This window comes from Rana temporaria, chromosome 2 (genome assembly GCF_905171775.1).
Source record: "Rana temporaria chromosome 2, aRanTem1.1, whole genome shotgun sequence".
In the NCBI taxonomy this organism is placed as follows: domain Eukaryota; kingdom Metazoa; phylum Chordata; class Amphibia; order Anura; family Ranidae; genus Rana; species Rana temporaria.
This window is the reverse complement of record NC_053490.1, coordinates 86,946,723-87,090,901: the sequence shown is the minus strand read 5'-3', so window position 1 is coordinate 87,090,901 and position 144,179 is coordinate 86,946,723. Positions and strand designations below refer to the sequence as shown.

The 144,179-nt window shown below is 43.7% G+C and overlaps 1 protein-coding gene across 1 annotated transcript; it reads right to left on the bottom strand.

Annotated features, from left to right (window-relative positions):
* Positions 1 to 60,138: 60,138 nt before the first annotated feature.
* On the bottom strand, positions 60,139 to 142,709 carry USP12 (ubiquitin specific peptidase 12). Its single transcript, XM_040340489.1, has 9 exons — positions 142,429 to 142,709; positions 96,662 to 96,742; positions 90,905 to 91,118; positions 72,879 to 73,108; positions 69,964 to 70,040; positions 66,707 to 66,790; positions 65,583 to 65,780; positions 62,278 to 62,356; positions 60,139 to 61,336 (listed from the first exon to the last, which is right to left on the bottom strand). Exons 1-9 carry the CDS (start codon positions 142,474 to 142,476, stop codon positions 61,235 to 61,237), a joined length of 1,113 nt encoding a protein of 370 aa, XP_040196423.1. The 5' UTR covers positions 142,477 to 142,709; the 3' UTR covers positions 60,139 to 61,234.
* Between the last annotated feature and the right edge of the window lie 1,470 nt (positions 142,710 to 144,179).

The window sequence follows — 144,179 nt, the reverse complement described above, 5'->3', positions numbered from 1 at the left end:
CGCTGAAATCCTCTGCCGATGACGTGTCGCGCCGTCGCCGCTATTATGACGCGGCGACGGGCGCGACGCTGTCATATAAGGAATTCCACGCATGCGTCAAATCATTACGACGCGTGCGGGGAATCCCTTTGGGCGGATGGATCCGGTAAGTCTGTACAGACGAGCGGATCCATCCGTTGGAATGGATTCCAGCAGATGGATTTGTTGAGCATGTCAGCAAATATCCATCTGCTGGAAATCCATCCCAGGGGAGATTTATCTGCGGATAAATATCCGACGGAGTGTACACACCATAGGATCTATCCGCAGAAACCCATTTGATGGGATTTATCTACGGATAGATTCTATGGTGTGTATGGGGCCTAACTTTCTGTTTTGGTCTTGGGACAGGAAGTGAAGGGAAATCTCTTCAATGGGAGAAAAGTGGCAAAACCATAACCCTCCCTTACTCTATCCTTTGGTTCTGCTTTATATAAATGCATAACTACATTCATTGTTGTTTAATTGATATCTACCTCAGCTTCAGTTTAATTTGCCAGAGCCCTCTCCAGCCCCAATCAACGCTTTATTATGTATTATGCATATCTGCTATATTTGACACTCTTCAACATGTACTACGTGACTCCAGTTATGTGAATTATGGGGCTCAGTGAAGTACCTTTCACATGACTGGATGACTGAAGTGAATAATCACACAATTTATTGTGGTAAAATCATCAAATTAGTAAATTTGCCAGATTGTTTCTTTACAATGCAAGCAATCAATTGCAGAAAGGAATCCACATACTGCTTTTCCATGTTGAACAGATACTGTATAGCTGTCATGTAAAATTATAGTATACAGTTTCTTCCAGATGTAGTAAATGTTATTTTAAAACGTATCGTGACTCGTGCAGATCCCTTAGAGCCACCAAAAAAACGACAATCTTTATATGTGTTGTAAAAGTGTACAACAGTGACAAACTTATGCAAAACTTGCATTACAGTACTTATATTTCTAGCAGACACGAAAGTGCAACTGAACAATCATCTTTACCTTTATTGGTCACTTGACCAATGAACACCTAGATATCTAAAAATATGGATGAGCAACTTTGTTTCATTAGGACAAAATGCTAAGTAAGTTGCCACATAACCACACCCCCCCCCCCCCCCAACAATTTGTGGGTTCTAAACCTGGATTCCATGGAACCCTAGAATTCCTCCAGACAGAGGTTGCTAGGGGGTTCCTAGGTTGACCTCCTATTTGATGGTGCCTGCATATTTCCATGACCAACAACACTTGGCCAAGCCTAGTTCCTACTGATTATTAATGTAAGGGACCAATTAGTTGGCTATAGTCAGGGCCACCATGAGGGGGGTACAGGCATTACACCTGTAAGGGGCCTGAATATTACCAGGGGCCCGGACGCCCCCCTTCGCAGCCCCCGTACACACGACCAGTTTCCTCGGCAGAATTCAGCTTCCGACCGACTTTCTGGCTGAATTCTGCCGAGAAACCCGGCCGTGTGTACACTTTCGGCCGAGGAAGCCGACTAGGACCTCGGCGAGGAAATAGAGAACATGTTCTCTATTTCCTCGTTGTTCTATGGGAGAACTCAGCCCGCCGAGGTCCTCGGCGGCTCCAGGACTGAACTGGCCGAGGAACTCGATGTGTTTGGCACGTCGAGTTCCTCGGCCGTGTGTACGAGGCCTCAGCTCGCTGTTGAGAGGAGAAAACTTTAATTTCGTCAGTCCCCCCCCCCTCTCATGGAGAGAGGAGAGAAAACACTTTCACTTTCAATTTACGGCAGGATGAAGAGGTGAGTGAGATGACACCCCCCCCCCCCCAGTTCTCAATTCGCGGCAGCACAACCCCCCGGTTCTCAATTTGCAGCAGCACAACCATCCCCAGTGCTATGTGAGGAGCCCCGAAAATTCTGATGGCTGCCCTGGCTATAGTAAGTTTCTGAGACCTAGAATTTTTTTTAGGGTTCCTCTGGGCTAAAAAGGTTGAGGAAGGCTGCACTAGAGGCTTGGCAGAGCCTGGTATAGCCTTAGAACCATAATGTTGTTTTCTAAAAAAAAGTCTAAGCAATTGCTGTGTAGGTACAGGGGCTGATATTAAGGCATAAGTATAGGGTGGTGTAAGAAATTTGATTGGGAAGTACAGTGGAACCTCGAATTGCGAGTAATGCAGTTAATGAGCGTTTCGCAATACGAGCACTGTATTGTATTGAAAAAAATCCTAACTCGGTTTGCGAGTGTTGTCTCACCAAACGAGCAGGATTCAGGCCAAAGCAGTGAGCAGTACCGCATTTGGCCTGAGGTGGGGGGCGCCGGAGTGATCGGCGCCGTTCGGAAATGCACGGAAAGGCTCGAGAACAGCTCGGCTGACCTCGGCAAACCTCGGGAGCAGAGTCTTTCCGAGGTTTGCCGACGTCATTTGAGGTGTCCTTGGGCCTTTCCGGCCGCTTCTGAGGCTCTCCGGCGCCCCCCCCCCCCATCTTTGGCCGCATGCGTTGTTGCATGCCATTGAAGTCAATGGGGAAGAAATTATTTTAGTTTCCATTGACTTCAAAGGGGAAACTCGCTTTGATATGCAAGTAATTTACGAGCATTCTCCTGGAACAGATTATGCTTGTAATCTGAGGTTCTACTGTATGATATTTTTATGATATTATATGAGTTGGTTTGGACTATAAAGCCCTCCAAAATAACAGTAAGGTAATACATTTATTTCTTTATTGAAACTGAATTAATGTACTTTAACTCAGAGGCGTCCCTAGGGAGGGGGGCAGAGGGGGCCCTGACCCCCCAACATCATGCTGTGCCCCACCATGTGCCCCCCCAAAAAAAAAAAATTTTTTTTTTTTTTTTTTTTTTGCAATTTTTGTATTTTGCTCCCCGAGAGGGAGAGCGTCCCCAGTAAGCTCTGCAGGGAATTCCTCCCCCTCCCTGTGCTCGCCGACACTGCATAATGCGAGCACTCACACAACCAGATATTCTAGCCTGGGCCGTGTTTAAGTGTGTGCACTGCAGACTGCAGTACACTGTAATCACTGAACTACATTATCTCCATCCCTTCTGTCCCCCCCCGATCTGTCTCCCTCCCCCTCTCCTGTTCTTTCAAAACATTCACAATTTACTTTCACTTTCAGTTAGGCAGGTAATATGTGGTGCAAATTTCTTTCCTGCATCCACAGATTGCAGGAAAGAAACTTGCATGATTCCCCCATCAACAGACAGTGCTGACAGGGAAATATCCCTCCTGCCCAGCAATTATATTCTCCCGACAAACAGTGATTATCACCAGTGGCTATACAGCAACCACTAGTGATAATTATAAGAGAATCTGCTTATTAATGGTTCAAATCTCAGCCAGTTTCTGCTGAACCAGCTGAGATTTAAACTGTCTATGGCTGGTCTTAGCTCTTAGGCAGCCCATACATTGATTAGCACTGTGGAGTGTCGGCTTCCTGGCGTGATCAGGCATGTGGGATTTCAAACACACCCGAGCCCATCTCTATTGGTTGTAGACAGTTGAGCTCCCTGCAGGTTGCTTAGCAGCAGTGGACCCTTCTCTGACATGCTGATCGGGATGCAATCCAGGTGATGCTCTTAGTCAAATCCTAGTCATAAATATCAGTGATTTTATTGATCAAAGCCCACACTTTACAGGCATAGAGCCCACACTTTACAGGCGGAGAGCCCACATGGCTGCTGATCATACGGTTGATTATATATATAATGTGGTTGTACTCTTGATGCTAATAAATACTGTGTTTATTAGATCTGACTGGGAGCATCACCTGGATCACATGCCGATCAGCATGTCAACAGAGAAGGTTATACAGCATTACTGCTGCTAGGTGACCAGCTGGGGGCTCGGCTCTCTATAAACAATAGTGCCAGCCTTCCCCTGCATGCACCCATAATGTCACCAGCACTAGGTCCTAATAGACTGCCGCCGCTGCCAAGGAGACAGATGCCAGACCAGCGCTGTCAATAGCAGGGACAGGACAGCTGGGGAACCCCACAGTGGCAGAACACCAGGGCCCGGTGGCAAGACAACCTCTACAACCCTGATAGTTCTCCCACTGCTTTGGACCCTTATATTTTCTTGGTGTGCTGGTGACATATCTCTTGTTTTCTGCCACCCTGGGGGGCCCCAGTATAGTAGGAAGGGAGCTCACTGCAGAACATGTGAAAGGGCCCATAGTGGGATCCTAGTAAAGGGCCCCAGGATATATATATATATATAATTGCATTTTATAGTTGGCCCCCCTACTTTTGTCCCTGTCCCCCCATGTGCCCCCCCTAAATATGAAAGCTGGAGACGCCACTGCTTTAACTCAAGTTCAAAATCATTCCTCGCTGCTTACTTTTGGCTTCCTGACTTTTCATCCTATCCTGTTACTCAGAATCAACTCCAATAAAAGCATGGTTTCCATAACTTTTTCTGAAAATGGACAACATGCGTGGAATATTTGTTTCCTGCTTTTTGGAATAAATAGCTCTAAAATGTAAATGTTGTACAGTACATACAACCAACACAGCCAACTGACACTTTTACTTCTGCAGCTGCAAATAGTATGGAGTGTGCATCAGGAAAGTATATGAACTTGTCTGCTATTGTTGGTGTAATGTTACCTTTGTATATACCTGCAGGTGCTTACCAGGTGCTTGTAGGTCAATTATCCACACAACAAGCAAATACAACATTGTCCCAGGGCAAAATAGGAATAAGCTGCTTATTCAAACATAAAGATCATAAAGCAGAAAGTGCTTTGCCGCTGTGATGTGTGAATAAATGGGTTATTCTCATTTTGCAGAAGTGCCCCAGGACTTTTTTGTACTTGTTGATCCAGAACTCATCCCTTTAGTTACTAATGTATTTGCATGATATAGCTTTTATTGTTTCCAGGTAAGGCAATGACTGATTCTAGCCATACAACATGTATAGGTAGGGTTGTCACCCATTCCATTAAATACAGGATTGTCCACAGTAAATCACTTGTCTCATATTTAATGGCATTACACTGTTTCCATGTTGCAGGCAGGTTGGTTGCTCACAACATTACAAACCAAAGACGCTGTGCAGCCAGGATGTGACAGCATCATTCATTGCTAGACATGTGCATTCGTTTTCGTCCGAATGCATTTTCGTCCGCAATTCAGGTATTTTCGTTATCGTTTTAACTAACGAAAGCGCAGAAAACGAAAACCTAGAGATCCGTAATAAAAAATGTGTTATTTCTGTTTTCGTTGCGAATAACAACAATTCGATATAGAAGGAGATTCGACATGACGCTCACTGAATAGCAATCTGTCTATCGAACCTGATATTCTACTACACACATACGGTACTTTTCGACATTATAGAGAAAAGAAAAGATTCGACATTATAGAGAAAAGATTCGACATAGAGAAGAGATTTGACATTATAGACAAAAGATTCGACATTATAGAGAAAAGATTCAACATTATAGACAAAAGATTTGACATTATAGAATAGATTCGACATTACAGAGAACAGATTTCGACATTTCAGAGAAAATAGATTCGACATTATAGAGAATAGATTAGACATTATAGAGAGAATAGATTCGACATCCACATTATAGAGAGATTATAGATTCAAGTAGTCATACAACATTCGAATTCTTGTAGGCGAAATATTAGACCGGAAATGTACGATTCGGTGTAAAATTTCGATGTTCCGTCGAATATTCTTTAACCATTCGACAGAAACCAAGTATATCTGGATTTTCGGACGAAAGCTATTCCCAACGAAAAACAAAATAAAACAAAACGATTTTCGGGAGTAACTAAATAAATTTATTTTTATGACGAAAACAAAATTACGAAACAAAATATTTCAGTGTGCACATGTCTATTCATTGCTATAATGCTGGCGGCTGATCATCCATAATGACCTAGTAAGCTGCATCCCAGAATATCACATGATTACGCAGCAGTAGCTGAGAGCTTGGCTATGGCAGGTGAATGATGCTCATCTGACAGATGCAAGGGGGAATCTCATTAAAGATGTGTAGTTTGGTGCCCATGTTTGTCTTTGGAAAGCGAAGGCCTAGGGTACATGGGCAGATTTAATCACTAAGTCAAGCAGTTGGTAGCAGAAGACCCACAAATAATGTAAAAAGTGTGTTGCATTGGAATCCCAACAGGGCAAGTTATGTGGAGCCTTTTTTATTCATTTGAGATTCCATCTCAGCCTACACACTGCCATTGGAGTGATTTGGTGCGGAGGTTATCTGGACCCGGTGTAAAGGCCTTGGCTGGGCTATAGCCACAAGCGTTATTGATCCCTTGTAACGAGGAATCAATAGGAGCCGGTAAGCAGGCCCTACAGCTATTGGTGGAGGCACTGATTGTTTACACTTCGGTTCTGGTTGGTGAAGATAACTTCTGGATTCACTCTCAAAACTTCATTGACTGTTTATTGATGCAATACATAAGCGAATATTAATTTTCTATTATTCGTTGATTTACATTTGTTAGCGCCGCCTGTTGTTTTGTTTAGGGCAAGTTATGTGGTAGTGTGAAATCCTGAATGATCACACAGAAAATTCACATAGTGTTATTATACAGGGTTAGACCCCTTTCACACCGGGCCGCTTTGCAGGCGCTTTAACGCTAAAAATAGAGACTGCAAAGCGACCTGAAAGAGCCGATGCTGTCTCTCCAGTGTGAAAGTCCAGAGGGCTTTCACACTGGAGCGGTGTGCTAGCAGGATGGTAAAAAAAGTCCTGCTAGCAGCATCTTTGGAGCGGTGAAGGAACGGTGTGTATACCGCTCCTCCACCGCTCCTGCCCATTGAAATCAATGGGCACCATGGCTATATCGCCGGCAAAGCGCCTCTGCAGAGACGCTTTGCGGTGGTTTTAACCCTTTCTCGGCCGCTAGCAGGGAGGGTAAAAGCGCCCCGCTAGCGGCCGAATAATCGCTGCTAAAAATAGCGGCGCTTTAACGCCAACACCTCCCCCACCCCAGTGTGAAAGGGGCCTAAAAGAAGAAATCTCACAAACAATTTTAAAGCGTTATTTAATGGGTGCCTCCTGTGACTGGTGGAGAGTTTGACTCCAACGAATAGTATATAGACTCTGTTCAGTATACATTTTTTTCACAGCTCAAAAAGCTATTGTACTCCATTGGTTGCCTACTGGATGAAACAGGGAAGGCCACATGTTAAAGATATATTTTATTTATTTATTTGAGGTACTTATATAGCGCTGTCAATTTACGCATTACTTTATATATACATAGTACTTTCACATCAGTCCCTACCCTAAAGGAGCTTACAACCTAAGTTCCCCAACTCACATTCATACATATACTAGGGACAATTTAGACAGGGGCCAATTATTCTGGCCACTGGAATTAAATGAACGCTCAAGTGCTAAACGCACCTAGCATTTAGGTGCGTTTGCACACATTTAAACGTGTTTAGTGTTTTTTTGCTCAAATGCTCCTCTCCTGAATGTCATAGTGGTATTTTTTTCTTTCTCCAAATCACTTGTAAATCCCTCTGTGTGCATAGCCATATAGGCTAACATAGAGCGTTGTTTAGAAGCAGAAAAAAAAAGCAGCAAACGCTCCCCTAAAAATCGATAGCTGGATTCAGGATGGCGGGCGCATAGTTGCGGCGGCGTAGCGTATGGCATTTACACTACGCCGCCGTAAGTTTGCAAGGCAAGTACTGTATTCACAAAGTACTTGCCTGCAAAGTTACGGCGGCGTATCTTAAATGCGGCAGGCGTAAGCACGCCTAATTCAAAATAGGCTGAGGGGGCGTGTTTTATGTTAATTTGGGTTGACCTGACGTGATTGACGTTTTTTTGGAACGGTGCATGCGCCGTCCGTGTACATATCCCAGTGTGCATTGCGGCTAAGTACGCCGCACGGTCCTATTGGTTTTGACGTGGACGTAAATGACGTAAATCCCTATTCACAGACGACTTACGCAAACAACGTAAAATTTTCAAATTTCGACGCGGGAACGACGGCCATACTTAACATTACTATTCCAGCTATTTGATGGAATAACTTTAGGCCTGATAATGCGTTACGTAAACGGCGTATCTGTACTGCGTCGGCCGGGCGTACGTTCGTGAATAGGCGTATCTAGTTATTTACATATTCTACGCCGACCGCAATGGAAGCACCACCTAGCGGTCAGCCTAAAAATTACACTTTAGGATACGACGGTGTAAGACACTTACGCCGCTCGTATCTGAGCCTAATTTAAGCGTATCTGGTTACCAGAATACGCTTAAATTTGCGTCGGCGCAGATTCAGACTTAGGCTGGCGTATCAGTAAGTCTTTCTGAATCTAGCTAAAAGTCTTTTTATTCCCAGTGTTCATGAGGTCTTAAAATTTAAATATATTTAAATGGAGCACCCCTCTTAGTTTTTTCAAGGCATAAAAACAGTTAACATTTTGGAGGTGTTGGAATACTTTACATTTTTATTATGTGTGTAATTGCTACTATAGGCAAGAGAGAATAGAATAGCACCTTCCCTAAATGTTTAATCAGTTACGAGGGCTTTTCCTCTAGGTAAAAGTTAAAAGGAACCTGCGTAGGTCGACCAATAACATTCAGCCAACTTTATTAATATCAGAGGCGCCTGGCTGTCTGAAACCAGCTAAAAAATTATCTTTTTCGCTTTAACTAGCAGCTTGAAACTATTCCAGTCATCTGATAAACAAGAGTGATCTCTGCAGCAGTATGACCTCTCCACTGTAATAAAACTCAGGGATTATGGCTGTGCATGCAGATGAGGAAGAATAGAACTAGTAAACATTGTTATGGCACGTACATCAAGAGGGCGATAATTATTATCTAAGCCCGAGACAGTTTAATTACAAGTTAATCGTCTTTCATTTAAAAAAAAAAATAGTTTTCACTTGCACAATGCTTCCCAGCAGAACAACTACAATTAGGCCTTCTGCACACGGGGGCACCTGTTTAAGTCTTTCTGAACGCCAGGACTCCTAGCGGGAAAATGCTGCTTAAAAAACACACCAAAAGCCATGTAATAATGCGTTATTGCATTCTATTGGTCAGAATATTCATTTATTCTGGCCAATAGAATGCATTAATGCTCAAATATATTTATACAGTATAAAATAACATATAAAACATAGGTGTGCATAGCCTATTGCATTAGGGTATGCACTCCAAAGTTCAAATACATGTTACCGACCACTCACTGTGTTCATTGAGAAAGGGAAGGGGCCATTAATCACATATTTACAGGCCTCTTACCCCACTCATCCTAAAACTTGCCCCATGTGTGCCCACAGCAGCAGCCAGTGGGAGAGAAGATGAGGGAAGCTGGCAGAACTGTGGGGGGGACCAGGGCAGAAGGGGGAATCTGCGCTGCACGGGGAGATTAGGGTTTGTCCAGACACACCCTGTGCGCATGCCTTTTGATATAAAATAATAAAGAGATGCTCCTGAACCGCCACTGAAAAACGATACATAGATTCATGCATTGCATGAATCTATGTATTGTCGCCGCTGCCCACTATTCAGATGGCCTGCCCCCTGGTGAGCGCCGGCCATCTGAATAACGGCAGCTGGTTGGCTTTGGAAGTGTCTATCAGAGCCTAAGGGGTGTAATCAGCTTCCAAATTGTTAGCCAGGGGACACAGGGGGTGTGCGTTCCCTGGTTAACACTGACAGGCGTCTCAGCCAATCAGTTACCGGTAACCTGATTGGCTGAAGCAACATCAAGGGCGGGACTACTTCAAGGGATCATGGAGGAAGATCCGAGGATGGCTGGCCGAGAAAGGTAAGTGCCAGACGGGTGGGGGGGGGCAATCTTTTTTAGGGGCAAACTGGTGGCAATTGATGGGCACAGTGGGACAATTAATGGGCACAGTGGCTACGTTTGGCATGGCACAGTGGCGACAATTGATGGGCACAGTGGCGACAATGGCATGGCACAGTGGCTGCGCTTGGCATGGCACAGTGGCGACAATTGATGGCATAGTGGCTGCGTTTGGCATGGCACAGTGGCAACAATTGATGGACACAGTGGCGACAATGGCATGGCACAGTGGCGACAATTGATGGGCACAGTGGCGACTATAGCATGGCACAATGGCGACAATTGATGGGCACAGTGGCGACAATGGCATGGCACAGTGTCTGCGTTTGGCATGGCACAGTGGCGACAATTGATGGGCACAGTGGCGACAATGGCATGGCACAGTGGCGACAATTGATGGCATGACACAGTGGCGACAATTGATGGCATGACACAGTGGCGACAATTGATGGGCACAGTGGCTGCGTTTCATGGCATGGCACAGTGGTGACAATTGATGGGCACAGTGGCTGCGTTTGATGGCATGGCACAGTGGCTGCGTTTGATGGCATGGCACAGTGGCGACAATTTTATGGCACAGTGGCTGCATTTGATGAGCACAGTGGCTGCGTTTGATGGGCACAGTGGCGGCAATTGATGGGCACAGTGAGGCTGCAATTAATGTTTTGTTTTTGTTCGTTTGTTTGCATCTCCCCAAAAATTTGGAGCACCAGCCGCCACTGCCTCTTCCCCTCTTGACTCTCAGGATCAGCTAGCACTAAATGGTCAGGCCTGAATCTGACTCAGCCAGACCTTAGCAACTGTCCTTTGCAGGCCCCTATGGTGTAGCAAGAAAATAGAAAGTTTCCAGTGCTAGCTGTCCTACAGATGGACTACTGCTCCCAGTCAGCCCTCTTCAGTCCCTGACAGCTCACCTGGCTGCAGCTGCCCAACTCCACTGCCCATGACACCACAGTCCACTCTGCTGTCCTCTCTGCTCCTCCTGTGCCCCCTGTCCAAAACCTTCATGCTTTCTTGAAGGGATCTGTCTGTACCCAAGGTCACCCCCCCCCCCCCCCAGACTGGGGAAGCTCCCTTAAAGGTTCCGACAGCCTAGCACTCCATCTTCAAGCTTTGAACAACTCCAACGAATCCTCCCCAGCTGGGCTGACTCTAGGTATTTAAGGAGACCTGCCCCTTGCCAATCCAGGTTGGGGATTGGTCAGGGCTCCTTAGAACACCCCAGTCAGCTCCACTCCTCCTCTCCTTCTAGAATCCTCTAGAAGAAAGAGGGAGGTCTCAGTGACGCTGCGTGTGAGACACCAGCTTCTACTCTCTGAGCCACTCCCAGCCCACATAAGCCAGGCCTGCCTAAATTTACCTTGCCTATACACAAAAATCCTATTATAGCACCTACCTAAGTAGAGGGTGCTACACTAGTTATGTGAGAATGCTGTGCTTCTAGGGTATGATTTCATGGACATAATTGTGCTTGACTGCTTTAACCCTTTTGCCCTTTTGCTGCCTCTGATGCATTTGTCATACATTGGCGGTTGTGGGGAGTTTACACACATACCAATTTTTTTTAAAAAAAGGACTTTTTTCTAGGTGTGTGTATGTGTTTTTTTTTAACTATTTACACTTGCTTCGTGAAATGGTAGGGGTACAATGTACCCCATTACCAATTCACATTGGGGGGCAGGATCTGGGGGTCCCCTTTGTTAAAGGGGTCTTCCAGATTCTGATAAGCCCCCCGCCCGCAGACCCCCACAACCACCGGGCAAGGGTTGTGGGGATGAGGCCCTTGTCCCCATCAACATGGGGACATCCTCCCCATGTTGAGGGCATGTGGCCTGGTGCGGTTCAGGAGAGGGGGGGCCGCACTCTGCCCCCCCTTCCTTTCTGCGGCCAGCCAGGTTAACGTGCTCGGATAAGGGGTCTGGTGTGAATTTTTGGGGGAACTCCACGCCATTTTTTTAAAAAATTTGGGGTGGAGTTCCCCTTAAAATCCACACCAGACCTGAAGGGTCTGGAATGGATTTTTGGGGGGAACCCCACGTCATTTTTTTTTAAATTGACGGTGGGGTTCCCCTTAATATCCATTCCAGACCTGAAGGGCCTGGTAATGGAATTTGGGGGTACCCCCTACAATTCATTATAGCCGCAAAGCCGGTTTTAAAATACTTTTTTTCCTTTCAGAAATGACACTTTGTGCAGGGACAGTTCTAAGTACTGGAAACATGCGCTATTTCACATGCTAACTTTACACCCCCCCTAGGTACGAAATTTAAAGTAATATTTCACTTTTATTGTTTCACTTTTAGCATTATTAAAATCACTGCTCCCGAAAAAACGGCCGTTTTTAAAACTTTTTTTTGCATTGATACATGTCACCTGGGACAGGACCCAGGTCGATAGAATCTTAAAAAAAAAAAAATTTGCCTCTTCATGTCTCTCTATGTCGAATCTTTTCTCTCTATGTCGAATCTTTTCTCTCTATGTAGAACACTATTGGACTAACAGTTAAGGTTAGGCACATTCGACCACAAAACGAAAACGAAAATAAAGCATTTTTTATGTCGGATCTTTCGGTTTTCGCTTTCTATGCTTTCGTTATCGTTTGTTAAAACGATAACGAAAATACCTGAAATTCGGACGAAAATACATTCGGACGAAAACGAATGCACATGTCTACTAACTAGTAAGAACCTAGAAGTAGCATTTATTACATCACTTCCAATTTCGGATGTCATGTCACTTCTTTCTAGATATGTGCATTCCCGTTTGTACGAATGTTATTTTCGTACGAAAATGTTCATTTTCGTACCCGCAGAATAATGTGTACATACGAAAAAATTAAAGCACCAAAATACGAAAACTACGGGATTACGAATGAGCCGCATAACGAACAACCGCAAATACGAACGAACGATCTGACGAAAATACGACAAAACGAAAACGGCAAAAGAACGAAAATTACATCTATAACAAAAGATTTGCATTCTGTATCCTGTTTGAATCCCCTCTCTGCTCGTATCCTCAGCCGCATGTCCACATGACACCTACAACAAAAGATTTGCATTCTGTATCCTGTTTGAATTCCCTCTCTGTTCGTATCCTCAGCCGTATGTTCACACGACATCCACAACAAAAGATTTGCACTCTGCATCTTGTTTGAATCCCCTCTCTGTTCGCACCCTCAGTCGTATGCTCATATGACATCCACAACAAAAGACCCACACTCTGCATTTTGTTTGAATCCTTTCCCTGTCCGCATCCCCAGTCGCATGCTCACACGACATCCACAACAAAAGATTTGCATTCTGTATCCTGTTTGAATCCCCTCTCTGCTCGTATCCTCAGTCGTATGCTCACACGACATCCACAACAAAAGACCCGCACGCTGTATTTTGAATTCCTTTTTTCTGTTCGTATTTTGGATTCAACAGAATGCAAATCTTTTGCCACAGATGTCACACGAACACACAACCGAAAACACCAAAAGAAAAAGGACCCAAAACACAGAATGCTAATCCCTTGCCACAGATGTAATTTTCGTTTTTTTTAATGGGCAGTGAGTGTAGTTAGTAAAGCAGCTTCTCTTTTGTGCTGAGTAGTACAGTAAAGCCAAATAAACTTTTCTGTGGATTTTCATCTGAAGGGAGATCAGTTGGCCAGACTTTTGAACCCAAAAATGGTTTTCTGATGGAGTTTAAAAACGAACAAATTTTCTGAGAACGAACGGAAAACGATCGTTTTTATGTTTGTTGTTAAAAAAGTCTGACCAAGTGTATGGGGCTTAACAATCGTTAATATGGATGAGCCGCGTGTTGAAAGTGCCGCGAATCCCGCGATATATTTACGAAAGTACAAAATGACGAAAATCCTTTTTCTGTTCGTATCTTCAGTCGCATGCCCACATGACATCCACAACAAATTGTCATAGATGTCACACGAACACACGACCGAAAACACGAACAGAAAAAGGAATCCAAAACACAGAATGCAAATCATTGACGAAAATTCACGAAAATTATTGTCTAACAAGTAACGAACATGAATTAAACAGAATAACGAACCATCCTGCATGTACGAAAATAAAACGGTAACGAAAATACGAAACGATCGGAATACGAAAAAATCTCGTCGTACGAAAAACAAACAGGAAAACGGGCTTCTTACGAAAAACGAACGGAAACGAACCTACGGAACGATACGAAGCAGAACAAAAAAAAACGAATTTTTTTTCTGTGCACATGTCTACTTCTTTCAGCCACTGCAGCACAGAAAAAAGCTAATACAGTGGAGTGCAGGTAAGACACCTTTAACATTACAAAACATGTTCAGTTAAATGCTCCCAACCACTTTCTAAATGCTGAGTGGAAAGAATTTAGAAGCAGATGATGCAATTGTAACCACCATGATCTATTTGTATAAGATTTTTTATTTTCTTTCTTAGAATCAGCATTGCTTTATTTAGACTGCAGATAGTAATTATGTCACTAGGTGGCAGCATAAGATTGCAAAAAACAACTTTGGCTTTCACAAGAATCACTACAATATCATACTAAGGTGGTAATAACCACTTCCAGTCTGGGCCAATCGTGACATTCTTCTCCTACGTGTAAAAAACATAATTTTTATTGCTAGAATACCCATTAAGAACCCCCAAACATTATATGTCTAGTACTGTGTTGTTTTGCCTTCAGAACGGCCTTAATTATTTGTGGCATAGATTCAACAAGGTGTTGGAAACATTCCTCAGAGATTTTGGTCCATACTGACATGATAGCATCACACAGTTGCTGCAGATTTGTCAGCTGCACATCCATGATGCAAATCTCCCGTTCCACCACATCCCAAAGGTGCTCTATTGTATTGAGATCTGGTGACTGTGAAGACCATTGGAGTACAGTGACCTCATTGTCATGTTCAAGAAACCAGTGGTGAGATGATTTGAGCTTTGTGACATTATCCTGCTGGAAGGAGCCATCAGAAGAGGAGTACACTGTAGTCATAAAGGGATGGACATGGCCAGCAACAAAACTCAGGCAGGCCGTGGCATTTAAACGATGTTCAATTGGTACTAAGGGGCCAAAGAAACTATCCCCCACACCCTGAAAACCCTCCTCTTCAGAGCAGCCTATCCCTCCCACACCTAAAGCCCCATACACACGATTGGAATTTCCGACCGTGTGTATGCCCCATTGGATTCCATCTGAGTTTTGATAGAGAACATGTTCTCTTTTACTCCTATGGAATTGCGATGTAAGTTTGATCGGACAAAGGTCCGATCGTGTGTACAGGGCTTAACAACTGTATTTTAATTTTCTCCATCTGATCATTCCCCCACAACTGTTACCTTTTGTTCCACTTCACCCTTCCTTCTAGATTGTAAGCTCTAATGAGCAGGCCCCTATGATTAGGCTGCCCACGTGTCCCGGATTGCCCAGTACTGTCCTGCAATTGACATGTCTGTCCCTGGTCCCGGGCACCTTCATTCCGGGACAATACAGTGTCCCGGAATGAAATAGAGGACACAGCCACCCCCTACTAACTAGTAAATACATTTCTGGAACTGGTTGCTAGGACTGGCGCTGCCTGGCAACCAGTAAAATTTACTCTCAGACAGTGAAACCGGAAGCGAGGCCTGCGCCTAGTGCAGCACTGCTGTCCCCACCCACCTCGGCACCTCCTCCTTCTCCTTTGGCAAGCAGCAGGGACTGGTGTGATCTTCACTCTCCAGAGGGGCTCATGCAGAAGGAGTGACGGCAGCACTGTATCTGGTGGCAGGCTATGGGTGGCAAGCGGCACATTTCCTGACAAATAACTCTTCCGCCATCAACCCCGAGACTACATTCCCCCGCCCCACTCATCTTTTTTTGGGGAAGGTGAGTCCCTGAATGGCAGTTTGGAAATGTGGTCATCCTACCTATGATCCCCCCTGTATTGAATTGTATTGTAACTGTACTGTCTGTTCTCATGTTGTGAAGCGCTGCGCAAACTCTTGGCGCTATATAAATCCTGTATAATAATAATATTAATAATAATTACACCACCAGCCTGAACTGTTGATACAATGCAGGATGGACCCATGCTTTTATGTTGTTTGCGCCAAATTCTGACCCTACCATCTGAATGTCGCAGCTGAAATCGAGACTCGTCAGACCAGGCAACGTGTTTCCAGTCTTCTATTGTCCAATTTTGGTGAGCCTGTGCGAATTGTAGATTCAGTTTCCTGTTCTTAGCTGACAGTAGGGGCACTGCAGTCTTCTGAGGCCTCGTACACACGACAGAGATTCTCGGCAGAATTCGCCGAGAAACTCGGTCAAAACCCGGATTCTGCCGAGAATCTCTGTCGTCTGTACAGTTTTGGCTCGATGGAGCCGCCGAGGAGCTCGACGAGAAAATAGAGAACATGTTCTCTATTTTCTCGTTGGCCGCGTTGTTCTATAGGAGAAGGCGGCCCGCAGAGCTCTTCGGCGGCTTCATCCCAAAACGAGACGAGGAACTCGACGTGCCAAGCACGTCGAGTTTCTCTGTCGTGTGTACGAGGCCTGAGTGTATACTTTAGGCAGAGCTAGAGAAAAAAATGGTGGGGTTGCATATTTTTATGTCACACGAGATTTGCAATGCAGTTTTTCAAATGCAAATTAAAAAAAAAATACACTTTAACCACTTAAGACCCGGACCATTATGCAGGTTAAGGACCTTGCCCCTTTTTGCGATTCGGCACTGCGTCGCTTTAACTGACAATTGCGCGGTCATGCGACGTGGCTACCATACAAAATTGGCATCCTTTTTCCCCACAAATAGAGCTTTCTTTTGGTGGTATTTGATCACCTCTGCTGTTTTTATTTTTTGCGCTATAAACAAAAATAGAGCAAAAATTTAGAAAAAATTCAATATTTTTAACTTTTTTCTATAATAAATATCCCCAAAAGTATATAAAAAAAACGTTTTTTCCCTCAGTTTAGGCCGATACGTATTCTTCTACCTACTTTTGGTAAAAAAAAATCGCAATAATCGTTTATAGATTGGTTTGCGCAAAATTTATAGCGTTTACAAAATAGGGGATAGTTTTATGGCATTTGTATTAATATTTTTTTTTTACTACTAATGGCGGCGATCAGCGATTTTTTTCGTGACTGCGACATTATGGCGCACACATCGGACAATTTTGACACATTTTTGGGACCATTGTCATTTTCACAGCGAAAAGTGCTATAAAAATGCACTGATTACTGTGAAAATGACAATTGCAGTTTAGGAGTTAACCACTAGGGGGGCGCTGTAGGGGTTAAGTGTGACCTCATATGTGTTTCTAACTGTAGGGGGCGGGGCTGGATGTGTGATGTCAGTGATTGTCTTTCCCTATATCAGGGAACAGACGATCACTGACATTGCCACAATGAAGAACGGGGAAGGTGTGTTTACACTCACCTCTCCCCGTTCTTCAGCTCCTTTGACTGATCGCGGGACACCGGTGGCGATCGGGTCCGCGGGTCCCGCGGTCACGGAGCTTTGGACCGGGTCGCGGGCACGCGCGACCCACGGCTGGGCACTTAAAGAGGATGTACCCATATGCCGGTGCCATTCTGCTGTCGTAAATCGGCGTTAGGCGGTCCTTAAGTGGTTAAAGAACTTTAATGCACAAAAGCACAATATACCGGTAATACCCAATTGTTTGCAAAAGTATAAAAGATGATGATTTTGATGTTACACCAAGTAAATAGATATCAAACATGTTTTGCTCTAAATTTGCATACGCCCGTGGAACGGAGCCAAACTTCGGTACCTCAAAATCTCCATAGACGACATTTTAAAAGCCTTTACAGGTTGCCAGTTTATAGTTACACGGGGGGTCTGGTGATAGAATTATTGCTCTCACTCTGGCGTTCATGGTGATACCTCACATTGTGGTGCAATTGGCATTCTCATTTGCGTGTGTTCTTTTATTTGTATTTTTAAAAATGTTTACACTGTATCTTTACATTTTTTTAAACATCTCTTTTGATTGCAATAAGCAGTGACAAGTTCTCTTTATTGAGACATCTGGAGTCTATTAGACCCCGGATGTCTCCTCTGGCCTCCGACGCATTGGATCAAACCGAGATCAGTTTGATCCAATGTTTTTACCAGCCGGTAACTGTTTCCGGCTTCTGACGTCACACAGGGGGAAGAAGGACATCCGTTCATCTCTCAGTGTCTCAGGAAGCAGATGCCAGTGATCACTCAAAAGAACCCGGTAAAAGCAGCTAAGGCGGGGGACCCCCACTGAAGAGTTTTTACAGAGTTTTATCATTAAAAATAGTGCTAGTAAAACGCTCATAAAACGCTCTCCATGCATCTCAATGAACCCTTTCACACTGAGTCCTGCAAGCAGCATCTTTGGAGCAGCTTTTGGGCGTTGAAAAAAAAACGCTCCAAAAACGCCCCTCTCCATTGAAATGAATTGAAAGTGCTGTAAAAACGCCTTGCCCTTTCACACTGAGGTGTTGCACTGGCGGGCGTTGAGAAAAGTCCTGCAAACAGCACCTTTGGAGCAGCTTTTGGGCGCTGAAAAAAATGCTCCAAAGACGCCCCTCTCCATTGAAATGAATTGAAAGCGCTTTAAAAACGCCTTACCCTTTCACACTGAGGCACTGCAAAACGCCCTAAAACTTTAGGGTCTTAGCGGTGCCTTACCAGCGTTTTTCGGGCACGGCAGTGTAAAAGGGCTCTGAAAGCACTCAGGCTTTCACATTGGGATTGCAGATGAGGCTTCTTTCAGGCGCTTTACAGGCTTTTTTTTAACGCCTAAGCGCCTGAAAACCGTTTGAATAACTCCCGAAAAACGCCCCAGTGTGAAAGGGGCCTTAAAGTAATGCAGCAGCTCTTTAGTTACTCTGACAAGATGCAGAATCGCCAGAACTAAAAAATTATACGGGTACATCCTATGGACATTAAAGCGGAGTTCCAACCACAATTAGCATTTTTTAAATGTTTGTCCTTTCATTCTGCTTTTTCATCATATAAATCCGGTCACTTACTATTTTACAATCCGCCTCCGCTCCGCATAGTTATTCAAAAAAGATAGTTTATAAAACTATGTCTACACCGTTGTCATTTTGCTTGTGGGCATTGTGAAGCATACAAGCACTTACTTCCTGGAAGTCTTGGATGGGGAGTGATAATTGGGTAGCGCACTGCATCCTGGGAAATGATGACACACATTTCCCAGGAGCATTAGAGGGAGATGATGTCATAATCCTAGGTGATTTGAAAGGCAGATTTCGTGGGACCGCATAGCAACAGGCATTTCCAGATGAGTAAAAAAAAAAAATGTATTTTTTTTCTTTTTTTAGGTCTAATGAGCACAATAATGAAAAAAAAAATTTGGGATGGAAACTCCACTTTAAGTGGTTAAAGCCTCCAGGTTTTGTGTCACATTAATGAGAGGGAGCTCACTCTGTCCTTAAAGAGGAACTGCTGTCTGCTCACATAATTTGTAATAAAAACATATTTGCCATTCTGAAGCTTCCCTCCAACCCTTTTGCATATTATTTTATATATACTGGGATTATGTATTTGCCAAATATGTTGCAGAAATTTCACTCCACTGTGTCTGGCTGCAACCATTTTAACTGTGGGCAGCTGAAGCGGCCGCCTGTTAACTTCCTGGATTTACACAGACACACACCTCCAGCTCTGCAGCTCTCATTGGCCCTCTTATGCCTCATCCTCCCTCCCTTCCTGGCAATCTCTTACGGGAGTGAGAGAGAGAGAGTTGTGCATGATGTCATAATCCTAGGCTTTTTATCAGACAACAAACAGGAAGTGGGTTGCATAAGGTATTTACTGGCAGAAAAAAAATTATGTTTTACTATCCAAAGTTAAACAACAAGGGCAGAAGATTTAATAGATGGAAAAATGACCGAAGTTTCACTTTAAGCTTTTCTATGGGGACATGCTTGCAGTCAGCTTTTACACCTTCTCCTGCTGGACAGCTTGGTCTGTTAACTTCAGCTCTGGAAGGTTTACCCCCTTCATGACCAGGCCATTTTTTGTGATACGGCACTGCCTTACCCCAAAAAAATGCTGACCTTTTTTTCCCACAAGGAGAGCTTTCTTTTGGTGGTATTTGATTACCTCTGAGGTTTTGATTTTTTGCGCTATATACAAAAAAAGACCGATAATTAAAAAAATATATATATATTTTTTACTTTCTGCTATAAAACATGCACAATAAAAAAAAAATTGCGCAAAAGTTACAGCGTCTACAAACTATGGGATATTTTTATGTATTGTTTTTAAATTTTTCTTTATTACTAGTAATGGCGGCGATCAGCGACTTATAGCGGGACTGCAATATTTCAGCAGAAAATAACTGACACTTTTTGAGGACCAGTGACACATACAGCGATCAGTGCTAAAAAAATGCACTGTTACTGTACTAATGACACTGGCAGGGAAAGGGTTAACATCAGGGGCAATCAAAGGATTAAATGTGTTCCTGGGGGTGATTGCTAACTGTGGGGGATGAGCTTTGATTGGGGAAATGTAAAGATCTGTGTTCCTGCTTAGCAGGAACACAAGATTAGCACATTATCCTCTCACAAAACAACGGTCTGCCTCGTTTACATAGGCAGACCGCCGTTCTGCCTTTCTCACAACAAACCAGCGGCACCGGACCTGCTGATTGGCACCACACTTAGGGTGCCTTTAAAAATAAATGGCACCCAAACACGCGTTGTGTGTTTTGCCGCGATTGGCACCATTTCGAATCGCTAGGTGTGAATGGAGCCTTATTTTGAATTGCAACTGGAGGCTTTTTCAGAAAAACATATAAATAGGTCACATTTACCAGATACAGGGCCGGATTCAGATACCTGAGCGTATCTGTCCGGCCGGCGTAACGCATCTCCGATACGTTACGCCGCTCTAACTTTGGGCGCAAGTTCTTTATTCAGAAAGAACTTGCGCCCTTAGTTACGGCGGCGTAACGTATGTGTTGCGGCGTAAGGCCGCGTAATTCAAATGGGGATGTTGGGGGCGTGTATTATTTAAATCTAACTTGACCCCGCGTTTTTGACGTATTTTTTGAACGGCGCATGTTCCGTCCGTAAAATATCCCAGTGTGCATTGCTCTAAATGACGTCATAAGGACATCATTGGTTTCAACGTGAACATAAATTACGTCCAGCCGTATTCGCGAACGACTTACGCAAACGACGTAAAATTTCAAAACTCGGTGCGGGAACGACGGCCACACTTAAAGAGGAGTTCCACCTAAAAATGGAACTTCCTCTTAACCCACTGCTTGCCCCCTTACATGCCACATTTGGCATGTAATTTTTTTTGGGGGGGAGTGGGGGCTTCAGGAGAAGGGGACTTCCTGTCCCACTTCCTCCTTCCGCCGAGGGGCTGGAAAGGCGATTAGCTTAATCGCCTTTTCACAGCCCCTCCCTGTAGGCGAGCGCCTGTCCAATCGGACATCGCCGCTCGCGCGTGCGCAGTGCCGCTCGCGCATGCGCAGTGGGTGCCCGGCCGTGAAGCCGAAAGCTGTCACTGCCGGGTGCCTACACTAGAAATGAAGACGCCAGCCAGCGAGGGGGGGCGAGGAGCGGAGCCCCGGCCAGGGCGTCGCTGGAGCCGTGGAGCAGGTAAGTGTCTATTTATTAAAAGCCAGCAGCTACACTTTTTGTAGCTGCTGACTTTTAATAAACTTAAAAAAATGGGTGGAAAACCCCTTTAACATTAGCTACGCCTCATATAGCAGGGGTAACTATACGCAGGAAAAAGCCGAACGCAAACGACGTAAAAAAAAAAGCGCCGGGCGTTCGTTCGTTTCTGAATCGGCGTAAATACTAATTTGCATATTCCTCGCGTAAAACATACGGAAGCGCCACCTAGCGGCCAGCCTGAAATTGCAGCCTAAGATCCGACGGTGTAAGACACTAAGGCCCCGTACACACGAGAGGATCGATCCGCTGAAATTGATCCGCGGATCGGTTTCAGCGGATAGATCCGCTGGTGTGTACGATCCAGCGGATATTTATCCGCGGATATATTTCGGGCCGACCGATTTCCAGCGGATAAAAATTTCTTAGCATGCTAAGAAATCTATCCGCTGGAATCGGCTCCAGCGGATCGATCCGGTGGTCTGTACAGACTCACCGGATCGATCCGTCCGAACCCATCCCTCGCATGCGTTGTAATGATTCGACGCATGCGTGGAATTCCTTATATGACAGCATCGCCGCGTCATCATCGCGGCGACGGCGCGACACGTCATCGCGATGGGAATTCGGCGCGGATTTCGATCCGATGGTGTGTACACTCCATCGGATCAAAATCCTCAGAGGATTTATCCGCGGAAACGGTCCGGAGGACCGTATCCGCGGATAAATCCTATCGTGTGTACTAGGCATTACACCTGTCGGATCTTAGGGATATCTATGCGTAACTGATTCTCTGAATCAGTCGCATAGATACGACCAACGGAACTCAGAGATACGACGGCGTATCAGGAGATACGCCATCGTATCTCTTTCTGAATCCGGCCCAGTGTTTTTATTTTTTTAGTCTTGACCACAGTGAATAAAGAAAGGAAATTTCTGCAAAACCTCTTATCATTTCCTTTAAAGATAATCAGTCTTGTCTGGGAAGATTTTAATACATTTTCTGATTAGCAGACTGCTTCATGGGAGTTCCAAGGCAGCGAGGAGGCCGCTCTATAACGGAGGTGGCGTCAGCGAGCCAACAATGGACTCTTCCATCTGTGAATTGTGATGTCATGAGGCTGTGCTGCATCATCACTCTTATAATACAAGTGCTAGGACATTGATGCTGCACTGTGCATATTGGAAGAGAAAGTGGAAATAGCCTATTGTGAGAGGCAATGAGTTGCTAGGCAACTGACCGCGTACCACGCTGCACAGGGGAGAGACGTGGGATAGAATTACCTCTTGTTGACATTACAGGGGCGACTTTAGCCTTTAATATAAGAGGAGTTTAAATGCTTAGCTACGGGAAATTTCTCTACAGCATAACTCAGACTGTGTTTGTTTGTTTTTTTAATGATTTTATATCAGGATAAGTTATCTTTCTCTGTAGTAAATCCCAAGCAGCTTCTCAAAACTACAATCATTGCCCTTTCGTGAAGCAAAAATATTGTAGATAAAAAAAATCTATAGCATATACAATTGCTACGCAAGTCAAATTGTAATTTAATATTGTGACGGTATCGGTATGATATCCCCGTCAACGTTCCCTTCTTCCCATAACGACAATCACCCCAATATTCCACGAGGAGGGATATCCCTGGAATCGCCCAGAAAGCCACACATGAGACAAGCTTACTGCTGGAACAAGACACTTTATTGACACAAAAACTCAGCTTATATGTGGTTACAGCCTGTTAGGAACGCCCCCCTCACACAGTGGGGTTTCCCATACAGATTATAGGAGACAAGTCGGAGCCGACCATGCAGACATGTTTCTTTAGATAAAGACATCAGCGGAGTTAATTACTAGGTGTAACAGCCTGACCACAATGAAGCAATCAGAATAATTAACATGAGCCCCTTATCTAATCATTGTAAACAGTAAGGCCGGTCTCCTTCCCACACACAATAAATCAATTACCATTTGAACTAGGGAGCTGGCTGAGGAAGGGTCATTAACATGTCAATAGCTTGTGACACATGAACCAAGCAGGGAGATTTACACTGACATCCTTCACAATGGCCCCCCTTTTTCTCCCTGCTCCGGCAAACCCGGTTGGACCTTCCCTGGTCCAGTAGGGTTGACGGGTTCAGAGCTTTTAGTCCGAGGTTAACTCCGTTTGGCGTGACTGACCTCCATTGGTAACTGCTTCCGACTCAGGTATGCTACCGGGTCGTCAGATCACACGCCGGTCAGTCCCCAAGTCTTTGTGCGATCTGCAAAGTCACCAGAAGTCAGTGTGAAGACAGCGAATGGGTCTGTGCGCCGCCGTCTAGGTGTCCCGCTATGGGAGGGGGCAGGTTATGGCTCTGAAGTGACAATCACAGGAGATTCATAAAAAGAAAAAGTTATATTTGTTGAAATGCTGTAGCACTGGTGCTCAGAGTCCGGGGGGGGAGAGGGGACTCAGAGCCCCATAAGGTCAGCCACCCCCTGCTCCCTCCGCAGCCGCCGGTTCTCCTCTTTGAGCTTCTCCAGCTCCATCTCCAGTTCATGGAGCCTGGGGGGGTCAGCCCGCTGTGACCTCAGGTGGTTGTTCTCCTCCTCCATGCGGCTTATGCACTCCTCCAGCTCTATGTACTCACGGATCAGATCCTGCTTGCTCATGTCCTGCAGGCTCTCCACGTGGTCCTTCATCATCAGGAACTGGGTGGTGGTGTAAGGGGCCACCGGTGGGCCCTTGGCGAACATCTCGGCCCGCATCTGGGGCGCCCGCTGCGATTCCATCTCCTCCAGTCGCTTCTTCTCCTCCCAGGTCCGCTGGTTATATGACTTCCAGGACCTCTTCTTCTTGGAGGGTAGCTGGCGGTGCCTCTTTCTGCCCAGCTCCCTCCAAGGCCCCTCCGGCTCATGGCGGTCGCCCATGACCAGCTGACAATGGTGTTCCCTGTTGTCCGTAATAACAGATTGTACCATGAGGGCTTCGTAAGGGGTGCCCAATGGTTCTTCCGGACCCAGCTCCTGGAGATCCCAAGCCGAGTCTACACAATGGGCTGCTGCTGGTGGGCGGTACCCAGGTTGAGACCAATTTGACCTGGTGTTGTCGTTCATGGGGCAATTCTGCTTGAAGTGACCCAACTGTTTGCACCGGAAGCAGCGTTGTTCGTTGTCCTCCTGGCGTGGGTAGCGAGGGCTAGATGTCATCGGTCTGTTAGGCGGTTGGTATCTAGCGGCTGGTGGGTGTGAGGGCGCCGTTGGTTGTGGAGGTTGTACCCGTGGTGTGACCTGGTTTGTCTTGCGAGTATCCGCATATTCATCCGCCAACTTCGCGGCCTCTGGTAGAGTCATGGGCCTGCGATCTCTCACCCAATCTTTGACATCCGTCTGGATGTGATTGTAAAATTGCTCCAGGAGCATTAGTTGCAAAATGTCCTCTGCGGTGGTGGCCTGGCTGCTGTTAACCCAGTTAGAGGCCGACAAGGACAGCTGGCATGCCCATTCTGCGTAAGAGTCTTTCGTGGTTTTGCGTGAGTCCCTGAACTTCTGTCGGTGGGACTCTGGGGTTACTGCATAACGAGCCAGGAGCGCTTCTTTAACCCGGGCGTAGCTATGGATATCCTGATCTGGCACGGTCCGGAAAGCATCAGAAGCTTTGCCTGACAGTTTGCCTGACAATATTGCAACCCACTCTCTTCTAGCAATTCGGTGCAGGTTACATTGTCGCTCAAAGTCTGCCAGGTAGTTATCAATCTCACAGTCCTTTTCATCAAAAGCTTTAAAAGCGCTAAACGGAATCTTCCTTGCGTCTGCTGTGCTGTACTCACTGTTCGTAGAAGGTGCGGCTGCTTGTTGGACTGCTGCCAGTTTTAACTGTAGCTCTGCGTCCCTTATTTGTTTATCCTTCTGTAGTTCTGCGTCCCTTATTTCTTTAGCCTCCTCCGCTAACAGGTCCATCACTTTCAGAACCACATCCGGCGTTGGGTTCGGGCCGAACCACGCTAGCTTCTCTCTCATTAGCTTGTTGGCTGGCGATTCCTCCTCCTGAATCACTGGTGTCTCCATCTCTTGTACTGCTGGCGTTGCTGCAATCCCGTCCTCCTGGTCTAGCTCCATTAATTCTGCTATGATGACCCGCTTGGTTTTGTTGCTAGCAATCCTTCCACGAACTTCCAGTAGTTCTTCCAGTGTCTGCTTGGAATCCGGGTGTGAAGGGGAATAGAAGGGAAAAATCCCGCTGCTACCAACCAATTGTGACGGTATCGGTATGACATCCCCGTCAACGTTCCCTTCTTCCCATAACGACAATCACCCCAATATTCCACGAGGAGGGATATCCCTGGAATCGCCCAGAAAGCCACACATGAGACAAGCTTACTGCTGGAACAAGACACTTTATTGACACAAAAACTCAGCTTATATGTGGTTACAGCCTGTTAGGAACGCCCCCCTCACACAGTGGGGTTTCCCATACAGATTATAGGAGACAAGTCGGAGCCGACCATGCAGACATGTTTCTTTAGATAAAGACATCAGCGGAGTTAATTACTAGGTGTAACAGCCTGACCACAATGAAGCAATCAGAATAATTAACATGAGCCCCTTATCTAATCATTGTAAACAGTAAGGCCGGTCTCCTTCCCACACACAATAAATCAATTACCATTTGAACTAGGGAGCTGGCTGAGGAAGGGTCATTAACATGTCAATAGCTTGTGACACATGAACCAAGCAGGGAGATTTACACTGACATCCTTCACAAATATTGTTATAAAAAAACGTTCCTTTTAACCACTTGGCACCCAGGGTACGTCATATGGCGTCCTGGGCTTTGTGGTGAAAAATCTGAATGATGCCTGCATCATTCAGATATTGACGTTTTCAGCCGACGATTCCCTTCGCCATAAGAACGATCATAACAGCTATTCCGCCGCTTGATCGTTCTAACGGGCGGTGAACACGGAAATCCCCCCCTCCCGCCACCCTCCAGTGCTTCTCCCGGTGAGTCGGTAACAGGACCTGCCGGTCCCAGATTGTGATCATAGAGATTTCCGGCGGACCAGATGGTCGCCAGAGTCTCTATGATTGTCGGAGGCCGGGCGCGATGTTACGACGTCACGCCCGACCTTTGCATTTAAAAAAAATGCGCCGCTTCAGCTGTAAAGTGGTGATCGTTTTTTTATTTTTTTTTATTTTATGCTTCCCAGCCTAGTTTAAGGGGGCAGACCCGTCCTTCAGTACGTGTAGGCGTGTGCACAGATACTGCTCCACCATGTTGGTGAAATGCTGCCTCCTGCTAAAACGTTCCATATCAGCTGGTGGTGCTGTTTGTTGTGGCGTGCTGACAAAGCTTTTCCACATTTTCGGCCATGCTAACCCTGCCTTCTGAGGTGCTGGCGGTGCCCTGGCTGCGTTGGCGACCTCTTCCTCCTCCTCTGCCTTCGCCTTGTGCTTCCACTGTGCCCCCGCTGTCAGGTGGGAATTCCACCAGCAGCGTGTCTACCAGCGTGCGCTTGTACTCGCGCATCTTGCGTTCACGCTCCAGTGAGGGAATTAAGGACGGTACATTGTCCTTGTAACGGGGATCCAGCAGCGTGGCCACCCAGTAATCAGCACCTGTTATAATGTGGGAAACACAGCGGTCGTTGCGGAGACACTGCAGCATGTAATCGCTCATGTGTGCCAGGCTGCCCAGAGGCAACGAAAAGCTGTCCTCTGTGGGAGGTGTATCATCTGTGTCCTCTGTATCCCCCCAGCCACGCACCAGTGATGGCCATGAGCTGGTCTGGGTGCCACCCTGCTGTGAACATGGTTCCTCCTCCTCCTCCATGTCTTCCTCCTCCTCATCCTCCACCGCGTCATCCTCCAGAACTGTGCCCTTGCTGGACAATTGTGTACCTGCCGTTTGTTGGTGCAGGAACCCACCCTCGGAGCCACTTGTGAATGACTGCCCTAAAGCCTTGGAAATGATCCCGATTCCTCCTCCTCCTCCTCCTGTGCCACATCCTCTTCCATCATCGCCCAAAGTGTTTTTTCAAGGAGGCATAGAACTGGGACTGTAACACTGAGAACGGCGTCATCGGCACTGGCCATGTTGGTGGAGTACTCGAAACAGCGCAACAAAGCACACAGGTCTCGCATGGAGGCCCAGTTATTGGTGGTAAAGTGGTTCTGTCCAGCAGAGCGACTCACGCATGCGTGCTGCAGCTGAATCTCCACTATCGCCTGCTGCTGCTCGCACAGTCTGGTCAGCAAGTGTAGGGTGGAGTTCCACCTTGTGGGCACGTCACATATGAGGCGGTGAGTGGGAAGGCCGAAGTTACGCTGCAGCGCTGCCAGGCGAGCAGCAGCAGGGTGAGAACGCCGAAAGTGCGCACAGACGGCCCGCACTTTCTGCAGCAGCTGTGGCATATCGGGGTAAGTTTTAAGGAACCTCTGCACCACCAAATTCAGCACATGCGCCAGGCAAGGGATGTGCGTCAAACCAGCTAGGCCCAGAGCTGCTACGAGATTTCGCCCGTTATCGCACACCACCAGGCCCGGCTTGAGGCTCACTGACGCCAACCACTCATCGGTCTGTTGTTCCATGTCCCTCCACAACTCCTGCGCGGTGTGGGGTTTTTCCCTCAAACAGGAAAGATTTAAAACTGCCTGCTGGCGTTTACCCATGGCTGTGCTGAAGTTGGTGGTGAATGTGTTACGCTGACCGGATAAGGAGGCGGTAGAGGATGAGAAAGCGGAGTAGGAGGAGTTAGCAACAGGAGGTAAACTGAAGCGCCCTGCAATCCTCGGTGGTGGAAGAACATGCGCCAAACTGCTATTCGCCTCAGGCCCAGCCGCCACTGCATTTACCCAGTGCGCTGTTAGGGAGATATGACGTCCCTGACCGTGCTTACTGGTCCACGTATCCGTAGTTAGGTGGACCTTGGCACCAATGGCGTTGTTCTCAGTGACATATGCAGGAACTGCCATATCAGGGGAGGCTGCAAAGCCTGACAGGGGCAATGGCTCATCCTGTGCAGCTGCATCAGGTCTAGCAGGGGAGGATGGAACCAGGCAGGCATGATTAGGACACCCTAATCCGGATGGAAATACCTTGGTGCCCCTCCTCCCTGCCCCCGAACCCCTTCTATGGGAAGGCATAGTCCTAAGCTAGAAAAAAGCAGAGGTACTGGCGCAGGTGTATCATCTGCTGAGCTAGTCTAGCAATACAAACAATATGCTGCTTAAATTGCACAGCCTAATGCTGAGTAGGCGTCTTGGTGTGCCTGTATCCAACACACATGGAGCTCTGGCATCTGGTGGCTTATTTAAAAATGTCCGCCCTGTGCCTGCACTGTGGCTGTCGTGTACGCCCACGGCAAACAACACCCCCCCCCCTGCTTCCCCACTCGCCTCCTGTGCGCGTGTGTAGGGAAATGGCAGCGGGGCGAGAAGGGGGAAAGAGGGAGAGATCCCCCCAACGAGCGCCGTGGACCCCGGACTACGAGGGACCCCCCTACACAGTTGTGGCAGAGTCTGCAGCGGAGGAAGTGAGCCGCTCAATGGACTGGCTGACACTGAGCTTTTGTTTTCTGGAGAGCATGGTAAGTAGACACCAGGTATGCCTCTCTACTCCCTCCAGTGGTGAAAACCAGGTAAGACATGCCGCTAGAGCTCTGGGTTCCTATTTAAAGGAGGCCTCTTCCCTGGACCTGTAGAAACCCTGCCAGAGTATCTTTGCACATTTTTTAATACGTCCCAAAGTACTGGATCCCAGAGCCCAGTCCTACAAGAGAGACATTACAGGCAAAACCTTGCTTTTCTGTGAGGCCCGGGTACCATCCATTTTAGCGTTTATTTTGGGCTTTTTTTAATGGATCCGGATGCATAGCTCCTCCACTGTATGCACAGTGTGGCACTGTGATGGGCACTGTGTGCATAGTGTGGCACTGTGATGGGCACTGTATGCATGGTGTGGCACTGTGTGCATGGTGTGGCACTGTGATGGCACTGTGTGCATGGTGTGGCATTGGGATGGGCACAGTGTGCATGGTGTGGTACTGTGATGGGCACTGTGTGCATGGTGTGGCACTGTGATGGCACTGTGTGCATGGTGTGGCACATGCTCAGCTGAGGGAGCTACATGTGAGTAATGATTTTAAGGCTCCGACTTGTCATGCGACTTTGGACACATAAAGTCGCATGACAAGTCACCACCCATTGATTTCAATGGAAAACGTTCCTATCTATGCAACTTTTAAAATGTGCCTGCACTACTTTGATGCGACTTTGATCCAGAGTGTAAAGTTGGATCAAAGCTGCACTCAAAGTCGCACTCTAAATCGCACCGCTTTGGATTCGTACTAGTGAAAACAGAGTCTAAGGCTAGAGTGCAACTTTGGAGTGTGACTTTGGTGCAACTTTACACTCTGTGGTTTAAAAGTCACATCAAAGCATTGCAGGAACCTTTTCAAAGTCACTGATTTTCAAAGTCACATAGATTTTAAAATCAATGGGCTGTGACTTGTCATGCGACTTTGTACACATAGTCACATTACAAGTCACATTTCCACTATAGTTCCACTATGACAATTCATACTAGTGGAAACAGAGCCGTACTATGATCATTGTAGACTGTGAGCTTAGACCCCAGAGCACTTCCAGCTACACTGACAGTCCGCCCCCTGTGTCCAGCTTCCTTCTCCTGTGCACAACAATACTTTATATGTGTCCTGCACCTCCCTCCCCCCTCCTGTGTGGATGGGGCTTTTTATTTCTTTATGTTCTCATGTATTAGGATTTACAATGAGAGAACACTGGGCAGGAACCCATGAACAGCTCCTCCCATCCTGTATACGCCCACTGGCTACAAAGGAACAGTGTCTCTCCCAGGAAGTGATGTCACTAGCTTTCAGTAACCACACCCACTGGCTGATTTTTGTCTCAGAAGGAAGTAGATTCGAAGTCATGTGACGGCACTGGACTGCAAAATAAAGGTAGAAAAACTGTGATTTTTTCATTTTGAGATATAAGAAGCTCAGATTAATGATTGCAGGGGAGAATTTAAGTGTCAGGGTGGACTTCCACTTTAAATTGGTATGAGACACGTATTAAGAACCAAAGGTCTATACACAGTCAGATATCATTGACGAAGGGCTACACCCAGGACAGAGCAACAGAAAACCAAGGAAAATGATCAGCACTCAGGAATCAGCGCAAATTGGATCATCAATTTCTAAAGAATACTACATCCAGCTGGACCACATATTGTGACATTTTTCACATTTATTTTTAACAGTAACCTCCATTACTCTAATTCCCGTTCTGAGTGAGTGAGTGAGTGAGTGAGTGAGTGAGCTAGCCAGTGGAGGGACCTCAAGACCAGGGCGATAGATTCCCACTGTTTTTTACCTGTTACCAGTCTGGCTGCCGTGTTCTGGATGACTTGTAGATGCAAAATCTGGTATTTGGGTAGTCCTAAGTAGAGGGAGTTTGCGTAGTCGAGTACGGGTAATGAAGGGGAGTACGTTGTATTGATTTAAGCTTAGTATTTTGGACCCAGGGTGAAATGTCCGACCAGAATGTTTTAATTTTGGTGTAATGCCACCATAAGTGCATAAAGATGCCTTCCTGGATGCAGCCCCATTCAACAGTTACGGTCTGCGCCTGGAAAGATCCAAGCCAGTCGTGAAGGCGTTTTGTGGATGTGTATTTTTACATAAGTTATCGTGTGTTGCATTAGGCTAGCTCATGTATTTTCTTTTCCAGAATGCAGCACACAGACATTGTGGCAGGCTGCAACACATGTGCATTGGGGTGCTATCAAGAATGAATGGCACTGCAGCACCCCTACAATAAAACACACAGTGCACAGATATAAACAAAGCCTCATTCTTGGTGTATTTCCGAATACTGATATTTAGTATACTAATATTTGTCAGGTTTTATAGAACTTGAAGAGGATAGCTCCCCGCCACGTTATGTATAAGTGGTCTGTGAAGTGACAATGTCAGGCAATGTCGGAGATGAAGAGTTACTATGAGGTCATTGTCCAGGTCACCAGGAGCTTAAAGTGTGTTTTTGGATCTCTCTGAACTTAGTCAGATGTTCTATTATGTGTCTGACGTAAAGACATTTCCAGCAAGCGTTCTGCTGCCCAGAGATATGAAAACATGCCACAGAAGTATGTAGTGATGGAATCTCCTGAGCTTGGTCATTAATAAAAGACAGGAGTCTTTGTGTTGTGTTACAGTCAGGGCAGCCCTCAGTATGTATACACATGCCAGTGTTTTGCATTTATAATTTTTTTTTAATTACGTGCTTCCGACAGGCTGTAAGGAATGTTTGACATTTGCTGAAGCTGTAATGTGTTTGCAATAAAAAGTGTATAGAAATACCTGAGGACGGAACAGGAAGCACATTTCATGTCTCCTATCAACAATGGCTCATGACCTTCTGAGACCGACAATAACAACTGCGTCTACGGGGAAAAATTGCCTTTCAAGGTAAATAAAGTAGAATAAGTATGTCAGGAGGAAGATGGTTTATGAATGAAATTGTGAAATTCCTAGTGCCCAGATTCCTAGGCACAAAAAAATCCCAGTCACCTCATAGTAGACCATAAATAAATATAAAAATACTTAATTTACAAAGCACATGCTTTCAGCCATTTACAGAAACCTGCACCACTCAGCATCAGCAAACCTAGATGCTACAAAAAGCACAAAAAGCTCACTCAACGTCTCACACCTTTATATCTTTGTATAGTTCTGTACACCTGCAAGTTATTTTACTTGGAAATACCTTAAAAGAGAAGTCCAACAGGCATTGTTGGGACGTCCAGTGGAGGGGATATCAAAACAACTGAAGAGACTTATAGCCTTTATATTTGTCGCAGCAAGAATATCTATAGCCAAATCCTGGATAAGGTTGCATGGTTCAATAAAATATGGGACCCCTGCATCACTTATCTCACAACTACATAACGAGATGAGAATGGCTCGGGAGCGTCTTCCTACGGGGCCGGAGTGCAACACCCCCCTCTTCCCTACCCTCTATTCTTCTTTCTGATATCTCTGTTTCTCCATCTTTTCTCTTTCTATTTGAATTTGCCCTTTAATGGATATTTGAACCACTAACGTGGAAGTTTAGTTGGTGGGTCGCCAGTTTGGTTTGGACTGGACCCTAGTAGGTGAATGATGCTATATTAGGACTCAAGTGCATATGGGTTTAACAGTCATGTACCTGAACTTTCAACGACTTGTTAATGTACAACTATTTCTCATTGCAATGGCAAATGCTGATATTGTATTTGCAAGATTTTTAATAAAAACATTGAAAAAAAAAGAGAAGTCCAGCCTGAGCTTTTTAGGCTGGGCTTCTCCTATGGGTCACAGGAGTGCAATTCATTTTCTGTGGAGAGCATTCTGAAGTCCGCTCTCCGCTGACATCACTGCCATCAGTTGGGGCAGCGCGCCATCCCGACTTCCAAGTCTGGACCCGCCAGATGCCTTAATTGATGGCAGTCTCAGCGAGCCACTGAGACGCAGAGATGGCCGCTCCCCGCCCCTCCACTGCTCAGCACTCCAATGGGCGCTGAGTAGAGCAGAAGCGATGATAACTGACATTTAGCATCACTCTGCTTGGGGAGGAGTGAGAACTGAGCCATCGGCAGTGTTCGTTGGCTCGAGTTCTTAGTGCAGAGACGCCTGGGGACAGATGCAGCATCAGTCTGGCTTTTAAGGGAACACTACTCTTTGTGAAGTGTATGCCTGGGGGACCCTTGGAGAAATGTTACTTTGGATTTACGTCCATGTCTCCCCAAAACACACAGGCCCGAATTCACATACATCAGCGCATATATAAATGCCGCAGTAGCGTATCTCTTTTACGCCACGCCAACGCAACGCAGAGAGGCAAGAATGGAATTCACAAAGCAAATGCTCCCAACGTTGCGCCGGCGTAACGTAAATTCGTAGGCGTAAGTCAGCCTAATTCAAAGTAGGTGGAAGTGGGCGTGATCCATTTAAATGAAGCGTGACCCCATGCAAATGATGGGATGGAAACTCCACTTTAAGGTTCTTTCACCCATTGTTTATTGTGCTAATTAACACACCTATTGTCTGCTAGCAAACTACTGTGGGGAAATTGAACTTATGATAATGTGTAGTGTACTTTGAGAGCTTGAGCCGACAAGTCTGACCTGAAGTGGAAATATCTGATTAATCACAACATTGTCTGGGTGGGCATTGAGTCACCTAGGCTGGTTTAAGTGACTAGTTAATTAGCGCACGTTAAATATGTTTCTAGTTACAGTTTGTATTGTTAGGGTAAAATGATTAGGAGGTGACTGTCCTCCTGTGGGGGTATATATTCTGTGTGAGTTTCTCAAATAAACATTCCCGTTTCATACAAGCTATTTGTTGGCTAGTCTTGTGTAGCGCTACCCCCTCAGGAGCCGCTGGTTTGTTTTGGTATCTACTCTCTTTTGTTTGACTCACCCCTATTTAACAAGCTTGAACCCTCCCTTGACACATCAGAAGTCTGGTAGGTAAGATATTGTGACCTCTGCTGGGCTGGGGTCACAATAGCAGGCACACAATATACAGTGATATAGCAATAGTATTATCTGCTTTCATGGAAGGTCCCTCCAGACAAGAAAATACACTTCACACAGTGGATTTAGTTAAATCAGAAAGATAAGTTTACTTCATGTGAACTTGAAGAAACAAGCAGAGGTTTAGATCTTAAATAACGGTTAAATAATATCTCACTATGATTCCGCAAGGACCCTTGCAAGAATCAGCAATTAATATCAGTATATAAAGGTTCAGATGAGGAATAGTACTATTCACTTAAACTAAGGTAGGAAGTCTATGCTTGCGAGCTCCCTCTAGCGAGCAGTTCTGCAGAACAATTTATGTCCACATTGCGGCCGGTAGGTGCACGTTAAATTTGTAATCCACAGTGGCAATCAATGAAAGAAATTACCCAACAAAGTATCTGGAACAATAAATGTTGGTGAACTGATCGCTCGTCAGCATCAGTCACTTCTATAACACACTTAACAGTGAACTGGGCCTCTAAGTTTCAGCTAGAGACCAAACACATATCTACGGCCTGTGGGGTGGCACTAAGTTGTCTGTCTAGGTGGAAGTCAAAACTGAGCGTATGCTCTCTCACCCGACAGTCCGATCCGCCTGAATTCTCCTCAGAAGGCGCGTTGGTAAAGCACTGCTCCACAGCACCAGGATTCTGGACGAGGGTGCTCCACTGTTTCAGACGTCAGCTGGGCTGCCTCTCCGATCTCCGGGACCACGGGCTGGATACTGGAGTCTTTCTTCCTTCCGGATGGTTGGTCTGTCGGTGGGTTTAGGCCCAGGCTTTTGGCCTAGCAGCACGGCGGTGCTGTGACGGCAGCTCCGCAGAGGTGAAGATGCTGGTCCCGAGAGAGCGAGATCGGCCGCGCCCTTTTCTTAAGTAACCTCCCCCACAAGTCTGTGCGGGAGTGTCACATGCTCCAATGCTGCGGGGCATTATGGGATGTGTAGTCTGTTTCTCCTAAGAGTCAATGGAGTCCATATCTCCCGCTACTTTCAATCCCATAATGCATAACTCCTTAAAGGTATCTTACATATTTACAAGCGTGAATAAAGTCCCAGCGGGGATGGCCTGTCCTTAACTCTGACAGGATGACCCCGCTACACATGTATACAATGCGGCTATAATATCTGATATCTATGTTCAAACTAGAGGAAGTGGCATACTGACAAAAGCACTCAAGCAGAGTGTGGGACGGTTCCGTCACAGTTGGCAACTTCAACATTATAGGTCTGTAGACTCTTATAGCATTTATCAAATGTATGAGAAGGAAGCATTTCTATCTTGTATATGGCATCAGGGTCAAATAGCAGAAAGATCAATATTGGTTAGTGTAATAGAAATTACTTCCTTCTGACTCCATCTATTTTTGTATTTTAATTGGGCCTTTAAAGTAAGGCTGTCAGGAGAGTGACATGAAGGCTGACCTCTTTATGAAAATGCTAGTTGCCTGGCTATTATGCTAATCCTGACCTGGAACAAATCAATGAAGTGTCAAATATTTGTTTCTGAGTCAGTGGCTCAGAATATTATAGCCAGAGGATAAACAATCAGAGCTTAAAGCGGTAGTTCACCCCCCCCCCCGACACATTTTACCATCGAGACAGGCATTGTAGCGCGAGCTACAGTATGCCTGTCCCGATTTTTTTAACCCCGTACTCACCTTGGAGTCGTCCATCGTAGATTCCGGCTCCCGCGGGGAATGGGCGTGCCTATGGAGAGGGAGGATGATTGACGGCCGGCCCTGGCACGTCACTCTCCCCGAAGACAGCCGGAGTAGGTCTCGGCTCTTCACGGCGCCTGCGCACAGGCTATGCGCACGCGTCGTGAAGACCGAGCCTATTTCGGCTATTTCCGGAGAAGCGTGACGCGCCAGAGCCGGCCGTCAATCATCCTCCGTCTCCATAGGCACGCCCATTCCCCGGAATCTTCGATGGACGACTACAAGGTGAGTACGGCGGTAAAAAATTCGTGACAGGCATACTGTAGCTCGCGCTACAATGCCTGATTTTAAGGTAAGATAAATTTTTTTTTTTTTTTTCCCGTCGATAGGGTGAACCCCCGCTTTAAATCAAAACAAAGAGCACCAGACCCAAATTCATAAGGGGGTCCAAAACAGCTTTAACGATTCATAAAATATTCAACATGTTTCGGGGGCCAAAAGATGCTTCCCTTTCATCAGGGCTCAGTAATGTTTGCAAATGTTTAAATGGACTCAGGGATGCAAATTCAGAGAAATCTTATGCTTACTGTTTACAAATGAATCAAATGGGCCAGAAATATCCCAGTGAAACAGCTACAACATAGAAGTCACTTATGACAGAATTCCCTAATTTACAGTAAGCACACTGATGCTATTTCTTCTGCCTATAAACGGGTTCAACAATCAAATTTTTATAACATGCTATAAAAAAAAATGGATGCTATGAACAATATCACTTCTTTCACTTTACACTTGTATTTACCTAATTGCCATCCAGCCACCATCATTATACTGCTGCAGGTCGGCTCGTTCCTGTGAATCGCCGTCATTGTACATCAGCTTGGAAACTCTAGATTGTGGGCGCACGCAGGGGCCCACTGGCCAGCGCGGGAGCCAATCAGCGGGTGGGGCTGACTCGATGTCCGCCGGCCACCCACAATCGTTCCCCACAGTGACAGAACGGGGATTTGCCTGTGTAAACAAGGCAAATGTCTGTTCTGACAGGAGAGATCACACAGATCCTTGTCTTTCTGCTATGCAGGAAGATGGATCTGTGTGTTTCCCAAGGCAGCCCATCCCCCATACAGTTAGAACACACCTGCAGGCAACACATTTAACCCCTTGATCGCCCCTGATGTTAACCCCTTCACCGCCAGTGTCATTAGTACAAGACAATAACAGTGCATATTTTTAGCACTGATTACTGTAATAATGTCATTGGTTCCCAAAAAAGTGTAAAAAATGTCAGTTAGGTGTCCAATCTGTCCGTCGCAATGTCGCAGATCACCGCCATTATTAGTAAAAAAATAAAAAAGGCCATAAATCTATTCCCTATTTTGTAGACGCTATAACCTTTGCGCAAACCAATCAATGTACGCTTATTGCGATTTTTTTTTTACCAAACATATGTAGAGCAATATATATCGGCCTAAACTGAGGAAGAAATTATTTTTTTTATATATTTTTGGGGGATATTTATTATAGCAAAAAGTAAAAAATATTGCTTTATTTTTTTAAAATTGTCGCTCTTTTTTTGTTTATAGCACAAAAAATAAAAAACGCAGAGGTGATCAAATACCACCAAAAAAAATCTCTATTTGTGGGAAAAAAAAGTATGTCAATGTTGTTTGGGTACACTGTCGCACGACCGCGCAATTGTCAGTTAGAGCGACACAGTGCCATATCGCATAGCTCCCAACTGTCCCTGATTTCGAGGGACTGTCCCTGATTTGGAGCAATGTCCCTCTGTCCCTCATTCCTCCTCATTTGTCCCTCATTTTGGTCTTATCTATCAAAAAGTGTTTTCCAGCGCTAAACCTTTCATCTGATTTATAAATTGCTGCATTTGTAAATTCCAAAGGCCAATATAAAGGAATAGTAGTGGTAAAAAAAGCACTTGTGGGTTTAACCAATTTATTTTTTTTGTACAATTTTCCGTTAAGGGGGCGTGACAAGGGATGTGTCCTATGCCTGCATACTTTTGCTGATAGGTGTCCCTCATTCCCATCTCAGAAAGTTGGGAGGTATGCATATCGCAAAAAATGCCCTTGTCATTAAGGGGGAAAATCTTACAGTCCTTAAGTGGTTAAATATAAGCAACTCAATCACTTCACAAAATAGATTTTAATATAAATGTACAAACAATATAATCAGTTTTGATATTTCAAATATTTATTTAGGATTTATATAAAGGACATTTTTTTTGCCTCTGTTAAGTTCCTATTGTTGTCTGGGCCCCCAATGGGGAGATTCACCCCACAAATGGTGCATGTAATCATTGTCACTGACAGAAAGTAGGAGGTGTAGCCAAGTGCTGGACTACAGAGACATGGAGAAGACAACATTTCACGCTTTATAATCAGTTTACTTTCACTTTCTGCTATAATGCTGAATAATTTTGTGTTGCACTATCCCCTCCAGTCAGCAGAGGGAGAACTAAAGTCAGAAAAGCCTACTGATTCCTATGCAGAATTATGGGATTTTAAATCCAGGAAGTAAATTCTATTGTGGCGGTTATGGACCCTTTGCAATATCATTTCCAAGAGATACTGGAGCAAGGAGGAGCAGTAGAGTTGCTTTTCTGAAACTGTTTAGCTAGGCTTTAACCACTTGACCACTGGGCACTTAAACCCCCTTAATAACCAGACCAATTTTCAGCTTTCGGTGCTCTCACATTTTGAATGACAATAACTCGGTCATACAACACTGTAGCCAAATGAAAGTTGTGTCCTTTTTTCCCCACAAATAGAGCTTTCTTTTGGTGGTATTTGATCACCTCTGCGAATTTTATTTTTTCCGCTATTAATGAAAAAAGAACGAAAATTTTGTAAAAAAAATGAATTTTTCTTGCACTGATGGGCACAGGTGGCACTGATTGGCAAAGGTGGCACTGATGGGCACAGGCGGCACTGGTGTGGCTCAGATGACACTGGTGCGGCACTGGTGTGGCACTGGTGTGGCTCAGATGACACTAGTGCGGCACTGGTGTGGTAAGGCGGCACTGGTGTGGCACAGGTGGCACTTGTGGGCACAGGCGGCACTGGTGTGGCACAGGCAGCACTTGTGGGCACAGGCGGCACTCGTGGGCACAGACGGCACTGATGGGCACAGGTGGCACTGATTGGCACAGGTGGCACTGATGGGCACATGTGGCACTGATGTGGCAGTGTTGTGGCACTGTTGTGCACTGGTGTAACACAGATGGCACTGGTGGGGCACAGATGGCGCTGGTGGGGCACAGATGGCGCTGGTGGGGCACAGATGGGGAACAGATGGGGCACTGCTGGGCACTTACGTTTTGTCACTAATCTCTCTCCTCTTCTCTCACGCTGCAATGGTGTGAGGAGAGGAGAGAGATGACCTGCAGGTGACCCATCCGCCCGTGTTTGTTTACATTTGTGATCGCACCGTCATTGGACGGCGCGATCACGTGGTAAGGAGCTGCTTCCATTGGCTCCTTACCGCGATCCTTGTTGTTGCGGGTCTCGTGGACCCGGCGAGCGCCGGTGATCGCGTGTGCGCGCCCGCTCGGGCGCGTGGGTCTGATTCTCCGGGAGGACGTATATTGACGCCCTCCCAGAGTTAGGGAACCGCCTTGTAGCCGTATTTCGGGTATAGGGCAGTTACTAAGTGGTTAATGAGAGTACATGTGCTGCATACTGACCAGACTGCTGCGAGGCCAGACCCGCACAGACAACTGAGGCAGTGCAGCACAGACTGTAACAATCAAATCTGCCCCATTGCCGCAGGGAGAATAGAGCATCCTCTCACATTCTACCTCCCACCACTGAATATTCGGAGGCTATCTGAGGCTTGACTGAGGTTTCCCCCTTTCTACAGTGAGAGCTCACAACTGCACCACAGGGACTAGTAAGAGCACTCACTGACCATTGTTCACACAACTGAGGTACTGGAGGCAGGACATTAAATATACAGTACCTTTACTACATCTTCATCACACCTATACTGAACCTGTACTATACCTAAACCGCACCCTTACTGCATCTTTAGTGCATCAATACTTCATCCTGGTTTAGAGCACCAACGCTTCTTAAAAGACTCAACGATAGCCGGCAAAAGAACAACATAAGGACCCTCCTGTAAAATCATCCTGCAAGCCCTGTTTTGTTCCCTTCTCCCCTTTCGTTCATGTCTATGGACAGAGCACATCCAGTCAGTCTAGGTCTAGCATAGTTGCTATTTATGCATTTTGGCAGTATAGTTCCTGTGTTTGGTAAATCAAGCTGGACTTGGACTCTGGACTCCAAGTGTCATCTTATGCCTAGTCCTTGTTACTAATCACCCTGTATGCTAAATGATGTTACAACATATTGCTATACAAAAGAATAAAATTGATGGAATGATCCTGACTGTATGTATCCTAACATGATAGTGGTATCAACATAGCTCGACACATTTCGTGGATGACCTCCACGCATCAGGAGCAGATGCTTGATATATATCTATAATTAATAAGTTGTGAACATTAATAACTGGTCTTAAAGCGTTGTAAAGGAAAAAAAAAATCCTTTAAAATAACAAACATGTTATACTTACCCCCACTGTGCAGGTCATTTTGCACAGAGTGGCCCCGATCCACATCTTCTGGGGTCCCTCGGCGACTGTCTCTGGTCCTCCCCGCAAGTACTGACCACAGTCATGCGAGAGCTTGCATGGTGGTGAGTAATTGTGGGCGCGCTCCCGTGATACAGCGAGCGGCCATAGCCCCTCGGCGCGCCGCGTCACTGGATGTGATTGACAGCAGCGCCAGCCAATGGCTGTGCTGCTCTCAATCTATCTGCTCTAGCCAATCAGCAGCCAGGCTGAGCGGCAAAGAGGATCTCTGGACCGCGCGGGACTTTCGACTGGTCAAGTAAGTAAAACGGGGGCTCGGGGGGGGGGGGGGCGGCAACATCCGATGTTTTTTCACCTTAATGCATAGATTGCATTAAGGTGAAAAATGTTTTTCATTTACAACTTCTTTAATGTAAGAGGGCGGGGGGAGGAAAAACAAAAGTATGGAAAATATCCACCCATACTTCCAATATAGCTAGGAGTCTGAAATAGAGCGATGAGAGCTGCAGGTCGGCTGATCAATTCACTAGCCCTGGGAGCTGAGGTGGAAAACCCAAGATAGTTGATGAAAAAACACTCATGAGACGGATGTCCCTGGGAGTAAGGTCCCCCATGGATGGTCAAGGGTGATGTGAATGGCATATTTGTGAAACCTCTGCAAATAAGTGTTGAAATGATGTGCATTATTACATATAATATGAAGTGTACCTATTTAAAGCGGTGTTTCACCCTAAAAAACAACTTTCTAGCATGTCATTCAGCATAGTAGCGCGAGCTACAGTATGCCTTTATATATTTTTTTGGCGCCGTACTCACTGTTTAATCGCGTAGTAAAGTTTCAGACTCCGTGTGGGGAATGGGCGTTCCTATGCAGAGGGCTCGTGATTTGCGGCCGGCTATGGCGGATCACGCTTCACGAAAATAGTCGGAGTAGGTCTCGGCTCTTCACGGCGCTATACGGCGCCTGCGCACAGACATCAGAGCTGACTGCGCAGGCGCCGTGAAGAGCAAACACCTATTTCGGCTATTTCCATGAAGCGTGACGCGCCATAGCCGGCTGTCAATCACGAGCCCTCTGCATAGGAACGCCCATTCCCCTGAAACTTTACTACGTGATTTAATAGTGAGTACGGCGCAAAAAAAAAATATAAAGGCATACTGTAGCTCACGCTACTATGCTGAATGACACGCTTTAACATGGTAGAGTGTGGGCCAATGCTATCACGAGAGGTCGTGAGTGAAAATGTGATCGTATGGGAAAATGCCATATCTAAGTGTAGAGTAAGGGGAAGTATAAGAGGTGACTTAATGTACCCCAAACCATGGGGGCTACATGTGAAATAGAAACCACACACCAAAGGAAAGGATGAAGGGTAAAAGAAGGAAATTCGACCTAAATTCTAATAAAAACAAAAAAATCATGTTTTTGTTTTATTTACGGTAATGATTTGAACAGGTCCCCTTGAAGACTTTTCTAAGATGGAACATACATTTGTAGTTTGCATTTTCTCTTTTTTTTTTATCTCTGACCTATGACCAACTTATCTGTCCTTCTGCCATTCAGAACAACCAAGTTTTTATGGTAATAATTTCATCACTCTTGAGAAATTGGAATGTTCAGCTCATCTCTCCTGTGCCACCCAGAGCCAGACAAAGCAAACAGAGACATTTCTAAGCCATGATCAGGTCTCAGAACAGTCCAAAAATGCCAACGGCTGTATTCATTTATGAGAAAGAAACATGTCTGTCCTCATTTACTTCACCTTTTAACCTAGTAATGAAATCATTGTTAGCTGTTAAGTAAAATGAACCTTGAACCTGGATAAAAGGTGAACTGCAAGAAGTCATTCAGAAGATTCTTATTTAGGAACTGAACTGTAATTTATTTTAGGGTTCTCATGGTCCATGGCTCAGGGAAGCATGGTAAGTAAGTGCAATATCATAGCATAACCTTTACAGTCTGTTTACTTGCAATTTTAAATTTTTTTGTATGACCAAATCCAAACTCTTGAAGTTACAACATTACCAAGACCACTGAGACTGCTGAGTGAAGTCACACGATTGTAGATTCTTCTTAAAGTGATTGTAAAGTTGTTTTTTAAATAACAAAGATGAACGACAGGGTTCAGGAAAGAAAAATGGGGGCTCTGGGGGGCAGCTGAAGCACAGGGGGCTTTTCACCTTAATGCCATAGAATGTATTAAGTTGAAAAACCTTGAGACTTTACAACTCCTTTAATTATTTGTGGCATAGATTCAACAAGGTGTTGGAAACAATCCTCAGATATTGACATGATGGCATCACGCAGTTGCTGCAGATTTGTCGGCTGCACATCCATGATGCGAATGACTGTGGAGGCTATTGGAGTATAGTGACCTCATTGTCATGTTCAAGAAACCAGTGGTGAGATGATTTGAGCTTTGTGACATGGATCATTATCCTGCTGGAAGTAGCCATCAGAAGATAGGTACACTGTAGTCATAAAGGGATGGACATGGTCAGCAACAATACTCAGGTAGGCCGTGGTCTTTAAACGATGCTCAATTGGTACTAAGGGACCCAAAGTGTGCCAAGAAAAAATCCCCCACACCATCACACCATCAGCCTCAACCGTTGATACAAGGCAGGATGGATCCATGCTTTCATGTTGTTTACGCCAAATTCTGACCCTACCATCTGAATATTGCAGCTGAAATCAAGACTTGTCAGACCAGGCAACGTGTTTCCAATCTTCTATTGTCCAATTTTGGTGAGCCTGTGCGAATTGCAGCCTCAGTTTCCCGTTCTTACCTGACAGGAGTGGCACCCGGTGTGGTCTTCTGCTGCTGTTGCCCATCTGCTTCAAGGTTCGATGTGTTGTGCCTTCAGAGATGGTATTCTGCCTACCTTGGTTGTAACAAACAGTTATTTGAGTTACTGTTGCCTTTCTATTATCTCAAACCAGTCTGCTCATTCTCCTCTGATCTCTGACATCAGCAAGGCATTTTCATCCACACAACCAGGGCTCAAGTCCTGCGGGACTCAGTTCCCTTTGCAGGACTAGAGCAGTCGAGCAAGTTATTTCTAAATCCCGCGATAACTCGCGGCAGACCTCTGCAATGTCTCCTGGGAACAATGACAAAAGCTCCCAGGAGACATTGCGGCATCGAGGAAGTGACGGAATACCCGCACACTACCCGATGAATCCATATACAGAAAGCGGCCAGTAACATAAAGGATTACTAAGGTACAGTGGATCGGAAAAAAAAAAAAAGGTTTAGTAATTATGCATATGAGCATATCATTTTTTATATTTTTTTGGTGGGGGAGTGGATCTTGGGTGGGAGTTCCCACATTTTTTTCCCCAGGACTTGACCCCTGCACACAACTGTTTTGTTTTAAGTAAATTTCTAGCAAAAACAAATGTTTTTAACTTGTAAACAACAAATCTCAGAAAGAGGTTCGATCCTTAAGGCTGCATTCACACTATAACGCGGCGTATTTTGCCGCGACAAATTGCGGCGTATTGTACGAGTCGTTTTAACCTTTTTTTTTTTACAAAACATTTAACATTGATGTCTATGCCGAACGCCGAAAGCCGCCTGAAAAAAGGGTCCGGGACTTGTTTTGAGCTTCAGGCGTACGGCGTTTTGACGTGGAGATGTGAACCATCTCCATAGACATCAATGTTAAATCACCCCTCCAGCGGCACGAGGGTCGGGCGTCCGGCGTAAATACGCCAAGGTGTGAATGCAGCCTAAGTGGTTGAAGTGTAGCTATGGGCAAAATAAAAAATGACATATGTGAGGCAGTTTGTAAATTGAATAATCACAGCAATTTTTGTTTTACTCCCCAGAGAAAGACTAATTCTGCTGCTAAAAGTGCTTAAAAAATACCAACTTTAAACAGGAAGTTAGGAGCAGATTAGATTTTTGGAAGATCAACAGATTATTTTCTGAACTTGCAACATTTTTAAATGGCTAAAAAATATGCATGTTTATTAAAGAGTACTGAAACGTTTTTTTTTTTTTAAATGTTGTCTTGATATACCCTTTTCGGTCTACATGGTACACTGCCATTCCCCCCCCCCCCCCCTTTATATTTTTAGGTCTGTTGTCCATTATCTTCTCGTTTTCATGTTCAGTTTATCACTGCAGATCATTCCTGAGCTATAGTTATCTTTAGGACTGATTTTTATCATAGTGCCCAAAGGTTTGATTCCACTACAGTCAACTTAGCGATATAAATCATTGTAAAACAGCCCAATTAGATTCCATTTTAGCAGGGGAAAAAAAGTTGGATAGCCAACCAGTCTCTTTAAATTCTAAGAAAGTATTCAAGCATTTAGAACTTTTGTGGCAGTAAATTAACTCTGAGCATTGATTTGGGATACAGGAACATGGTTCATATATAGAGAATTATGTTTATATATTCCACATAGTCATCGTGACCTGTAATGAAAAGGTATTGTATAATGCGAGTATAGGGTGGTAATATCTCAACAGAAGTTATAGAAATTAGAGGTCACTGTGGGGTGGTGTGATAAATTCACTGTGTAGCAAAAACAACTATTTTTCAATGGTCTACCATTCCTATATACAGTGCATAACATTTTGTTATGTAAAAACCAAAAATGTAAATGTATTTTATTGGGATTTTATGTGATAGACCAACACAAAGGGTGTTATTTAGGAAAGGTAAAACCACTTTGCACTACAAGTGCACTGCAAATGCACTGAAAGTGCACTTAGAAGTCTAGTCTCTTTAAATCTGAGGGGTAGATCTGAAAGGAGGGGAAACTCTGCTGATTTTATCATCCAATCATGTGCAAGCTAAAATGCTGTTTTTTTTATTTCCTTGCATGTCCCCCTTGGATCTACAGCAACTGCACTTCCAAGTGCACTTGCAGTGCAAAGTGGATTTGCCTTTAGTAAATAACCCCCCAAGTGTCACATAATTGTGAAGTGGAAGAAAAATGATAAATGGTTTTCCAAATTTTTGACAAATATGTAAAAGTGTGGCATGCATTTATATTCGGCCCCTTTTCACACAGGGGCAACACGACTTCCAGCGCGACTTTGGGAGGCAACTTGGACACGACTTGAGTATGAATCACAGCGTGACTTGGGGCGACTTACAACGCGACTTGAAGTCGCCTCCAGGAGGGGGAACTCCACGCCAAATTTTAAATAAAAAACGGCATAGGTTCCCCCTCCAGAAGCATACCAGGCACATAGGTCTGGTATGGATTTCAAGGGGAACCCCCTACGCCGAAAAAACGGTGTGAGGGTCACCCCAAAATCCATACCAGACCCTTATCCGAGCATGCAGCCCGGCCGGTCAGGAAAGGGGGTGGGGACCAGTGAGCGCCCCTCCTCCTGAACCGTACCAGGCCGCATGCCCTCAACATGGGGGGTAGGTGCTTAGGGGGCAGGGGGTGCCCTGCGGCCCTCCCCACCCCAAAGCACCCTGTCCCCATGTTGATGGGGACAAGGGCCTCTTCCCGAAAACTCTGGCCGTTGGTTGTCGGGGTCTGCGAGCGGGGGGGCTTATCGGAATCTGGGATCCCAGCCCCCCACCCTATGTGAATGAGTATGGGGTACATCGTACCCATTCACCTGGTGGAAGAAAAATGTCAATAAAAAAACACTACACAGGTTTTTAAAGTCATTTATTAGGCAGCTCCGGGGGTCTTCTTCTGACCCCAGGGGTCTTCTTCCGACTTCTCCACTCTCTGGTTCTTACTGCCTTTTGCCGGGGTCCTCCGCTATCTTCTTCCAGCTCTTTTACTAGCGAGGGCCTGGTCTTCTGCGTTGCCTTCCTCCCTCTTCGATGTTGACTCGAAGATCTCTCCTGCTGTAATGCCGGGTGCATGGTGCGCAACGATTGATATAGGCCTCTTATGATGTCACAGTCCCATCATGCGCCGGGTGGTGACGACATAAGGTGCAGGGTCACCAGTTAATATAACCCAGTGACCATGCCCCATGCCTATATAAATCGTTGTGCACCACGCACCCGGCATTACAGCGGGACGAAGCGTCGTGTCAACATCGAAGAAGAGAAGAGGGAAGAAGGCAACGCAGAAAACCGGGCCACCGCTAGTAAAAAAAAGAGCTGGAAGAAGATAGCGGAGGTGCCCGGCGGAAAGCAGAAAGAACCAGAGAGTGGAGAAGTCGGAAGAAGACCACTGGAGCTGACTAATAAATTACTTTAAAATCCTGTGCAGTGTTTTTTTATTGACATTTTTCTTCCACCAGGTAAATGGGTAGGGGTACGATATACCCCATACTCATTCACATAGGGTGGGGGCCAGGATCTGGGAGCCCCCTTATTAAAGGGGGCTCCCGGATTCCAATTAGCCCCCCCACTCGTAGACCCCGACAACCCATGGCCAGGGTTGTCGGGAAGAGGCCCTTGTCCCCATCAACATGGGGACAAGGTGCTTTGGGGTGGGCCGCAGGGCACCTACCCCCCATGTTGAGGGCATGTGGCCTGGTACAATTCAGGAAGGGGGGGCGCTTGCTCGTCTCCACCCCCTTTCCTGACCGGCCAGGCTGTGTGCTCGCATAAGGGTCTGGTATGGATTTTGGGGGGAGCCTCACGCCGTTTTTTTGGCATAGGGGGTTCCCCTTGAAATCCATACCAGACCTAAGGGCCTGGTATGCTCCTGGAGGGGCAACCCATGCCGGTTTTTTATTTAAAATTTGGCGTGGAGTTCCCCCCTAATGATTCATACCAAATACCAGCTCTGTGGGAGGGAGGGGTTTGCGGTTCACACTGGGGCAACTTCCTGTAAAGTCGACTCACTATGAACGGAGATCCGACTTGGAGGCGACTTCCATTGAAATCAATGGGTATAAGTCGCCTAGAAGTCGGATTGAAGTAGTACAGGAACCTTTTTAGAAGTCGGAGCGACTGCAATAGTGTGCATTAAGATGGCTCCATTCACTTTGATTTCTTCATGCAGCAAGACTAGGGGTGACTTGAAGTCAGAATCAAAGTCGGACCTCTGTGAATGGGCTCTTACTGAGATACCCCCTAACTAAAATCTAGAGTACACCTGTGTGTAATTTAATCTCAGTATAAATACAGCTGTTCTGTGAAGCCCTCTGAGGTTTTTTAGAGAACCTTAGTGAACAAACAGCAATGTGGCAAAGTCTGTCTTTACCTTTAGCAGAGAAACAGCCCCAACGCATAATGTTTCCACCTCCGTGCTTGACTGTAGAGATGGTGTTCTTAGGGTCATGGTCAGCATTTTTCTTCCTCCAAACACGAGTCCCCCTTCTCAAGGAGGCACATGTACAGTCATGCCAATAAACATCAAAATGATTCAGAGGAGGACTAAGATAAAGTGCTGTGGTCAGATGAGACCAAAATTTAGCTCTTTGGCATGAATGCAACTCACCTTTTTTCCCGAGGAAGAAAAAAAAAATGACTATGACCCTAAGAGCATCATCCCTACAGTCAAGCACGGAGGTGAAAACATGATGCTTTGGGGCTGTTTCTCTGCTAAAGGTACAGGCGGACTTTGCTACATTGAAGGGCCAATGGACAGAGCCATGTATTGTAAAATCTTGGATGAGAAGCTTCTTCCCTCAGCCAGAACATCGAAGATGGGTCGTGTATGGGTCTTTCAGCATGACTATGACCCAAAACATACCAAAAATCTTCTCTAAATCTATAAGGCTTCTTGGGTGTTTCGAGCTTGAGAAGCACATTAAGGTCATGGAGTGGCCTAGTCTTTCTCCAGACCTTAATTCTATAGAAAATGTATGGAGGGAGATGAAACTTGGATTTGCCAAGAAACCTTAAAGTGAATGTAAACCTGAAAAATTATTTTATTTTAATGAAGACTTCTACCTGGTACGGTAGAAGATGTCAAATCATCTGTGCCAAGTCTGGCCACAAGGAGTTAATCCAGCTCTGAACAAACCTTGTCTTTTTTTAGTAAGATAAAAAATGACACACAGATAAATTTGTGTCACCACTGCTGTGACTGACATTTGATTTCTTTATCATGAGCAGCATGAGAGCAGAGTGTCTATGATTCCAGCTTCACATCCCTTTTTCTTTCTTCTCCAGCTCTCCCGGGTTTGGGTGCTCCACACCTCAGCATGATTGGGCATGCTAAAGTCATGTGGTGCCTTTCCTGAGTTTTGACAGAATGCTACTCAAAACTAAGGAGTAGGAGATTATAGAGGTGGACGTGGAGTCATGTCACATCATGACTCCACCCACCGATTCCAGCAAAGAGACCCACCCACCAATTCCAGAGTTTTGCGGGGCTCCTACTGCTGAAGGGGGTGACATTTGCAAGGTAGGGATAAATGTAGGAGGCTTGCTTGTATATATACACATTAATACTGTGCCATTAGTTCATACTGGGTGAGTGGTGGGTTTACATCCACTTTAAGGTATTAAAGAAGATCTGTGAAAAAGAGTGGACCAAAACCCCTCCTGATATGTGTGCAAACCTGGTCTCAAGCTATCGTTTCTATTATAGTTAGTTATGCAACTATACTTGGAATTCTGAGGAAAACCCAATATAAACATTAGTTCACAGTTCCATGTGTAATATTTTGTGTCAGAGCAGGGCAAGCCTAGTCTTAATCCCGGATGTTTAGTCTCATTTGTGCTAAGATTCCATATAAGATCATAACAACTAGACAGACCCATTTTAATTGCCTCTTCAGCTCAATGCTCATGACTTTGCTTTATGATGATCTCCTCTAAAGTGTAAATCTGTGCAGAGTTCCTCATCATTGCACAGTGGTTTATTATGGCGACTGATCCTTGTTATGAGCTGCTGGCACTCAGCTGTTATTCTTTTTCGTTCCCCACAGATACGTTTTTTTAATGCAAATTCCAAGCTGTTGGCATTTGAAAAAAAAGATCTTTGATTTCATCATAAGGTTTCTGAGCACATTCCTTAAAGCCTGGAAAGTTTACGGTCACTTAAAATATTTAGTATAGTAACAAGTGTCTGCAAAAAATATAAGCGACAGTGTAAAATATTTTTTTTTAAAGTGCTACCGTACTTACCGGCGTATAAGACGACCTCCTAATTTTCCAGCTAAAATGTTGGTTTTTGGGATATACTCGCCGTATAAGACTACCCCCTTCCTACTAGTCATGCCTCGCCTCACGGTGCCACCATTACATGCCAGACTGTGCTACTACATGCCTCACTGTGCCCCATTACATGCCAGACTCACTGTGCCCCATTACATGGCAGATTCGCTGTTTCCTTATGACAATCCTGACTGTGTCTTGACGATCCCTTACCTTATCCGACATGCAGAATCGCGGCCGTCCATTTTTCACTCAGCTTATACGCCGGTAACCTAACATCCCTTACCTTATCCTAAGACTTGCAGAATCGCGGCCGTCCATTTTTCAAAGCCGCGCCTCCTACTCCTTCTGTTCCATGATAGGCGGAACACTCAGCTTCCCAGGAAACACTGCGTTTAGTGTTGGCCTATCACGGAGGCCCTCGCGCCCGAGATAATGTTCCTCCTGGAAACTGGCAGACAGTTGTCCCCGCTAACAGGAAGTGTCTGAGGAATGGTCTTCATGTTGGGATTATAGCAAATATTGTTGTAATGAAAGCTGCAGATTTAAAATCCCTTAAACAGTTTTTGGAATCACAATAGCCTATTAAAACTTACAGGAGCTTTTCATGATGGGATTTACATAAACTTTTAGGTGCTCTACCATCTTTTCCAAGTATATTCTGTTGTAGGTGCGGTTATAATTTGTTTTTACTAATGTAGTATTCAGCTAATAGATGTTGCAGTGATTGTCAGACCAGACAGCGAAGGAATACTGTGTTGCTTACACTTTTATTTCTTTAGAACAGGAAATCATAACACATCAGGTTATTTCAAGCAAGCCCTTTAATACACCCGCCAAACATCTATAAATCTGTATCAAAAGTGCAACGTTTTATAATTTATAAGTTGTTTAATACATCTAGTATGTTAACAAATAACATACATTATTTAATAAAATTCTTGTTTCCAATATACAAAATAATGAACTGCTGTTCAAATCAACAATTATAGTTACACAGCAATCAGTTCCACTATTTACAGATGACAAAGTCCCCATATTGACTACCCCTAAAAAATATTTATATAATGCTTCATATGTTGGTCATTTTGGTTGGTTAATATAATTTGTTTTTTTAATAAATTGCTAAATTCTGACAATAATTCAAGAATTTTATTATTTTCAGCTGCACTAGAAGTAAAAATTAACTTATTCAGAACCATCACCTCATATATTCATACAAAAAAATACACAATTTATGAAATGGATTGCAAATGTGAAGTAAAAAGAAAAAAAAATCCTATGAACACATATTTCACACACTTAGCAAAAATAAATGTGTACTTTCACTGTTGACTATAAACCATGTTCAATAACAAACCTTGGCTTTTTTTTCCCTCCTAAAAAATATATATATAAATAAAACCACAAAACAAATATTGTCAGTTAACATGAATGAGCAGGGTTAGGTTGAACGTTATTGGTTCAGATGGCCATTTTGAGAAAGATAACTGCATTTCATGATTGGTATAACGCTCCTCATATGAATAAAACTAGCATTCAGAAATTCATTTTAAGAAATTTGAATAAAACTTGACAATTTTTCAGCTGTATAAAATGTGGAAACCTTTCCATACATGGCAGTAAATATTTGCACAAGGAAAGAAAATACAGAACCAATTTATAAATAGAAAAAAGAAAATTAGTTCTTCACTCTTATTCAAAAGGTGCTTGGACACAAATGCATGATGTCCAGAGACAAGCTCTTGCTACCGGCCCCCACATATCTTTCCCTCAACTTGCATGCAGTTTAAATATCCAATCAGGGAAAATGCTGTCCAGAGACAACTTGCTATTTTTTGTTTTTTAAAAATCCAATTTAAATATAATCCAGATCCCTCAAAACAAAAGGAGTAAAAGGTCTGAAGCCTCGTACACACGACCGAGGAACTCGACGGGCGAAACACATCATTTTCCTCGTCGAGTTCCTTGTTAGGCTGTCGAGGAACTCGACAAGGCAAGTTTCTCCATTCCCATCGAGGAAAAAGAAGACATGCTCTCTTTTTGGCTCGACGGGATCCTCGACCGTTTCCTCGTCGAAAAATGTACACATGACCGGTTTCCTCGGCAAAAAATTTACACACGACCGGTTTCCTCGGCAAAAAAGTTTCTTGCTGGTTTTTGCCGAGAAACTCTGTCGTGTGTACGAGGCCTGAAATTTTTTTTTTCTTTAGAGAGAAGCTTGTCCAATGTCAGCAGGCTACAGAGAAGGTCATGTTCTCCATGAGGGTCCTTCTCCCTGCAGCATGCTTGCACTGGGTAGGCTTATCTATTTAGGGCTGTGGATTCTTTCTGAAGAAAACGGTACTGCAAAACTAGGTAGCTTTTGTTTTGATGTCCCTGGAATGTGTTTAACGCATTTAAAAATGAATTTAATGTAAAACTAGTATTGTTCTGCTGAAAGCTACCCGTGTCTGACTTGCAAGTGTCATATTTGTTCCAAGACAATTCACTTGCTTGCAGTAATGCTGAGCAGGAGCTTCACGGACATAAAATGGTCATGTAGTTTGTGAGTCAGGCAAAGACAACCTCCATCAGAAAGGTGCCCATTCCAGCAAATGTGATAGTCTCTTTAAAGCCCAACCATAGATCCACCTATACTCACATTCTACATGCCCCCTGCAGGCCTCACACAATACCTAGCACTTCTGGGCATGGGGGGAAATGTGACATCTAAACCAGGATGCAGTGCTCTAGCCTGGAGCAGTTGACAGGTCTGAATAGTCACATGAGGAGGCGACCAACTACGTCAGCACCCTGTCCTGTATATGCCCTGACAGATCTGAAGCAGGGCGTACAGTTTTTTTTCTGTTACACCAGCGGGTTGTACAAAAACAACTGCCAGATCCCCAGATCAACACAAGTGACGCAGAAGGGATCTTCACCGCTACGCTATTGTATTCTGACAGTTGGGACTCGTACACGATCAGAATACACTGATCAGCAAGTGCTAATCGCATGCTGGTTTTCCAGGGGGACCCTTTGACAGAGGCAGGTTATTAGACACACGTACCAAAATTCAGGAGTTCCTGCTGAAACAGACACATTTTGGTACGTTTACACCCAGCTTTACACAAGGTTGTTTGACTACAGGCTCTGATGGAAAATCACAAGAGGCCATGGAGTATGGCAAAGGTGAGTAAAGGTGGGCTTGTAACAGATTGGCACTTTATTCTGAGTAGGCCAAGTTACCAGGTACCCAATCATGATGACATTCTCCTTCGATAGAACTTTAAATATGACAAATTTGCAATTACCTGCAGATACCTTCAGAGTCAGCCCACAGGTTCACATCAAACAGCAAGCACCTGTCAGTTTACACAGACATTCCAAGTGAGAGCATGGAAGTCAGTTGGGTTTAGAAGCCCAACCTGCATTCACTCTGCAGTGAGCTTAAGGCTATATTCAGACTGCTGAATAGCAGCAGTTTGCTCCATTCAGAGGTGACTAAATGTCACCTCTGGACACAGAAGCACTCGTCCATTGGCCGCATACAAATTGGCCAATTAGCTGTGGCCAGTACAGAATGCCAACCATGGACACACACTGGCTGTGTCCGGGGATGGCTGAAGGCTGTAGCTCCATGTAACCACTCAGATGAGTGGTTACATGCAGGCAGCAGCAATGCTGGACATAGATTTGTACAGAGTACAGCCTTCTGAATGTAACCTAACTCACAAGAGGAACATATTCACTGCTCTAAGGGCCAGTTCACACTGCTGCGATGCGGGAGCCCTGCAAATCCACCGCAGGTTCCCACATCGCATGTCTTCCAGGGGCAGTTTACACTGCCCTATGCAAACTGCTGGGAGTGTCAATGAAAACTAATGACACCCTCAAATCAGTTGGCATATTGCAGTGCGATATGCAAACTTGGGACAAGAATCGAATCGCATGGGTTTGCGGACCAAAAAAAGGGTCCTGTGCGAGTTTGGTCTGAATGCGATGCAAATTCATCCATACTATCTCAATGGCTGAAATCGCATCACACAGAGATCACATATTATTTGCACTGTGGTGCAAATCACATGCAATGGTAGGACATCGCACCAGTGGAAGCCGGTCCTAAAGGTAAACCAAAAGAATCACACATTTTTTAATGGGGGGCACGCTGCTTTAAAATGAAAAATCAGAAAGACAGCAGTAAAGCCAAGGTTGTACATGTTTCCACACCTTTATAGACCATCACTAATTTCTACATGACAGATTGTCTCATCCTTAATAGGATTGCAATCGGTGGGTTGATATTCTATAAGTATATCCCTATAAGTAATAAAGAGGCCAAAATGCCACATGAAATCTACGTGAATTATTGGACCAGAAATCTACAAGGTGGTGTCCTGAGCCAACAGACGTGTTCCATGGTTATAAAGCATGAGATTAGCAGCAGTGACCTATACTTACTATCTAGTCATATCGACTACATACCAAACTGACTTGACTGCATCTTACTATAGAAACGTTTTCTTTAGTAAATATGGCCTTTTAGTTTCAAACAGGCCAGCTAAATAAGTATTTACAGAACAATCTTCAAACGGTATGTGCTAAATTAAAACTCCAGCTAATGGCTTGAGTGGAAGGTGAAGATGTGAATCTAGCTTTTGGAATATTGTTTACCTGTATGCCCGCAGACGTCTCAATATTTTGGACTGGCAACAATGGTATTAGCCAATCAGAACAGGGGTGCAGACTTAATATTTTTCATTACAATTCACATCAACTCTAAAAACTCAGTCTTTACAGTCTGCTACAGCCAAACATAAAAACCTGCCCAAGCTACCTGTAATTTTCCTCATTATCATTCCAGCTTTGGTTCTATATGCCAGGCTGGCCTGTTTTAAAAATGACTGGTAATCTAGCCTTGAAGAATTCCCTCTTATATGCAATATTCCAACACATTCTATTCAAAAAATAACTTCATGTTGCAATTGTGGAGTGCATGCTAAAAAGAAAGAAAGAAAAAAAAAAGCTGTAAATATGCCAAAACACCCGTGACTACTTCAACAATATTCCTAGTGAATGCAGCTGCTAATATTCCCAACAGGGAGCCTGACCAATATAGAGTTATCCCTAGGCAGCGCTTGCATTAACGTGCAGTAAATCAAGAGTGCATCAATGAATGATCACAAATGCCAAACTATACATACACATTTATAATATATATAATAAAAATATATAAAAGTGGAAATATCTAGTACACTTGTCTATATAAATTGTGAAATCTTGAGTGCCAAAATCCCAGGGTGCCCCCTATAGTGAATATTCCACCTCCAGCTGGGTAATATACACCACACCCACCAGATGTCAGCGACCCCCTTAATTTACAGCAAGAAAAGTCATCAACGCTTGTAGGCCCTTTGGGAGACCTATTCCAATATTCCTGTTGACTTCCTGGCATGGATCCTTTCCCCTCAATATGGTCCCAGTATTGCTCCAATGAGATGAATGGACAGGCAGTATGTTTAAAAAAAATTATGAAATGCCTTAAGCAGTTGTTTCGGTGCGTCACTTCCAGTCTGCAGGTGGAACACACGCCAGGCTATGGGCGGCATCTATCTTTTTGATTGCAATAGCGGACCGTTTTGTAGGCGAATGGAGGTTGTATCGCTTTTTAATCACTTTTAATAAACCTATCAAGAGATTTTAAATTAATTCTTTTTTTTCATACGTTCTGTCCATAAATCTTGCTAGAGCATAACTGGGACCGTATTGAAGAGAAGAAAGGATCTTTGCCAGGAAGATCGAGATAGGTCTTCCAAATGACTTACAAGCACTAATGACTTCTCTTGCTGTAAATTAAGGGAGTCACCGACATCTGGTGAGTGCGGTGTGCATTACCCGGCACGAGGTGGAATATTCACTATAGGGGCCACCTTGGGAACCTGGCACTCAAGATTTCACAATTTATATAGATATTTGCACTAGTTCACTTTAGGGATTGTTCTATATATATATATATATATATATATATATATATATATATATATATATATATATACACATATACACACACACACACACACATATTATATTTGTTTGTATTGTTTGGAATTTGCAACAATTCATTCGGGTACACACTTGATTTACTGCACGGTAATGAAAGCGCGGCCTAGGGATACCTCAAAAAAAAAGTGTTACCAAGTATTTCTGGACCGAATGAATGACAATCATTCAACACTCTAAAATATGCCCCATACAGTCAATGTTTCATGTGGAGCACTCCAGATGCTCACTGGATTCGATACTATAGTCACAATTTTTGCGCTCCTAGTGGCTTTTGGTGTGCTTGAGTTCTCAAGAGAGCGATTGAAGATCTTTATTCACTGGTTGGTCCTTGATGTAGTACAACCAGTCGCAGCAAAGGCTAATACAACAGCGTTTCTCTATTTGAGGGGCTGAGGCTCTGCTGATCATTGTGATTTATTGAAAAAAAATAAAAAGTACAAAAAAAAGGTATATTACTTAATCAAGCACCTCCAGATAACAAGTAAAGCCAGTCAGTGAACCAATACATTCAAGCATGCTGTAGATGTGCCTAAAAATAAATTCCCCAAAATAACTTTGATCTGTAATCCACTGCAGACACAGAACACAAAGACCACCTCACATGGGCAAGTAGGGGTGTATCTTCCAAAGAATGTGCTTTGTACTATCCTATTTCACCAACTGCATTCAAATATCCAAGGCAGGTGTGAGAAACTTCTTAATGCTGTTTTTTTTTTTTTTTCAGACTGGGTGTAGCAAGAAGGGTGCCTGAACATCACAAGATTACCAGGAACTTGTATGAAAAAAATAAAAGGTATGGAGCAGGTAGGTTGTATGCACCTCAAAGGTACATTTTCAGTTTTGGGTGGAGTGCATCTTTAATAATAATAATAAAAAAAAAAACCTATGGGAACTTCCTAAAAACCTTCAACAATAAGAAATACAGGTTGCCAAATATTCTGAAGAGCATATTGGGAGTTAAACCAAAAAAGTAATGATCTACACCTGACACACCTCATCACCTTCCACTCAAACTCACCATGTAGAGTTCTCCCTTAATGTCTCATCACACCATGATAACAAAAAAAAAAAAAAAGGAATGGTAAGCAGTACATCAAAGCTTTTCACCCACTTTTCAGGCAAGTTACATTCAGACACGGCTAGACGATACACACGGGTCATGATTTAACAAATGATAACCAAAAATAAACATGTTACCATGGTAAAGTTCTGGATTCTACATGGTGCAGTCATTCTCATTACTATAAGATCTCTTATTTAAAAGGAAAATAAAAATCTGGAAATTCTTTTAAGCTATTCTTTATAATCTGTATTAGGGAAACAATTGTAGGGAAACAATAAAACATGCGCTGCATAAGGGGCCTGGCAGTCACAAATTTCAGATATCATTCCCAGCACGCTCCAGACTTGTGTATGCTCCGGAGATGACAGGTAGGAGGTTCACACGCTGCAGCAAAACCAGACCACAAAGTCCCATCATTGACGCATATTCATTACGATTACATTAGTACGTTGTTAAACTACCCACTACGCAGCACACATTTATGAACCGAATAGTGATGATCATAAGTGGCATAACATTTTTTTGTCAATGTGACAGATTTACAAAAGAATTATCACTGGAAGCTGAAAATACTTGTAGAACCCATCAGGGCACCCAGTGTGCATAGCCCTTGGTCTCTTTAAAGCGGGGGTTCACCCTATAAACCCCAAAAAAAATATTTTTTTTTCTTCTACCATAAAATCAGGCATTGTAGCGCGAGCTACAGTATGCCTGTCCCGATTTTTTTATCCCCGTACTCACCGTGTACTCGTACATCGAAGATACCGACTCCCCTCGGGGAATGGGCGTGCCTATGGAGACGGAGGATGATTGACGGCCGGCTCTGGCGCGTCACGCTTCTCCGAAAATAGCCGAAATAGGCTTGGCTCTTCACGGCGCCTGCGCATAGCCTGTGCGCAGGCGCCGTGAAGAGCCGAGACCTACTCCGGCTGTCTTCGGGGAGAGTGACGTGCCAGGGCCGGCCGTCAATCATCCTCCCTCTCCATAGGCACGCCCATTCCCCGCGGGAGCCGAAATCTATAATGTACGAGTACACAGTGAGTACGGGGGTAAAAAAATCGGGACAGGCATACTGTAGCTCGCGCTACAATGCCTGTCTCGATGGTAAAATCGTGTCACTGAGGGTGAACCACCGCTTTAAGATCAGTGCCATTAAATAAAAATAAAATTCTGTCAGTGCTGTAGCTTCACCACAGGCTAAAGCCCAATTTCTGGGCATTCCTATGGGGAGGCTAGACCACAGCACAGCACTGAGCCCAATACCCTACCTTTAAGCTGACTGATTTGTTTACTATTATGAAAGAACGATCACCAGCATTGGTTGATAGTAATCACCCACTGAGCAAACAGATCACACAAACAACCCCATTGCACGGACTGGCCTTTAATTTGTGGATGCACAGAGGTTTATGATGTAAATAGAGTTGACCCCACCCACTGATGTGCTTATTTGTGGCACTCATCTCCAGGGTCAAGTACTGTCAATCAGCCTTTATAATACAGTATATTCATCTCCTTACTGGCAGTGTGGTCGAAAGACTATGTGGGGAAGGGGGCAAGGCGCCTGACCATTCTGCTTTGCATGGGCTACATGCGCTTGGTCCTCTGTGGGATTTTACAAAGAGTTTAAGAGTGATACTCCTTTAAGAGTAGCTTAGCAAATAACTGTCAAGTCTTACCAGTGAATATTAGCACCTAAGCCATGTCACTTTTGTATCATAAGCTGTGTGTTTACCAAGTGTTGGAAGAACAGTCAAGAAGGGAGTACCTGTCACAGGTTTCAAAACAGAGGCGTTTGTGTGCAATTAGAAAGATGTTTGCGGTGTGACCCAGACAGGAGAGTAACAGTTAGTGAGCAGAGGAATAACAATGTAAGCAAACACAACATGATCCAGGTACTAATAATTATAGCGGATGGGTGCCAGGGTTTTGTGGAGTTTTAATTTACCGTAATGATAACCAGCTATAACTAGGCGTATATCAAAGTTTGAATATTCAGCCTTCAAATATGACTGCGCGGGCTTATTTAGAAAAAGATTGCTTTACTAGTCACATGACGCAACTTAAAATGTGTCTGCAAAAAAAAAAAAAAAAGAAGAAGAAAGCAGAAAGTATACGGTTGACAAAGCTTTGAATTGGAATAAAAACCAAGCCACGTGAATACGCATATTTTAAATTTGCTTAAAGTGTAAGTAAACCCACCTATCATTTTCAGCCAAGGAAGCTGTCATCTTGGCCTATGTTTAATCTTCAACTGCCATGGTGCTGCACATGTGATCAGTTATGACACCAGCCATTGGATGGTTTGACAGTTTGGTTGAGAGCACAACCAATGTGACAGTTAGCAATCCCGGCATGCCGGAAATGTGACTGCTTTTTGAAACTGTTACATCGATGGGTTTACTTGCGCTTTAAATCATGTTATATGAGGAAAACCTCAAATCTCGTTGGGAATCCGAATTCGCATAACTTGTGAATGAATTACACATATGCATAGTAAATTAGTGAAGCTTGATTCGTCTGTGCAGTTAGATCTGACAAAATGGGGTCTCGATTTGCTCACTCCTAATAAGGAACTCAGCTTTGCCTAAACTACTACATATTGGGAAATCTGTCACATTGGTCAAAATGATGTCTGTGTATGACCAACTGTAAGAAATGTATTTTTGTCTTGGTTACATTCTATACAATATCCACATAGAAACTTCCATATATATATAATTCTATATATTCTATATTGTGTTGCACATGACAGTTTATTCTGCATCTTTGTTGTCACAACAGTTCCCATTTTCTGACTAATAAATTAACAATATCAAAATATATTTAGTGAACAATGGATTTGTGCTAAAAGTAAATGGGATCTAATAACAGAAACACCTTAGGGTTTCCAGACTGCAATACTAGAACTACTATATATTATTATACGACCTCTGCCTTAACTTACCTACCCCTTTTTGAATCTGCAATTTAGTAGTTTTCCGAGCACCAATGGAGAAATCCCTTGGGGTGCGTATATGCAGAAGTGATTTACAAAGACAGGAACAGGGGAATCTAGTACAAGAGAAGCGCTGTGTGATTAGTTGTAGAAAATTAATCATACGCTTCTTTTTTGGGATTGCTCCCACCCTAAATTTTAGAAATAGCGTTGCTTCAATTGAACTCATACCTCTGATCAAGTCTAAGGCCCCTTTCAGACGGACGGCTGTTTTGCCGCAGTTAAAAGCACTATAAATGTTTTGTGAAATTCAAGGCTCCAGGCACTGTGATAAGCTACATTTGCACATTGCGATTACATGCGTTTACGTGCGTTTAACTGCGGCCGCGTTTAGCTGCGGTATTCATTTCCATAGCAACCCTTTTTATTTATTTATTTTTTGTTTGGGTCCCTTGAATTCTAAAACGCTGCTATCCGCAGTTGACAAAAAAGACTGCGATTACCTGCGGTTATGTGCATATAGCTGCGCTACATCGCACCTGGACGCATTCAATTCTATTTTTTCTATTCGCACCAAACCGCATGTAACGTAATCGCACGCAAACGCTGTGTGTGAATGGGTCCATAGGAAAACATTGTGTGCTTTTAGCTGCGGTAGAAAAATAGAAAATCCGCAGCTAAAAGCACCATTCTATCCGTCCGTCTGAAAGGGGCCTAAGATGTAGGAAGTGCAGATAATATTGCAAAACAATAAAATGTATTACAAATCATGGTGAAATGCTGCGGATGGATTTCCAGGCATACAAACGCAGAAAATCAATGAAAATCCTTTAGCTCACCGTCAGATTTGCTCTGTGGAGGCCCCTGACGAACTCAGTCTTTGTAAATACTTCCCTATGTGAATTACATTTTTACAGAAATGTTTTCATCTCCAGGTTACAGAACTTTCTATGTAACGGATTGAATGGAAGATTCCATACCTCATCTAATTCTGAAGCAAAAACCGGCGTGCCTACTGCAAACATTTTAAAGAATTTTCCACAGTTCAGCTGCCACCTCCCCAAAATAACAGGGGGCATAACAAACTTTGTGCATTGTTCCCAATCTGGTCATCTATGACTGTAAGCTTCTCCAGGCATCCAATCAACTGAAAGCTTCAAATATGTCTTCTTATTCACTCCAAGAAAGGCAATTGCGGTTGCTGGGCGCAAATATATAAATATATATACTTTATTTTAGTATTTTTACAGCGACTTAGGTTTTTAGAATTTCAAACATTTTTTCTTTTTAGGCCTGCTTAGCTGTGTAGGGTGGTCAGTGTGAAAAAAAAATGACAGAACAGGTTTCTGTCATTGAATGCTTTTTAAGAACAGCTGTATTAGCTAGCTAAAAGACAATTAAGAATAGCAATAACTGTAAAATGTGATCCAACAATAGGAATGACCATTTCTGTTCATGGTTAGCTGTAGTAGCAGTAGTGATGGGACTGTAATAGTGAGCGTGATACCTGAGAGCAAATAAATCAATTTTCATGATATGAGTATCTGTCTGCTCAATCCGTGTTCTTTGCTTCGGCGTGTGCAAACTGCGCTAATGCCCCCCTGAGCTCTCGAGTTTTTTTGTTTTTTTTACTTTTTTCCCCCCTCTCTGTAGTTTTTTTTATATTTATATCTATATATATATATATATATATATACACATCTATATAACTTAAATTATATATAGACATATATCTATCAGTGCTTTCTCCTTGCTCCACTTGTCCAGAGAAGAAATGAGGCAGAATGTATGTCTTTGTGACAGTTCTCGCTCAGTCTCGAGACTGGTAGAAGAGAATATAACCAGATTCAGAGTTCTTTGAGATGTCTGATGTTAACCCGTAGAATTCTTCAATAGCTTGTGCATCAATTTTCTGCATAGAAAGAAGAAATATACAGATGTTTAAAAAAAAAGTGTGGTGGGTAAGCCTAAGCATTAGCTTGCACTGATCCACTGTAACTCATATTAGCGAACACCAAGCTACTGCACCTCATATCAGCCAGAACTAATCCACCATGCTCCATACCAGCCTGCACGCATCCACCCACTTCACCTGATACCAGCCAGTACAAACCCACTGCACCTCATATCAGCCAGAATAAATCCACCGTGCTCCATACCAGCCTGCACGCACCCACCCACTTCACCTGATACCAGCCAGTACAACCCCACTGTGCCTCATACTAGCCAATCCTGAACCAGGGCTTATATCACTCTGCATCCATTTACTGTGCCTCATACTATCCTGCATCGATCCACCACACCTCAAACCAACCTGCACTGGATCTTCCACATCGCATACCAGCCTGCACAGATTCACCACACCTCCTACCAGCTTGCACTGGATCCACCACAACTCATATCAGCCAAACCAGACCCACAAACACTTCAGACTAGCCAGTACAGACCACCCTAATTCATCCTAGCTAGCACAGACCTACCACATCCAATAACTCTCAACACTGACCCTCCCTACCTCATCCCAGCCTGCACAGATCCATTCTCTCCCCAACTAGCCTACACAGATCTATTGTGCCCCATACAAGCCTGCAATGTTCCACCACATCTTGTATCAGCCAGCACAGACCCATCATGTCTAATACCTCTCTGCACTGGCATCTCTTAACAGCCATCACATACTTACAGAGCACTTACACACCAAACCATAAAGAAGCTCTCTTGTAAGGCCCCTTCCCAAACTTAAGGTAGTCCCTTCATGCATCTTCATCATTTGTTTGTACTCCCCTAACACAATTCAAGCCTGTATTCACATTTTGTATTATATTGTGAAACCACATATAGAAAATAACTTACCTCTACAATGTCATCATCAAACAACAGCCAAAAATCATGACTTTTCACTATTGCAATATAATGTCCTCTGTTGGGACCACTGTATAAAAAGGAAAAAAACAGGAAAACGGTTACTATGCCATACAAGAGAACAAGATTGTTTTTCTGAGACATGTTACATCTGATTCCTCCTGTATGGAATTGCATTGTAACCGTACTGTTTGCCCCAACATTGCAAAGAACTGCACAAACTGCTGGCACTATATAAATTCTATATAATAATAATATTATAATGTAGTTTATGTGTATTTCTCCCTCATCCTAGATCAGCCTGGAGTATGGCATGAATCCACATGTGATGACTCGGGTGTCTACTGTGGCTTGTGAGTGACAGACCGGTTCTAGAAAGCTTCTAGGAAGGAATGCCAGAGAAATCTGTACAGGTGCATGGTGGGGCATTTACAGAACACGATATATTTTTAGATGGCTCCGCTAACTGTGCAACGCAACCTTTTCTGGATATCAAAACACAATTGGCAAAAGACCTTTAGGCCCTGTTAACAATGGCATTAGAAACAGGCATTTGTGGTGAGTTTTTGCAGTTCCCTGAAAGAGGAAGTAAACCCTAATGGGTTTTACTTCCTCTTTAGCCCGCTGCTGCAGCCTGCAAATGAAAAGCATAATGGATTAGTATGCATCGCATACTAGCCCATTATGCGTCAATTACCTGGAAAAGAATTCAGCGATGTCCCCACAATAGGCAGCGTCCATCTTCTGGCCCCGGCGCTGTGATTCGCAGTAGCTGCATGACGTCACTCCCGTGCATGCGCACGGGAGCCACAATTCAGGGCACGGGCTGGGGAAGAAACGGCACTTAGTTTTGTTTCTTCCCCGTGCATGCGCAGTGAAGATTTTCGGCGGACTACAAGTGAAATATTTCCTAAACAGCGCACATTTAGGAGATATTTCCACTACCTATAGGTAAGCCTTATTCTAGGCTTACCTATAAGTAGAAGTCCAACAAGTGGGTTTACAACCACTTGAATGCCTAGCAAAGCAGCCTACAATGGATATTATTTATATAACTATTAATGAATAAATAGGTGTTCACATTTGAAAAACATGTTGAGTCTAGGAGGAATTAAAGCTGGTCAACAACTTCCATTCGAGTCTATAGTAACATGCTGTAAAAGAGCCTGTAGCAATTACAGGGCGTTAGGCATTGGTTAAGCAGCGAGTTGAAAAAAAAAGAAGAACTTGTCTTCGTGTCATTAGAACTTTATGCAGGTGTAGACTTAGAGATTTACTGAAAATCAAATTCAATGTGTACAATCTGTAATTAAAATTATATTAACCAGTTAGGGGCCTTTACTTCGAACACCCTTTGTGTGTGTGTGTGTGTGTGTGTGTGTGTGTGTGTGTGTGTGTGTGTGTGTGTGTGTGTGTGTGTGTGTGTGTGTGTGTGTGTGTATATATATATATATATATATATATATATATATATATATATATATATATATATATATATATATATATATATATATATATATATATATATATATATATATATATATATATATATATACACACACACACACATACACACACACATATACATATATATATATATATATATTTTGTGATGAGATGTTACGCCAAGTAAATTGATACCCAACAGGTCATGCTTAAAAAATCTCCATAGACGCTGCTTACATTTTTTTTTTTACAGGTAACTGGTTTAGATTTACAGAGGTCTAGTGCTCGAAATAATGCTCTCGCTCTAATGATCGCGGGAATATCTCACTTGTGGTTTGAACACCATTTAACCCGCGGTAGCGGCCGCGAAAGGGTTAAAACCGAGGAGCGGTATACACACCGCTCCTTCATCGCTCCAAAGATGCGGCTAGCAGGACTTTTTTTTACCGTCCTGTTAGCGCAACGCTCCAATGTGAAAGCCCTCGGGGGGGGGGGGGGGTGTGTGTGTGTGTGTGTGTGACCTCTCCCACTGTCCATAAAAGTGATCCTGTGATGAAAGAACTAGAGTTGTATCTCCTTTAACTGTGTGCATCAATAGAAACATACAGTCCCATAGCCAGGGGCAGACTGACAACTCATGGGGCCCTCGGGCAACAGGAGATTATGGGGCCCCCAGGCAATAGATTATGGGGCCACACAGTACTGTATACACACACACACACAATATGCACACACAGTATACATACACACAGAATACACATACAGACACACAGTGGACATAAACACACTGAGAAGGTACTGGAGAGGCAGGGCAGCTATAATCTTGGGATTTTTAGACCAAAAAAATGTTGGTATGGGATATATTTCAGGGACAGATGTAAAAAAACACAGATTTTTACATACTTTCCCTGGTTTTACTGAGGCTGGCAACCCTGATGGGGCCCCCTAGTGGCATGGGGCCCTCGGGCAGTGCCCGAATGCTCAGTCCGCCACTGCCCATAGCCTAGTGTGGCACGGTGTTCCCCTGCTCCTGCCTCCTCCAAGCTAACAGACTGACTGGAGACTGCCCTGTCCACTATTGACAGCAGCATTCAAAACTGTGAACCGCAATGAATGGGGTAATAATTTTAACACATAAGTTTACTGGAGAATTATTATATTGTCCTCAAAACGTTAAGCTAAAAAATGCTTGGGTATAAATACTACCCAAATTAAAAGTAGACCTAAACGCTAATTGGGTTGGTTTGCCGAAGCACTGTGTGACAGCAGCTGCAATTTTTTTTTTTCATTTTGTTTTTTCACACACATACACACACACACACAATTTACTCTTTTTCGCTGCTGATCTCCTTCGGCATCTTTTATTAATCTTTCTCTATATTAACTGTGCAGTGCGATCTCTACATAGTGACCACAATAAACCATGCCTGTGCAATGCGTGTTGGCATGGCCACTTGTAGTCACCCTCAGGAAAGAGTACTGCAGGGTGGCAGTTATGGGGTGACAACGGGAAACAGTTGTCACCCCATAACAGGAAGTGTCTGCACAAGAACTGTAATCACCTAGATCAGCCGGTATTTAATTTAATAAAAGCTGCAGATTTCAAAAACCACCTTTGAAATCACAACACATCAAAGCATACATTTTAGTGACCGTGTTTAGACTGGTGTTAGGGCAGTGTAAGGGGATATATGAAATGCAATTCATATCAACGCATTTTAGTGCAGTGAGAAAAAAAAAATACATTGTGGCAACAGAGGCGTGACTAGGTGCTCAGACCAGCAGTAACATAAAGTATGACCAGTGTAGCACACTCCACTAAGATTAGCCACACTTTTGAGTGTACCTACCTTCCACAATGGACCACCACAGCTACCAAGTCATACATTCTGTCTGGGTTGGTGGCATCTCCTGATGTGTTAAATAGCCGAAGCTCTAAAGGAAAGACTACTCTGTATGAGAGCTTTGTATATCGATGCAGCTGATCCATGTATTTAAACCTCTTTAGGTGAAGAGCTAAAATCATAGGCAGCTTTTTTACTTTCATCCTGAAATCAAACAAAAAAAGTAAATTAGATAAAAGGGAAGACTATTTAGCAATATTTTGCAAAAAAAAAAAAAAGAAACCTTAACGGCTAAGTTCACCTTTTTTCCCCTTCTAAATTCCAGCTCCCCTATGCAACAAAATAGCATTTGTGTACTTTTTATTGCAAAAATTTCAAAGCTTTACATAAAATCTACATTTTCACTCATCACACATAGGGAAGCCCATCCACTCAAAGAAGCTTCAGAACTTTTTTTTTTTTTACAGTGTGGTACCAATATTTAAAAAAGGGCAGAGATATATTCGTGGAAACTACAGACCTGTCAGTCTGACATCAATAGTATGTAAACTATTTGAGGGGATAATAAGGAATTTGCTAATGAAAACAGTATCGGTAGTAGTAATCAGCATGGTTCAGAAAAGGTCATTCTTGCCAAACCAACCTGTTAACCTTCTAGGAGGAAGTGAGCTGCCACCTGGACAAGGGTAGGCCCGTGCATGTGATGTAGCTGGATTTGGTAAAAGCATTTGATACAGTGCCTCACAAAAGCTTAATCTACATCTAAACTTAGGTCTGTAGGCATGGACCAAGGGTTTGTTCTTCGATAGAAAACTGGCTACAGGGGCACATCTAAAGGGTGGTGTTAAATAATATGTACTCAGAATGGTCTAGAGTGGTAAGTGGGGTAGGAGCCGAGTTTTTATTAAAACAAAGCTTTCTTTTTAACGGGAAAAAAACTGCAGTAGTCTTGAAGGGTAAATTATTTTTTAATCAGGCTGTGGCTGATTTTTAAAGAAAACAAACTAAGACTGCACATCTTTTGTTTGATGTTGGAATATACTTCCCCAAATCAAACTAAAAGTTCAGTTGGGCTTTAACGAATAGCTGTGACCCTAAATACACTGTATATGTGGCGATCAATACATTACCGCTTATGTGCTTCCTGTTTACTGCGACATTCTTCACAGTAATATTTGTATTCACTACAAAGGGTTTCCGTGTTGCTAAATCCCCTAAAATGATCAAAAACAAATGGTGATTTATGATATACGAGTTAGTGACACCATTGCATCAAGCTAATTTTTTATTTTTTTTTACATGGAATTACTACACAACAAAAAATTACCCCCAGTGGTGTCCTGTATACAATGTATAAAAGGGGAGTAGAAAGCTGAGCTTGAAACGGTGCCATAAACTGGATATGACTGCTTAAATCAAAAAGTATTCAATGAAATTATCTGACAGTCTCTCTGTATTTGGAGTGCAATCATACTGGCTGTCCTTGGGTATATGGCATAAAAAAACAAAAAAACAAAAAAAAACACACAAAATGCGATAAATAGACTACAAAAAATGTCTAGCCCATCTCAAATGAAAGGCAGCATGAGCATCATAGGATGTAATGAGGGTTGAATAGTGAGTAAAGGCAGATAGTTGTATGGCCAATGTATAGGCTAATCCAAATGGACAATTTTTATTTTTTTTATTTTTTTATTCTGCTTTATAAAGTACATACAAAAACAACAGTAAATGAGGATGAAAACCAAAAAGGGAATAGGCCAAAACTGGCTCAATTAAGGTCCAGAACCTAAATGGACAAATCTAAGGTGGCCAACCCAAGTACAAAAAAAATAAAAAATCACCACTTGTAAAAACTGTGATTGAAAGCAAAAACAAGAGCCCAGTGGCACAAGTCACACAGCATCGAGGGTAATTATGCCATTATGCTATTTAGGGAACCTTTCCAAAACTGACACTTTTCAATAATTTCCCTTTGCTTCTCCTAGCTGTACAAGTACTGGGTTTACCAACCTGGATCTGATCAACCAAGCCAGACAATAAGGTAACCGTTGTTTAAAGCAGAGTTCCACACATTTAAGAGTGTAGCTGCTGACTTTTAATAATCAGACACTCACCTGTCTCACAGTCCAGCGAAGCGGGCGCAGGAAGCCTTGCTCCGAGGCGCCGGTATTCTGTGTGCGCCCAGCTGTGGCTTCACAGCCAGGCACGCACTGCGCATGCGCGAGCCGCGCACTGTGAATAGCCGGGCAATCTTATGGGACCTGCAAGATTTTACCCCCTTCCTGACCAGAGCATTTTTTACAATTTGGCACTGCTTCGCTTTAACTGACAATTGTGCGGTCATGCAATGCTGTACCCAAACAAAATTTGCGTCCTTCCCCCGTCCCCCCACCCCCCACAAATAGGGCTTTTTTTGGTGCTATTTTATCACCTTTGTAGTTTTATTATTTGCGCTTTAACCACTTCCCGACGGCCGTACGACTATATACGGCCGCAGAGTGGCTCTACTTCTCTGGGACGCCGTCTTTTTATGGCCGCCCCTTTCCTCGCTCCCGAGCGCGCATTGGGGAACTTCTGTGCTGGTCATGTCCCTTGGACACAGCCAATCACAGATCGCCGTGAACGGCCAATCGGAGTGGCCGTTTGGTAGGTGATCTCATATGTAAGAGAGGAGACCGATCTGTGTCTCTTGTACATAGGGACACAGATCGGTCACCTCCTCCAGTCACCCCCCTTCCCCCACAGTTAGAACACTATATATAGGGTACACATTTAACCCCTTCCTCACCCCCTAGTGTTAACCCCTTCAATGCCAGTCACATTTATACAGTAATTAGTGCATATTTTTAGCACTGATTGCAGTATAAATGTGAATGGTGCCAAAAATGTGTCAAAAGTGTCCGATGTGTCCGCCATAATGTCGCAGTCCCAATAAAAATAAATAAAAAATCGCAGATCGCCGCCATTACTAGTAAAAAAAAAAAATAATAAAAAATAATAATTCTGTGCTATAACTTTTGCGCAAACCAGTCGCTTATTGCGATTTTTTTTTTTTTTTTAAACAAAAATATGTAGAATGTATCGGCCTAGACTGAAATTTTTTATTTTTTAAAAAAAAATGGGATATTTATAGCAACAAGTAAAAAAATATTGTATTTTTTTTTCAAAGTTGTCGTTCTTTTTTGTTTATAGCGCAAAAAATAAAAAACGCAGAGGTGATCAAATACCACCAAAAGAAAGCTCTACTTGTGGGGGAAAAAGGACGTCAATTTTGTTTGGGAGCCGTGTTGCACGACCGCGCAATTGTCAGTTAAAGCAACGCAGTGCCGGAAGCTGAAATGTCACCTGGGCAGGAGGGGGGTATATGTGCCCAGTAAGCAAGTGGTTAAACAAAAAAACGCAACAATTTTGAAAAAAAATAAATAAAAAATTACTTTTTGCTCTTATAAATATCCCTAAAAATGTTTTTAAAAAACGAATTGCTTCGTCTAGGCCAATATGTATTCTACATATTCTTGGTTTTAAAAAAAAAATAATCACAATAAGCGTATATTGATTGGTTTGCGCAAAAGTTATAGCGTCTACAAACTATGGGAAAGATTTATGGCATTTGTATTATTTATTTTTTACTAGTAATGGCGGTGATCTGCGTTTTTTTTGCTGTATTGCGACGGACAGATCAGAGACTTTTGACACATTTTTGGGACCATTGGCATTTATAGAGTGATCAGTGCTATAAATATGCACCGATTACTGTATAAAGGTCACTGGCGGGGAAGGGGTTAACACTAGGGGCCGATCAAGGTGTTAACTGTGTGTTCCCTCACTGTGTTCTAATTGTTTGGGGAGGGGGGTGACTAGGAGAGATGACAGATTGTGTGTTTCTACAAAGTAGAGACACACAATCTGTCTTCTCTCCTCTGACAGCACAGGGATTTTTGTGTTTAAACACACAAATACACGTGCTTGCGCTCGTGTACGCGATAGCGTGTGGCCGGCAAAGATCGCGCCTGCCGCCCACATGCATCGGGCGCGCACGGCCTCTGGTGGCTCTCCTGGGCAAAGCCGTATATGTATGGGATTTCGCCCAGGAGAGCCATTCTGCTGCAGTATATCTGTGTAAGCCGGTCGGGAATACACAGGCTGCACTCCCTTTCCATGACAACACTAACAGTGTTGGGTGGAAGTCTCCTTTAGGTGTCAAGACCATTAACATGGTAAACATGTTTGCTAAAAAACACAAAATTGAAACAATATTGTGAAAGAAACAATCTGACAACTTTAAATTAAAAAAGTCAACTTGGTTCTATGATTATTTAAAATAATTGTGCAGATGCAACATTACTATACATTTAAAGAAAAATGTTACATTTTAAATAATTACCTTAAACAATGTGTAATTGATGTATTTTGTTCTACATCAACAGAAAGGTCTAGAAAATCTTCATCTTTACTGCTTATCTGTAGGAGATAAGAAAGGTAGTTAAAACTTGAAATATTGCAGTTTTTACGTTGACTGCGCATCCCGAAAGATATACTTAGTCAGCAGGCACCTGGACCTGGATGCCTTACATGTTCACTGAATTTAGATTTTATGCGTCTTTCATATTTTTATACTTTTGTGCATCTATAGAATGGTTATTAAATATAAAGGTTTAAACTAGGGTTGTCCCGATACCACTTTTTGAGACCGAGTACAAGTACCGATCCTTTTTTTCCCCGCAAGTACTCGCCGATACCGATTACCAATACTTTTTTCTATATCATGTGACAGTATTTTTTTTTTTTTTTTACAGTGATTTTTTTTTTTTTTTAGGGGGGGGGTGGATTGTCAGTGTGTTGTTTTTTTATTATTATTATTTACATTTTATTTTTATTTTTATTTAATTTTTAAATATTTATTGCAATTTTTTATTTTTTTAATCAGCCCTGTTGGGGGTCTTTGGAGAGATATCAGGGGTCTTAACAGACCTCTGACATCTCCCCTTTAAGACAGAGAAAGGGACTAAGGACACAGATTCCCCAGTCCCTTTCTCAGCTGCACTGGAAATGAATGAACAGGAGACAGAGGCTCGTATCCATTCATAAACTGAAGCATTGTAAACACAGTTTACGATGCTCAGTTATATGAATGGACAGAGTCAGTGATCATTGACTCTGTTCATTCAGAAAAGGTAAGAGCCGGGTTTAGCGGCTCCTACCGCCGCTCTCCATCCTGACAGAGGGGGCGGAGGAGGACACGGAGGGGGGACACAGAGCACGGAGGGGGAAGCAGCAGTACGGAGGGGGGACACGGCACAGAGGGGGAGAACAGAACGGAGGACAGCTGCGGCACAGCACGGAGGGGGTAATCAGAATGGCAGCGGTATGGCACAGAGGGGGGGGGGGGGGGGCACAGGAGCATGGAGGGAGAGAGCAGACGGGCAGCGGCACGGAGGGGGGACATGGAGCATGGAGGGAGTAAGCAGAATGGCAGCGGCACGGAGGGGGGGGACAAATGAGCATGGAGGAAGAGAGCAGAACGGATGGGGGAACTGGAGATGAATACAGGGAAAGTCAGGTATCGGTTAAAATATCGGAGCATTTTCCCTGAGTAAAAGTACTCGGGGAAATGCTTGGTATCGGTCCCGATACCGATACTAGAAGCTTCCATGTTTTCTGAAACCGGAAGTGGCTTGTTCCCATTACCTGTTAGGGTGGTATTGTCCACGAATCCTTCTTGCCATATGCAATTTCCCTTGGAACTGCCCGGCATCAGAAGTACCCAATGAGTCTACCATCCAGTTCATATCTTCAAGACCCAGGAATGATATTCCAAAGCCTTGTCTGACTTTTGGCGACATATGTCCCCACAAGTCCACCTTGTTCAGTAAGCTGATATACACACTGGTGGCGGTATCTCATCACTTTAAGGAAGACAGCAATATCTTCTGCATTGATCTATATACATTCCTCACCGGGTGTCAACTTTCTTTCTATGGACTAATTTTTCACAATTATTTTTGAGAACATTGTTATCACCATACCTGTGATCACCAATGCCGATTGTGTGACTCTTTGGTTATCTAAAGTATATGGACACTTTTTGTTAAATTGTAATTGCAATTCCATACAATCACCAATCACACTGTTATTTCATCCTGGTATATTGTCCTAATGTACTTGGTCTAAGCGCTACACTTTGTTTCCCTTTCCATATAATTACCCAGACATTATGCCTTGTTGGCTCCTGAACTGAAGTCCATCTCCATGTCATAGTGCTCAAACCCAAGCAGCCAATCTCCAGGCTTAAACACTAGGGGGTGATATAAGGCCATCCACCTGTCTAAGCTCTGACACCAGAGCTTGGACAGGCAGGAATGCTACAGGAGGATGAGATTATTGAAAAGGGACAAAATATCCTAGTCTAACTAATTTATAGCAATCAGTAAATATAAGGTAAAAACATTTATGCAAATCTATCTTATTAGATTCTCATAATCAACTGCACACCAGAAATTGGAATGTCACTAGCAATTCCAATAAAGCAAGTTAATCAAGCTCATTTTACATTGGACAATGCAATACTTTCAACATATTCCACCAGGTTTTCATTAACTGTATGAACGTTCACCAGCTAGTGGATGACAAGCTATGGGGGACATTATACTTTGTCATTTGAATGGTGTACTTATAGCTGAAAAATCCTACAAATCTTTCAAACAAAAACAGCTGCCATCTGTTTGAGGTATAAGGTAAAGCAAATAAAGGGGATGTATTATTGCTACATACTATCATGGGACAACCGGTGTGAATACATACATTTCATTTTACCTGCATGGGCAAATTGTTTATAAATTATTTCCACATATGTAAATGTAATCATGCACACAGGACTTTTTTTTTTTTTTTTTAACTCTCCTAGAAGCCAACAGCGTTTTTGCAGAAAAAATGCCTAAAGATTGTAACAGTTTTTAGAAGCTTTTACAGGCGTCAAGCTCTTGGATGTTAATTTATTTCATTGGCCAGAAAAAAAAATGTATTCTGGACATTGAAATGAATGCTCAAATACCAGCGTTTAGGCATGTTTAGCAGCTTCTAGAAGCTTCAAGCGTTTTACCTGCCCTAACTCTGCTGCTCCTGGACACACTGGCAAAAAGTGTTCCCCCCACCTCCTGTTCCATTGACAGCTCTTAAAATGTTGGATTTCCCTTAACTTTCCGTCACTCGCCAGTACAAATAGAGACAACGTTCGATACTGCACTATGTATATTATTAAAGCAAAAAGCTTGCCACAAATATCTATAAAAGAAATCTTACCGTTTCACAAGTAAGACACCTCGTTTCGTTTGTTAACGTTCCCTGAAAGATCTCATGAACCCAGGTGGGGTCTGGTGTGCTGTTATTGTTCTCATTGTCGATACTACCATTTGGTATTCGACCGTTTTGTTTCTCCTGCTTTCTCTCTTCCTGCAAAATGTCAGCTATTGTATTGAGCAGGTAGTTTAGGAACTCATGGGCATCCTGCTGCATGTAGTTATCGAAGAGTTCTGAAATGAAAGTAACAAGTTTCCATCAGTACTGAAACAAACAATATTTCTTGCTACAGTGGGGATCGAAAGTTTGGGCACCCCAGGTAAAAATTTGTATTAATGTGCATAACAAAGCCAAGGAAAGATGGAAAAATCTCCAAAAGGCATCAAATTACAGATTAGACATTCTTATAATATGTCAAAAAAAGTTTTTATTTCCATCATTTACACTTTCAAAATTACAGAAAACAAAAAAATGGCGTCTGCAAAAGTTTGGGCACCCTGCAGAGTTAATATCTTGTACTGCCCCCTTTGGCAAGTATCACAGCTTGTAAACGCTTTTTGTAGCCAGCCAAGAGTCTTTCAATTACCTTGTTTGAGGTATCTTTGCCCATTCTTCCTTACAAAAGTCTTCCAGTTCTTTGAGATTTCTGGGCTGTCTGTCACGCACTGCTCTTTTAAGGTCAATCAATAGATTTTCAATTATGTTGAGGTCAGGAGATTGTGAAGGCCATGGCAAAACCTTCAGTTTACGCCTCTTGATGTAATCCCCTGTGGATTTTGAGGTGTGTTTAGGATCATTATACATTTGTAGAAGCTATCCTCTCTTTAATTTCAGCTTTTTCACAGATGGCATCAAGTTACCATCCAAAAATTGCTGAAATTTTATTGAATCCATTTTTCCTTCTACTCGTGAAATATTCCCTGTGCCACTGGCTGCAATACAACCCCAAAGCATGATTGATCCACCCCCATGCTTAACAGTTGGACAGAGGTTCTTTTCATTAAATTATGTGCCCTTTCTTCTCCAAACGTACCTTTGCTCATCCCGGCCAAAAAGTTCTATTTTAACCTCATCGGTCCACAGAACTTGTTTCCAAAATGCATCAGGCTTGTCTATATGTTCATTTGCAAAGTTCAAACGCTGATTTTTGTGGTGAGGACGTAGAAGAGGTTTTCTTCTGATGACTCTTCCATGAAGACCATATTTGTACAAGTATCTCTTTATAGTGGAATAGTGTACCACAACTCCAGTGTCTGCCAGATCTTTCTGGAGGGATCGTGCAGTCAAACGTGGGTTTTGAATTGCTTCTCTCACAATCCTGCGAGCTGTTCTGTCTGATATTTTTCTTGGTCTTCCAGATCTTGCTTTAACTTCCACTGTTCCTGATGACTGCCATTTCTTAATTACATTCCGAACAGAGGATACTGACATCTGAAAACGCTTTGCTATCTTCTTATAGCCTTCTCCAGCTTTGTGAGCCTCAACTATTTTCACTTTCAGTTTTCTAGACAACTGCTTAGAAGAACCCATGGTGCTGATTGTTGGGGCAAGGTCAGATGAGTATGTGCATTTAAAACCTTTGAGATTGACATCACCTGGTCTTCCCAGATGATTGAGAACAATCCATGACACTGGCAGGTCTCAGCTTTGCAAAGGGGGCAGTGCATGCTATAAACTCTGCAGGGTGCCCAAACTATTGCAGACGCCATTTTTTTGTTTTCTGTAATATTGAAAGTGTAAATGATGGAAATAAAATCTAACTTTTTTTGACATATTATAAGAATGTCTAATCTGTAATTTGATGCCTTTTGGAGATTTTTCCATCTTTCCTTGGCTTTGTTATGCACATGAATACAAATTTTTACCTGGGGTGCCCAAACTTTCGATCCCCACTGTTTATTAGAACAATAAAGTGTAAATGTGATGATCTATAAGAAACACCAATAAAGCTGGGTAGGCTTATACGCCGGATCAACAATGCATTATTTGGGTGGCTTGCTCCTAAAGAGATTTCAGTGTTGGATATTTAAAGCTCATAAATACTTGGTTTTGAAAAAAAACAGGGAAGGGTCGGGTTAAGTCAGGTTCTGGTTTTTATTTGTGTCCCTCCTCAAAGAGAAGATGTCCCCTCTTGTGCCACCAGAACAAGAAAGATGGAAACAGGAGTCACAGACAGGAAAACAAGGGCAGCAATAAAAATATAAAAGTTCACATCTTTCCACATGCCACTAAAAATAAGTAAAAAGTCCACATTAAAATGATTTTCCATCCGTTTCTGTCTGACATCCTGTCACTAGGGCATAGAAAATAGATAGAAAATCTACCCAGTGGGACATGGGAGAAAATAAATGGACATGAGGCTTTAGTACTTCCCAACTCTTGAAACAAGTTTCAGGTGGATTTGAGCGTCCAATAAAGCCTTAGGCTGAGCTCTATTAAGAGATGGACATATTAAAGCCTTCTGAAAATGGTCATTGGTCTTGGAGCCAATAGGAAAACTTCTGATCTTGCACAGACATCAATACAATGATCTATATATGTTGAGTGGCAATTGGGTTTCGGTCCTGGGATTCACCAGCTCTGATGTGAGATCAATCAGAAAGGAAATGAGAAATTCCTAGAATTATTGCTCTCGCTCTAATGATCGTGGTGATACCTCACATGGGTGATTTTAACAGTTTATATACTCTGGCACTACATGCGGGACAGGCGCATTAAAAATGTATTTTTACTTTTTATTCTTTATTTTTACACTGTTCTTTAAAAAAATATAAATAAATTGTGTCACTTTTATTCCTATTACAAAGATTGTAAACATCCCTTGTGAAATAAAAAAGCATGACAGCATCTCTTAAATATGAGATCTGGGGTCAAAAAGACCCCAGATCTCATATTTACGCTAAAATGCAAAAAAAGCAAAACTAAAGTTGCTTAAAAAAAAAAAAAAATGTCACTTTAAAAGCTATAGGCGGAAGTGACGTTTTGACGTTGCTTCCGTCTTGAAATGGTATGGAGCCAGATGGGGTCCATCTTCCCCTCACTCATCTCCATACCACACAGGGAAAAGCCACTAAGACCACTTTTATCTGAAAGCCGCCCGCCCACTGAAGAGGATACAGAGGTTATGGTAGCTAGCTGCTGTCATAACGATTTTCCACTTCGTATAATGACGGCGGGCGGTCGGCAAGCGGATAAAAGATTAAACAGAAACTGCATCCTATTAAGTTTGGTATAATTACATGGGTCCATTTTTTTGATTAGCCAGTGGGTGGGGAATACATACACTATATTATTATAATCTGACAGCAGGGGCTCTTCTGCTGTCAGAATACACTGATCGTCCCTGCAACTGATTAGTTGCAGCACTGATCATACAAAAATTCTCCAACAAGCCCATTCATGAGGTCCCGATCATTAAATCGACTTCTCACGAACAGGAACAGCCATAGATTATTCAAGATTTGGCCATTCACTGCTAAACAGGTCGAATTTTGATGCATCCATGGCCAACTTTAGATGCAGTCATTGCTCAGATATGCAGGTGTCACGTCTGAATACAATAGACAGCAGTGGAGAAATTTCTATCTACACTGTTAAGGTAGATGGCGGAATCAACCGTTTTCTCTCCTTCAAACCTGCTTGAAAAACAAGCTGCATAGGGTCAGCCTTAGGCAGGCAAATTTCTTTCCTGCAACCATGGGTTGCAGGAAAGAATTTTGCATAATATCCCCATCAACACAGACAGTGCGGACAGGGAAATCCCTCCTGACAAGCAATTGTCTGCTCGAGGGAGGAAGCAGCCCCCGCCTGGAGAAGACCGTGATTATCGCTAGAAGCCGCTAGCGATAATCGCAAGAGAATCTGGCAGGCTGGTTGTACCCAAGTTAATCGATCAACTTGGTACATATAGCCTGTCCACTTACGTTTCAAATCTTGGCCGGTTCCTGCTGAACTCTGTATGGCCAGCCTTACTTGCCATATCAAGTGCTGAAAGAGAACAAATTCAAGCCAAAAAGAAAAAGCACCAACATCCTGTGCTGAGAACTCAAGATCCACATAAAAGAAAAAGGGGGGGCAGATGATTTTTTTTTACTTTATTAAGATTCAGGCCCAAATTACTTCCCAGAACACATAATTTTCATCTGTGCTGGAGACAGCGCCATTCGAGGCCTCTATGGATATGAACAGATGTGCGCGGCAAGCTTTTATTATTGCAGTAATCACCTTTCTGTTGCAGCTTCAGCCAAAAAAATATTACAAATTCCATGTTTGCAGCTTAAGAGTTATAAAATATGCATCAGACTAAGCCTTGGAGTTTAAGGTTCTACATGAAAGCCTGCTTACATACGATAAAATTATAACACATATACAGTGTTACATTTTAAGATTAACTATAGACTTTTAATGTCTGGTTATGTGAAGAAAAAATAATGTATATACAATTTTATAAAAAAAAACAAAAAAAAAAAAACACCGTCGCTAACAGAAAATCTAAAAACATAAGTTTGTACCTCAGATATATATATATAAAAAAAAAAAAATTTAAACATGTGACCTGCAGCCTTTGCCTGTAGCCTTCAGAGCCATGTTTTGAATGAGCTAAAGCAGGGGTCTCCAAACTTTCTAAACAAAGGTCTGGTTTACTGTCCATCAGACTTTAGGGGGGTCGGACTGCGGCAATTTGGAGTAGAAATTGTCCTGCCATCAGTGGGAGTAAACAATGCATCTTTTTTATAAGGGGGAGGAATAGTGCCCCATCGTTGGCATCAGTGGGAGGAAGAGAGTCCCATCGTTGGCATCAGTGGGAGGAATAGAGTCCCATCGTTGGCATCAGTGGGAGGAATAAAAGCTGATTGGCTACCATACACAACTGCACCAATCTCAAACAGTCAAACATGCAGCTTAATTGAGCTGCAGTGCGCATGAGGCCTAAAGTCGTTTTTTTTTTTTCCCATTCAACCCAGCGGGCAGAATGAAAAGAAAACTGAAGAGCTCAGGAGGAAATCCTGTACTAACTATCTATCTGATGTTAGTACAACAATCTCCCCGCAGAGCTATTGTGTTGTCACTGGGGGACAGCTCTCTTTGCCAGAGCACACCTGTCAGTGCTCTCAGCCATTTTCGGTCATGCTCCTTCGACAGAGGCCGGCTTCTGTCGGACTGGTTGCTGTACACACGGGCCGTTTTTCTATTGAACCGGCCGATGCTGCCGGATTATTGGCCTAAGTGTACACTGGTTTCTTGTAAATGCAGTTTGTCCTGATGGGAGAAAATCAGCATTATAAAAACTCACCTAAGCTGCTATGGGGGCCATTTTAACAGAGTTGTGACCCGGATTTTCCCTCTCTCTCATTGGCTGGCTGACTGACTACAGCAGGAGCCAATGGTGCCACGCTGCTGTCTCAGCCAATGACGACGGGGGGTTGGGGGGTGGGAGATAACCGAGCAGCCAAGAGACTCCTGCAACATTGCTGGATCTACATGGGGCTCAAGTAAGTATTAGAGGGACTGCTGTACACAGAAGTTTTTTTTTTTTTATCTTTTAATGCATTAAGATAAAAAACCTTCTGCCTTTCCAACCACTTTAAGTCCCTTTAATAAGAACAGGAAGGTGTTAAACTGTGCATGCACTTCTATAGTTTCTTGGCCATACACACAAAAAAAAAAAAACACAACCATCAGCCAGCCTCGGCACCACAGAAGATAAGTGAATGTATCCATGCATCACAGTTGTCAAGGACAAGCCTGCCTTGAAAAAAAAAAAAAAAAAAAAAAAAGGATTATGTCATATTAGTAATAACAGTAATGAAAACAAAAAGGACAAATGCCAAATCATTCTGCAACAACCTCGAACGAAAAGGGAAGACATTAGTCACAAATAAAATCAACTAAAATGACCATAAAAGCCAAAAACTATAAAGCAGCTTCCACTGTACACAAGATGTGATAGCATCATAAATTGCACCATCTAATGATATAGACGAGACAATATAATGCCTACACAGCCTTGTCACAAGAGAAAAGTAATGTAGGAGTTGTCATTGACAATGTCTGACAGAGGACAATACACCAGGTGGGCGGAATGCAGATGAAACGTTGAGCATAAACTTCCTCAACCTGCTCAGCTTGCGAACATTCATGAACACAGTTTACTGCCTTTTATGTATATACATCAAGTATAAAAATGGAAACAAACCATGTAATATATACAACCCAATTCCCCAAAAAATGGAAGGCTGTGTAAAATCTGCAAAAAAAACAGAATGCAAGGATTTGCAAATCTCATATTCCCATAGTTTATTCAGAATAGAAAACATATCAAATGTTTAAACTGAGAAAATACTGACTGACTGGATACATAAAAATATGTAAAAAATTGCAGACAGACAGTAACAGGAAGGTCATCTCGAAACACATTTCACATAGATTTTGGAATTTACTAGATATTGTGCATATTCAGAGACCTGTAATTATTGCCATTGTCTGGCCTCAAGAGGTCTGGCCCCAAATGTTAATGTGCTGGCTGGCATAAAAAGATCCACTCAACTCATCTATTAACTGACTGTGGGCTCATGGGAGAATCCAACGCTCCAGACGTCAAACTCTGATCCATTAATTAGTTCTTTCTTTCATTCGATACTTCTGCAGGTACACTGAATACAATATAATGGCAAACGTTACTACTGAAAAAATGAACCATGTAACTATGACAGAGTGGGAACAAGAACGTGGGAATCACTCCCAAGCCCACAGTCCAATGACAAAACATTCTAAGGATTAGTCATTGAGGAACTGGAAACTTGCAGTAAAGATATAAAGAGGAGTTAAAGTGGATGCAAACCCTCACATATACCCAGTGAAATGAAAAGCCTCAGATGATACACAAAGATGAAACAAATCTCCCTACAGAAGTTTTACTTCTACATCTTCAGCTTTACAGTGAGGAAAATAAGTATTTGAACACCCTGCTATTTTGCAAGTTCTCCCACTTGGAAATCATGGAGGGGTCTGAAATTGTCATCGTAGGTGCATGTCCACTGTGAGAGACATAATCAAAAAAAAAAATCCAGAAATCACAATGTATGATTTTTTTAACTATTTATATGTATGATACAGCTGCAAATAAGTATTTGAACACCTGAGAAAATCTTGTTAATATTTGGTACAGTAGCCTTTGTTTGCAATTACAGAGGTCAAACGTTTCTTGTAGTTTTTCACCAGGTTTGCACACACTGGAGGAGGGATTTTGGCTCACTCCTCCACACAGATCTTCTCTAGATCAGTCAGGTTTCTGGGCTGTCGCTGAGAAACACGGAGTTTGAGCTCCCTCCAAAGATTCTCTATTGGGTTTAGGTCTGGAGACTGGCTAGGCCACGCCAGAACCTTGATATGCTTCTTACAGAGCCACTCCTTGGTTATCCTGGCTGTGTGCTTCGGGTCATTGTCATGTTGGAAGACCCAGCCTCGACCCATCTTCAAAGCTCTAACTGAGGGAAGGAGGTTGTTGCCCAAAATCTCGCAATACATGGCCCCGGTCATCCTCTCCTTAATACAGTGCAGTCGCCCTGTCCCATGTGCAGAAAAACACCCCCAAAGCATGATGCTACCACCCCCATGCTTCACAGTAGGGATGGTGTTCTTGGGATGGTACTCATCATTCTTCTTCCTCCAAACACGGTTAGTGGAATTATGACCAAAAAGTTCTATTTTGGTCTCATCTGACCACATGACTTTCTCCCATGACTCCTCTGGATCATCCAAATGGTCATTGGCAAACTTAAGACGGGCCTTGACATGTGCTGGTTTAAGCAGGGGAACCTTCCGTGCCATGCATGATTTCAAACCATGACGTCTTAGTGTATTACCAACAGTAACCTTGGAAACGGTGGTCCCAGCTCTTTTCAGGTCATTGACCAGCTCCTCCCGTGTAGTCCTGGGCTGATTTCTCACCTTTCTTAGGATCATTGAGACCCCACGAGGTGAGATTTTGCATGGAGCCCCAGTCCGAGGGAGATTGACAGTCATGTTTAGCTTCTTCCATTTTCTAATGATTGCTCCAACAGTGGACCTTTTTTCACCAAGCTGCTTGGCAATTTCCCCGTAGCCCTTTCCAGCCTTGTGGAGGTGTACAATTTTGTCTCTAGTGTCTTTGGACAGCTCTTTGGTCTTGGCCATGTTAGTAGTTGGATTCTTACTGATTGTATGGGGTGGACAGGTGTCTTTATGCAGCTAATGACCTCAAACAGGTGCATCTAATTTAGGATAATAAATGGAGTGGAGGTGGACATTTTAAAGGCAGACTAACAGGTCTTTGAGGGTCAGAATTCTAGCTGATAGACAGGTGTTCAAATACTTATTTGCAGCTGTATCATACAAATAAATAGTTAAAAAATCATAAATTGTGATTTCTGGAATTTTTTTTTGATTATGTCTCTCACAGTGGACATGCACCTACGATGACAATTTCAGACCCCTCCATGATTTCCAAGTGGGAGAACTTGCAAAATAGCAGTGTGTTCAAATACTTATTTTCCTCACTGTATATATTCTTTAGAAAGTTCAGATCATGTTAGGAGATTTTCACTTCCTGTTCAGCACTGCAGTGAAGCCTGGGCATGCAGCCAAGACAGCTGATTGGAGGAAAGGTACACACCCCCTCTGCTCATAGGTAGAGACTTTCAGAACTGTTCCTTGAATAGGTCAGCTCAGTGCTAATTTATAGCATCCTCCCCAACACAAAATTCAGGCTGCTTTTATCTCAATTGAGGGAGAATTTGTCAGAAGTTTTCAGGCTGATAACAAAGGAAAGGAAAGGAAAGGAAAGGAAAGAAGGGATGAAAATATCTCCCCAGCTGGCAATTCTATTCTGACAGCAGCAGTTGCTTGATTACCTTAAAGCGGAGTTCCACTAGTTTGTAGGTTTACTAAAAGTCAGCAGCTACAAAAAGTGTAGTTGCTGACTTTTAATAAACAGCCACTTAACTTTCCCAAGGTCCAGCGATGCAGCCGCCCGAAGCCTCGCTCCTCTTTCCCTCCTCTCCAAGGCGCCATCATTGCAAGAGTGGACACCAGGCTGCGACAGCCGAGCGTAGAGCTGGGCGATCCCCCCCCCCCCCAAAAAAAATCTGCGTTTTTTTTATATAAAAAAAATTGATTTACGGTTCGAATCAAGTTTTTTTTTTTTTTTTTTTATGGACAGCGCTGCCGGTGCTGCGGGTAGGAGTTTGGCCGCAGAAAGTACTTGTCAAAACTAGGTACCAACCCCCCCCCCCCCCCAAATAATAACATGCCAAATGCGGCAAGTAAGGGGGAGAGGAGTGCTTAAGGCAGAAGTTCCACTTTTGGGTGGAACTCTGCCTTAAAGTGGTTCTAAAGGCTTAAGGTTTTTTTTTACCTTCATGCATTCTAGCCCCACCCCCAATTGTTACCAAAGAGCCATCTAAATCCAGCGATATGCAAAAGAGCCTTGGCTCTCCAGGGAATGATGGCGGAAAGAGGGGGGCCGGGTCAAGCCACGGCTCTGTGTATGAAGGGACACGCAGAGCCACAGCTCGGGAACGAGCCTGTTTGAGCACCCCCATTGCAAGCTGCTTGCTCTGGTGGCACTCGGCGGGGGCCAAGAGCTCCAGCGAGGGACCCGAGAAGAGAAGAAGCTGGGCTGTTCTGTGCAAAACCACTGCACACAGCAGGTAAGTATGATACGTTTGTTACTTCAAAAAAAAAAGCCTTCGATATCACTTTAACTACTTAAGGACCGCCTAACACCAATATATGTTGGCAGAATGGCACTGCTGGGCACAGGCAAGTACATCGCCTTTAAGAGCTAAGCCGCCGGCGCTCTCGCGACCCGGTCCGAAGCTCTGTAAACGCGCCCTCAGGACCCGTTAGCCGCCGGTGTCCCGCGATCGGTCACAGGAGCTGAAGAACAGGGAGAGGTGAGTGTAAACACACCTTCCCCGTTCTTCTCTGTGGCAGCGTCACTGATCCCATGTTCCCTGTTTTAGGGGATGACGATCAGTGACGTCAAACGTCCAGTCACGGCCCCCTACAGAGAGAATCACTCCCTTAGGGCTTAGTGGTTAACCCCTTTACTGCCATTGTAATTTTCACAGTAATCAGTGCATTTTTATAGCACTTTTCGCTGTGAAAATGACAATGGTCCCAAAAATTTGTCAAAAGTGTCCGCCATAATGTCGCAGTCACGAAAAAAAAAAACGCTGATCGCTGCCATTACTAGTGCCACCTACAGGACTAGGCAGAAAGAAAAAAAATACATATAAAAAAGGACTGCCTATGGACAGTCCTAGCTGGTATAAGCCCCTCTCTGCTATGTTTGTCACAAAGCAATACAATAAAACATAATAATAATAAAAGGCGAGACCAGAGAGAGAACACACAACCACACCCGAGAACCCCTCCAGAAGGGGAACAAAATGCCAAAAAAAGAAGAAGAAGGGGGTATGCCTGCAAAACCTTGCAGCCAAAATGCACATCCGAAGATGCTTATCATCCCAGTAAAATGTGGAAAAGATGTGCAGATAGTCCCCTTGCAAACTGGAGACACAGATGCCCATGTCGGAAACACCCGAGAGGCATCAAGTGCCTGTGGTAGAGTATGCCGCAATTTGGAGGGGAGGAGCCCGACCTTTAATAGCATAAGCCTGAACAACCATCTGCCTGATCCAACGAGAAACATTGGTAGAGGAGACCGCTATGTCTTTCCGTGGGCCATCCACAAGCACAAAAAAGGAATTCAACCTCCAAAATGAAGCCATAGTAGACAGGTACACCAAAGCCGCTAGGAACCCAAACAGTGCAGTGCGACCTCCATGGGATGGGAAGGGTGCAGACACCAGGAAGGCAGCAGAATACCCTCTGTCAGAAGGACGTCATATACCACCTCTGGAAGGAAGGACACAGATGGATAACTATCCAATCCTGGTGTAGATCCAAATAGGATAAATTACAGTACAAGAATGGCAGCTCCAACATGCAGCATGCCGATGGCATCAAAAAGGCGACCGTCCAGGAGAGGGTATTGGGGGGGGGGGGGGGTTGGGGCTAATATTGAGGAGCCAAAAGAACCAGGCTCACCCCCCCCCCCCGGCAGCAAGGAAGATTGTACCAGGGGATTCCCTTAGATGAAGGTACAGATCAAGTAGTGCATGGGCAAAGGATGATGAAAACCTAGCCTTTGATGTCAGTTAAGGCCAGCTTTTGAAAATGCCCCATGAAAGAAACGCCAAAATCCGAGCCACCAAGAAACAACCCGGATGTTGATCTGCATTAATTGTTAGCCTTTCCGAGTGCGATGATAAATCATTGAGATATATTTATGCGCCTTCAACATGGTAGGAATCAATAAATCCAAAAATCTTTTAGAACCTAGATTTCAATAGCCAAGCCATGAAAGCCATCAACAGCAAGGCAGGTGGAAGATTGGTCCTTGGGAAAGAGGAACTTTGCCACAGAGGCAGCCACCATAGCACGTCTGCAACCAGCAGCACCATTTCCAATTCTGTAACTAAAGTTTTCAAAATAGGTGAGGCAAGGAAAGACTTAAACAGAACGAGTTGGCTAGTGCGTGCCAAAAGGGGACAATCATGTCCTCAGTAGCCCCTCAAAAGTTGAAGCGCTGTAGCGAGAAAACCTGACCCAGGCAGGCAGCAAGGGGAATCCTCTGCTGCCACTGAAACAGACACAGGCTCATTCCCAAGGCACGGGACAGAAACCTGAACCAAGTGCCACCCCACAGCTACCAGGCACAAATCATATAGGGCAGGTGGAGGGGGATAGACCACCCTGGACTGGAAGGGAGGTGCTCGCCATCAGATGCCCGATCATGTGTGTACCCAAGACGTTTAACTCGGCAGTCGCCCAGGGCCAGGATGGGCTGTCGCAGCCGACCCAGTGCACAGCTAAAAGTCTGCATGTGTCCGCTGGCTAGGCTGGGGTGACTACAGGAGCTAGATTGAGGGTCGCCCAGCCGCTAATTGAAGATCTCCACAGGAAAAAAAAAGCTATGCAATCACAGGTCGCTGCCGAAAACAAGGTCCTCACTCCTGAACACTAGGTAGAAAAAAAAAACTGAGCCCATAGCAGAGGGGGTTTATATCAGCTAGGACTGCCCATAGGCTATACTTTGTTTTTGTTTTCTGCCTTGTGTCCTACTCCTGTAGGCGGTGCTATAAACCCCAAGGTCGAGATGATGTGTCCTCCATCAAAAAAATAAAATTAATGCTTTAACATAAGGGGCACAGCCCCCTTTGTTTATTAAGACCATCTGCTCTGTGTAGTATGCCGTGTCAGTAACAGATACAGCACAGCTGAAGTTCTATGCTCTGATCCCTCTGCCCTTCCCCACATAGGCTGCATTCACACCTAAGCGACAGCCGCGTTCGCGTGTAGCGGCAGATTTGCCGCGAGTACAAATGTTTCAATTTTTTTTTTTTTCCTAAAGTATTCCCATTGGGGTCCGGGACTTTTTTTCAGGCGACAGGCGTTGCGCGTCTATGAGATGTGAACCATCTCCATAGACAGCAATGGGAATTCTCCCCTCTAGCGGCAGAAGCGTCCCGCGTCGGGCGTTTTGTCGCTTAGGTGTGAATGCAGCCTTAGCTGAGATCAGGAGGAAGGAGGGGCCATACAGGCTCTGATTGTGTAGTCAATGTACAAGCAGAGAAAAGTCAAACAGCTCACATCCCTTATGCAATGTCCAACCTGGTGGGAATCTGCGGTAGTTTTCTGAAATCTGCAGGATCCTCTGTTAATTAGTCGCAGAAGCCACGTCACTTTCTATTTCACTCTGGCACAAATCACTTCAGTTTCCTGTAGCAGTTTTCTGGTGCAGGAACTTAGTTAAAAGGAGTTGTAAAGGTACAATTTTTTTTTCCTAAATGGCTTCCTTTACACCTTAGTGCAGTCCTCCGTCACTTACCTCATCCTTCCATTTTGCTTTTAAATGTCTATTTCTTCTGAGAAATCCTCACTTCCTGTTGTTCTGTCTAACTCCACACAGTAATGCAAGGCTTTCTCCCTGGTGTGAAGTGTCATGCTCGCCCCCTCCCTTGGACTACAGGAGAATCAGGACGCCCACTAACACAGCTTCTTTCTCTATCTGCAACATAGAGAGCATCCCGACTTTCCTGTAGCCCAAGGGAGGGTGCAAGCATGACACTCCACACCAGGGAGAAAGCCTTGCATTACTGTGTGGAGTTACAGACAGAAGAACAGGAAGTGAGGATTTCTCAGAAGAAAGGACATTTAAAAGCAAAAATGGTAAAGGAAGCTATTTAGGAAAAAAATAAAAATTGTACCTTTACAACCCCTTTAAGTTCCCAGTACGTTTGTTTCTGTTTGAGAGCTATGTGTGTAGCACCCTAGTGTGTGGGAGAGTTGGTGTAGGCAAACCATACTCTCACATGTTACACTGGTGAGTCTTAATTGGGTCAGGGTTCATTAGAGTTCACAGCGGGATGATTGATCCTGGCAGCTCTCTGGTGCCTCCACCCTGGTCTAGAAGGTTGGAGAATCTTCTAGAACGAGAGGGTGAGGGTTAGGAGCTTCCTTGAATGAGGCCTCTGCAAATCCCCAGTAGTGGGCTGGCAGGGGACCGAGTCCACCTCATATAGGCATGGGCCATGCCAGCAGAGCAGTCGGGTGGAAGATGGAGGCTGTTGGGGGCTCGGGTGCTGGAAGGATCCTGACAAAAACACAAAGGGAGGATGTCTTCCTAGAGACACGGGAGAAGGAAAGGAAAGAGTAGCAAACACTGTGGGGACCAACAAAGGGGGGAGACTGCCAGTCTCTCAAGAAGACAGTGATGTGCTAAAGTCTTTAATCCTTTCCTGGGAGATCTCCTGAGAGTCAGCCAGGTGGGCTGAGGAAGAGTCAGTTTGGCAGACTGGCTTGGAGAGGCAACCAGGGGCAGATGCAGCCAGGTGGGCCGACATTGCCTAAAGAAGTCGTGCTGGGATTAGTGGCCACAAAGGAAGCTGTTCAACTCCAATTGTGCTACTTGTAAGGGACTCCGAGTTCCTGCCTTTAATGGGCTGCTACTGAACTGACAAGAGGCCTGTTAGTTCCACCAAGAGTGAACCAGCAGGAGCTGTACAGTGAAAGAAGGGAACAAAGTATGTGCAGGTGGAAGGCTAAATAAAAGTTGGAGCTGTACATAGGAAGCTGTATACAAGACTGTATGTACTTACCCACTGTAACTAGGAAGTTGTCCCTGAAGATCTTGTTTAAGTCAAGTGGACATCCCATAACCTACCATCCCTATCCAAGTTGTTAACCCCCTAATAAAAAACAAAGCTCTGGACTGTTTTCTGACAGTGCCTGTGAAGATTTGGCGTGCCTGGCTGTGCAGCTCCAACATGGCGTGTGCTACACGTGGGATCCAAAATACACAATTTAACATGAAAAAAACAAAAAAAAGTTTATCATGCAATACACTAAAATACTCCTTAACTAGACTTCTGCAAACTGTAATTTAATATGTACACGTAGAATACATATATATGTGTACTATATACAGCAAGTATTTATATACACATCTCTTTTTGTAAATAATGCAAATAAAGTCATGCATCATAGGTGTGTTTGTTTATTTATTACAAGGTGTGCTTTTGCATGAACTTTCATTTTCTGCACAGTTTCTGGTCCATTATGGTAAAGTTATACAGCAGACTGTGGCTTTGTAGCAACTTCTCTGGGCCATGAGCAGTGGCTGGCCAGGCTTCAAATCTTAGGTGTGCGGGAACACTCAACTTGTGTCATAAACCGGATTAACATGAGAATTTCAATACTACAACACTGGCCAGTGTGCCGTCTCCATTGCTGCCGCCGGTCACTATGACAACACAGGTGCTTACTGAATGGGAAACTTGGGAATCTCAGTCTTTTGTTTATCCAAGGAGAGAATGCACAGGGGACGCATAAAGAAATAAATACAGGAAGCATAGAGGCAGAAGTAGGTGGAATGCAGAGGTGGAGAAGGAATTATGAACCATGGTAAGTGTAAATACGTTGGTATCAAGGAGCTTCACATAGCCTAGACAAATTAGGAGCAAGGCCTACTAAAAACTGCATTATTAACAACCTTTATCCAATTGGCTTGACTGACAATTGTAAATACAATTAAAGAGCGAATATAAAATAAAGCAATACTGTGTTCCCACCGGCAGACACCCAAAACTAGTATAAGTGTCTCTTCTCATGATGAGAATACCCAAAAGCTGTCCATATATTTGCTCAAGCGATTGTGCTTTCAATTAAAATTTGTAATCAAAAATTGCAAAGTTATCAGACATAAAAGCAGGGGGGTTCAAATAGGGTGTCGTAGACACCCTTTATTATAATTACGTTGGCTGCCGCAACAAATTTGTTGGTGCCTGTGGCAGATTAATGTACTGGTCACAGATAAGTACATGAGTCTGTCAATGCTGGGCATAATTGACGGATAGGTATAGCCCGATGGAGAACTAAGGCCCCATTCACGCCAGAGCGTTTTGTAGCTTGAAGCCTGAAACTACAAAACACTGGAGGGGAAAAAAATCAATTATTCTCTATGGAGATGGTTCACACCTCCACTACAAAACGGCTGAAGCCAGAAGCTCCAAAACGCCTGAAGCGCAAACAAGTTCTGGGACCTTTTTTTTTTTTGCCAGATTTGGACGTGTTTCTGCTTTTTACATTAGTGACCTTTTGACCTGTACAACATCTTGGTAAAATTGCGCGACTTTCTGCCTGAAAACGCTATGCTCAGGTGTGAATGGGGCCTAAGACTAGTTCCCCATCAGGTCCGCCAAGCTTTTTATTGACCGTGCATAGCATTGGCCAGCTCTATGGCTGCTATTTCAATAACAGGTTTTAAAATGGGCCCACTGCAGTGCACAGTCATTTAAAAGGCAGACCTGATAGGGAACCCAGATCCACCCAGATGCCCGACAAGCAGCTGGCTCTCAGCCTCTCACACATACTTTACATATACTACCCCAGTTCCTCCTCACATTTTGGCCATGCTGCCCTCCCTGCTATAACCACCACTAAGGCGGAGAAGCAGAGAGCCCCGATGACGTTATGTATGACGAAACGAGTAGGACCATGCTTAAACACACGCCAACCACGCATGCGCACTTGATTGCGGCCATCTTTGTTTCTGGCGGATGGATGTTTTTATCTATTTGAAGGGCCATTTTTTCATCTTCCATGTAAGTGCAATTGTCCTAATAAATGTAGATTTTATTGCGGATCTTCACTATGGAGAGTATTATTTTTTTCCCTCATATTGAGCTGTGATGTACATATGGGGGTAGATTCAGGTACGTGCGCTTCTTCTTACGCTGGCGCAGCGTATCGTATTTGCGCTACGCCGCCGTAACTTACAGGAGCAAGTGCAGTATTCACAAAGAACTTGCTCCGTAAGTTGCGGCGGCGTAGCGTAAATGGGGCCGGCGTAAGCGCGCGTAGTTCAAATGTGGAAGGGGGCGTGTTTTATGTAAATGTATGATGACCTGCCGTGATAGACGTTTTGTACGCACGGCGCATGCGCCGTCCGTGTACATATCCCAGTGTGCATTGCTTCAAAGTACGGCGCAACGACGTATTGGTTTCGACGTGAACTTAAATTACGTCCAGCCCTATTCGCGAACGACTTACGCCGACGTAAAAAATTCAAATATCGAAGCGAGAACAACGTCCATACTTAACATTGGCTGCGCCTCCTAATAGCAGGAACAACCTTATGCCGAAAAAGCCTAATGTAAACGACGTAAATAAATTGCGCCGGGCATATGTACGTTTGTGAATCGGTGTATCTAGGTAATTAGCTTATTCTACGCCGACAACAACAGAAGCACCCCTAGCGGCCAGCCAGAGACTTATGCCAGTCATATCTTAGGCTAATGTCGGCGTATCTAGCTTTCTGAATACAGAAAGTAGATACGCCGGCGCAGATTTGCATTTACGCGGCTTATCTATGGATACGCCGGCGTAAATTCTCTCTGAAACTACCCCACGGTCTCAAAGTTTACATGTAAGGCATTGGTGTTTAAGGAGTGACAGATTGTGTTGACATCCCATACCACTCCGATGTCTGTATTGCTGTGTTTCCTCAGTGTTGCAAACATTTTGACTACTATGCTGGATATTTTATAAGTTCTGGTAAGCTCCCATCTACTTTCACTGAGGTGGTGTAAAGTGCTCACTGTTTGGGGTCTGGAGGCTTTCTATCCTCCACCAATATGAGACGACAAAGTGATTCCCCTCTCCCAGTTGGTAGCTTGTATGTCTTTGGACTCCCTTTATGTTTTAACAATATTTTTGCATACACCGTATATACTCGAGTATAAGCCCAGTTTTTCGGCACATTTTTTTGTGCTGAAAATGCCCCCCTCGGCTTATACGCGAGTCACCTTTTTGCGCCTGATCTCATGGACTTTGGGGACTCTGTACCGGCTGGCCGTAGGTCCCCTGGACCTGGAACTTGGCATGCATGTAGCCCCATTTCTCTTCTACAAGTGTGCAAAGTTTGTTGTCCGGGGACCTAGAGCCTGGGAGCACTGATTTTTCAAAGCTGGGCACCCCTTCCATAGATTACATGTTAAATGTCAGTCTAGTCATGGGCACAGTGAGGCATGCACATGGACACAGTGAGGCATGTAGATGGACACCCTAGGCTTATACTCGAGTCAATACGTTTTCCCATTTTTTTTCTGTGGTAAAATTAGGTGCCTCGGCTTATACTCGAGTATATACGGTATATGAAATGTAATTTTGCAATAAATTAATACACTTATTGTTTGCACGTTGAAGTAAACATTTTTTGCGTTTTTATTAGCACCATTTACTGTATTATGTTGCATAATTTATTGTAATATAAAAAAAAGGTATTACGCTGCACTTCTTGGTTTGTAAACTTATTTAGAGCTGACATTTTATACAGCACTTTACAATGTACATTCGCATATATTTCATTTTCCAAATTACACCTAAATGATCCAATTCACAAAACAGTGAGATAAACTTACCATTTTCTTTGCGTAAGCGGGTAATGAACTTCTTTGGAGGAATCACTCCGACCTTCTTTTTCTGAGTGGCTATGCTGTGGAAGAGGTCTGCTAAGCAGGTGAGAAGATTTTCTTTTTTTCTCGGTTGGCTTTTGTAAGCAAGGACTTTTTCCCGGAATGGGCGGCAGAAATAAAGTGCTTGGAGAACTGAGTTACAGTAGCAGGTGTTCCCAAACTGTGTGCAGAAAACAGAAAGAGTCAGTTATGTACGAAAAGCCAAATCTAAACTTTATTTACACAAAGAAAATTGTAAAACACCAAACTCCCCCTCTCAAAACTGCGTAGGCAATACGATTGGTTGCTGTTGGCACTTCCACTGTAGTTATCGGTTTAGTTATACAGGTGCATCTCATAAAATTATAATATCAAAAAGTAAATTCCAGTAATTCAGTACAAAAAGTGAAACTCCTATTTTATAAAGATGCGTTACACACAGAGCGATATATTTCAAGCACTTCTTTCTTTGAATTTTGACGATTATGGCTTACAGCTAGTTAAAACCCCAAATTCAGTATCTCAGAAAATTATATTACTACATAAGACCAATAAAAAAAAAAAAAAAAATTTTAATACAGAAATGTTGGCTTACTGAAAAGTATGTTCATGTGCAGTATAGTATGCACTCAATACTTGGTCGGGGCTCTTTTGCATGAATTACTGCATCAATGTGGTGTGGCATGGAGGCAATCACCTGTGGCACTGGTGAGGCGTTATGGAAGCCCAGGTTGCTTTGATACTTTGATACTGACCTTCAGCTCGTCTGCATTGTTGGGTCTGGGGTGTCTCATCTTCCTCTTGACAATACCCTACAGATTCTCTATAGGGTTTAGGTCAGGCGAGTTTGCTGGGAAATCAAGTACAACAATAACATGATCAATAAACCAGAGATTGGTACCTTTGGCAGTGTGGACAGGTGCCAAGTCCTGCTGGGAATTAAAATCAGCATCTCCAGAGGGAAGCACTACCTGCTCTAGAATTTCCTGGTAGATGAATGCGCTGACTTTGGACTTGATAAAACACAGAGGACCAACATCAGCAGATGACATGGCTCACCAAATTAGCACTTCATGATTCGCTCTGCTGACCAGCTTTATGGAGATGCTGATTTCATTTCCCAGCAGGACTTGACACCTGACCACACTGCAAAAAGTACCAATACCTGGTTTACAGATCATGGTATCACTGTGATTGGCCAGCAAACTCGCCTGACCTTAACTAAGTCCAGAATCTGTGGGGTATTGTCAAGGAGGAAGATGAGACACCAGACCCAAAAATGCAGACGAGCTAAAGGTCGCTATTAAAGAAACCTGGGCTTCCTCAGCAAAACCACAGGCCGATTGCCTCCTTGCCACGCCGCATTTCATGCAAAAGGTGTCCCGACCAAGTATTGAGTGCATACTGTGCTGTACATGGTCATACTTTTCAGTAAGCCAACATTTATGTATTAAAAATCCTTTTTTTTTTTATTGGTCTTGTGTAATATTAAAATTTTCTGAGATAAAGAATTCTGGGCTTTCACCAGCTGTAAGGCCCCGTACATACGAGAAGATTATCCGCTGGAAACGGTCCTCCGGACCGTTCCAGCGGATAAATCCTCTGGCGGATTTTGATCTGATGGTTGTACTAACCATCAGATCGAAATCCGCGCGGAATCCATCCGCGGTGACGTGTCGCACCGTCGCCGCGATGATGACGCGGCGACGCTGGAAGATAAAGACTTCCACGCATGCGTCGAATCATTACGACGCATGCGAGGGAGAGGAGCGGACGGATTGATCCGGTGAGTATGTACAGGCCACCGGATCAATCCGCTGGACAGGATTCCAGTGGATAGATTTCTTAGCATGCCAAGAAATTTTTATCCGCTGGAAATCCGTCGGCTGGAATTTTTTCCGCCGATAAATGTCCGCTCGGACGTACACACCACCGGATCTATCCGCTGGAACTGATCCGGGGATAAATCCCAGCGGATAGATCTGGTGGTGTGTACGAGGCCTAAGCCATAATCATCAAAACTAAAATAAATAAATGCTTGAAATATATCACTCTGTGTATAATGTATAATATATAATATAGGAGTTTCACTTTTTGAATTTAATTACTGAAACAAATTAACTTTTTTATGATATTCTAATTTTAGTAAATGCACCGGTATTTCAAACTGCAGCAATCTGCTACACTCATCTTCTATTCAGGGGTCAAAAAATAAATTGCAGACAGCCAATAATCTTTTAGGTTAGGAGCAGGGGATGGTGTCCCACCACCTGGCATTTCTGCCTACTGACCACCTTCACGGTCCCCTTTTGCCTAACCGAGAACACTGCAGCACAGGGGACACATTGCACTAAAGGCAAGTAATGTCTCGTTGTCGTTTTTTTTTCTTATCTTAAAGTAAACTTGGGCTCAAATGTAAATGTCTTCACAGTTCCGTTTTCTCTTGGACTTGAAATGATCTGTTGGTCAAAAACAAGTAAACGCAATCTACTGTAATTCAATGTTCTATTGCAATAAAACATGGAAAAATGTAATGGGGGTACTCTATACAGAAATGTCTTCTGCTTGTTGCATTTAAAGTCTCAATTCTTTTCTTAGTAGTTTCTTACAGACATTGCAAGAACACCAGACAAGGTCTGTTTGACTGAAAACAACAAATTGCTAGCATGTTTAATTACATAAAACATCCACAATTCTCCTGGTAACCAGAGCCCATGTGATCTTTTTTGCCTAAGACTTCACTTAAAGTAGCTAGGGAACCTTTTGTTATTATTCGTGGGAAGCTCAAGGTCCCCATTCTCTTACTCAAAAGGATGATGCGAGTGAACAATGCCGACAGGTGCTCTATTATTTCATGTAAATTGTGTATTTTAATGCAAGATCAGTTTTAGGTAATTGGTTTTCTATACACTTGTGTTTCCCACCAGTGTATGTTAGGCTGATAACCTCATAAGCACAGGTGCAGTTTACTGCTTGTCAGCAATGCTAGTTGTAAACCAAATGAAGATCGCCATTGGGAAAATTATTATAGTGTATGGTGGATATATTTAATGACGCTGTTCCGTATACATGCATCTTTGTTTTTAACTTCTTCCCGACCACGTAATGCATATATCCAGAGGCAGAAAAAGTGGGCCTTAATGTCCAGCCTCCGCACATTAGCATCCACAGCGGTCTAAGAGCATGCTTACTGTACACTCCCCACAGCTTCGAATAGGGAGCCAATGATTGGGATCCTAATCAAGTGACCACTCTGACAGTCAATCACAGCAGTCATATGATCAGGAAGCTACCCGGCATTGAAGCTCAAATAAAGGGCCACCGGGATGCTACGTGAAGGAGTTAATATACAAAAATTTATAATTTTATAGACAGACTGAGCATGACAGAGGTCTAAGCAACCTAGAACACAGGCAAGGAGCTTGACCAGTTAGGGTACATTTTCTTTAGGTTTAATATTTACAGACAATGTAAGACATATAAAAACAAAATTGTAAGCATTGTAAGCTCCCCAGGCTTGTCCCAATCCCATTTGTTCACACACACACTGCTAAACAAGTACCTATAATAAATAAAAACATAAAATATACATTTGCAAAATCCAGAAACTTTATGTGATAAATCCATGCAGGAAGTACCACAGTTTTGAACTTCTTGCAGTCCTGCTGCAGGTAAAGCATTTTTGAAACTGAAGGCAGTATTCTCAATCTAAAACACCAATTGCAACTGGAAACATGCAGCACCTGTGCACACATTCTATAGGCACTTTCATACTGATGCAAAATTCATATGCGCTTTTGGTGCGTTTTCTGGTGGCCATACATCTGTGAAACATGGATGTGCGACTCAAAAAGTGCACCAAAAATGCAACCATGGCGTCTTTTTGATGCAATTTTTACCGATTTCGATGGGAGGTGCATTTTGTAGTGCACTTTATAAAAGGGGCACTAAAAGATAAAGCACGCAGGACAAGCTCACTCCACAGTATTTAAAGAGAAATGTTGCATTTTCTTGTGCTTTTAGTAAGGTAAAAGCTCAGCAAAAGCACATCAATGTGAAAGAACCCTACATCTTTCTATAATTGAATATAACATGAATAGATCAAACATATGGCATTTGTATAATATTTTCAATATACTGGAAACAAATGATCTTGGTTTGTCCACCCTATTCTTCACCCACATTATGGCCTTCAAAAAAAAAATTACTGATACATTTCACAAAAATTGCAATAAATCCAAGTCCGTATTAAACCCTTTGGGCTGTACAGTGTCCAGTTCAGCAATCTATTTAGGCCCCTTACCCTTTATTTCCTCTCTGTTTTCACCTGGTGATCTGGCCAGTAACACACCTCCTGTATTGGAGTCCCTCGCTCTGGATAAAGGAACACAGGGAGAATGGCAGACAGTAGCATTGTCCGTCCGGAGGAGAGTGCTAGCCCCCTTTCACAAGGGGCGGACTTTGCCAAAAGGATGTGCCTGCTCAGCAAGGAATTTGTCCGCTGATCCCTACTGAGCAGGTGGATGAACGGTCTGTGTCAGCTCTGCATCAGCTGATGCAGAGCTGGCACAGCTCGCTCTTCGCTATGGGGCGGTCAGATGGAAATGGACTGTTTCCATCCAACTGTCATCCGATCCGCCAGATGGATGGGAAACATATACTCATCTGTCTGTTTTTAGTGGAAGGAATCAGATGCCGGTGGGCGTCAGTGGACACGTGTCCATAGAAAGCCAAGAATGGTCCCATAGGGACCGCCTAAAAAACTGACAGGTGGCCCAGATTGGTCCGTCAGTGTGAAAGGGGCCCTAATCTCCATACTTTTTAACTGCAGTTCCCTGTTGGATGGCACCAATACAATTTGTTTCCAGTATTTTGTAAATATTATATAAAATGTCACATGATTTATTCATCTTGCTTTGAGAGAGGGTGTTTACACAGGTGTTACAGGTTGAAAATCACTATTAAAGTGTTATTAAACCCAGCAATATAAAAATAGTTCATCCATCCCCCCACAGCTCGGAATAATTTTTCATTAAAATATTGCCACTATATACCTTTCTGGATAAACTGCACAGTTACCTCAGGGCTGAGAGTTCAGGAAGGTGGAGATTTTTTTTTACTGCAGCCTGTATACACGCCTACATGTGTGATGTCAAAATCGTGTGACCTGGCTATCTCTGAGAACAAGAAACTGTTCTCTCCAGCATAAAAGACGCAACTGAGCATGTGCATGTCGGCTACTATACCTGTGTTAGCTGGCTTTCCCCAGATGGGCAGTGAAGGATCTGTGCATACAGGATAAAACAGCCTTTTTACACAATGCAGAGGATTAACCCCTCAAGTTCCACAGTGAGTATAACAAGCATGATATGCTGCATAAACAGACTGAGTTTACAGTTGTAGGTTTAGCAACACTTTAAGATGGAGATAGTTAGCTTCAGTTTCATACAAGCTTTACCTGTGGAAGAACAGTGAGAGGTTTGAAACTATTGTACATACTGCAGGGTTTTAGCATATCTGAAGTTTGTGGATTTTGCAAACAATGAAATCAATCACTTGAGGTTCTACAGAGCTACTATGGGAGACTGTTTTCTATTTATGGGAGCAGAGGAGCATGCACTCATCAGCACTGGGTTGAAGACGAGAGCTCCCTGCACATTATACTACGATATCTATACACACCCAAATATATATATATATTTTAACTCATTGAGTTCCACTTACATTTACTAAACCAAAATAGTGCTCATTCACTGGAAACTGTTCCGGTCCAATCTCTTTCTCTAAAGCCGAGGCATTGGCGCCCTAGGAAAAAAAATACATATACATCATTATAGAAGCTCGACACTGCTTGTATGCACACAAAGCTGGTAAAGAAATATATTATTATATTATAAAATATATAATAGGTTGAACAAATGCATTTTAACATTCCCCTATTGTTTCTAAACTAAAAATCCCAATAGCTGGCAGAATGTTGCTTAAGAACAGCTCAAGACCCCCAGAAATCCACTGAATAACCCCTATGAAACCACAGCGCTCATTTGTTTCTGTAGACACAGTTTTGGGATAACACACGGGAGCAGCATGTACACCAGACTAATCACTCGTTTACTCCTGTGCACAGGGAGACGCCGATTGCTGCACAAGTGCCAAGGCATCATTTGATGGGTGTCCCGCTGGCACAGGAATGTGCTCAAGGGCTGAAAAAAGCTCTGACTTGAAAATTTTAAGAACTCTTCTCTGGCTTGAAATAAATGATTTCAGTACAGAAACAGGATGTGGTTACAAATCAGAATGTTAGTCTGAGATTCTTTTTGAACTCTCGTTGATGTGTGCTGCTGAGCTGTCTAGACATAACCCACATTCACAGAGGCCCACACTTTCACCAAAGAATCCAGAACTTCATGCTGGGCCAAGATAGAAAAAAAATCAAGGTTGTTGAGGGAATGCGTTTGTAGAACCACATCCATAATAACATGTTATGGTTATCGATGATTTCTGCTCTATTCAAGCATCTGTGTCTTCATAACTGGAATGCCATTTCCAAGGTGCCAGGCTGTAGCTGTGCACACAGGGGGTTAGTGAATACCACACTGCAAATCCATTCACTGTAAACAGAACTATGGGGGATTGGATGAAAATTAACTGTCTTCATTTTCATTCGATCCGCCAGAAGGATGCAAAATGGGGTTTGCATCCGTCACATTTTAGTGGAGAGGATCGGATTGGGTGTCAGTGGACATATTACTGCTGACATCCGACGCTCCATAGTTACATGGATCGCCTGTTCAGTTCTGCCTGAAAAAACAGACAGGCGGATCTGAACGGTCCGCACGTATGAAAGGGGCCCGAGTCAATTTTCCCCTTGAAGTTTTAACTTTGGATAGCAAAACATTTTTTTTCTGCCAGTAAATATCTTATACAGTCCACTTTCTATTTCTTGTCTGGTAATTTGCCTAGGTTTATGACATCATGCACAGCTCTAACTCTCATGAGAGTTTGCCAGCGGCGGGGGGGGGGGGCAGGAGAGTGGAGTAGGGATGAGTCATAGTAGAGCCAAGGAGAGCTGCAGAGCTGGGAGAGGGTGGAGATAACAGGAGGCAGCAGAGATCCATGAGTATTCATCCAGAGGAGAAATAAGCAGGCAAGCAGTGGTGCGTGTGTGTGTGTCTGTGTGCAAGTGTATATGTGTGTATGCATGCGCCTGTATGTATGTATGCATGTATCTGTTTAAATCCAGGAAGTGAACAGACAGCAGCTTCAACTACCCACAGTTAAAATAGCTGCAGCCAGACTTGGTAATATTATAATATAGATATATAGAATATGCAAAAAGTGGTTGGAGGGAAGCTTCAGAATGGCAAAGATGTTTTTATTACAAATTACGTGAGGAGACTGCAGTTCCTCTTTAACCAGTTACAAGCGAGCCAACTGCCGGCTCTAAAAAAAAAGAAAAGAAAAGCGGTACCGGGTTGATGCCTGCAGCTGCAGTCACCATCCTGGTATAACTTCCCTAAATCAAGCAACCTACAGGTACTTCACCGTTTGAATTTCGATCTGTATGCAGCCCTCTCTGTTCAATTCAAGCTGGTCATTGGACCTACTTTTGTTGAACAGTCCTGCTGGAATACCAAAATTTGATCAGCGCATGCAGCCAATGGGCTGCAGATCTGATCAGTGTATTCTGATGGTGGGGGAAGACTTCCCCCTCCACCTTGAATGTGGGTGATGGGGAAATTAGTTTACTTATTTTTTCGCCATGTATGGCCAGCTTTATAGAGTAAAGTCTAATTAGGGTACTTGCATTTAAAAAATACATTCAAATTAGGGTTTCCAACCTGCAGCCCACAGACCATATGTGGCCCAAGATGGCTTTGAATGCGACCCAAAACAAAAATCGTAAACTTACTTAACCACTTAAGGACCACCTCCTGCATATATACGTCAGCAGAATGGCACATGTACCCAGCCGTGGGTCGCGGCGCGCTCCCACGGGACCCGATCGCCGATGGGGTCCCGCAATCGGCCCCCGGAGCTGAAGAACGGGGAGAGCTGCGTGTAAACACGGCTTCCCCGTTCTTCACTGTGGCAGCTGCATCGATCGTGTCATACCTTTTATAGGGGGACACAATCGATGACGTCACTCCTACAGCCACACCCCCCTACAGTTGTAAACACACATTAGGTGAAACATAACCCCTTCAGCGCCCCCTGTGGTTAACTCCCAAACTGCAACTGTAATTTCCACAGTAAACAATGCATTTTAAATGCATTTTTTGCTGTGAAAATGACAATGGTCCCAAAAATGTGTCAAAATTGTCCAAAGTGTCCGCCATATTGTCGCAGTCATGAAAAAAAATCACTGATCACCGCCATTAGTAGTAAAAAAAATAATAATAATAAAAATGCAATAAAAACTATCCCCTATTTTGTAAACGCTATAAATTTTGCGCAAACCAACCGATAAACGCTTATTGCGATTTGTTTTACCAAAAATATGTAGAAGAATACATATAGGCCTAAACTGAGGAAAAACTTTTTTTTTTATATGTATGTATATATATATATATGTATATATATATATATATATATATATATATATATATATATATATATATATATATATATATATATATATATATATATATATATATATATTTTTTTTTTTTTGAGGGATATTTATTATAGCAAAAAGTAAAAAATATTGATTTTTGTTCAAAATTGTCGCTCTATTTTTGTTTATAGCGCAAAAAATAAAAAACGCAGAGGTGATCAAATACCACCAAAAGAAAGCTCCATTTGTAGGAAAAAAGGAAGCCAATTTTGTTTGGGAGCCACGTCGCACGACCGCGCAATTGTCAGTTAAAGCGACCCAGTGCCGAATTGCAAAAAGGGGCAAGGTCCTTTAGCTGCATTTTGGTTCGGGTCTTAAGTGGTTAAGCATTTTTTTTTTTATTTATTTAAAAGATGAAGCACACAAAAAAAAAAAAAAAAGGGTAAGGGCTCTTTCACACGGGTGGCCCGTTCAGGTCCGCCTGCCAGTTTTTTTAGGCGGACCTGAACGGGCACTCCATGCTCCTCTATGGAGCCGCGGATGTCAGCGGTGACATGCCCGCTGACATCCAACCCGCCAAAGTGTGGTGGAGGAAAAACCTACACTTTTCCATCCGTCTGGCGGATCGGATGAACACGGACAGACGGTCCGTGTTCATCCGATCCCCCATAGGGGAGAGCGGAGAAAAGACAGGGCGGTCCCTGCACAGTGTGCGGTGACCGCCCTGTCATCCGCCGGCTCAGCAGGGATCAACCGAGCGATCCCCGCTGAGCAAGCGGAGGTTCACGGGGCGAATCATTACTGATCCGCCCCGTGTGAAAGGGGCCTAAAATTAGAACCAAAATATCTGATGAACACCTTGAGAATTCAATGAGAATTGCTACTACATCCATCAAACCAGATACTGATGCTTTACTTTAAAAACTGTGTCAAATATCGCACTAGTTTTACGTTGCCCTCTTTTACTTGTATAATACAAAAACATTACAAAAATAAATAACAAATTAAGTTTTATTACTCAGATAGGTACATTATCTATCTCAGTGATCGTTCACTTGTGATCGGCCCGACTTTTTCTGTTTTTATTGCATTTTATGTGTGGCCCAAGACAATTCCGCTTTTTAATGTGGCCCAGGAAAGTCAAAAGGTTGGACACCCCTGGATTTAAATTGATGTATTAATGATTGAAGCGTTCTATTGTTTACTTTTATATCTGCCTAGAGTTCAATTCAAGGCAAATAAACTGCGTCTACGATTCCAAAAAACAGAAAATATTCTTAGGATTTCCAACAGTTTTAAACTACATGGGTGGTTGTGCTGATCTCGCCAGTACTTAGTAGAATGCCAACAAACACACTAAAATGTATCTAGCACTTTCTTTTCACATAAACAGAACATGTTTTTTTTTAGCTACACGTAGTAGAAGCTGGAATGGGATTTTTCCATAGTAATGCACTCTAGTTACCTTGCATTCAAGAGAGAGCAAGAGAAGAGAATTAACACAGCAGAGTGAAAACGTGCCTATTAAACTGATAAAATATTTTTCAAGTTCCCAACTTCTCATGACAAGTTAATGAGATCCCAGTGGAAATAAAGTAATTACTATCTGTCTGTTTACCATATGTCTCCAGCTGTACAAGATAAGTCACAGCTCAAAAGACATTTGTAAAGATTTGTTATTAAAGAAGATCAAACTACTAAGAGCCCATTTACACAGGGGCAACACGACTTCCAGCATAACTTTGGGGGGCAACTTGGACAGGACTCGTGTATGAATCATCAGGCAACTTCAAGTTGCCTCCAGGACAGGAGGCTTTCCAGTGGCCAATTAACCACTTTCCGGACCGCCGCATGTACATTTACGTCGGCAGAATGGCACGGACAGGCACATTGGCGTACCTGTACGTCTCTGCCTAGACGTGGGTCCGATCGGGACACCCCCGGTACATGCGGCGGTTCCCGTGGCTGTCCAAGCGATCCGGGACAAGGGGGCGGCTGTTTGTTTTTGTCCGCCCCCTCCGGATCGCTCTCAGCCAATCCGCGCGCTCCCCCGTGTGTCACTTCCTCTGCCTGTGTAAACACAGGAAGAGGGAAGTGATGTGATCTCTCCTCTCAGCGGTATTTTCAACCGCCGCTGAGGAGAGATCACATCACACAGTGAGTCTGCACAACACTACACTGACACACACTACATATAGGCACATTAACCCCTTGCGATCACCCCCCCCCACCCCCCTGTCACAGTGTCACTGAATGCAGTGATCATATATGTACTGATCACTGCATTTAGTGTCAGTTTGACAGGCAGTGTGACAGGCAGTTAGTGTTAGGTTCAGGGTAGCCCCCGTACCCCCCCTAATAAAGTTTTAACCCCCTGATCACCGCCCTACTTAACCCTTTCACTCCCTATTGCCAGTGTCACTAAGTGATCATTTTTCTGATCGCTGTATTAGTGTCGCTGTTCCCGCTAGGTAGCTATTTTTTTTTTATTGCGATTTTTTTTTACTAAAGACATGTGGCTGAATAAATTTTGGCCTAAATGTTTGACTAAAATTTAGTTTATTTGATTTTTCTTATAACAAAAAGTAAAAAATATTGATTTTTTTTTCAAAAATGTCGCTCTTGTTTTGTATATAGCGCAAAAAACCTCTGCATTTTTTTTTTTGCTATAAAAAAGGAAAAAAAATGCTATAAAACATATTAAGAAAAAAAAAACTGATCGGTTTAGGCCAATATGTATTCTGCTACATATTTTTGGTAAAAAAAATCCCAAAAAGCTCATATTGATTGGTTTGCACAAAAGTTATAGTGTCTTGAAAATGGGGGATATGCTTGGGTTTTTTTTTTTTTTTTTTTTTTTTAACTAGTAATAGTGGTAATCAGCTATTTTTAGCAGGATTGCGGCGGACAGCTTGGACACCTTACTGACACTTTTTTGTGGCAACCAGTGACACGAATACAGTGATCAGTGATAAAAAATATGCAACGACACTGTATAAATGACACTCAGGCCATTTGTGTCAGCAGGGTCCTGTTGGACTTAACGCGTACAGGAGGAGGAACCGCTTTTGAGGACATCCCCCTGCGGCTGTTATCACTGGTATAGTTGCTGTTACTACGCTGCTGCACCAAGAGGATTGTTTTTTTAAGTGTTTAGCCATAATGAGGGATTTGGGGGGGGGGGTTGTTGTAGGGGCTGCTGTAACAGTAACATGTTACATCCTGAATACAGGTGTTACTAGTAACATGTTACAAAAGATGAACTTATCCTTTAAATGATTTATAAAATACAGTCTGTGGTTAACAGCATGCAAATGGAACATTGCTCTAAATTTTTAGGGGTGTGCACGAGTACAAACAAAGCAAATGAAAATGTGTTTGCTTAACCACTTGCCGAGCGCCGCGTGACTATGTACGTCGACAACATGGCACGGGCAGGCAGATTGGCGTACAGGTACATCCCTTTAAATTTGCCACCCAGTGCGGCCGTGGGTCCCGAGAACTCGATGCTCCTATGCGGCCTGCGATTGCGGTCGGCAAGGGCAGAACAGGGGCATGCCTTTGTAAACAAGTCATTCCCCTATTCTGCCTAGTGACACTGTCACTGATGACCGTTCCTCGGGAGCGGTCATCTGTGACGTGTCATGTGTAGCCACGCCCCCCAATAGTAGTACTAAAGAACACTTAACCCCCTACAGCGCCACCTAGTGGTTAACCCCCGCATTTTTATAGCACTGATCGTTTTAAAAATTACAATGCTCCCAAAATGGTGTCAAAAGTGTCCGACAATGTCACAGTCATGATAAAAATCGCTGATCGCCGCAATAACTAGTAAAAAAAATGTATTAATAAAAATGCCATAAAACCATCCCCTATTTTGTAGACGATATAACTTTTGCGCAAACCAATCAAACGCTTACTGCGATTTTTTTTATATACATTTTTGGGGGATATTTATTATACCAAAAAGTAAAAAATAATGAATTTTTTTCAAAATTGTCGCTTTTTTGTTTATAGCGCAAAAAAAAAAAAAAAAAAAAAGCAGATATGATCAAATACCACCAAAAGAAAGCTCTATTTGTGAAAAAAAGAACGTCAGTGTTCTGAGCTTCTTTGACCGAAGGGTGAAAATGCGATAAACATACAGCAGTAAGGAATTTCATGTACCGAACTACATAACGGGGCATTCCGCGTAATTATTAAGTCTGGTATTAGGGCAGCTCAAGTCCTGCTCCAGATACATCTATTTGCATCCATTTTTTGTGTGATAATCTGCCTATTTTACATGGCATCGGTGACTACGAACAAGTATGCCAATGACATGCGTGGCATATGGCTGCAATAATCACTTTGTCAGAGGATGTGGGAAACAGTTTTTCAGTATTTTATTGGGCTGCCATCAGAGAGGAACACTGTTTATCGTGGTGGTTTATTGGATGAAAGTTTTACCTGTTCCTTAGTGGAGGTTGGATATCATTTATGCTGATCATTGATTGATCTCTGGTAAGAGTCAGTGTGATCCGTTGGTGGAGGTCTCCTGTCTGCTATTCATCACAGCATCTGTGGATTCCCCTTTTTTTGACACTTTCGGGATATTAATTTTCACCAATTATTTGGGACTGTGTTTTAATTTCTTTTTAGTTCATTTTGGCTTTGGTTCATTCCTTTTTTCAAACTTCTCACATTATGGACTATTTTTTTGTTGGAGCTGGTATGAGAACATCAGTTCATGCCCTATAGATGTGCACTGTTCATTCACTGTGTTCACTTTATATTTGTATTCACTTCAATTATTTAGCGCAACGACTCCTTTTTTATGTTTGATTTTAAATTTTGTTTGGGAGTCACGTCGCACAGCCGCGCAATTGTCAGTTAAAGAGATGCAGTTCCGAATCGCAAAAAGTGGCCTGTTCTTTAACTACCAAAATGGTCCAGGGCTGAAGCGGTTAAATCAGAGAACTGTACAAGGAAACTAAAAATAAAAATACTTGTAAACAGTCATAATCAAGCCATAGCCATGCCATTTCTCATTGTAAATCATTCCCCTCATTCCCTGCTTTAGAAAACTTGTCCATTCTGGATTTATCTTGCTGGGCTCAGCATAAAACATGGGAAAAGCACAGTCGTTTCTCCAAGCTGAACCTGAATGACAGCATTACTGCACGACCTGCACTGGTAGACATTCAACGAGCCAACAACCCAAAGATTTCTTGCGGTGTGTAATGGAGGAAACTGCTTTTTAAAGTGGACCTTTCAACCGCCTCGGCTGAGCCCCATCACCTCTATTTAGCGCACTGCATACCAAGCTGTCGCTGTGATCAGCATTCATTTAATCATCCTCAAAGCATGCCTGCTGGCCACACAGGAATAATTGCTTAAAGCGGAGGTTCACCCTAAATAGCATGTATTTGGTATATAACCTCTGAGGGTAAAAAATAATAAACACTTAAAGGGGTCGTACCATCATCCAGGGTATAGATATAGAAAAATTGGTTCTAAGGTCCCCAAAACCAGAGAGAACAGTGGGTTGAAAGTCATATGGAACATCTTTACTAGTTTCGCGGCTTCATCAGAGTTTTTCAGGGTGGGGTATATATTATATATATATATATATATATATATATATATATATATATATATATATATATATATATATATATATCTCCTGGCGCAATCTGGTGGTGAGCCGTTGGTATTACAAGTTATTACCACCAGATGTGTGAGCTGGCGCCATCTGGTGGTGGCCGTTGGTATTACAAGTTAAGCATTACAAGTTAAACAGCAATTCTAATGTAATTTTTCACTGCCATCTTCTTCCCTCTAATTAGAACCCCCAAACATTATATATATTTTTTATCCTAACACCATAGAGAATAAAATGGCGATCGTTGCAATACTTTCTGTCACGCCGTATATTTGCGCAGCGGTCTTACAAGCGCACTTTTTTGGGAACAAATTACACTTTTTTTAATTAAAAAAATAAGACAACAGTAAAGTTATCCCCATTTTTTTTAATATTATGAAAGATAATGTTACGCCGAGTAAATTCATACCCAACATGTCACGCTTCAAAATTGCTTCCGCTCGTGGAATGCCGACAAACTTTTACCCTTTAAAATCTTCATAGGCGACGTTTAAAAAAATCTACAGGTTGCATGTTTTGAGTTATAGAGGAGGGCTAGGGCTAGAATCATTGCTCTCGCTCTACCAATCGCGGTGAAAACTCACATGTGTGGTTTGAACACCGTTTACATATGCGGGCGCTGCTCATGTATGTGTTCACTTCTGCGCGCAAGCGCGTCGGGACGGGGTGCGTTTTCTGGCTCCTAACTTTTTTAGCTTGCTCCTAGATTCCAAGCAAATTTGTCAACCCCTGAAATATAGTATGCTAAATGAATGCTTGAAGAAAACCTATAGCACCATACAGCTTCACCTGAGCTTCAATAATCAGGGCTGAGGGTTACATTGACATTGTAACATTGTTTCATTGACATCTGTGCAGAAACTGAACTCGCACGGCTTCACTCCCGCAGCTCAGTGTGAACCTGGGCTTACAGGTATCTATTATTTCCCACATAGTTGGCAAAAGCAGCTTACGCATGTATTTGCAAATGCGTGCAACTAAACCCCTGTTTTTAACGCACCGTTAGACAGGTGAATTCGGTTGGTTGCTGATTGGTTGGTAAGTTGAGCTTGGAAATTCTGTGTGTTTTTTTTTCCAGTTGCTCCTTGCTGTGAAGACCAGTCATAGGTAGGGGAGGTGACATTTTTTTGTTTTCCTGACTATGTCTCCTGCTTTTCTCTGCCTTCATCTTTGATCAGATAACCATCTATGTGCAGCATGAATTTCCAGTACTGAGACGCTGGCTCACATGACACAATCATGCAAATCCTGACGCCTGTAGAGTTCTTTGCTGCGTTCAAAAATGACAGACACAGGTTACCCCCTACTGCAGCTTTTTACCTATGTGACTTGCTACAAAATGTAAGGTCTAAACACTGAGGGAGAGGACACCACTTTTAAAAAGATAAGGGGTACGTACAGCTTTTGTTTCAAATAAACAAAAGTGGAACCACTGACCAGAAAAAAAGCCATGCAGCTCCTCTTTTGATTGGCTTTAAAAGTGGCATCATTAGCCATATGCTGAAATCTACATATACAGTGCCTTGCAAAAGTATTCACCCGCTTTGGCTTTTTACCCATTTTGTTACATTACAGCCTTTAGTTCAATGTTTTGTTTAATCTGAATTATATGTGATGGATCAGAACACAATAGTCTAAGTTGATGAAATAAAATTAGAAAAATATACATAAAACAATTTTTCAGAAATAAAAAACTGATAATTAGCATGTACATATGTATTCACCCCCTTTGTTATGAAGCCCATAAAAAGCTCTGGTGCAACCAATTACCTTCAGGAGTCACATAATTAGTGAAATGATGTCCACCTGTGTGCAATCTAAGTGTCACATGATCTGTCATTACATATACACACACCTTTATGAAAGGCCCCAGAGGCTGCAACACCTAAGCAAGAGGCACCACTAACCAAACACTGCCATGAAGATCAAGGAACTCTCCAATCAAGTAAGGGACAATGGACTCACGGACCGGACAAGGAGGGCATTAATCAGAGAGGCAGCACAGAGACCGAAGGTAACCCTGGAGGAGCTGCAGAGTTCCACAGCAGAGACTGGAGTATCTGTACATAGGACGACAATAAACCGTACGCCCCATAGAGAGTTGGGCTTTATGGCAGAGTGGCCAGAAGAAAGCCATTACTTTCAGCAAAAAACGAAATGGCACAAAGGCATGTGGGAGACTCCCAAAATGTATGGAGGAAGGTGTTCTGGTCTAATGAGACTAAATTTTAACTTTTTGGCCATCAAAGAAAACCCAACACATCACATCACCAAAAGAACACCATCCCCACAGTGAAACATGGTGAAGGCAGCATCATGCTATGGGGATGTTTTTCAGCAGTCGGGACTGGAAAACTGATCAGAGTTGAGGGAAAGATGGATGGTGCTAAATACAGGGATATTCTTGAGCAAAAGCTGTACCACTGTGTGTGTGATTTGAGGCGAGGACAGAGCTTCACCTTCCAGCAGGACAATGACCCCAAACACACTGCTAAAACAACACTTGCGTGGTATAAGGGGAAACATGTAAATGTGTTGGAACGGCCTAGTCAAAGCCCAGACCTCAATCCAATAGAAAATCTGTGGTCAGACTTAAAGGGGTTGTAAAGGAAAAACATTTTTTTTCTCAAATAGCTTCCTTTACCTTACCCTTTACCTTAGTGCAGTCCTCCTTCACTTACCTCATCCTTCGATTTTGCTTTTAAATGTCCTTATTTCTTCTGAGAAACCCTCACTTTCCATTCTTCTGTCTGTAACTACACACAGTAATGCGAGGCTTTCTCCCTGGTGTGGAGAAAGCCTCTTGAGGGGGAGGGGCGAGCAGGAGTGTCAGGACACCCACTAACACACAGCTCCTTTCTCTATCTGCAAAGTAGAGATCGTCCTGACACTCCTGCTCGCCCCCTCCCCCCTCAAGAGGCTTTCGCCACACCAGGGAGAAAGACTTGCATTACTGTGTGGAGTTACAGACAGAAGAACAGGAAGTGAGGATTTCTCAGAAGAAATAAGGACATTTAAAAGCAAAATCGAAGGATGAGGTAAGTGAATAAGGACTGCACCAAGGTAAAGGAAGCCATTTAGGGAAAAAAAAATCCTTTACAACCCCTTTAAAGTTTGCCGTTCACAAGCACAAACCAGCCAACTTGAAGGAGCTGGAGCAGTTTTGCAAAGAGGAATGGGCAAAAATCCCAAATGAAAAAGGAACGTGGCAAGCTCATAGAGACTTATTCAAAGCGACTTGGAGCTGTGATAGCCGCAAAAGGTGGCTCTACAAAGTATTGACTTTAGGGGGGTGAATAGTTATGCACATTGACTTTTTCTGTTATTTTGTCCTATTTGTTGTTGGCTTCACAATAAATAATAAAAAAAAATCTTCAAAGTTGTGGGCATGTTCTGTAAAATAAATGATGCAAATCCTCAAACAATCCATGTTAATTCCAGATTGTGTGGCAACAAAACACGAAAAACGCCAGGGGGTGAAAACTTTTGCAAGGCACTGTAGAAACACAGAAAACCCAGAATGGGCTGTCAATATCCTGAAACTCATGTGCATACTCTGATCCTTTCCACCTGTAAGATTTTGCTGCTTGAGCTGGACTGAGCATAGAGGCTAGGTTCACACTGCTGCGAATTCAAAAATCGCGATTTCGCGGCTGCGATTTTGCCGCGATTTCCGCCCGAAATCGCAAAAAGTAGTACAGGAACTACTTTTTGAAATCGGTGCAGCGCCGCAGATGCGGTGTCGCACTGATTAGCACAGTGCCATTGCCAACAATTGCCGGCAAATGCCGCAGATTTGAGATGCGATTTGACATGTGAAATCGCATCTCAAAACGTACCAAATCGTACCCAGTGTGAACCTGGGCCAAGGCTCGAGTGTGGCCTACATTTACTCGGACACTCGGCCTATTTATTTGCATGAACTGCAGAAAAAAGGCGCATGCACCTTTTTAAGAACGCAGCCGCAAGGAAACCACATGGTCTTTTTTGACCATACGGTTTGCCTGCGGATCCTGCACCTGCGATCATGCTGTAAGATGTGTGGGGGTGCCATTCAGAATGAACTGCAGCCCCGCGCATTTCGCAAGAGAAGCGCGATTCGGCTGCGAGTATCAATACAATTACCGCACCCAGAACACAAAATAATAATAAAACACGACTAATATCACTTTAAGAAAAAATGTTTCTCCTCTCTCCTAGGCAAAACAAATGATTAACCCTTGCAGTGCATGTACAGCCCCACTGAAAAGGGATCATTTTTTAGCTGCCTGGAGTTGGGCTTTAAGCATAGACTACAATGTACAGAATGTGATAAACCAAAAAGTAATAACTACAGTCTAAATAAATGTTTTTATCCTGAAAGAAATCTGCTTTATTTTACATTAGCCAATTTTATATTGTTAGTTTAATGTGCCCTCCATTTGTAAAATGAAAAGTGCTTTAGTGATAGATTAGTGAATGAGCTCAGAACCAACCCCATTATCATAACATTTACAGAAATAAGCTTTAAGACGTGTCTTGATGGTAAATACACCCACACTGTGAAAGGAGTTTAAAGATAAATGGCTTGTTACAGTGCAATACACTTAGAAATATTATGCAGTAAAAAAAATATGGTAGGCATTTACATAAAGAACCCCCTATTAAAGTGGCTAAAAGCTGAACTCCAGGTAAATACACAGATAAATATAAAGAATGCTTTTACCAGTCAATGGATCTATGGCCCTATAAATACAGTCATTGGACAGAGGGCAGGCTCACACTATAGCAGAGAGTTTTTCTGTAGAACAAAAAAGCAGCTCTCTGCAAGGGCAGCCAGAAAACAATGGTTCTCTCTGTGCTCCGCCATTCCCAAATCCACACTACATATAGCGGTGCTGAAAAATACACACACATTGGACTTTTGCACACCTCTCCACACCTGTCTCCAGGTCCCTGCATTTCTATGCATGGCAGAACAAATAAATGAATCGAGTGTCACTTTGTGACATTACAAATAAAAAAAAAGGGGGGTGGGAGGGTAAACGGTGCCTTTCAATGTAAGCTTCCCAGCTGTAATCACTATCCAAAGATGTGGATAGCAGGACTTTTTTTTACCATCCTGCTAGTGAACAAGCCCTCTGGGCTCTCACACTGGAGACACAGCAGCGGCTGTTTCAGGTCGGTTTGCAGGCGCCATTTTTAGCGCAATAGCACCTGCAAAACAACCCAGTGTGAAAGGGGTCTTAGGGAATTCAGTGACATCCTCTGTCTATCCTCAGTTATACGACTGGACAGTGAAAGGGCAGCAGCAGACAGACTGTCATCTCCCTGCTCTCTCTTCCCATCAGCATGTTACTTATCAACACAGGAAAAAGAAAACGGTACACTTTAGAAATGGGCAGATTAGCCCAAGCAGACACTGGCTGGAAAAAGCGCCCAGAGGCGATTCAGTTCGCATGAGTAGCGCTATACAAGTCATTCATTTATTCATTCAGCGCTTATAAAAAAAAAAAAAAAAGGGTCATTGGGCTACTTTCACATGGATCCACGGGTCCAGTGCAGCTAACCCACAGGTGCACTTCACTGCACCCAAGGTGCATATAAACCACAGCGCATCAGTGTGAAAGCAGCATTATAGGGGGCTCAGGACGGTAAGGGCTCATTTACATTTGCGGGGCAGTAAAACACTGTAGTTCATCGTGGCCCACAACCGGCTACCAAATCACTTAAAGGGATTGTAAAGGCAGAAGGTTTTTTTTAATCTAAATGCATTCTACACAAAGATAAAAAAACCTTCAGTGTGCAGCAGCCCCCCCCCCCCCCCAAATACTTACCTGAGCCCCATCTCAGTCCAGCGATGTGCACGAGAGCCTCACCCTCCCGAATAGCTGACACACAGCAGCAGCGCCATTGGCTCCCGATGAAGTCAAACTCAGTTAGCCAATCAGGAGAGAGAGGGGGTGGGGCACTGAATGGACACACAGAGCTGCAGCTTGGCTTTGTGAAAGCGAATGACTTTAGTATCAGGAGAAAAGTAGATGGACAGCCGCACACCAAAAAATAATCTTTAAAAGGTAGCCTTTATTTGTGCAAATGGATAAAAGCACTACAAAGCACAGCAAGCAGTGGGATAAAAATAACTGGTGCGTTTCACACAGAGGTCTAGTGCCTAGTCATAGCTATGACTAAGCACTAGACCTCTGTGCGAAACGCGCCAGACATTTATATCCCACTGCTTGCTGTGCTTTGTAGTGCTTTTTTCCTTTTGCACAAATAAAAGGCTACCTTTTTAAAAAAAAAAATTTGGTATGCGGCTGTCCATCTACTTTTCTCCTAATTTTCGCCTTGTGCATTGCACCCACGGTGTCTGAGGAGGACATTGATAGCTTATTGCACTCACCTGGAGCGGCGGCCTTTTTCTCATTATTTGTGACTTTAGTATCACTCGTTTTTCAAAAGGCTGAGCACCCCTGCTGTAAAGCATTGCAGCCCCAATCAGCAGGTCACAGGCGCAATGTCAGACTCTTGCAGACTGTCAGAATAGCCGTTACTGAAGTCCAGGAAGATCAATAGACTTTGAGAGCACTCGCCAGCTCCCTTCCTGGTTCATTGAAACCTACAAGCTGTCAGTCGCAAAGGCTATTAGTAGTTGTAGTTCATTCATTCACAGAACGGGGCGCCACCTAGTCTCGTTCTTTTTTAAATTATGACAGCAGGTGCAGGGAGAAGATCCCGATCTCTGCAGCCGAGCATCGGGACAATGTCTCCCTGGCTGTGATTAGCGCAGCGCCGTGCAGACTTCCTGGCGGGTTTTGCACGTGAACTGTGCGAACACGCCGGAGCTCATCTCTAGTGAAGAGAGGGATGAGGGGGATCAGGGGGTGAGGTTGTGGATGCTCAAAAGGTTACACCCTAAATAGCATGCAACATATTGCGAAAGGTGAAATTATCCTGTAAGTGACCGATACTAAGTCACATTTAGGTGCTCATACTAGTTGTATTTAAAAGAGAAGTGGGGGGGAGACACGACTACATACTCACCTAGGTGGATGTCCCCGCCAGCTCCAAGACCAAGAGCTGAGCGATCAAGTATTGATGATCACTCGGACTTTAGTGAGCAGAGAGCCGTTAACCATCAGATTCTGGCTCTCTGCCCCTCCAGTACTCACTAGAGCGCTAGCTGTGGAGGGGGCAGAATTTGCTAAGGCTCACAACAGCCCGCTGAGAGGCAGAGCAAACTGCCTGTCCAGGCATATGGGTGAATCCTGACATTAAAGTCAGGATCTCTCCAGAGCTTGGAACAGCTGAGTGACGTCAGCCAACAGCGGATTTTAGCCCACTGTCAGCCAAGTACGGTTCACAGGAGTGCAGAATTAAATGCACGCCTGTGACCCAGAGGAGAAGTACAGTATCTCACAAAAGTGAGTACACCCCTCACATTTTTGTAAAATATTTTATTATATGTTTTCATGCGACAACACTGAAGAAATAACACTTTACAAAGTAAAGTAGTGAGTGTGCAGCTTGTATAACAGTGCAAATTTGCTGCCCCCTCAAAATAACAACACAGTCATTAATGTCTAAACTACTGGCAACAAGAGTGAGTAGACCCCTAAGTGAAAATGTCCAAATTGAGCCCAATTAGCCATTTTCCCTATCCGGCGTCATGTTCCTCGTTAGTGTTACAAGATCTCAGGTGTGAATGGGAAACAGGTGTGTTAAATTTGGTGTTATCGCTCTCACTCTCTCATACTGGTCACTGGAAGTTCAACATGGCACCTCATGGCAAAGGACTCTGAGGATCTAAATTTTTTTTTAAAAAAGTAAAAAAAATTGTTGCTCTACATAAAGATGGCCTAGGCTATAAGAAGATTGCCAAGACCCTGAAACTGAGCTGCAGCACGATGGCCAAGACCATACAGCGATTTAACAGGACAGGTTTCACTCAGAAGAGGGCTCGTCATGGTCGACCAAAGTAATTGAATGCATGTGCTCAGCATCATATTCAGAGGTGGTCTTTGGGAAATAGATGTATGAGTGCTGCCAACATTGCTGTAGAGGTTGAAGGGGTGGGGGGGCAGCCTGTCAGTGCTCAGACCATACGCCACACACTGCTTCAAACTGGTCTGCATGGCCGTCATCCCAGAAGAAAGCCTCTTCCAAAAAGATGATGCACAAGAAAGTTTCCTTTTTTACAGCAAACTGTGGGCTAAGGACACAGATAACTGGAACCATGTCCTTGGTTCAGATGGTGTTAAGCGTGTGTGGCAGCAACCAGGTGAAGAGTACAAAGACAAGTGTGTCTCTACAGTCAAGCATGGTGGTGAGAGTGTCATGGTCTGGGGCTGCAAGAGTGCTGCCGGCACTGGGGAGCTACAGGTCAGTTCCACTGGCCAGTAGAATTAGTTTTTACTTATATGCGTCTAACCGCTATGCACATAAAACCAAGCATTTTTCACACAAGATCGACCGTAGACAGGAGTATTGTGTGCATGTAAAGTGGTTATACACCTCTGAAATTAAAAACAGAGCATATCCCTCTAAAGCAGCGTTTTTCAACTCCAGTCCTCAAGGCGCCCCAACAGGTCATGTTTTCAGGATTTCCTTTAGATGAAACGACTGTGGTGATTACTAAGGCAGTGAAAGTGATCAAATCACCTGTGCAAAATAATGGAAAGCCTGAAAACATGACCTGTTGGTGCGCCTTGAGGACTGGAGTTGAAAAACACTGCTCTAAAGTATGTACTTGCCTCAATCCAAAGCACCTACTGTGCAATTTCTTTCCTCTGCCATTCCTCCGCTAGATTATACCAACAGGACAAAATCTCATGGAGGGGGGTTTCCATTCCCTCTGTTCAGGTCTCAAATTACATTCAGCTCTCCTCTCATGCTGTAAAGTGTGGGAGGTCAGATACCTGTAGGGTTGCCAACTCATCCCTTTAAGGCTGGGTTCACACTACTTTCATCCTACTTTGCTCTGCTACATTGGTCCTACATTTATCCTACATTGGTCCTACATCCATCCTACTTTCATGAACAGGATACTACTTTGGTCCGACTTCAATGATATTCAATGGGCCTGAAGTAGGATCAATGTAGGACCAAAAGTAGTACAGGGAGCATTTTCAAAGTCAGACCGACTTGTGTAGGACGCTACAAGACGCTCTCATAGGGAAACATTGAACACAGAGCAAATTAGGATGAAAGTAGTGTAGTAGTGTGAACCCAGCCTGAAACAGAACACATATTAATTACACAGGTTCTGAGGCTAATTTAATGCAAATAAGGCACCAAGTGAGTTTAATTACCTCCTTAACTACTTGCCGACCGCCCACCGCCGTTATACGTCATCACTTTAGAGATGAATATCTCGGTAACGGTAGCAGCTGCTGCCACAATCGAGATATTCATCTCTTCTGTGGGCGGCCGTGTTAACGATAATGGCGGTCTCCGCGGCGAATCCGCCGCGAGATCGCCGTTATCGGTGGCGGGAGAGGGGCCCCCCCCCTCCCGCCGCTGTTCCGCACCCTCCGCCGCTTACCGGAGCCGTCGGTAGTGGCGGAGGAGATCGCGACCATCCGGCAGCTGAGCGGGGACGAGACTGAAGGAAAAATCTCCTTCGCCCGTCCCCATAGCTCCGCTGGGCGGAAGTGATGTCAAAACGTCAGTCCCGCCCAGCGTCTTAAAGAAACATTTTTTTTTTTGTCATTTGAAAAAATGACATTTCCAAATTTTTTTTTTTTTTTTTTTTTGCATTTAAGCCTAAATATGAGATCTGAGGTCTTTTTGACCCCAGATCCCATATTTAAGAGGACCTGTCATGCTTTTTTCTATTACAAGGGATGTTTACATTCCTTGTAATAGGAATAAAAGTGATAATTTTTTTTATTTTTTTTTTTCAGTGTTAAAAATTGTAAAATAAATAAAAATAAATGCGAAAAGCAAAAAAAAATTTTTTTAAAGCGCCCCGTCCCGACGAGCTCGCCCGTAGAAGCGAACGTATACGCGAGTAGCGCCGACATATGAAAACGGTATTCAAACCACACAAGTGAGGTATCGCCGCGATCGTTAGAGCGAGAGCATTAATTTTAGCCCTAGGCCTACTCTGTAACTCAAAAAATGCAACCTGTAGAATTTTTTAAACGTCGCCTATCAAGATTTTTAAGGGTAAAAGTTTGACGCCATGCCACGAGCGGGCGAAATTTTTAAGCGTGACATGTTGGGTATCATTTTACTCGGCGTAACATTATCTTTCACAATATTTAAAAAAATTGGGCCAAATTTATTGTTGTCTTATTTTTTCATTTAAAAAAGTGAATTTTTTCCAAAAAAAGTGCGCTTGTAAGACCGCTGCGCAAATACGGTGTGACAAAAAGTATTGCAATGACTTCCATTTTATTCTCTAGGGTGTTAGAAAAAAAAATATATAATGTTTGGGGGTTTTAAGTAATTTTCTAGCAAAAAAAAATGGTTTTGTCTCGTAAACACAGACTCTGAAAAACAGGCCCGGGGCTAAAGTGGTTAATCAGCCACAGAACCTGTGTAATTAATATGTGTTCTGTTTTAAAGGGATGAGTTGGCAACCCTAGATACCTGTCCCCTGCCTGAAGAAGCTGGGAAATAGCCTTTGACCTGTGTGTTTTAGAAGTCTGTAGAGAAGGAAGGGCAGAAGATACACATGTACAACTCATTTAGGAGCATTTTTGTTTCATCTCTATCACCCAAGGCCAGTTTCTTCAGTGAAAATATGTAAGGGTTTACAACCACTTTAAACAGGCCGAGGTTTAGGCCCCTTTCACACGTGCGGACCGTATGTCCGCTTTTTCATCCATCCATTTGCGGATGAAAAAGGGACATACATTGGTCCTTATGAGATTGCGGGTATCAGTGGATGAACATCCGCTGACCTCGATCTCGTCCGCCTCCGCAAAGATCCTATTTTGCAGACGGAAGAAAACCCAATTTTTTCTTCCGTCTGCGGATCAGATGAACACCGACATACGGTCCGTGTTCATCCGTTCCCCCCCATAGGGGAGAGCGGAGAAAAAAGACAGGGCGGTCCCTGGTCGGCTCAGCGGGGATCAACGGAGCGATCCCCGCTGAGCATACAGAAAGGGGCCCAACAAGTCTCCGGAGCTCTTGCATAGTCAGGTTCTAACATTATGCAATACATTCATACAAAAGGTGGTAGGATTCGTTTTTCTGAGGTACACCAACATATTTTCTCTACAATGAACCAGTTTACGACTACATAGGAAAAAAAGGAACACAATTACTTCAAAGGAAAATCCTACAGCCCAGGGAGTGCCGCTACAAAGAATTAACTGCTTTGAACTAATTAGGTGAAAGTCCCAAGCCACTAATTGGGCACTGCTAAGGCAACCGTCAATATAATGTCATCTCAGGAGTAAATACAGCCAACATGATTTGCCAGGTAAGTCAGGAGACTAAGGAGGGCAAAACACATTCACATAAACCCTTACATTGATCATTTTATTCTCTGGGTGAGATCAAATTAGAAATGCTGCATGAGAATTAACACCTGCAATCTAGCACACACATAAGTAGATCGGTACAAAAGGTAAAATTTCAACTCGAAAACTAACAATACAGAAGGGTACTCCTATAATACTCTTACAGGGATCCATGGCGCCATGGGATCCAGTTAAGACCTGGACCATTATGCAGGTAAAGGACCTTGCCCCTTTTTGCGATTCGGCTCCCAAACAAAATTGGCGTCCTTTTTTTCCCACAAATGGAGCTTTCTTTTGGTGGTATTTGATCACCTCTGCGTTTTTATTTTTTTGCGCTATAAACAAAAATGGAGTGACAATTTTGAAAAAAAAATGCAATATTTTTTACTTTTTGCTATAATAAATAAATATCCCCCAAAAAGAGATATAAAAACAAACATTTATTTTTCCTCAGTTTAGGCTGATACGTATTCTTCTACCTATTTTTGGTAAAAAAATAAAAAAATATATATCGCAATAAGCGTTTATCGATTGGTTTGAGCAAAATTTATAGAGTTTACAAAATAGGGGATAGTTTTTATGGCATTTTTATTAATAATTTATTTTTTACTACTAATGGCGGTGATCAGCGATTTTTTTGTGACTGCGACATTATGGCGGACACATCGGACACTTTTGGGACCATTGTCATTTTCACAGCGAACAGTGATATAAAATATAAAAATGCACCGATTACTGTGAAAATGACAATGGCAGTGAAGGGGGTTAACCACTAGGTCGTGGTCTAGGGGTTAAGTGTGACCTCATGTGCGTTTCTTACTGTAGGGGGGCGGGGCATGTGACGTCAGTGATCGTCGTTCCCTATATCAGGGAACAGTCGATCACTGACACTGCCACAGAGAAACGGGGAAGGTGTGTTTACACTCACCTCTCCCCGTTCTTCAGCTCCTGTGACGCGATCGTGGGGCACTCGCGGCGATCGGTCCAGCGGGCGCCATCACGGAGCTTCGGATCGGGTCGTGAGCGCGGCAGCTGGGCTCTTAAAGGGTATATATACGTCCTTGTGCCCAGCCGTGCCATTCTGTTGACATATAGTCGTGCAGCTGTCCTTAAAGGATCACTAAAGGAAAAAAATGTTTTCGCTAAATAGCTTCCTTTATCTTACTGCAGTACTGGTTTCATGTCCTCATTGTTCGTTTTTGCTTTGAAGTTGCTGTAATTCTGCTGTGATCTCCACACTTCCTGCTCGTCTGGCTCCTTATGAAAAATCTCATGGCAGCTTTTCACTGTGGTCCAAGCTGTGTGTCTAAAACTCCTCAGAACCAATCAGATTCATTTGAAAAAAAAAAAAAAAAACTGCCCTGGATTTGTTTGTTTTTGTTCTGTGGGTCTCTTTACTTCACATAAACACGAAACCAGTTTAAAAACGAATTGAAACTGTAGGTACATTAGATGATTGAATTTAGTCTATTTTTAATCATTTTTAAAAGGAATCAGTTAACTTTTATGTCTCTATACCCTGTAAACAGTCATTTCAGCAAAAAAATGTTTTTCCTTTAGTGACCCTTTAAGTGGTTAGTAAACGAATATTGTATGAAAAAATTTACATTTGAACAATGAACAATGAGGGACTTTACAAAAATTATCTGGGCTAGGTGACAGGCTGCTGTGGGGGGATGTCACAGATTACCCTACCATTTTTCATTACTTATGGGAGAGTCTATTTTTATTTAGGTTGATATGGACCATAACATTAGCGATATGCAATTATTTCAAAAGAATAGTTAGTTACTCTGTGTATTGCAGAGATCTGTCTTTATTTTATATACCCATGATTTTTCTTACGGTATGCACACCAAATGGTTACTGGATGTATCAGCTATATTCTAACACTAGGCATTTGTTATAAAGCAAGATTTAGGTTTGTTAAAGATACGGAAAACTATATAAAAAAAAGGTGGTCTAAAACAACCCCAATAAGGCAGACACAACGTCAATAAAATACAACATATTAAAAAAAAAAAAGAAGAGGTTCTATTCATAGACATAAGCGGAATTGAAGAGTTAGGACATCGCTTATCCTTACATGCAGAAATAAGCTATAGATACAGAAGTGTTGAGGGCTCAGAGTTACATACAAGCTGACAGCTTTGATGTTTAGGATTCAACTCAAACTCATGGGATTAACAAGCAAAAAGGGTTTTGTTTCTTTTTTAATCTTGGCAGAGATTTAATCTTTGTGAGACCCAGAAATGCCTATTAAGGGATTGAAAAGAAAAAAAAGTAATGTTTGTTACCACAAAAAAAAAAAAAAAAAAAAAAAACTGAAATATGTAAGACATTGATATATCTGATAACAGTATAATGATACCATGCCAGATGGATATGCCATCTTTATTTCTCTTTGTAGTTTAGAATACAATCTGCCATAATATCAATCTGCATAATACTGCTGCGGACAGTTCTGAGTCGAAGATTGAATATCGCCAGTTTTGGCATTAATGTCAAGACACAAAATAAAAACCTAGACACAACAGTAAGTGAGGGGAAATTCCTCCAAAGTAAGTGAATCCTTGGTAGACACTAGAACTAGTCGTTTTTTTCACTGGAAGAGTTTCCTTCCATGTTCTAGTGTATATGGCCAGCTTAAATATTACAAGTCAGAATGTAATGCCAATGTTCACACTATAAACCACTTCCTGCCCACGCTATAGCCAAAATACAACTACATTGCATGGAAAGTGTACATTGACGCTGTCTGCGCGCCCCCCAAATTATAAAAAATTATTTGTGCATATACATTCACTTTAAAGAGGGGGTTCATTGTATAATTTTTTTTTTTTTTCCTAGCATTAAATTAAGCATAGTAGGGGAATGGGCGTTCCTATCCAGAGGGAAGATGATTGACGGCCGGGTCTGGCGCATCACGCTTCTCCGGAAATAGCCAAAATAGGACTTGGCTCTTCACGGCGCCTGCGCATAGTCTGTGCGCAGGCGCCGTATAGCGCCGTGAAGAGCCGAGAGCCGAGACCTACTCCGGCTATCTTCGGGGAGCGTGACGTGCCATAGCCGGCCTTCAATCATCTTCCCTCTGGATAGGAACGCCCATTCCCTGTGGGGAGTCGGAATCTTCACTATAGGATTAAACAGTGAGTACGGGGCTAAAAAAATAAATAAAGGCATAATGTAGCTCGCGCTACTATGCTTAATTTAATGCTAAAATGTTGGTAATGGAGGGTGAACCACCGCTTTAACTAAGCAAGGTTTTACGTACACTAGCAGTATTTTTTGTCAAAGCTCCTGAACTCAACTCCATAAAAGCCTGTGTGTCAGTGTACATATAATGCCTGTCATACAATCGTCCGAACGAGCGCAAACGATATTGCCATCACGTAATGACCGATAAATTGTTCAGTAGACATAAATCAAAAAACATTTTTTTTTTTTTTTTTTACATATACCAGGTGCAGAAAGTTCGGAAGGGAAACGCTATAACCTTCCGATTTATCGTTTGTTCGAAAGAAACCTTCCAAACTTGTCCTTCGTTTTTTCGGCTCAAAAACGTCCCAAAGATTATCGATTTTGTGCCCATTAACTGTTTGAACAACCGAATTTCGGACAATTTTTCGTATAGTGTATGGCCAGCATTAGTCTTCAGCAGAGTTTAGTAGGTGCTGCGGTAAGGTTCAAAATATTCTCCCAAAAATTCTCGTCGGTACATTTGAGTTGATGAATGTTGTTTGAAAGCAATTCGAAATTTAATTTGCTTTTAACATTCAATTTTGGAATGAATGTAAATTTCCTGAACAAAAAACACATTACACCTAGAAATGTGTTCATCTGAGGAAATGTTTCCATCCTGCTCCTTCAAATTTTCTTGTCACTGTGCTGAAAACAAAAAAAAACATTTCAAAATTAGGGCTGGGGAAAAAAAAAAAAAAATCGATTCGATTTAAAAAGGTCGGATGCCGCGGACTAAGCTGAAGCCACAGCCTCGCCTAAAAACTCCTGCTCGCAGCTCCTCAGGACCGGCGCGGTGTCCATCAAAAAAAGAAAACTCGATTTGAAAATCGTAAAGTGAGTTTTTTATTAAAAGAAAAAAAAAATAGGATTTTTGTACTCATCGTAAAATCCATTTCTCTGAGTTCATGGACGGACACAGCAGCAATTGACCTAGGGGTATTATCCTCCGGTTTAGGAGATTGACTAGGCAGACAAAACAGCATGTTAAGTGTTAAACACTCCACACAGTACAGTACCTCCCAGGGAGCGGTTCCCCCGGGTACCTCCCCCTCACTCTGCAGCCCCAGTTCATAACAAGCAGTACAAACAGAGGGGTGGGTGCTGTGTCCGTCCATGAACTCAGAGAAATGGATTTTACGATGAGTACAAAAATCCTATTTTCTCTACTGTTCATGGACGGACACAGCAGCAATTGACCTTAGGGACATCCCCAAACAGTGTCAAAAAATCGAGGGGTGGGAAAACACAGCAAACCAACATCACCCCAAACAACCCAGAGCTCCTCAACGGAGGAACTTCAACCTTAAACAGCCGCCTGAAAAACCTTGCGGCCGAAGGAGGCATCCGAAGATGCACTCACATCCACCTTGTAAAACTTTGAGAAGGTGTGGACTGACGACCAGGTCGCTGCCTTACACACCTGTAAAACAGACGCTTGATGGCGGAAAGCCCAAGAGGCACCAATCGCCCTGGTCGAATGCACCGTAACCGGGAAGGGAGGCGCCCGCCCCTTTAAGGCATAGGCCTGAAGCACGACCTGCCTGATCCACCTAGAAATGGTGGCCGACGAGACCACCAGACCCTTCTTAGGACCAGTCACCGACACGAACAGTGAATCTGACTTCCGAAACGGAGCCGTAGCAGACAGGTACACCCGTAAGGCTCGAATCACGTCCAAGGAATGCAACGCAGCCTCTTTTGGGTTCGCCGGCCGAGGACACAAGGATGGAATGACAATGTCTTCATTAATGTGAAAGGCCGAAACAACCTTAGGAAGGAACGACGGCTGCGGACGCAGCACCACCTTATCCCTGTGGATGACCAAGTAAGGAGCCTTGCAAGACAAGGCCGCCAATTCAGACACCCGTCTGACCGATGTGATTGCCATAAAAGGGATTTTCCTAATGCCCTCAAACTGAGGTTTTTGAAGCACCGAGAGGACAAAATTCAAGTGGAGGACTCACAGGAGGGGCCACATGTCGAACCCCCTGCACAAACGTACGCACCAAAGAGTGCGCCGCCAAGGGTCGCTGAAAGAAAACAGCCAAGGCCGAAATCTGCCCCTTAAATCGTACTTAAGGCGAGAGCCTGATCCACTCCACGCTGTAAGAACAGCAGAATCCGGGACATCACGTATGTACGGAGTGCCAATTCATCTCCTCACACATAGAGATGTAAGCCTTCCACGTACGATGGTAAATCTTCCGGGAAGTAGACTTCCGAGCTCTCAGCATGGTTGGGATTACCGAATCAGACAGACGCCGGTCCCTCAGCACCTGGCTCTCAATAGCCACGCCGTTAAAGCCAACGACTGTAAAGGTCAATTGCTGCTGTGTCCGTCCATGAACGGAAGAGAAAAGCAGATTTTATTTTAGGGAAAATAAAAAATAAAAATACAAAAAAAATAAAAAAAAATCGACCAGCTCTATTGCAAATTAAATTCTTCTAGTGTATGACCAGCTTAAAAGATATATTCAAAACATTCAAGTGTTTTGCTTCCCCAGCTCAGAGTCTGACATTCAGGATCATCAGCTGTGTCCTACTTCAGTCATGTCTGTGATTACTGATCCCTTTTACAGCCATCTATTGTCTATGACAAGACAGCATGTCCCGCACAAGGTTTACTAAGCTATAAACTTGCAAAGCAATACAAAGCCATTTAATGTGGATAAACAAGACATATAGAGAAGATTAAAGTAGAATTGCAGTTTTTCCTTGACGTGACCAAACAAAACTATTTCCACTACATCACTATGCTTCCGTACTGTATCATACTGTTGGAGCATTACCTACATGCAGTAAGCAGCACTCTGCTCCGTAGCAATACAGATTGACTTTTTTAACAAGGCTTCTTCTGATTGGACCAAGTGGAAAGGCAGGTGGATGGTGTCACGATTTCGAGGTGGCGTACAGGCATGTGTGAACAAGTCCTTAAAGTCTTTGCAAATATAATATATGCAAATACTTGTATGTAAAATTTGCTAGCAGTGCAAGTGCCAGTTCACACTACCGCGACTTGGGATCCGACTTGTGTCGCCCCAAGCCGTGCGACATGAGAAATTCAATTGAAGTGAATGAGAGCCGTCTTAAATGTACACTACTGAAGTCGCTCCGACTTAAGAAAAGGTTCCTGTACTACTTCAAGGTGACTTCTAGCCATAGATTTCAATGGAAGTTGCCTCCAAAAAGTCAGATCACAGTCTTAACTGAAGCAACTTTACAGGAAGAGAAAATAGTTTACTCAGACAAACCCCTCCCTCCCACAGAGCTGATTATTCTGCGATTGGCCACAGCCAAAGTCACCTGGTACCAGCCCCTTACTCGGATCTGTGATCACCCGAGTCTCAGTGACTCGGGTGATCACAGCACAAGGGGCGCACGAGGAGCATGCAAAGGGAACAACGTCTATTGATGTCCTCCCGGCAATTGGGGTCCGCACTATAACCGTCACTCGGCTATAGTGTGGACGGGAAGTGGTTAAATCTGGAACTGGCAAGATTTCAGCAAAGTCAATTCTTCGATTATTGCAATTAATGTTTTGCTCCTTGCAGCATTTACTGAATATGGATGATCACAATTCTATAAAAGTGGCCATACACTGATTAAAATTCAGCAGGAACTGGAATAATCTTGATCAGTTTGTGGCCATCCTCCCGTCACAGAAGTCAATGTTTGATTGACATCTGGCGAAGGGACATGCTGGAAAACATCTTTATCAGCAGCTGCATCCAGTTACCTATGTATTCTGATAGCTGCAGTCACAATATAATCTTCAGGCAGAGGGGGCAGGAATTCCTCCATTCACCTCACTTGTGTGGATGGAGAAATCTGTTGAGATTTTTTATTTTTATTTTTTCAGCCAGAAAAACAATAGTGCATAAGCAGCTTCATGCTTCGGATGGGTTTAGCCAGTTGTTTCTGAAACCACAATACTGAGTTCTTCAGGTAATCAGAGAATGCTCGTTAGTGCACATGGAAAGTACAACTTGTTGAGCAGAAGTACCGTGTGTGCATGAGCTTCGGTCTGTCCAAGGTGACATAAGCAAGTCAGGCATTTAAAAATGAAAGAAATCTTACGATCAGTGAATTTCCAGTGACTGGCCACATAATGTGTGTGCCTATTTTAGGTACTGCTGGTACAAAATGTTCATACATTCTCATTGGCACACTCCAGTCTGTTTTGCATTGTAAATCCCGATTTACAAAACCTGACCAATGCAGCTATTTTACCTGCATGTACAGATGAAATCATGCTGAAGGTCTGTCACCAGAAACGTTGGAACACACCTATAATGTTTGGTTTGTTCAAAGTCGTGGAGGTGGAAGTACCTCATCTGTGGGTGGAATTTTAAGCAATTGTGAAGGAAAAGTCAAGAAGCATTTTAGTGTTTTACTTGATTCCAGGGCTGTGGAGTCAGAGGAAATTTTGGGTACCTGGAGTCGGCAAACAATGCACCGATTCCGACTCCTACTAAATTTAGATTGGAATAAAAAAAAAAAAGCAAGTTTAAATGTCCCAATTCACAAAAAGTTATAAATTAATGACTTCTCTACTGTAAGAATAAAGACCAATGCATGCAGTGCCTCACGTAACCGCAAAACGAACACGTTAAGTGACCGTGAAGAAGCATGCTTTTCATGTGCTTCACTATATGGCACGCAACGCACAATTAGTAGCTGCAATACTTATACTTTCCATAGTGTTGTGTTCTGCTTTTACAGGGAACGCAGCGTCCATGTGTAACCTAGCCTCTCACTGATAAGGGATTAAATAAATATGTTTTTTGCAGGACTAGAGAGTGAGACACTTGTATAAGTGAAGGGAATGGAGGGCCAATAGTTCAAGACTGAAACTGTAAACCATTGGAAAAACTGCTGTCATTTAGCTAAGGCTATAAAAACTTGTAAACTCCGATTGTTAGCTTAAACTTTAAACATGACTATGTGATTCTCCTAGGAAAATCATGTTTTAGAATAAATGCCCCTTCCTGGATCCTCCCACTGCCCTATCTTCAGCAGCAGATAATAAAACGTTGTTTTCATTGTGTTTGTCTTTTGCTTAAACTGTGCAATACAGTACACTGTTGGCTTCCCAGCCAGTAGTCCTGTGGTAGGTTGCGTTTCTTTCCCTCAAGGAATGTATAAAATGCATTTGCATATTAATACAGAGGAGTCGGAGTCGGAAGTACATAAAACTGAGGAGTCGGAACATTTATCTACCGACTCCACAGCCCTGCTTGATTCGACCACTAAACATAAAACGCGGCATAAGAGAATAGCGCAGGTCCATTCTGCGTGTTATGTTGTGTAAAAAAAAAAAAAAAAAAAAAATGATATGTACTTCAGGGTGTTATTTAAAATGAATGGTAATGTACAGCGCTCACCATAGATGAGTACACCCCTTTTGAAAAGTACGATTTTTAATCAATATCTCAATAAACACCAGAACAATTTCCAAAATTGAGTTTTATAGAACATTTGTTTAGCTCATTACATGAAAGTAAGGTTAATAATATAACTTACATTTCAAAATGTATTTATTTAAATTAGATGATGCAAAAAAATGAATACACCCCACAACAAAAACTACTATAGCTAGTATCTTGTATGAACTCCATGATTTGTAAAGACAGCACCAATATTCTAGGCATGGAGTGAGCAAATTGGCGACATAATGCAACGTCTATCTTTTTCCATTCTTCGAGAACGACTTTTTAGAGCCTGGATGCTGGATGGAGAGTGATGCTCAACTTGTCTCTCTAGAATTCCCCATAGATGTTCCATTGGGTTCAGATCAGGAGACATACTTGGCCATTGAATCACATTCACCCTTTTTCAAAAATCCAACAGTGGCCTTCGATGTGCGTTTTGGATCATTGTCATGTTGGAAAAGTGCACAATGACCAAGGGCACGGAGTGATGGTCTTCTCTTTCAATATAGAGCAGACAATCTGAATTCATGATACCATCAATGAAATGCAGCGCAGCCCCACAGAAGGGCACGGCCACCACCATGTTTCACTGTAGGCACCATGCATTTCTTTGTACGCCTCACTTTTACAATGCCATACAGTTTTTAAAGGGGTTGTAAATCCTCGTGTTTTTTCACCTTAATGCAACCTATGCATTAAGGTGAAAAAACGTCTGACAGTGACTACCCCTCAGCCTCCCCTGATAGAAATCAGCAGAGCTTCCCCTTAGATCTAAAGAAAATGCACTTGCAGTGCACAGTAAATTTTCCTTTTGTTAATCAACCTCGCCAAATGTTTTAAAGTAATACTAAAGGCTCGTTTTTTTTAAAATAACAAACATGTCATATTTACCTCCATTGTGCAGCTGGATTTGCACAGAGTGGCCCCGAACACTGACTTCTGGGGTCCCTCGGCGGCTCCTCCCCACATCAGATAACACCCCCCCCTAGGAGAAGCGCTCCTTGTGGGCGCGCTCCCAAGTCATTCATAGACGCCGAATGTATGACTTATCCCCACCCCCAGCGTCATGGTATTTGATTGACAGCAGCGGGAGCCAATGGCTGCGCTGCTTTCAATCTATCCAATCAAGAGTCGTAAATCCCGTAGAGAGAGGCTGAACTCGCACAATTTGTATGCAGTCCGACTTTGGGGGCGATTTGACAGACATCTGTGCAGGTTCCTGGAATCTCCTACGGCCCAGCTGAGAGGCTGAGGCACCGGCGGTCCGGGGATCTGGGTGAATCCTGACTGTAAAGTCGAGATCTTTCCCCAGCCTGGACTGGCCCACAGTCAGCTGAAATCGGGTCACAGGAGTGCAGAATGAACTGCACTCCTGTGTCCCATAGCTAAGGTAAGGCTAAAAAAAATAAAAAATAAAAAGCTGTGGCCATACTTCTCCTTTTAAGGCTGGAGAGACAACCAGGTATCTAGAATATTCATTAAAAACAAAATCCACAAAGGCTGCCTATTTCTGTCTGTACACGTTTCCTTTAACCCCTTCACGAATGACGGCTACACCTCAGCAGCACTTTGCTGGGAGGCCGTCACATGATGTCCTTCCATGCTCACGCTGCCTGTGGACCCCCTGCAGCATGCATGATCTGGGTAATGAGCCAATTACTGGCTCTTTACCCCGATCACAATGTAAGCAGGATTTGCCAGTTATCGCAAATCTTCCCCTCACGGCGACAAAACGTGAGGAGAAGAGAGCCAGAAGCCGGCAAATCCAAACATCAGACATCTGCTCTGACAATCAGGGCAATTTTTATCAGTTTAGCCCCAACAATGCCCACCAGTGCCGCCTCATCAGCAGGAGAAAGGTTACTTATTTACAAAATGTTTTAAAAGAAACAAAAGAAAAACTTTTTTTTATTTCGGCCTTTTTCTGTTCGTTTAGCAAAAAAAAAACCCCCAGTGGTGATTAAATACCAGCAAAAAAAAGCTCTATACCTTTGGGTACAATGTTTCATGACCGCGCAATTGTCATTCAAAGTGCATCAACGCTGAAAGCTGAAAATTGGCCTGGGCAGGAAGGGGCCAGTAGGCAAGTGTTAGTGGTTAAATCATAGATTAGCCATTACTGTGATAATAGATTTGATATATCTTGATTTACATTTACTCTTATAGTTAATGAATGAACAACAGTAGAGGGTGGCAGAGAAGGAGAGCAGTTATGTCAAGAAGGGAAGAGTCAGGGGTTCAGAAAATAAAAATAATAACAAAGGCCTGCACACTTGGCTGACATCCAATTCAGATTTTTAGGATTACTGTATACACCATTGTTGGCAATATCACTTTTTTTCATTTATTATTTTAAAACCCCCTCATGGTCAGTTAGTAAAAGGTATTTATTTATAGTACACAGAGACAAAAAATGTTCCAGAAGCTGTCACTGTCAACGACCAATTTTTACAACAGCAGCCATGTGATAACCCCAACACAGCTGACATGGGGATCATATGATCAGGAACCATGCTGGTTTGTTTCCAATTACCAGTCATCTGTCAGTGACAAAGGAAATGGCAGTTTCTTGGCTGTCAGTATGGCTTACTGGCTTAAAGCGGAGGTCCACCCAATTTCATAAGTTTAGCTCAATTGAATTACATTAATGTAAACATTCTTAAACTGAACCTTTTTTTTCTTAACAGGGTGTACCTGTGTATGTGTGCTTTTCTCTTTGTTTCCAGTATCTGACTCCTGCGTCTATGGGCGGGTATGTACGTAATGTCCTGTGCCCCGCACTGTCTCCTGGGAGCTCGTGTCATTTTTCACAGAGTCAGTGCGGAGGCCCGCCGCTAATTTTTGCTGGGTTTGGTACTGTCTGTGTTTGTTGTGTATACTTTTTGTTGCCATCACAACGGGGCAGGAACTTCCGCCGCCCGTTGCGATGGCAACCAGGAAGTTTACAGCGCTGCACAGGAACGAGCAAGGAATGCTGGTAGCTCAGCATTCACTGGAACCAGGAAGTTAATGGTTGTGGGCTTCAAATGCCCACAAGCAAGATAAAACCAGCCGTCCAGTTTTTATAACTTCATGTTTACATGGAAACAGGACATCGGGGGAGATAATTCACCAAAACAGTGAGTGAGACATTGTGATTAGGCGATTGTGAATGGTTGAAAAAAATAAATAAAAAGAACCGTCGGTGGACCTCCGCTTTAAATGAAAAGGGTGAGTCACTAGGCTAAATATGCAGATCAGGCACTCTGACTGCTATCCGACTTTAGTGACTGCATGCATGTTACAGGTTAATGAAAAGGGGTTGTAAAGGTACAATTTTTTTTTCCTAAATAGCTTCCTTTACCTTAGTGCAATCCTCCTTCACTTACCTCATCCTTCCATTTTGCTTTTAAAATGTCCTCATTTCTCCTGAGAAATCCTCACTTTCTGTTCTTTTGTCTGTAACTACACACAGTAATGCAAGGCTTTATCCCTGGTGTGGAGTGTCGTGCTCACCCCCTCCCTTGGACTACAGGAGTCAGGATGCCCACTAACACACAGCTCCTTTATCTGCAACGGAGAGATCGTCCTGACTCTCCAGTAGTCCAAGGGAGGGGGCGAGCACAACACTCCATACCAGGAAGAAAGCCTTTCATTACTGTGTGGAGTTACAGACAGAAGAACAGGAAGTGAGGATTTCTCAGAAGAAATAAGGACATTTAAAAGCAAAATGGAAGGATGAGGTAAGTGAAGGAGGACTGCACTAAGGTAATGGAAGCTTTTTAGGGAAAAAAAAAAATGTACCTTTACAACCCCTTTAAGTATTGAGAACAAAAGATCAGAATGACAGCCAGGTCCTCAGCAATGTCAGCCCTTAAGATTTGTATTAATACATGCATCCTTGAATTGGTGTCTGGCTCTTCTCTGTGCTTGCTTCAATGTGATGAGGAAATTAAAGCTGAACCCCGGGAAACACAATTTTAGATTCTTTTTTCAGGAATGTGTTACTATTGCAATTCTCTCTTGTGACAAAATATAGACAGAGAATAGATGTGGCTGCCCCTTTGACAGCCGACACTGTACTTTTGGTCTGGTTAACACCAGTGATCTTTTACATGACCAGCATTGTGCTGGTGTGAAGCCCTGTGATCCGTCGCCGTGCATGTGTGGTGCCAGCGTAACGCAAGGAGATGTGAATGAAGAGAATAAGCATAAGGCCCCATTTTACACATGCTGTCCACCTGTCAGTTTTTCAGACGGACCTGATCGGACGCTCCATGCACCTCTATGGAGCAACGGATGTCAGCTGTAACATGTCCACCGACACCCACTGCTATCCGATCTGATAAATCCAGACGGATGGAAAAACGGACAGGTGGATCCGTTTTCATCTGATCTCCCATAGAGGACAGCAGGGCTATGACAGGTCCATCTCAGCACAGTGAGCAGAGAAGGAACTGTCGTCCTCCTTCTCAGCGGGGATCAACGGAGCAATCCCTGCTGAGCAAGCAGAGACCATCAAAACAGACATGCCTGTGTGAAAGGGGCCTTATACTGACACACCTTACCTCCTTGAGTGACAGCGCTGGACAGTGTGTGTATATAAATATGCATTACAATATATTTTTATAATCAATGCAATTTTTATATTATATTTATGCAAAAAAAAAAACAATATGCCCATTATATTCCCCATTTCACGCCTCCACTCCTCCGAAACACATCCCCTACTTCCTATGCAGGAGTGAAGATTATAGGGAAATGTAGCGTCAGCAGAGGAAAGGAAGTGAAATAGTGATGACAAGGAGCTGCACGATGGCCTCTTCTGCAGGCCCGATCTCGTGTATAGTGAAAGGGGCTATAGCAGATCACACAAATGCACCTAAAAGAGTTCTACACAAAAGTGGAACCTCCGCTTATTTAATTTCTCCCCCCCCCCCTCAGGTGCCACATTTGGCCCCTTTCAGAGGGGGACCCGTTTTTTTGACAGGTTCCCATCCCCACAGTAGGGAACCAAAAGGCGTCATGGTCGGTTACCCTTAGTGGAGATGGCGGCGGCATCCAAAAATCTGCTGCCTGGACAGGCAAGTGTCCCTATATTAAAAGTCAGCAGCTACAGTATTTGTAGTAGCTGACTTAATTCCCCCCCCAAGCAGAGCGCCTCTTTAAGGTTGCGTTGGCATTTAGCATTTTATGAACACGCAAAAAAAAACACACAGGGCAGCCCATTGATCACAACAGGCTGTCCTGCGCATGCATCGCATCACGCTCTGTGCCTTTTTTTCCTCATTTGGGAGGTGCCATTACCAGTAAATGGCAACTTAAAGTGGTTGTACACCCTGCATAACAACTTTTACCCATAGGAAAGCCTATAAGGCTTATCTGTAGGTACCGGGAATTTCTCTTAAATTTGCAGTTTAGGAGTTATTCACTGTATTCGCATGTGTCAATGTCATCTACACATGCACACTGAAGAAACGGCACGGCTTGTGCCGTTTCTTCAGCTCCTGTGCCGTTACCGGCGGGAGTAACGTCATTGCGGCTCCGGCTAACCACAGCGCCGGAGCCTGCGAACCCGGAACGACATGCTGCCGGTCACAGTGGTGCGCCGGGCGGGACCAGTGCAACAGCATGGTTCTAAGGTAAGCATTTCAGAATGAGCTAGTGCAATCACTTTAAGAGCGACAGGTGGTTTTTGTATGTTTACGAAACGCAGCCTTACATCCAAAAATTGATATTTAGACAAAAAAAAAATGTATCATTTAAAATCGGTAATGTTTACACTGTGTAGCGTTTTTTTTTTTTGGAAAACTCAAGTTTAGCTTTAAAGTTGGAATTCAGACAACTAAATACACTGTTGAAATACATACCGTATTTGCGATAAAACATGCCAAATGCTACACAATCTCATGATGATTTACAGACATGTGCCAGACTGCAAAAAAAATAAGAGGATAAACATCCTTTAACCACTTGAGATCCGCGCTATGGTCGAAAGACATCCACAGCGCGGCTCTCAAGTGCCGGGTGGACGTCCCTGGACGTCCTGTTGTTGTTCCCTGTGCGCGCCACTGGGGGCGCGCAGCGGGGAAACAACGTGCCCGGCGCATCGTTCGGGAGCCGATGCGAGTGCCTGGCGGCCGCAATGTCCGCCAGACACACGCGATCGTCGGTTACACAGCAGAGACGTGGAGCTCTGTGTGTAAACACAGAGCTCCACGTGCTGTCAGGGAGAGAGGAGACCGATCTGTGTCCCTTTACATAGGGACACAGCATCGGTCACCTCCCCCAGTCACCCCCCTCCCCCCACACAGTAAGAACACAATGCAGGGAATACATTTAACCCCTTCCTCACCCCCTAGTGTTAACCCCTTCACTGCCAGTCACATTTATACAGTAATTAGTGCATTTTTATAGCACTGATCGCTGTATAAATGTGAATGGTCCCAAAATGGTGTCAAAAGTGTCCGATAAAAAAAAAAACGCAGAGGTGATCAAATACCACCAAAATAAAGCTCCATTTGTGGGGAAAAAAGGACGCCAATTTTGTTTGGGAGCCACGTCGCACGACCGTGCAAATGTCAGTTAAAGCGACGCAGTGCCGGAAGCTGAAATTTTGCCTGGGCACGAAGGGGGTTTATGTTGCCCAGTAAGCAAGTGGTTAAACATTTCCTCTCCACCCCTTAAACACCACTATATGCTTCAAGCGGAGTTTCACCCAAAAATGGAACTTCCGCTTTTCGGAACCCTCCCCCCCTCTGGTGTCACATTTGGTACCTTTCGGGGGAGGGGATGCAGATATTTGCTCCCACTTCCGGGAATAGATAGACGCATTATCTGCGGGTATCTATGCCACGTCTGGCTCCTCCTCCTCCCCCCACCCCCGCACTGTCTTCTGGGAGACACAGGTCCCAGAAGACAGCAGGGACCATTCAGATCGCACAGCGTAACTCGTGCATGCGCAGTAGGGAACCAGGAAGCGTAGCCACAAGGTGGTGGCGGCGGCAGCATCCGAGGGATCGATCAGATTTCGGGTGCCAACATCGCGGGCGCCCTGGACAGGCAAGGGTCTTTATTTTAAAAAAGTCAGCAGCTGCAGTATTTGTAGCTGCTGACTTAAAAAAAAAACTTTAAGAATGAAAAACAAAATGGTTATAAAATGTACTGAAATGTCCATGCGTAAGCAATATATTGTATGTTTCTGCTGTCAAAGCTACCAGCATAATAGATCTTAGTAAAATGTCTGGAAAAGGTTTAATCTTCAAATTCAGAAAGGCTTCTTCACAGTAACAGCTGTGAAAATGAGACTCCCTCAAGAGCTTCTATTCTCAATGTAGACAAGGAAAGAACCCATCAACCACTGCAGTTTTCCCAAGTGCTAAATAATCCAAGTGACAACTAACACTTCCAGGGCTACGGCCGCTAAAACACCAAAGTATCACAGGAGGTCAGGCCTTTTGCCCTTGGGTTTTTTAGATCTAATGTTTTGGTTTGTGAACAGTAAATAAAAATGTATTACATCTATTATCTCTTGATCTGTTTAATGAGCGTGTAAACAGTATAAATACAGAACACTGAGTATATAGTAAGGCCGCAGAGAATGCACACAAGGTCACCACCCTGGCCGTTTACTCTGCCTGCCTTCTGATGTCCTTCAAATACAAATCCTCAAAAAGTTCTATTTCTATTGTGTGTAAAAAAAAGGAAGGACTTCTGACTTTCAAATTGACAATGTTCTGACTAAAAGGCTGGTAAGCAAAGAAACTCATGTTAACCAATGAAGTCTTTACCCACTTAAAAGTTGTTGTAAGCCTCAGACATGACATATAAACAAAGCATATCCCTCTTTAGGGTGTACTTGTCTCAATCCAGAGCACCAAGTGTGATTTCTGTCTGTTGCTTCGTTCCTCTGATATAAGTCACTTCTGACCAGTTTTCGTGACACCAAGAGAAAAAAGGTGAGAGGGGAGGGACCTTCCGCTGATTGACAGCCTCAGCTTTGTTCCTGTGAGCTATGTGAAAAGGTGGGGGGGTGTCTCTTCCCGCCAATCAACTCTCAGAGCTTTCCTGAATGAGCTCCGCAGAGTGTGACTTCATCTCTCCTCCCCCTTTTTTCTGGCATCTCAGACAAACTTTTGAAATTCTGGACTTTGAACATATGTAGAGAGGAGAAGACTGCAGACAAAACAGGTACATGTTATGTGGGAGGATTTATTTCATCTGTCCCCATCACCTGAGGCCAGTCACTTCACTAAGTGTATGTAAGGGGTTCACACAGCCACTTTAAGGGGGGGGGGGGGTCAGTAAAGAGGAGAATTCTGGTTGATTACTGCACTCTACACAGTTTCTCTCCAAGAGATTTCCATCCTGCCAAGCAGACATTGCTTCAGGCTGACTACATATATAAATCTTTAACAGAACAAAAAAAAACAACAACTCACTTCTGAGCCATTTTCCTGCATGTCATACTGATTCCTTCTCATGTTCCCAATCCTTGGCACTGGATTCACATCACGTGTTGCATTTAGTGCGCGTTGACGCACATTAAACGCACTTGAGTTCAAGTGTGCTGAAATCCGTTTTTTAATGGTGTGCTTTCTTTTTCCATCACCAGAACCCCAAATGCTTCTCAGTTTTTATTAGGTTTATCAGAACGTGCACTGTAGTAAAATGTCAGATTTTGCCACATACGTTTAATGACATCAACGTGGATTCGGTTGACATCCTGGTGCAAATTTAAAAGCAGAACTGCACTGCATCTGAGCACCACTGACCAAAAACACTATTCAATTCATTTTTACTATTCTATGCAAACTCCCCCATCCATCCATATCTCAATGCTTTATTTTGTTGAGAAATCACCCCTCTAGCATTTCTGGCTGGGGACATCTTGAGTAAGGGCAGATGATTCATATAGCATTTACTTCCTGGAATCCATCTGCCCTTAGCTCAGGCCTGCATTCTGAAGACTCCTGAGATGTATGACAATTTGCCTGGGCCAGGAAATAACTGAATAAAAATAAAAAGGGAGGTTAAAAAACAAGTATGATATACTTTCCTATTTACTAATGCTAAGATTAAAAGAGTGAAGATCTACCTTAGGCTGTGGATATACATCTTTAAATGTATTTTGCTGCCTTAGTATGCATAGTATGGACACAGGTTTAATCTAAATGATATGTAATCCACTGCAGCCAACACAAACCCTTTGCATGTTATTTTCTGTTTCTTACAAAGACAACCACGTTCACGTTTCCAAACCAGGAGCCCTTTCACACTGAGGCGCTGCAAAAATGCCCTAAAACGCCTTTAGCGTTATTACTGCGTTTTTAGGGTGCTAGCGGTAAAATTATTCTCAGAATAGGCAAGTACACACATCTTCCTTTCACAGGGTAAATAAAACAGGGATTATAAGGGGTGGAAGCAGATTTAAGCTGAGGGAACAAACTGGACTTACACTTTAATATGCAATTTTGTAGTTGAACACTTCAGGAGGATGTTTTCTAAGCCTTTACCGTGGATAGAATATTATAAGTAGTATTTATTAACCACTTCAGCCCCGGGAAGATTTGGCTGCTCAATGACTATGCCATTTTTTGTGATGTGGCACTGCGTCGCTTTAACTGACAATTGCGCGGTCGTGCGACACTGTACCCAAACCAAATTTACGTCCTTAGCGTTTTTTATTTTTTGCGCTATAAACAAAAGAGCGACAATTTTGAAAAGAAACACAATGTCTTACTTTTTGCTATAATAAATATCCCAATTTTTTATTTATTAAAACACGTTTTTTCCTCAGTTTAGGCCGATAAGTATTCTACATATTTTTGATAAAAAAAGAAATAAATCACAATATTGGTTTGCACAAAAGTTATAGCGTCTACAAAATAGGGGATAGATCTATGGCATTTTTATTATTATTTTTTATTAGTAATGGCGGCGATCAGCAATTTTTTGGGGAATGCGATATTGCGGCGGACACATCAGACACTTTTGACACATTTTTGGGACCAGTGTCATTTATACAGCGATTAGTGCTATAAAAATGCACTTACTGTAAGCGACACTTGTGGGGAAGGTGTTAACAGTGTTCCCTAGTGTGCGTTCTAACTGTAGGGGGGGTGGGACTGACTAGGGGAAGAGATTGATCGGTGTTCATTGTATGAACACACGATCAGTCTCCTTGTCCCTTAGAGAACTGGGATTTGTGCGTTTAGGAGCAACTGCGACCGCCGGGCACTCGCATCAGCTCCGGGGACACACTTCAGGGGCACACGCGCCGACAGAGGCGTCTTAAAGAGCCGACTTACAGCTACGATAGCTCACGCAGGGGAGCCAGCCTGCCGCAGTAAAACGGCGGGTCGGCTGGTCAGGAAGCGGTTAAAGCTTACCTCCAGGTATGGATTTTAGTATAAATTACACTGATACAGAATGGACCAATGTGTATGTATGAGCCATACCCGTGAGCCACTGTGAAAGGTCCTGCTACTCCGCAATCTCCACTGTATTCTGGGTCCCATGCCGAGCGGCTGTCCTGCTGCATCGTAATTACAGGGGGTTGGAAGCTTGGCATGGGCATCCTTCAAAGAATGGCCTGTATTTTTCCCATTGAATACAAAAGCATTCTCTAATTGGAAGAGGCCGTGAGGTGATGTAAAAATGTCCACCCCGTCCAATCAGAGAACGTTTTGCATGGAGTCCTGTGACTGGCGTTTGTGCAAGCGAGTCCTTGTGGTTACTATACAGCTGGTCAATCACTTGGCATGGGACCCAGAAGACAGCAGTGATCTACTACAGTGATTATCAACTTCTACAGGTCTGCCATATGTATACTTACATTAATCCAAGCTAGATCGATTATCATTCATACCTGGGGTTCAGCTTTAAGTACCAAAGTGCTGTCATTTATATTAAAAGATAATGACTAACTCTCATAAAAATAAGCTCCAGATCTTACCGCCTTCCACATGAGATTTTGAAATACAAAAGACAGCGACTTCAGAATCAGAAACTGCAACTAAATGCAATATACAGCCCTGGGGAAGCTCTGGTTGCCACTGTATACTTACCGCACAAGTAAAAGTTTAAAAACGATTTAACTGGTCATTCAAATGTATTACTTCTGCTGATGTCATCAGCTTCCTCTGTGCAGCTTCCCTGAACTCCTGGTTGGATGCAATGCAATTTAAAGTGGAGTTCCACCCATAAATATAACATTACATCAGTAGTTTTTTTTTTAGATGCCTTCAAAGTGTTGTTGCTAGGCAGAATAGTTAATCTTCCCTCTTCCTGCACCTAGGTGCTTAAACTACACCGCACAGACTCCTGGGAATGTAGTGGGTGTAACTTTCCAGGAGTCTGTGCACTCCCCAGTCTCGAAGTATCATGTGACTTGGACAGTACAGGTGCTGAAACCTGATCTGAAACCTATTACACTGCTTGTGCAACACTGAGCAAGTGCGAGATCTGCAAGGCTGAAATCCAGGAAGTCATACAGTCTGGCTTCAAGATGCCCACATCTAAGATGGCCCCAGTCAATTTCTATTTTATAAAGTGTCTAAATGCTGTAACAACCTAACAAAACGGACCTTAAGCGGTGGTTCACCCTCAATAACAACATTCTAGCATTAAATTAAGCATAGTAGCGCAAGCTACAGTATGCCTTTATTTTTTTGCCCCGTACTCACTATAATCCTATAGTAAGGATTCCGACTCCCCGCGGGAAATGGGCGTTCCTATCCAGAGGGAAGATGATTGACGGCCGGCCGGCTATGGCACGTCACGCTCCCCGAAGATAGCCGGAGTAGGTCTCGGCTCTTCACGGCGCTATACGGCGCCTGCGCACAGACTATGCGCAGGCGCCGTGAAGAGCCAAGTCCTATTTCAGCTATTTTCGGAGAAGCGTGACGCGCCAGAGCCGGCCGTCAATCATCTTCATCAATAAATAAAAGGCATACTGTAGCTCGAGCTACTATGCTTAATTTAATGCTAGAAAAAAAAAAAATGTATAGGGTGAACCCCCTCTTTGGTTTACAGACTAACTTTACTAGAATACATTAAGCTTGTGTATTACAGGGGTATTTATATTTAAAACTTAAACCGGAACTCCGCTTTAAGTGTAAACTAGTGTCATCTTTGGGACTACATGCCCCATCATTCATAGTGCCTTGCACATGTGTACCCGTAGTGACGTCCTATTCATTTTCACCTCCAGCGCAGGCAGAGGATGCATGTTCTTTTTAAGAATGCTCAAAGGAGTTTCCACAGCAAGCCAAGAAGCCATCCTTACCACAGGAAATTGGGGCCAGTGGTCACAGTCAGTGTGAAAGGGAAGGATAGAAAAAGCTTAAGACAATGCAAGGTCTCAGCATCCTAAACACGTTTGACACCAAAAAAATAAATAAATGTTTGACACATTCCCATTCGCACCTCAGCAATTTCAAGTGTGTCCCCATGTGCAGTTCAGGATTTCAGGTCCCAATAGACTTCAATGGGAGTGTATGAAGAAAACACTTTTTATTTTATGTAACTACTGTCTCTTCCTACTAGTAACTAGTTTTTGCCTAAAACAAAAATGCTCCAACCTGCAAAATGCACAAAAAAACTGCTTCAAAGTGCCAAGAATCATGTGAATCCTGGCTCAAGCAGAGATGAAATGTTAGGTGACAAGACAGGTGGTACAAGACGCTAATCTCTCTGCTAAATCCACTTCTTTTTCCTGTGCCATGGAGCAGCTGGTGCACAGAACTGCAATACTACAAGTATATGAATCCATTGCTCACACCAACAAGTGAGGAACGACAGTTCATACAGAAAGCACATTATAATTTATAGGGAGGAAGCCCCTTTTTCTTACTACTAGTAGTAAAGAGACAGACACAGCAATTGCTGTGCCAACAGATAGACTGGATGTTATTACAACACACAAAGAATAAATCTAGAAGAGGGCTAAGAAGACGCGAAAGAACATCCGAGCTCCTGATGACACCTGTGCCTAGGGCCAGATAACAAAAACACACACACAGGAGACAGGAATTGTTCCAATTGTGACCTGCTGTGGTTTGTGTATAAAATAGCCACATGTACCCCGAGGGACAACAAGTCCGCCTGGACCTCATACTCCATCCCAGAGGAGAGGACTTGACACAGCAAGGAGCGAAGAAAAAAGTACCTGTTGCTTTTAATAATAACACCCCTGCGGTCAATATGGGGAATACAAAGAATTGCTGAGTGGTCAAAATTGTATTACATGCAATATTTTTAAATACGCCGATCCGCCAAGACTACTCATCTAGTATTGAGTAATACCTCTCTTGCTGGCAAAACAGACCTGAGGAGGCATGGAAGGTGTGCTGGCACCAAGCCATCATAGCAGAGATAAGCTCACCTTGGGGAACATATTACACCACTTTATTTAGCATGTTCCTACTGCTGAAGCCTCTCCTCATACCACTGCAACTAGTGACGGCGAGCCTGGGGCTCCGCCAACCTAGCTGCGTCATTCATTCACAGAGGGGAGAACTACAAGTACCGTTAGCCTTTGTGGCCGCTTCGTACTCTGGTTCATTGTTTATTCCTGCCTGCTTGTGCGAGTAGACAGCTTACACCGATGGTCTGCAAGAGTCCTGAAGGGCACCCACAATGCTTTGCAGGTTGTTAGTTTTAAAGCGGAGGTTCACCCGTACATGACTCTTTTTCCCCTTAGCTTCATGCTCGTTTTGTCTAGGGGAATCGGCTAGTTGTTTTAAAATATGAGCAGTACTTACCGTTTACGAGATGCATCTTCTCCGCCGCTTCCGGGTATGGGCTGCGGGACTGGGCGTTCCTATTTTGATTGACAGTCTTCCGAGAGGCTTCCGACGGTCGCATCCATCGCTTCACGATTTTCCGAAAGAAGACGAACGTCGGTGCGCAGGCGCAGTATAGAGCCGCACCGACGTTCGGCTTCTTTCGGCTACTAGTGACGCGATGGATGCGACCGTCGGAAGCCTCTCGGAAGACTGTCAATCAAGAAGGAACGCCCGCTCCCGAAGACCCATACCCGGAAGCGACGGAGAAGATGCATCTCATAAACGGTAAGTACAGCTCATATTTTAAAACAACTAGCCGATTCCCCTAGACAAAACAAGCATTAATCTAAGGGGATTGTTTGAAAAAATTGTTTAATGGGTGAACTCCCGCTTTAATATTTTTTTTTTCTACAAAAGGTGAACTTATTCTTCAAGTCCTGTAAGTTGCGAGATGGGGCCTCCATGGTTCAGAACTGGTTCACACTGGTATGATTTGAGATGTCAGATCACATCTCAAATCAGCGGCAATGGCACCGTCCTAATCGGTGCGACACCGCATCTGCGGCGCTGCACCGATTTCAAAAAGTAGTTCCTGCACTACTTCTTGCGATTTCGGGCCGTAATCGGGACTGCCAGCGGGAGTGAAATTGTGCGAGTTCAGCTAAACTTGCATGGCTTCACTCCCACAGCCCAGTGTGAACCTGGGCTCAGACTTGCTTTTCCAGCACATCCCACAGACGCTCTATTGGAATGAGACCTGCAGAATTTGAAGGCCAAATCAACACCTCAACACTCATTCTTGTGTTCCTCAAACCATTTTTGCAGTGTGGCTGGGCACATTATCTTGCTGAAAGAAACCACTGCCACCAGGCAATACCGTTTCCATAAAGAGGCATACTTGGTCAGAAACAATGTTTAGGTGGGTGGTACATGTTAAAGTAACATCCGCATGAATGGCAGGACCCAATTTTCCCAGCAGAACATTGCCCAAAGCACCACACTGCCTCTGCTGGCATTCTGGCCCAATCTCTTCCCCGGGTAAGTGACACACACGCACCCGGCCATCCACATGATGTAAAAGAAAATGCGATTCATCGAGCCAGGCCACCTTCTTCCATTGCTCTGTGTTCCAGTTCTGACGCTCATGTGTTTTTGGTTGTGGGCACGGGTCAGTATGGGCACACTGACTGGTCTGTAGCTACACAGCCCCATACACAGCAATATCCCTTTTTCCTGCTTTCAAATTCGGGGACAACCTGTCCACTTGCTGCCTAATATATCTCGCCGACTTTCAGATGTCATTGTAACAAATAATCAACCTAATTCACTTAACCCGATAGTGGTCATAAAGGTATGGCTGATGAGTGTAGCTATGGCACATGTAGACAAACAATTGCAAAATCACGACAAGATCAGCATCCTCTAACCTCATTTCAGTGCCAGAACTCAGCAGTTTCTTATGCAACACGGCCTTTGGGACTTGCTCATCCCTGAGCAATGGGCAGCTACTGATCTTCATGCTGATGAGGAGCCATGTGAATATGCACCATAGTACTCCTCCGGCTATCTTCATGCTAAAGACTGCGAGTGTCACTCATAACAAGAAATGACACATTACACAGAACACAATCTGCGTCTATCTTCATCCCAGAGAACCATGTGGACTTTGGCTGTACAAAACTGACTGTAATCCATTGTGACCACATTGAAGTGAAGGGAAAGAAGGCGCCTTCTGCTTGTACAGGTGAGGAGGACTCTACTTCTTCTATCTGACATCCAATATTTCTACAGCAATCAGCTAGAGTCTTAAAATAAAACACCGAAACACAACATTTCATAAAGTATTGACAAAGCTCAGCGCTGAATGTTAGAACATTATAAACCTTGTGTACAGTTGGACAGCAAGCAACACAACATACCTGTGTGCAAGTATCAATTGGTTTAGTAGTAGTGTTATCAAACCATATAAACTATGCCAACCATAAAATAAAGGACAGCCCATCATACCCGCACCATGCATATTTCTGGCAGGAGAGGGAAGTCACCTACACAGCCGACTGTATGTAGCTCTATCCCCCCTTATACCCTTTCAACATGCAACTCCATCCCCTCACACCTGTGCCCTCCAAGAGATTCATCCCCCTCAAACTGGCAGCTTCTACCTGTGCAACCTGTAACTCCAACCCCTCCGCCCACATACAGCTATATGCCACCCCCACATCTGCCCCCTACAGATTTCTCCCCCTCACACTGGCAGCAGTATCCCCCTTATACCTGTAACTCCATCCCCTCGCACCTCTGCCCACCTGCACCTCTACCCCCGTATACATGTGCCCACCTTCATTTTTATCCCCCCTCACACTGGCAGCTCTAGCCCCCTTATACCTCTGCCCACCTGCACCTCTATTCCCCCAACACCACACACAAACCTCAGCCCAACTGCACCTCCCTCCCACCTGCACCTCTACCCCCCCCCCCCACCTCTGCCCACCTGCACCTCTACCCCCCCCCCCACCTCTTCCCACCTGCACCTCTATCCCCCCCCACCTGCACCTCTATCCCCCCCACACCACACAAACCTCTGCCCACCCCCTGCCCACCTGCACCACACACAAACCTCTGCACCCCTATCCCCCCCCCCCCCCCACCACACACACGCGCCTGCGCAAACCTCTGCCCATCCGCACCTCTACCCCTCATGCCTCTGCTCACCTGCACCAGTACTCTTCCCCTTCTCTGCCCACGTGCACCACTTCACACACCTGTACCCACCCTCCCCTGCACCTCTGCCCCCACATGTGAAACCAGTAACTTCATGCCCTCACACCTGTGTCCGCCTGAAGATTTACCCCCCCATCACACATCTATCCCCCCGTTCACACCTCTATTCTCTCTCCCCACCCCTCAAGTCTCCCCCCCCTTCACACCTCTATTCTCTCTCTCTCTCCCCCCCTTCACCCCTCTAGTCCCCCCCCCCCTCTTCACACCACTATTCCCCCACTGTACCCACCCACAGATTGCCCCCACCTGTTGCTCTATTCCCCTTCGACCTGTAGCTCCATCCCCTCTCCCCTCCGTACACCTGCATCTCTCTCCCCCTGGTACGCCAGTGTGACCTGCACGTTCCTCCCCTCACCCGATGTGGGTGTCACATTGTGGGGTGTGCTGGTAGTGCTCTTCCCTGGCGGACAGGCCCTATATCTCCAGGCCCTGCTCTCCCCGTGACTTCCCATTCCACCTGCCATCCAGAATTAGGCCTCAGCTCATCCCCGGCCTCTCGTAACTCCGCACACCGCAGAGCGGACGCCTTCTCCACCCCGTCCTCTATCGCGGCTGTCCGTCCCCTGCAGCCCTCCCCCCGGATCCGGCTCCCAGGCCTCTCACACCTACCATGGTACAGATAGAAGCGATCCTGGAGACTGTCATTAGGATTTCCATCCGCCCGGCGCCATCTTCACCCTATCACCGCCAATAGACAGGCCGGAGCCGCGCGCTCCCGCCCATCGGACACTCCGTACTTCAGTCAGTGCGTGCCCGAGACCCCCTGAGCGCGCCCCCGCCGGTGGTAGAGGAGGAGGAATTGGGGAGGGAGATGATGGAAGTTCAGTGACAGAGAGAGAGAGAGCGTGTGCCCGTCACATGGGGAGATAGAGGAGGCGCGTGCCCGTCACATAAGGGTGACAACTCCTCCTGTCATCACAGCCTGTGTCCCCTCTCCTCCCACAATGCACCTCTCCATTACAAACATCAATGGAGACGTCTCACAGCAGGGTGCTGCCCAGGGGCACGTCTACATGGAGTTTGTATTTTCCTCCATGTTGTCATAGGTATCAAGACACAGAACCATGAATCACAAAAATACATATTTCTCCTGTATATTCCCTTCCAGATTGTGTCATAGAGCCACCAGGTTCCATCATAGGACATTTGTAGGGAAAATTGCTGCCCGGGCTCCATTACACTTGCAGCCGTCTGTGAAAAGTGTTCTGTGGTGGATCACTTTTCAGAGAGGCGGGCTGACACACATTCAGAGGAAGATGTGAAATTTTTCTTAGCCAAACAATGGGAATAGCAAGCTGTAACCAAGAGCCTAGAGTTTGGCTTGGCCCTTTGCACTTCGTTGGGCTGTGCTCAGCGGGCAAGAAGTAGGGCCAGAGCTCTTTTTACCACACTTCCCTTGTGGGTCACAGGAGAGTACAAAGCTCTTTTTACCACACTTTCCTGGTGGGTCACAGGAGTGTACAAAGCTCTTTTTACCACACTTCCCTTGTGGGTCACAGGAGAGTACAAAGCTCTTTTTACCGTACTTCCCTGGTGGGTCACAGGAGAGTACAAAGCTCTATTTACCATACTTCCCTGGTGGGTCACAGGGGTGTACAAAGCTCTATTTACGGTACTTCCCCGGTGGGTCACAGGAGAGTACAAAGCTCTTTTTACCACACTTTCCTGGTGGGTCACAGGAGTGTACAAAGCTCTTTTTACCACACTTCCCCGGTGGGTCACAGGAGAGTACAAAGCTCTTTTTACCACACTTCCCCGGTGGGTCACAGGAGAGTACAAAGCTCTTTTTACCGTACTTCCCTGGTGGGTCACAGGAGAGTACAAAGCTCTATTTACCATACTTCCCCGGTGGGTCACAGGAGTGTACAAAGCTCTATTTACAATACTTCCCTGGTGGGTCACAGGAGAGTACAAAGCTCTTTTTACCACACTTCCCCGGTGGGTCACAGGAGAGTACAAAGCTCTTTTTACCACACTTCCCCGGTGGGTCACAGGAGAGTACAAAGCTCTTTTTACCATACTTCCCTGGTGGGTCACAGGGGTGTACAAAGCTCTATTTACCGTATTTCTCAGGTGGGTCACAGGAGAGTACAAAGCTCTATTTACCATACTTCCCTGGTGGGTCACAGTAGAGTACAAAGCTCTATTTACCATATTTCTCTGGTGGGTCACAGGAGAGTACAAAGCTCTTTTTACCATACTTCCCTGGTGGGTCACAGGAGAGTACAAAGCTCTATTTACCGTACTTCCCTGGTGGGTCACAGGAGAGTACAAAGCTCTTTTTACCACACTTCCCCGGGGGGTCACAGGAGAGTACAAAGCTCTATTTACCGTACTTCTCCGGTGGGTCACAGGGGTGT

Excerpts from the sequence above, each read along its gene's own strand:
- USP12 (XM_040340489.1), bottom strand. The coding sequence starts at position 142,476 with ATGGAAATCCTAATGACAGTCTCCAGGATCGCTTCTATCTGTACCATG. Across the intron at positions 96,743-142,428 it reads TCGCTTCTATCTGTACCATG|GGCGCCAATGCCTCGGCTTT; the intron begins GTAGGTGTGAGA and ends TTTTTTTCCTAG. Across the intron at positions 91,119-96,661 it reads ACTATTTTGGTTTAGTAAAT|TTTGGGAACACCTGCTACTG; the intron begins GTAAGTGGAACT and ends TTCTGCACACAG.